The sequence below is a fragment of the Vanessa atalanta genome, chromosome 8 (assembly GCF_905147765.1).
Source record: "Vanessa atalanta chromosome 8, ilVanAtal1.2, whole genome shotgun sequence".
Taxonomy (NCBI): Eukaryota; Metazoa; Arthropoda; class Insecta; order Lepidoptera; family Nymphalidae; genus Vanessa; species Vanessa atalanta.
This window is the reverse complement of record NC_061878.1, coordinates 9,429,623-9,572,670: the sequence shown is the minus strand read 5'-3', so window position 1 is coordinate 9,572,670 and position 143,048 is coordinate 9,429,623. Positions and strand designations below refer to the sequence as shown.

Here is a 143,048-nt window from a genome sequence, read left to right as displayed (position 1 = left end):
ATATTAACTAAATAATTTTGGATTTACTAAAATTTATTGAAGTATGATGCAGTTGGACCAGCAGCACCAGCTCTATTAGTTAGTATTAAGAGTTTTAAATACAATTAATGATTTATTAGCTTTAGCAACCCGTAAATGTCCCACTGCTGGGATAAAGGCCACCTCTCCCTTTGAGGAGAAGGTTTGGAGCATATTCCGCCACGCTGCTCCAATGCAGGTTGGCGGAAAATGATTTATTATTATACAGTTATTTATGCGTCTTCGTCGTTCAAGAAAGCAAAAAGTTTAATAGTTGCAACTCGTGCCGCGACAAAAGTAAAATAATTGTCAAAAAATGAGTACTAAAATAAATTTAAAATACAAACTATGTTCCCAGGTAAAATAAGTGAATTAATCGAATAGTAATATTTTAAATGAGTTTGTTTGTTTCTATCGCGGTCCCGTCTTGACTCTCAACCAATCTTCATCAAATTTTACATACACATTATCGGGAGTACAGAAAAGGATATGGGATCTAATACCTGCCCTTTTCCTCTTCGTCACACTGGAGATATCGCTGCGAGTAACAAAATAGCGCTATTCCAACAATAGATTGAATAGCTCGAACCAACCGTGGAATAAGTCAGTCCCTATCTGCTAATCTTTCAACAGTGTGAATAAACATAGTTAATTCACTAACATATATATAATATGTCCGAAGTTATAATTAATGGGTGTGTCTTTGACATTTCCTAAATTGGGTGTCAAAATTTGATAAATATGGTTTGGACGTTGTCTTTGTTGACCTGATAATGTGGATAATGGGAGGTATGATATAATCATTTTAATAGAGTTAGACGCAGTAAATTATGTCTAAACAAAAATATGTCAAATTAGTATTGCACAAAACGTTATATTCTTACTGTGACAAAACAGGTAAAAAATATTTTTAAGTTAAACGATTTTAAAAGCAAAAAAATAATTAGGAAGATCCGAGGGACCAGGTAGTAGAAGTAGTCGGCACACCACTCTTCTCATCACTCTAGGGCATTAAGATTTCTTTTCTTTTTTATTTATGATATAAGTAGGCTAACCACCTATCTAGATCAAATGGGCCACCTGATGGTAAGTAGTCACAGCACCATTGTTGTCTATGTGCGGTAGTAAGAAATATTAACCATTCCTTACATCGCCAATGTGCCACCAACCTTGGGAACTAAGATGTTATGTCCCTTGTGCCTGTAGTTACACTGGCTCACTTACCCTACCAAACCGGAACACAACAACACTGGGTGCTGCTGTTTGGCGGTAGAATATCTGATAAGTGGGTGGTACTTACCCAGACGGGCTAGCACAAAGCCCTACGACCAAGTAACTGACTCAAAAATAACCTGAGTTAATACATTCCCGTAAATTAGTAAATATGATGTCGTATATTATCTGTATTCTTATATTTCTTTTCAATAAAGTCGTTTAACTTAAAAATGCATTTTACCAATTCTATTTTCAAATTTTAAGTTTTTATTTCGCTATTTAATATTGCCTATTTTATTTAATACATTTAGTGCCACATTCTTAGAAAGTTTCTTTCCTGTACATTTGTTGCAGTCTAACCTACTTAATCTGAAGTGCAAATATTTAAACATAGAAGTAAATTGTTTATCGAAATATGCGTCTCTTATTCCAAATTATGTTTTTGTCCCATGTGCTGTTGAAACACTTGGACCTTTGGGTAGCAGTACAACAATCTTCATTGAAAGAACAACAAATTTATTATATCGTCATTAGATTCCATCAGATCAGGTCAGATTATTACAATTTAAAGATTTTTTTAAGTTTTTATTTATCAAAATTGACTAACGCTGTGTCTAGCTGCTGGCATATCTTTCAACAAATCCATTAAAATTGTAACTGTAATAAAATTTAAAAACATTACTGTACCTATTTACTTTTATTAAAACAAATTTGATATATATATATATTTTTATAATATAACAGAAGAATAAGTATTGAGCAGAAGTACTCAATTCTTGAGTTGAATACACTCACGATATATATTTTTTATCCACACTAATACAGTCATCGGCGCGTTTTAAATTTTTCCCTCAACTCGGATGGAATATCGCTAGCTATCATAATTCATTTTAGCCACCCCAACATCACACAGTACTCAACACGATACGACAACTTGACTGGACTTGATTTTGATCCATCAGTCTTTGGTTTGATTAAATGCATATAATTCAATTTAAATTTTTAGGCTGTCTAAGCTCTATGGACCGCTATGCTTTATGTTCTACTTGTAAAGCCCTTTAATTTGATATCCATTACCCATATTAAGGGGAATTGAATCTAAATGGCAGATTTCATAATCTGCCATTTTACCATCTTAAATTCAATTGTTCATTGTGTGTATACTGTATTTTAGTAATCAAATTTCTTTCATTTGATAAACATATTGTGGGGATTGTAAACAAAAATTTGTTTTGCGCCAGTTTCTCGCTATTTACCGGTTATTTTAGAGTTAATGTAACTCTGAATGAATTTAATTGTATTGTCATTACAACTAATGATTTGTACTAAATATCAGATAAATCTGTCAATAGGAAATAGGTACAATTTCAATTACTAAACTTTACCCAAATAACAAACAGGCAAGCTAAATAAAACCATTGAAAACGAATCCTATCTTGGTAGTATTTTTAATATTTAATAAATATGCCAATTCAAAATTATATAGCAAATTTAAAAAATAAAAGAGCTGCTATCAAAAGTAATTTTTAAAGCCATTAACAGCTTCAGCAAATGTCCGTTACCTATTTTACCTTAAGCACCAACTTGTAGCTGCAATTAAAACAATTTAGATTCAAATATACATAATTTCTATAAAACTATTGAAATGTAAAAATCAGAAACACGTGAAATGTAAGAATCACAAAAAAGTAAATGTAATAATGGCTTGAATTTGCATAAAAACATCCAAAGCAGGCGTACTTTTTTTTTCACCAAATAATACCGAATAAAAGGAACTGTTGATGTACCCGTGTAATGCCACTGTAGTCTTTAATCGGGGCTAATGGGATATTAGGATAACAAACCACACAAACATGACTGTAAACGTAATGTCTTTTATGACCCTCGTTTTAGAGCTTTGCCTGAAACATTTCGCGGTTAGCCGAATCTACCGGAGAAAATGGCGGCTATTTAAAGTCGCTCAGAATCCGAATTGAAGATAAGACCATAATTGCTGACACTCTAATGTATTTCCGATTTTAATAGACGTTGTCGTACTGAGAAATAAATTATTATTGAATCAAAGATATTTCAGAAAATTTAAATTCGATTTTTGTATATTTTTTATAGAATCTGCTGTTGTTAGATTAATTATTCTTGGGCATATTTCTGAGCGCAACGGTGTACTCATATGTTTATGCCTCATATGCAAACAGGTATCAAAAAATAATTGAAATGTCCTGGAACCATCCGTGAAAGTAAACGTTGAACATCAAACGATAATCGACAAAATAATATTTAACCGTAACGTTTTCTATAACGAATCGATGTCATCGATATTGGAACGCTGTTTATTTATTCCAAATGGGTACTTCCGGAAATAAGTCACGAACGAATCCATATTTCTTCCTTGTCAAAGAATAATGAGGTAATAAATGCCATTATATAATGATAACCGGATCAATACTCTTATAAATATATAACAAATACTTCTGATCTGTCGAAGCAACACCTAAATTTTATCCCCAATTTTTTTTTACCAATATTCTCAATTCAAATCCTTCTTATAACTATAAATAAATGGCATATAATTGCAGGATTTGCTTTAGTAAAAACATAGATTTTTGTAGATATAATAGATGTTTTAATTTTGATTGTTTTATATGGAGAGAATAAGCGATTTAGCAATTTATTTCGTCAGTTCTGTAACTAATATTAACTAATCTATGCTCCAGATACGATGGCTGAGATTAGTGTTTACCAAACCCCTCAGAGCCCGGATTAGGTAGCTGAGGGTAACATTAGCTGCACCAACTGATCGGATTCTTAATACTTAAACTGCGACTAAAACCAACCTTAAATCTTATAAAACTATAATCTTAAGAAAAAATAATATATATCTTATTAAAATTTTATCATTGTATTGCCGAATACTATAAAATCATAAATTAATCTGTGTTTATTTTGCTTATTTGTGTAAAGCTATACCGATTAGTAAGCAATCAAAGCAAAGGAATATTTTGTTTCTTAGAATAATTAGAATATTGAAATTCGATTCGTCAAGATAATTTTTTTTACGCCGTTGATCATCTTCATTAATATATCTTGACGTGTTTCCACAAAACGAACGACTCCAGGCAATAATTCCAACGACTGGTGAAAACCGTGGAATCACTGAAATGTTTGATGAAAATCACATGACAACAGAGACGTTGCATGACCTAGTCAATTTTCTCAGATCTTGCAAAAGCATAAAACAGTTCGGTCTATTGGACCCAAAGACTCACTGGACCATTGTATATTTATTTTCGATTATATCGCAGTTTTTCGAAAGGTTGCATATTGATGTTTAATTTATTTGCATATTGTACAGCAGCTTGAGTGCCAAATGAGCTGTTCGACCACCAATAAATAACGTAGCAATAAGTTCTGATGAAGCAAGTACGAATTCTATTTTATTCTGTCAAATATATGTCCTCAATTACTATTTACAACAAAATTACAATTAATATTGAACAACTGAGAATTTTACCACGTTGTAAAATTCTCAGTTGTTCAATATTATAGTAATCATCCGGTGCATAATACTTATCAGACATGTTGTCTTTGTATTTGGTCCACAACTCAAATGTACTCAATCAGTTCCTATGGATTATATGTTGAGATATTGTTATAAATAATGTTCCTATTAGAAAATTAAATCAGATATTCAAGTTTAATATTTAGCATTTCGGTGTGTAATAGCGTTCGGGTAAAGACAAAGTTCAAATCAAAACTCGTCAGTATTATTGATGGCGGTGGACATTTTATGCATAATCATACATATGTAGCGACTTTCGACGTTGCTGGGGAAAACGTCATTTTGTCGAAATTCTGTGCGTTTCTATTACTATTAATGGCATCTCGAAGGTGAATATAACGGACGGATCCGATGAATGTCTACCGCTCAGTTTCAACTTTGACGTAAATATCGACAGCATATTCGTGAAATATGAAATACCGACATTTCAAAATATGAATGTCTTGATTTTCACATACTATTTTCGATATGAATAATAGTTCATTGAACTGACTTTTTTGTTCGTTTCGTTCGTCCGAATCGTGAATTATGGTCTAGAATTCATACAAAAAATCCCCAAAAATACCCTTTACCAATTTTTTCCTATTCTTCGAACCACTTTTCCGATAATACATAATACTGACGATTACGACGATTGAACTGGACAAAAAATTGTGGCCAAGTGCGAGTCAGACTCGCGCACCAAGGGTATCTTACAAGCTTGTTGTATAAGTTATTAGTTCGTCTATCGTGGAAATCGGGATTTTTATCATCAATCAGGTACATACGCACGTTTCCCGGAGTTTTTCCTTTACTTTTGCTACATGATATCGCTTCTTACTTAGGTAAGGTAGGTATCCTGAATCATGAGATTAGTCTCATGATTCAGGATCATGACGGAACATAGGAACAACATGTTAACAGAAATAACCTACAGATTTTGATTCCTTGTGTGTCATAATATGCACATAAATCGGGCGTAAGCAGCTGTATCTGATTGCGTTGACTTAGAAATTTTAATTTCCATAGCGCAAAAAGATTGCGGACTTGAATGTTTTCAATTTATTTTAGTAATTTCAACTAGATACTTCCATACGTCCATGAAAAAAAAGGTCTAGACAAACGGACAGACGAACAACGAAGTGATCTTATAGCTCTTACCATTTTTCATTTTGAGGTACGGAACCCTAAAAACGATCCGAACATATTGGTCCAGCTATCCTCTAAAAATAAGTCTACAACTCTTGAATAACGAACATCTCTTAATACTCTATATACATATTAGTTACTGAAAATATATCTAATTCTTATGAAAAACATTGAGATGATTCCATAGATCAATAATAAAAATACTTTTAAATCATTTAATTTAAAAAAAACTAGTAATTTATGGGATTTGACAGTTAAAATTGTTAACGACGTAATTGTCGATTATGCTTTAATAATTAATAAATCTGTAGAATTCGATGGGTAATTTTCTCGATCTATTGAAATTAAATAAAGTAATTCCATTATTTAAGTCCAGTGATAAAAATGACCCAAACAACTATAGAACAAACTCTATTTAGCCTAGTATTCAGTAAAACGATTTACCTTAATTTGTTAATAAGAATTGCAATATACTACTGTTTACTGATGATAAATCTCTTGTTTTTAAACTTGACAGAAGGTTAAACAACTATGACGTCGTAACTCTATCACAGGTTATTATGCCAATTATATGTTATTTTTCCTGCCAAATGTCAAGTTAAATTCTTCCGCGGCTATTTTGAATAATGAAAGGCCTCAGTTTGTTGAGTCGATCTTTCAAGGTTTTATCCTTGACTCTAAACTTCGATGGGGCACTCATTTGTATGTCTTAGCAGTAAAGCTAAGTAGTGTCATTTATGCAATCAAAATAATTCGGAAACTCACAGACATAAGTACTGCTAGGCTAGTTTATTTTAGCAATTTTTAGCCCTATTTAATTCATTGGTTCGTTTTGTTCATTTCGTTATTATGTGTATGGGCCGCAGATGATGAAATTGTATTAATTCTGCAGAAATGAGATCTCCGAATTATTTATAATATTAGTTCTAGTACATAATTACGGGAAAGTACTGCTTACATTTTTGTCTCTATCCATGCGGTCATGATTAATGTAGTACTTATTTTTAGTTAAATAAATATATTTTTTGATAAAATAATGTGTATATGGAAGAATACACAAAAATATACCACAAAATATAAACATATTATTAATACTTGAAATAAAAACAAACTTGTAACCCTCTGCTTTCCACTTGCATGCGGTACAGAGAAAGTTTTTGGACAATGTTATATGCATAATAAGACACCGGAAAATATAATCAATTTGCCATTTAACAAATTTAAAAATATATTAATTATCAATTTATCAATAAATCCCATTATACATAAAATGGCGTCAAAGTTATCAGCAGTAAGAAATATCTATATCATGGTGTAGATATTATCTGGCTTCGTACAAATGAATACAAATCAGAACTAAAATATATTCTACCTAATTCAATAGCAGAAATTCGTAGAAAAACAGAAATGAAATTAGCAAGCAAACAAAATTCTTATGCTCCGTAACGAATATCTGGTCGCGATAATTGGATTCCGAATGACTACTTGGTAGAAAAATATTATTCCTGGCGACAATATCCGGCTTTTCGGCTAAAGTGAAAGCAAAGTAAACATACGCGAAAATGAGAAAATAACGCTGCGTGTCCTACAAATATATTTAATAATAAGTTAATAACCAGCAAAGTGCGAGTCTATCTCGTATGGAAGTTTTGTATTATTATTATATCCTGCAATCGATTTGGACTCCATGTTATATCTTATCTTCTTTAATATAGCTTAAACATAAATTTATCGTTTAAGCTATATTTAAGAATTATAAATGAAATGTATTTATTAATAAATAAAAATCCTTCAATTTTATTTGTACATCACATGAAGACATTTTATTTATCTCCTACAAGATGTGTCAAAATTAGAATTCGTTTAATTGAATTATATAAATCCATGATGAATAAAATATCGAACCCAATAACGCTGCTTGAGTATATTTTTCCTACAGTTGAAGAAAATATGACATGACGGAGAAACCGACGGTATATTATCAGTATCGATTTTTATTCGAGTGTTATGGGATTTATGGAAACCAAATAAAAATATTCATTAAATTATTTCTGATTATAATTATAATTAACATCGCTAATGTAAATGTATGTAGTTCGTCCATATATACCACTCATTCAAAAGGGTTTCGTGTTTACCTTTTATATATATATTTTTATATTTAAAGAAATCAAAATATTATATAAGAATGCTTCTATTCAATGAAATATTCAGACTACCGACTACTTAACTGAAGATCCGTCCCGGTGGCAAATATTTGCAATACAAATATTTATTTCGAATGTTCTGGGCATTTTGTACAATATTGAAAACAGAGGCAGACTAACCGATCTATTAATCAGCTTAAAGATTTGTTAAGACAGAAGTTAACGAAAAATAAAACTATTTCTAAACAATTATGAATAATCGAAATCAAATCAGTTTATCTGCTTAATAGCTGCTCCGTGCAGTTTCTTCCGCTCTCATAATTCGTAGCGTGACGTTATATAGTCTGTAACGCAATGACAATAGACTTACTAATAAATGGATTGATATCCTAGGAGGCATTCCAACAAAAAATCGACCATTTTTTTGCATTGTCACGATAACACAAGTATTCAGTTGCAAAAACTTGTAAAATATATAAAGTACTGAGTGTTTCTATTCAGGAATCACATAAATACGGTCAGATAAGTGAGGGAGAGACAAAGCTATCGAGGGACAGACATTACAAACGGACCGCGGACAATCGCTTTGTTCCTTTCTATAAAATGAACAACTTAGCTTAGTCTATTATCAATGAGTTTGTGGACATGTATTATAAGGGATGAATGTAAGTCACCGTCTGTTTTATAAGGTCAACGTCTATAATGACATATGGATGTCGTCAACTATGATTATAATAATTTGTTTTTTTTTTTTATATATAGAAAATACATCTTTATCTTTTCTATTGTAGTTAATATATATTAATTGGTGATATATGTAAATATTAATTATGAAACTAGCTTTAACTTTTGGCGCCAAACGAAATTTGTAATCGTTTAAGATGACTCCGTAGTGTCAATGTTCATGTTGTTTCATGAATAGAAGAAGTTCAAAACTTTTCTGCAGAATATATTGTAAGCTGATTTTTATGTAATGTTTTAAATTATTATTTTTCAATTTATTTTTTATATTTTTATTAATAATAAAAGATTATTGACTGCCGGTAATTATATTTTGTAAAGGGCAACAAAAATGTGTGCGGGGAAGGAGGATACGGTATTTTGATTTATTCGGTTTTGAGCGTTGAAGAAAAAACAAAAGAAACGAAAAAAGAGAAAAATGTAAAGTCAGAGAAAAATAAAGAAAGTGATTGTGATATTTACGGAGTTTTATTTTGGACATATTTTGTTAAGTTTACAATATACATAGATATCTTACAACTAAACTTTTTTCGAATATTATTAAATAATGATAAATGTTAATATTCATTGGAAAACTAACAATTATTTATGGCACCAAACGAAATTTGTAATCGTTTAAAATGACTTTGTAGCTTGGCTTCAAAGTGCATGTTGTTTCAGGAATTGGAGACGTACAAAACACTCCTTAAAAATGTATACATAGTTATTTTAAAATTGAACTTTTTTAATATAGTGTTTGTCACTGGTAAAGTGAAGCTTTAGCGGTGACTAGTGATTTGTGCAAACCGTCTGAGTCGGTCACTTTCTTCACCGCTAAACTTCAATATTCAGAGTTGCTGTGTTCCGATATAAGATGAGTGAATCAGAGGGGCAATTCTACTAACTTATAAAGGTAAATACGGTCTGGGTTCTATTCCGATCCAACTTTTGAAGCTACTGGATCTTTGCTTTTGTAAAATAGGTGCTCGGATGAACGACAAATATGACGTTTCGATTCAATTGCGATCATCCGACAATTTGTAGTTAGTAGAATTTTCGCCCTGTCTAATTACAGGCACAGGACAGACAATATTATAGACCACGTGGGTGGACGCTTTGAGGGTTTTTTGGTTTTCTTGTTGCCATGCCAGTGTTTTTGAGTGAACATTTCATAACAGGACAAACTTCCTAAATTTGTTTTTTTCATTGAAAATAATATTACGAAACATTTAGCCGGCATTTTTTTCGCAAATCCATAAGGAATATCATAGATTAATCAAGCTCTCGACCAAAGATATCACGTCAATTGGCTGTCAAATATTTATTTGGCTTTTCACCTCTTATGAGTACGTAGTGTATACTATAACTGTGATTAGTGACGAATACATATTATATTAAGAGAGAGTCACACAGAATAGGACAATGAAAAGAAAAAAACAAAACCTACGAAATTAAAAAAGCCTTTATTGAATAATAATCTAATAAAATGTGAATTACAAAACATTTTAGTCTTATCACATTAACAGCGTAACATAGCAATCAGTAGTTCTCTCCTAGTCATACATAATAACGGTTCTCTCCTGAACTAAAAGTTACAAATTAAAGCTATACTTCTTAATAATAATGTTTGATTTTTGAACCGAACATTTAATAAACTTTTTATTTGTAATTTCATATCATATTTAAAACGGAAGATGAATTGGCTGGTACAAACCAGGCCGGTGGTCAAACGAGTGTTTCATTGAATTGCTTATTAAACCAGTTGGCCGCGACATATACGTTAATTACATATTATATTATTAATAGTTTTCAAGCTAATATATGCTTTGCATTGTCTACAATCGGTGGTACAATACCAGTGACCTTTACGATCGAGACAACTCATAGAGCAGGAACAATAACAAACATTAATTTTATATACATCATCATTTAGTAAATCTAATCCAAAGCCTGTAAATGCCTTATTTTTTTTTTAATTAAAAACTAAAACTAAAAACATTATTGTAGGTATTTTTAAATAATACGTATGGTCAACATCAAAAGGTAATAAAACAACTGTCGTAATATTTAATTCGTACCCTTTGACGGTTACAAATAATAGTAATATTTAAAAGGTCGAAATAATTTAAAATAAAAACTAGAATCTTAACAAAATTATAGCCAAGTTGTCTAAATAAACACTAAAAATATTATATATATACGGTTGTTGAAAATGATTATACCTTAGCGTATTAGGAATTTTGACTTAAAAAAAAAACTATATATTGGAATCTTTGGTTCATGTTACACAAAATAAAATTATAACATGGACGCCTGCTAGGCAAGAAACAGAAGTCGTAAGATACATTTTTTTCTTTCTAAAATCACCGTTTAAAAGAAAACTAAAGCTCCTATTTTGTTGTTCATTACTATTTTATTACATTGAACTGTACGTACGTACTTATAAGTACAGACTATATGACTAACTCTTCTCTCTGACTGACGTCACGTGTCATCACGTCGGATAGTACGCTATTGTTTGCACGTACTTACCTCTTGGTTACTTAGTATAATGTGGAGATGTTCATGGACCTCCTTGAAAATAATCCTGCCTGCGCCCATAACCCAATAAGTAGGAATAAGTCGTATTTTAAATACAAAGGACCAAAAATACTGAAAACAGTAGGAAACAGTAAATGCCATTGTTTACTAGTAAGTGGTACGCTCCAAAAATACATAACTAACTACAAGTATCTTATCGTAACAGTATCAGACTTAACTCGTACTGACTCATGTCCTTGACCTAATCATAAAATATTCCATCGTATCAACAGCGTTTAGTTCCAGGTTATACTTATTCATTTAAAATGTATAAAAATAGCCGTAAATATTATCATATTCAGTACCTTTATGTAGTTAGTTCTTTTTTATTACGTATGTATTCAAATCTACAAAAAACGTACAAAAATATCACAAAGTTGCTCAGTGAAGTCACTTTGACACTTAAATCTAAAATATATCATACTAATAATATAAATGCTACTTTTTCACACTTAAACCGCTGAGCCGATTTAGATGAAATTTGGTATATAGATAGTTTGAGTCCTGGGGAAGGACATAGTCTATTTAATTCGTCGCTCGAAGGGGTAAAATGGGGGTGACGGTTCGCGCGTTTAATGTATTTTTTTTATAAATTTGAAAAATTCGTATACAATACAATATATCAATACAATAATTATTTCAAAACGAACAACTACTAGTACTAACACTTATGATTAATATCATTTTCCTCCCTCAGTTGCTTCAATTCAGTACATTCGACCCCACTTTCCCCCTCAGGAACATCATTAACACCGGTATTTAAAATATCTTGTATCTCACGTAAACTCTTCCCCCGCGTTTCAGGTACAATGAAATATGAAAAAATAGCACCTGATATTGCTACTAAGGCGAATATCAAGAACACTCCCCAAAGACCAGAAATATTCTTGATCGCTTGATAGCTCTTCGCTACTGAAAAACCTAAGAAACCTCCAAAAACGTTCAGTGACGTCATTGCGACGGCTTTGACATTCAAAGGGAAGATTTCTGCTGGAATAATTCCAATAATGGAATTGAATCCAACGGTTGAAATGACATTAGAGAAGATTATGGCGACAAAAGGGATATACCCAAAAGTACGAAGTGACGAATGGTCAATACGAACAACCTCTTGTAGGAAAAAATATGAGCCGGCTATCGCTAAGGACACCCCTGTACCTAAAAACGAATATATGAGGAGTGGTCGCCGCCCGACTCTGTCCGCTAAACATGATGACATAATACCTGAAATGAACAAATAATAACAATACAAGGTTATATACTTTTATAAAATACTTTGACATTTTTTTTTTTAATTTATCATTAGTCAAATTATTTTCTTTACCTGGCTAGAACATAAAAAAATGCTATTTTCTATATTTAAATACATAGTATTGTTGTATACAGTTGGAAGGGTGAGTAATTCAGTGTAACTACAGGGACAAAGGACGTAACATCTTAGTTCCCAAGATTAGGAGCTCATTGCCGCTGTAGGGGATGGTTAGGTTTCTTACAGAGTTTATGGATGGTGGTGGTTACTCTCGATTAACCAGTTTGCCTACCTATTTTATTAAATCAAAATCAAAATATACTTTATTCAAGTAGGCTTATACAAATATTTTTGAAACGTCATTTCACGGAACTGTATTTAACGTAAAGTCACCATCGGTTCGGAATGTAGATTTACCGAAAACGGCGAAAATAACGACTGCATGAATATCAACAAGTATTAGCTCTACGCTTTTTTATTATCTATATAATCTACTGTTGAATTAATATGCCTTATTTGTTAATGTTATTTTTTTAAACGATTTGAATTTATATATCGGCAAAGATAAAAATTATCATCTCGAACTTACCAACGAGAAATTTAACAGCACCAAATATAATAAGAAGCGTGGAGAGTTTCATATCAGAGTCAATTTCCTGCATTATCCTTCCCAAGTATTGCTGGATCGTTACAGCTCCGGTCATTATCTGAGTTATTTTTAACCCTGAATACCAAATTATTTATCGTTTATTTAATATATAGGTACACCATTCTTACAATCATATTTAAATAATATTTTAACATAAATTATTTACGCATTGATTTCTTTATTTGCTTGAAAGTTCAGAAGCCGTCTTAGTCTTGGCAATAAATGCCAAGGCTATGACGGACCGAAATCGAAGATAATCGAGCCGAGATGGCCTAGTAGTGAGAACGCGTTAAACTTAACACTGAATTTTCTTGTGATTAAAATTCATCTCATGATCTCACGATAATGAAAACATCATGAAGAAACCTGACTGTCTCTAATTTCAATGAAATTTCGCATTGGAGCAGCATTGTAGAATAAGCTCCATCTTCTCCTTAAAGGACAAGGATGGCCAGTGGGATATTTGAAGGTCGTTACTTTTACGACGACAAACCTGTGCCCATAAAGACAATGGGTGAAGTTAAACCACTATTAGTCATTGTTTTTTATAAATCGCATGATATATATCATATAAAAAAGGATTAATTATGACATTCTAGGAAAAAATTAAAAAAAAAAAATTATTTCTAGGAAATTTCCTAACGAGTTACAGGAGATAAATGATAATCTGTCGTTGCGAAAAGTGATAAACTAGATGAATGTTCAGTGGTTTACAACAACAAACTGACAGACATACAGAGTTAGGTACTTTCGTATTTATAAGTATAATATTAATATTCAACTGCATATTTGTTAATTGATCCGATCACAAAAGCGCATCCATCTTCACCAGAAGATCCACAACATTGATTTGTACATACGAGAATACAAATCCACTAAAACATTCCTAAGAAGAAAAGTCTGTGAAAGCCTTCTTGGATTTTTTTAAATATTTACCTGCAGCTATAATGATTGAGCGTCTGTACTGCTTGCCCGTGAATAGCTCCACGGTTGAACTCGAGTTTTTCATCTCCTTTGATACATCCTGTCTCATCATTTCCAATTCAGTGTCGACGTTCTGCAATAAATATTTATTAAATTAGTGAACTAGGGACTGCTCTACAAAAGCTCGTATCGTGATAAGTCATACATCATTACGCAGCCATACGCTTAATTTTCTTAGTTATGTAATACAAGAAATTGTCACTTCCAAATGCCTCATCCTACCCTACGAAGTTATTCAATCGCCCAACAATAACTTCCATCAATACAACTACAAACTTTTTGTTATATATAAAGACGGACGAGCAATTTCCTAATGTTATGTGGTCAACACCACCCATAGACAATGGTGCTGAAAGAAATGCTGAAAGAAATGCCCAATGCGCCACCAACCTTAGAAAATAAATTGTTATGTCCCTTGTATCTGTAGATACTTAATAAACTTTAGGAGTGGTAGCACTTTTTACCAGCCATTCTAGATTGGCCATTCACTCATCGCTTATGCAAAACATATGATACTTAGGCCCCCTACACACATGGAAATCGTAAACGTAACTTACGTGACAACGCATCGTTATAAGGAACATTACACACATCACAAGGTGGCATGGTCTAAGGACGAAGGTGACCACTTATTTATCCTATATCCTTTTTTTATTTTTATAACCTTGGCTTATTAAAACAAAAAAAAAGAATATTGAAAATGATAAGTTACGAAAATACTAATTTTGGTATAGTTTTTTCAGTGTGAAAACCAAAATAATAAAACCTCTTACCTCCTTCTCTTTCAACCGCGACAAAGCTCTTCTCGCTTGTTCAACTTTGCCCTCCTTCAGATAGAAATATGGTGACTCAGGAATACACAGACAAGCCACAAAGAAGATCAAAGGGAGCACTGATATAGAATAATTCAGGATGTCGTACGATAAGAATGGCCCTATGGATATCATTAGAAGACTTCCGAAGTTAAACATAAACCTGGTGCCGACGGAAAGTTTACCGCGCAGGTCTTTATCTGATATTTCAGCTAGGTAAATCGAGATAACCTGTAAAAAAATTTGAAATTCATTGTAGACGAAAGTAGTTTAATTATTCGAATAATCATTAACGCATCTTTATTGTACACTAGTGGGTCCCCCGCGAAACTTTACTTTTATTCAAAAAAAATTCTAGCTATTTCAAAACTATGACAAGTTTTGTTTTGATTCCATTTCATTGTATACTGATGAAACCTTTTTTTAAATTTTTAATGTCAAATACTTAGTTCTCTATAACGGACTTTTTTTCTAAAATTATGTATTTATTAAATTACAATCAAGAATCTTCATTGATTTTCAGCACATCAACGGCTGGAGCTCTTCAAAATGAGAGCATAGCCGATATTTTATGTGCAGCTATCGTCTGGCTGGGATAAAAATAATAAATAAAATTCGAACATTTCCTGGGATCCCATGGAATAGAGAGTGTATCTGTAATTGTGCACACACATTTGCACTATAAAATGTCCTGTACAGTTAGCTAGTCTCCCTTAAAAAAGGCCACTGTAGCTAAAATCACTCAGAGAACATGACCTATTTCACCTCATGCTACTTTTGTTGTTAATCCAAATGTCAAATTAAGTTAAGCTAAATTTGACATTTGGTCAAGTATTTGGACAAGTATTGGTTTGCCATAAAGAAATATAATACGTTAAAAATACTCACAGTAGCAACCATCCCCGTTCCAAATCCCCAAAGTAATTTCATTACGCAGAGGAGCCAAGCTTGGGATGCTGTAGCCGCGATTAACTAAAAACAAAATATGTTTGATAAAATCAGAATCAAAATAGTTCAGTCTGCCCGTGACCATGAACACTGCAAAGTGCTCGAAACGTCGGGATGTTAAAATAATTAATATACGCGATTAAATCCGTTAAAAACTAGTTTTATTTCAATCAAAATATTCATTATTGAAGTAGGCTCATTAAAGCATATTTGAATCGTCATGTTACAGTGTTGAATAAAATGTAATGTAAAATCACATAGTATGTCAGTGAAGTACTTTATCTTAATGATTTTTGTCATTAACGTCCAAAATAAAATCAGAAGGAAATGAATACCATTCCGGTACCAAACGGTGCAGCACTAGTGAGAACTGTTGCTCGTCTTCCAAACATATCAGAGACAAATCTTGTAGCCAAGCTGCCCAATACAAAGCCTGGGGAAGACATGGCCAGCATCGTCGCTATTTCATTCTGCAAAAACAATATTTACATATAAATAAAATAACGTTTAGACATTTCAAGGATGTTGCTTTCATCTTGACGAGTATTAAATAATCCTAATATTTTACATTATAGAGCACGTAACTTAGTGCTATGTTTTAAATTAATTCTAGAAAAATCTTCACGATAGAAAGTATTGTTTTTTTATCGTGTCAGTAAAAGGAACTTGTTTTGATAAACACTGTTCCAACAACTCAGTAAAAATTGGAGTCTGGATGATAACGGATGGTACGTATTCGATGTATATTCAAGTACATACTTGTTTATGCACCTAAACGAAAATGAATTCGGCTTTGTCCAAATCCGTTCTGTAAACAGATCCGGGGTGTTCACTTTTCAACATACATTCATTAATTCATAAAGTTAGTTGAATTGTAACATTAGTATCGAGTAATTAAATAAGTAAACATGACATTAAAAAAGTATTACCTAATGTCCATTTTTTATTAGCCTAAAGTTTAATTTCAAAAGTACGAACAAATTAGGCAACATTATAAGTAATGATATATATTAAGATGTACAAACGAAATTGTTATTTTTATACATAATACCCACACCTCATGACTTTAACCTATGGCCGGTCACGGACAGCATTCAACTTTAACATCTAAAATTGGATTTAAGACATTCATCTGCATTTCTGTCAGTTATATTGACACTGTAATGCTCGGCTGTTACAATATAGGTGTAAGCCCTCGGTGACGAGCAAGCGTAATAGGTATTGTAGTAAAAAAAGTAAAATGTTTAATAGATTCAAGAGATTTTAATGAAATAAAGACTAAACGGTACCATGTACTGGACAAAATACGGATACATATAGAATACTTCGTATAATCTCCAATTATATACATTAGTGAATATTTTTTTTTGATATGGTAACGCGCAAATAGATGAGATGAGAATGCTGAGAGCAATGTGAGGTGTGGTGTTACGCGAATGGATAGAGTAAGAAATTAGTACATAAGAGGAAGTTTGAAAGTGGCACCGGTAACCGAGAAGCTATCTGGAAACCGGCTGTCTTGGTATGGGCATGTTATGCGGAGGAATGAGGACCATGTTGTGAGAAAGGTTTTGAGTATGGATGTGGATGGATATAGAGGTAGGGGACGACCCAAGAAACGATGGATGGATTGTGTGAAAGACGATATGGTTAGAAAGAATTTTACTTGTGAGATGACGCCTGACAGACAAGTATGGAAGAAGAAGACATGCTGCGCCGACCCCAAGTAAAATTGGGATAAAGGCAGGAGGATGATGAACGCGCAAATAGACATATTATTTAAAAAAAACTACCAATTTTATATTATCACAGGCAAAAATTTAATTTTTTTTTTTATTATGTTTATGATTTAATAAATTTAAAACGTCTTAGGATTATTCCTTCTCAACTGTGCGACGATACTTTCCCTTGAAGATATATTAAAAAAACGATCAAACGATTAAAAATATTTTGCTTACATCCGTTATGTTAAAACTTGTTTCATTATTGTGAAGTTTTGGTAAAACAGGTGTTGGCCACGCAGATATAACTCCCATTGTGGCGGTTGCTAGAGATACTGAAAATTTAAATATTTATTTTAGACAGTATGGAATGCATGCATATAAACATAAAGGACATAAAAGACGATTGCTTATAATGACAATGTTGCCATATGATCCAAACCTCCATTACGTAAATAAAAAAAAGATAAATATTATTTATACCCAGCAGACATTTCGCAGAATCTTTTAATAGAGTAATTGAATACACAATGTTAACAATGCTATTCATAAAAAAAAATACAACAAAATTTGCTTAACCACGAAATAAATTTCTAAGTAAAGATAATACACCAAGCTTCCGTTTACACAAAAACAATGCATCCTTTTTGAGCTTCCAGAATCCAGAAGCAAGTTACGAGATATAAAACCACACGGACATTATACTTACCATTTAAAAAAAAATGACTTATTAAATTGCTGCTTTTCCAAAATTATAATTTTAAAAAGGCGTATTTTTATTCTATATACTGAAACTATACTATTATCTTGTTAATAGCTGAGTACTCGGTTACTTATTTTGTTTTTGTAATTGATTTTATATTAGGCAGTGAATAAAAAACATCGTGGCGAACGGTGTAGGTGTCGAATGAAATTTTGTCACATGTGTAACCATGTTACATTGTTTTACAGCATTGGAGCTACCGCGATTCGTTTCCAGCGGGATATTCATAACTTTTGCTAAAACTACAAATAATTTTTCGAAGTATTACAGGCGCCAAATGGGTGTAAAAAATTCAGCGCAATCGATTTGAACCGACATTCAATTCCAAGTTATGATCCAGCACACATACTCTTACAAAATGCAAGTGAAAAGTAGTAATTTTTATAATATTAAATTATGATTATCTTTTTTTTTTAATCGATCGATTTCGTCTATCGCGAAATCATTATCGCATGATTAAAAAAAAGTATGTCAATATTTTCTTTATTTAATAAAATCGTGTATCCTCGATTTTGCAAATGTTGTAATGCAAACAGAATCGATTATAATGCGATCTTATCGAGTTAAGCTTAACTTAAGTGCATAAACTACAGATACTCGAAACTACGAAATTCAAATTGCAAACTACTGATATTTTTGACCATAACGATCATATTTTTTTTAAAGACGAGTCACAATAACTTTTTTATAATATTTGATTATTCAAAAAAAAAATACCAGTATTCCATTTAAAAAATGTACTACATAATATATAAATATTTGCTCATAAATGAAAAAAAAACTCACAAGCAAATGCCGCGAAATATTGTACTCTTCTGCCTCTCTCCATGTTCTGGAAAAAAAAGTTTGATATATAGTATGCAGCAATGTACAATATAACACTGTAATATTTGTATTTTCATCTTGTTATTTTTTTATATGTAATCTCAACGGACAAAGACCATACATTCGTGCGTTTGGCATAATTTCTAAGTATACATATATACAAATATTAATTTATTTACATACAAAACTTATTAGACTACAATTAACACGAAAAATAAAACATAGTAGGGATACAAATATAATCTGTATTATATTAAAAATATCCATCTAGTATACAAAGCAAAATTATTTTACTAAAAAAAATAAATTATTAAAAAAAAAGATGAGGATTTAATGCATGCATTGTATCCGTATGAGTTGATATGTTTTAGTGTGAGTATATAATCTTGTTATAGTGCTCTGTTTAATTCTAGTATAAATATCGTTCTGATTGCTCACAACTATTTAATAATAACATCAACATATAGATTGCAAGCTATGCTACTTTAAGTATAATCAGTTAAACATTGTTATACTAATACTTTATATAAAATTAAATTATTCTCCTGAATGCTGTTTATTTTATTTATTACCAGCTTATAACCGCGGCTGTGTCCGTCTTTAATATGTATTGTATTTAGCCCAAGGGGTCAGGATCGATTCGGAGACTTTTTACATCGCAGGGCGGCCCTTAAATCATTTCGATATTGATGCTTCTCTACATAGGTGAAACATATATAAAAGTATTTTATAGCCATTTTCCTATGCGGGTCTGTAAAACTAAAATGTTTTAAATGATATGGAATTAAACAACTTTTATGTACCTAAGTTACATGTATTCATTATTTTAAAAATATATGTATTTAATTTTAAATCTGTTTAAAGTTCCTATTAATAATTAATTACATATTTATTATTATTAATAGAAATAATTACGCATAATTTTATCGATTTACTAATATTATTGGTTTCCTAACAATAATTAAAATTCTTTATAATCTAATTTATATAAATCTACTACTTATTAAAAATAAGCTATATACTAGGTGCTGTTCACGGCTTCGCTGGCGTTTTAGAGGTTTTTCGTCATCCCAGGGATTCATGCTTGCTTCATACTTATCTCTTTCGGATCAGTGGCTCAGCCGTGAAAGAGCAACAGACACAGTCAAACAGACAGAGTTACTTCCACATTTATAATATTAGTATAGATTTATATTATGAACTAATTACAATTGATTGCTTATTGTGACCAATCCTTTGACAGTTGCTATATAAATACCATAAACTTGGTGCTTCTCTAAAGTATGGACTATAACACCGATTCCAATCATAGCAGTAGTCGAAGACAGCTCTGTTAATCTGCCGGGGAGAGAAGGAAAATCGAACTCCCCACGGCAACTTAAAAGAAGTATTCAAGACAAAAACTAGATTCACTTCAAATTCACATATCATCGAGATCAATAAATCTGAAATAAATATTTACGGTATTCATTTTTCATCAAAAAATGCCTCGAAAATTACAGTGGATTAAGTGCAATATTTTTACATTCTCAATAAAGATATATTAATTAAGAACTGTTTGGAGTGCATAATATAGCAGTGGTATTCACTAATAGTATGGAATAAGTAAAAGTAAGGATTGATTATATTTACTCCTTCGATTGAAATTGGCTTAGATTATTTATATAGAACTAAAGAACTAAAACAAACGAGCCATATTCTATTGATTTTTTTTTTGCCTATATTATATACAGTACTTATACCTTACGCTTTCTCTTATAGTTATGTATTATACACTCCATTCCTACCATAACAGGAAAAAAGTCAAATAAACAAAATTTGACAGCAAATTGACGCGATAGCATTGGTTGAGCCCTTGATTTATCAATGACATTCACAATGGCCATATTGCGTAAAAATAGCTTTTTGAACGACGACGAAATAGTTATTAGAATTTTGGAAGTAAAATTAAAGTGGAAATAAGTATTTAAGTGCAATAGTGTTGTATTATAATTAAGATATATTAATCGTAAACTCTTAGTTGTGCACAAAGGCATGGCATAGGCTATACACACCTTGGTCAAGACATGTTTTATAGAGTTTACCAAATTAATTGACTTTTTATGACTATTACTAGTATCGATATAAACTTGCAGTTTTACATAATATCGATATTTTTGGATACATTTCTTACAACTTAACATTACTGATGCGTTTACGTAATTAATCTAAGTGTAATAGAAATATCACTGGAATGCTAGCTCTTAAAACTGCACTTGATAATTTGATACCAAACATCCTTAAAATGAAAATAATAGAAACATAAACAATAAATCCTTTATTATATAAACTACAACTTCTTTACAACACAAAAAACAAATAATTTAAAAAACAAACTATGTTTAATCATAATTAATATTTTACTTTATAAAAAGGGGGTTAGGTTTATTACAAATTATAGTATCCCACCGAAGTCATCCAAGTAATCCATATTCCTCATTGTTTACGAGTAGAAATAATAACATGAATAAAATAAAATCATACTTACGATAGTTCAATAATTTTTTACAAATTTATCAGTCTGAAGCGATAAAAGAACCACAAAAATCCTTAACACAAAACTGTGTATTCCGTATTCGTATTAAATAATAACATTTATATAGATTATATTAAATCGTATAAAATAATAACAACAGTAACACGTCATTCGCGTGCACGTTTTTCACACAACTGAATGGATTCAGACTACAATACTGTAGTAGGTATACACTGATTATTTTTGATGTGGTTGAAACCAAGTGGTTATACTACACGCTTTGGCTTATCGTTAGTAGTGGTGGCGTGCTTTATTGCTAGCATTTATTACACACATTAGCGACTATGCTTTTTAGTAGCATGTGTAAACAAAGCTTTCTAATGTTTCATATTATACAGATTTTATTTTGTATGTAACTCAAAAACTCCAGACACCCTAGTTTCTTATTTGACTTAATGCCTATATGCAATTTGAATGGTAAAATTATATACAAATGAGCAACCTGAATCACCATACTATAAATAAAATAGCATTCGTTAAAATTGTATACTAAACGTCGGTGAAGTTAGTATTGGAATTTTGGAAATAGACGTGTATTCTTCCCGTATTTATATTGTATGGCAAAATAATGATTAAATCTAAATTTTAGATCGCTTGCATTCCTTGTATTTTATATTTTCTCCCGATTAAGTTAAATATAATTTCCTTTCTTAGACGTAAATAAATTATACATGAATGTTGTCAGGAATTTCCATTTATTCCGTAATACAATAAATTTTATCGATAACTGATTTTTAATTTTTGGTTTTTATTCTCATATCAATTATGTATAATATGTGATAAAACTTTATTATTGATCTTAATAAACATTATTTCACACACTTATTAACCATTATTATTTATTTATTGTAAATACTTGCAGGAATGTAAATTCTAATTTTCTAAACAGTAGTTATCACATTACAGTATAACGTGATAATAATATAATGATTACATATACGAGTTAGTTATTCATTTCTTAGAATATTGTAATCGATGACTATTGCAAAACCTAACTGCAAACAAACTTGCAAATACTTTGTATGAATAACACATACGCAGTAAGAAAGTGCAGTCCTGAAATTTCGATATATTTGATGCGCTTTTTTTTAGTTTGATATATTGCAATAAAAATCCTTAGATCGGGTATTGTTTTAAAAGTAATGGGATTCGCAAAAGAAAAAAAAGCTGTTGAGTAGCAACTTCAGAGCCACATACTCTCGAGTGCCCTAGGGCGACGAAACCGTTATCACAACTTTGGAAATAAAATTAAATCGGACACAAGTAGTTTGGTGGAATATTACTGTATTATAAATATAAGATTATTAGACAAGAACATTAGACAAGACATTAGTGCAATATAGCTGTGCTACTAGCAAATCGCGTGGCATACGTAAATATAAGGTTTGTTTCATCAAAGGCAAGATTTCTCGATAGTCAACTTTCTAAAGATAAGCAATTTATTAGACCAAGTAATGACACAATATTTAAATAAGTTCAATTAATTTAAGCCAATAAAGAACAAAATAATTGATACACTTCGTGCAAGCAACAAAGATTAAATCTGTCATACTGATTATGTGTACCAATACAAGCAACAATGTTGTTGCAGTCTATATAATTTTTATTTGAACTGATCCCTTAGGACCTCAAAAACTATTTCCCAAAAGATTATGGTCGAAAAATAACTGTAAATACTTTATTTTCAAAGTACCAGCTGATAGGTCCATGTGCATGCCTATTATGACCGGAACAAAGAATGGTCTTTTAGGGACGTTTGTTTTTTATCAATATAATTATTGTGATAGTTATTATTGATGAAAAATGAATGTGTACGGATGTACGGACTTTCGCCAACAGCTACGAGCTGTGCTTGGAGATTGGCAAAGAATTGAATTGAACATAGATCGCTATCTCAAGCAGCAAAAGAGCGTAGGATCGCTTTAATATCCAATAAAAAAAGAAATAGAAAATCAAGAGAGAAGAGACATTCTAGCAGGGCAATGATATGGAGCAGGCATCGCGGATTAAAGGTATTGCAAAAGTTTTCATGACGGTTTAAAGTTTCAAGTTATAGAAATTACTTCTACTCTAACTTTACAATCATTCCACTAGTCATTCCATATTCAAAATTTATGGAATTGTCAGACGTCAGCATGAGAGTATAATGAACGCATTAATATTTACGAAAGTAACGTATATTTTACTATTTGATTAATTAAGTATTAGTTTTTACAGAGTTTATACCAATTTCATAAGAATATAATTTATTATTACATGTTTTAAAACGTTAAGTATTATTAGTAGTGGTTATGTTGTTTCAGATTGGACGTGTGTGATGTAGTTATAATAAGAATGCCATGCGTTTTAAATATGAAATTAAAGTGACAGACTTAAGTTCCACAGCCTATTGGAATTTATAATCTTTTGATTGATAAACCTAGTAGTTTAAAAAAAATTGATAATTAAAAAAGCGTAATGATAGATATCATGATATATAGATTATATAGATTATATATATATAATATCTACATAAGTACCTATATATATATAATATTAACAATATTTTATAAATAAATACCAGGAACTTTTAGATTCATTTCATTATTAATCTATGTTCTTTTTAAGTACTTTTAATAAGAATAAATACCGGTACGGCATGGTGTTGCTTATTATTATTAGTAAGTATGTTATAAGTCATTAAATGATATTGAAAAACAAAACCGAGATACAATTTAATTCGTCGGAATAGCCTATAACTATATAATAATAATTCAGCTAATAAAAGCCTACTGCTACAAAAATGAACCGAAGCAAATTTTCTGTAATAACTGATAAGACATTATTTTTATTTAATATGAATACTCACGTCATTTTCTTGAATGACTTATGATAGTAGATTGTGTAGAGTATAACCGATAACATTTCATAGAGTAGCGTTCGGTTAATCCATAGACGGATAAAACAGGCGCTACACCATTGTATTCATTCTCATAAGGTCTTTTTTACTAGAGATGAATTATCATTCATGCCGTTGAAACATATTTATTCATTACTTATTTTTTAAATGGCTACTTTTAAGAAGGAGAAGTAAATGATTATCAATCAGTAACCACGATTTGTGATTTTTTCGCTATTTTCAACTTATATTTGAAATAAAATTCGTTAAAGTGACTTATTTGTGAAAAAATATATATATGGTTCCATGGAATTTGTTTCAGATTTAATAAAAATTGTTATTGTAACACATATTATACATCGTATTTATATATAACGAACAATTTAGTAATAAATCTGTTCGACAGCTCTTTTTCTATTGTCTTGTTACTCATTATAAGACTTTTTCAGTTTAAAATCTTCCTAATGTGGATCAAACAATATTGTCTATGTTAAATATTATACTCATAGCTAAGCTAGCTTTCTGATGGTGAAATAATTATTAAAATCGATACAGTAGTTTCAGACTACAGATTACAACTACTACGACTACAGACTACTACAGATATAGATCATAATTTTGACTCTTTGTGCTCTCCCATAAGTCCTGTATTTTTCGTGGAATAAAAAGTAGCTTGTATTATTCTCTAACATTCAAACTATCACTATGCAAACATGTATATCTCTTGCTCTGTGAAAAACAGGAAATAAAACTATCCTACGGGAACCATACATTTTCCAGGATAAAAGTAACCCACGTGCTATTCCAGAATATCAATGTGCCGCATTTCATCCAGTTTCGTTTTAATAAACATCTTTTGTATTCGAAAAATATAATTTTAATAAGATAGAATATAATATAAAAATAAAATATCAACATCTACAATATTAATTAGATACATACTAGGAAAAACATTAAGTCATAACAAAAGTGCTACATTTTCGTAAAACCAATAGTTACACAAATTTGTTTCAGAAATATTTATAATAGTTACACAAATATTTATTGAATACAATAATATTATTTCCTAAATACCTACGCCACAAATACTATTTTTAACATAACTTTGAATGTGTCTTGAGGAGACAGAGATAGAATTAATTTTTACCATAGATACCTAAAACGTAGTGTTTATGTACTCTGTGCATACTTATTGCCTAATAACTATTGTAGTTGACAACTGTCACTGAGACTTGAAAGGACACAGCGGAAAGTGTCGTGTGGCATGCTGAAATTTTGTTTTAAGTAGTGCAGTATAAAATAGGTAACGAGCTACATTGAAGTGATGTCAGAACACGTTTTACCGGCCGAAGAGCCGATACGCTTCGTGGCTCCGATTATTCAAGATAATCCGACAGGATGGGGGCCCTGCGAAATGCCGGAACAGTTTAGGGACATGCCCTACCAGCCATTTAGCAAAGGCGACCGCTTGGGAAAGATTAGTGATTGGACTGTCGTGCAAGACAAAAAGTATCAGAGTAAGAACTGAAAGCTTGTACATATAATATAAAGTAGATAAAAATGTAAAAACTGTTTGAGGTTATGATTAGTTTTCAGACCGTTCAGATTTATTGACAAACTCCAATTGTTTTATGTATAAATATCAATTAATTTCCAATCTATTTTAGATAAGTATGCGTCTCAATTTGGTGCTGGTTCGTCATACGCATACTTCCACGATGAAGACGAAAGTACGTTCCATCTGGTGGACTCGACAAGAGAGCAAAAGCCGCCATACCAACGCGGCCGCGCTCGTGGACAACGCAGCCGTGGTGCGAGAGGCGCTCGTACTCCGGGTGGCATGACTACCCTGAATAAGGTAATATTTTATGTCACAACCATAACAACCAGAGGTGTTTTAAATAAGTTTTGTTTATAATACATTTACTGTAGCACAACCTTTTACTGTAGCAACGAGACCGCAAACTCGGTAAGAGATGGGGCCCAAGAGGAGCTCCTATGAAAATTCGTGATGCTTCTGTTACTGTAAGACCAACCTGGGTCACAATTGAAGATATGGACTTCCCACGGCTGGCTAAGCTATCTCTGCCTGGAATTAAAGAAGGTATTAGTTTTCAATTCTAAAAACTATATAGGAAAGTAAACAAAAAAAGTTATATTATGTTCCAAAAACAAATAAATTAATATCATTGTATCTTACTAATGAGAACTGAGACATTATACTGAATTTATTCATTCAGTCAAAATTAATTGTTACTAAGGAAATTCAAGTAGAATTAAATATTTGATAAAATAATAGTACTATTAAACAAATTTTTGTTCAGGTGAGGATATTGTGTGCAGCGGCACCTTGGAATATTATGACAAGGGCTATGATCGCGTCAATGTGAAGCATGAGAAGCCTCTGCAGCGTATTGACCGTATCTTCCATACTGTAAGTATTCCTAAATATACATTATATTTGTTTTTTTTTTTTTTTATAATTAATTAAAATGGGTTAAAATCGATATATAATAATCAATAGAGTTAAAGAATTATATTTTTGACAGGTCACTACCACGGATGATCCCGTAATACGTCGCCTAAGTAAGACTACTGGCACTGTATATGCTACAGATGCCATTTTGGCCACTATTATGTGCTGCACTCGCTCTAACTATTCATGGGACATAGTGATTGAAAAAATTGGTGAGTGACATGTTGAATGTAATTTAATTTTAACAAAAACTGAAATCTATGATATTATTTCTCTTAACTCTAGCTTTTATTGTGAAAATTTGCAGGTAATTATAATAGTCTCATGACATTAAACATTGCTGCTATGAAAATTTGTGATGCTTAAAAATTAAACATAAATAGTCTTATAAGATTCAAAATTCTTAGTCACAATAACGATATATAAATTTGTAGGTGATAAGCTGTTTCTGGACAAGCGTGACAACACCGAGTTTGACTTACTCACTGTTAATGAAACTTCGGTGGAGCCGCCAGCTGATGATGGAAACTCAATCAACTCTCCGCGCAACCTCGCATTGGAAGCAACCTTCATCAATCATAACTTCAGCCAGCAGGTGATAAAATTTTATTCATAAGAATATTTATAAGATCATGAGGGTTCTACTTCATGATTATTTAATTTAGCAGTTACCTAAGGAACTATAATGCAGATTTATATGATCTCCTTTTTTTGCACTCATAGGTTTTGAAGTCAGGTCCAAATGAGCCCAAGTATAAGTTCCCAGAAGCTAACCCATTTGTTTCTGAGGAGGAAGAAGGAGAGGTGGCATCGGTTGGATACCGTTACCGCAAGTGGAACCTCAATAATGGTGTTGTAAGTATGATTTATATAAGAGTATAAATATTATAAATAACGGTTAACATTAAGACAGTCATTGTCTTGAAGTTTATTTTAAAATAATAAATAAGTGTTACAACCCTGTGCTAATGACGAAAGTGGCATTTCGCGAGACTTCAAAAACGATGGCGCAGTGGTAATTTTTCTTTGCGCTGTGGTAATATTGTAACAATTATAATATTACTATAAAATTTTACTAAATTACGTACACTAGAACCTCGATTATCCGAACGCAGACTTAGTTTAACTGAACGTTGGCGCGTTGCAGCCGTTTATCAATTAAGAATTTACCATTTTGTAAAAAAGTTATATAAAAATAGCTTTTGACTTTTTTTAGGTGTTTTATATTTTAATATATATGTCAAATTTTAATAGCCTGTACTGTTTTTATGTGAAAAGGTGTTGCTTAATGCTTTTGTTTGATCTCGTCGAAGTACCCACATTTCGATTATCCGAACTAGTCTCGTTCCCATTTAGTTTGAAAAATAGAGGTTCTACTGTATATAGAATTTTATAATTAAATTGCTTTATTACCATGGTATAGCACGAATGCAAATGAATAATAATATAATATATTTTTATAACTTAATAGGTACTAGTTGCGCGCTGCGAGCATGACGCTGTAATGCAAGGGCCTCAGAACGAGACACAGTTCCTCAGTATCAAGGCACTCAATGAATGGGACTCGAAGCTCGCCAATGGAGTGGAGTGGCGCCAGAAACTCGACACCCAGCGCGGAGCCGTGCTCGCCAATGAGTTGAGGAACAACTCGTGCAAGCTTGCCAAGTGGACAGTACAGGTATGCCCATTTTTCTATCATACTTTAAATTATTATACATCGAGCTTTCACCTGTCTAAATAATAATTGCGCGGTCGTCCCCGTGGGTCCTATCCTGATGTTATTTAAACTAACATCTCACTACCATTTAATATATGGGTAATGTATAGCAAAAATAATTTTACAAGTCGGACTAAACAATTCTGTGATTAAGGTGCTCAAACAAACAGACAAACTCTTTAGCATAGTACATAGTAATGCTCTTGACTTGCTATACTCTAACTTTCTAAATAGAACTCTGCAAAGAGATGCATTAAATAAAGATTTCCGTAATCTATTTATCAATAAAGCAATGATTATTTTTTTAAATATTATTTAGGATGTGTTTACTTAAATTTACTCTTCTGAATTTTAAATGTCAATAGTACTGCTTGAAAATTGTGCTTGGTCCCATAAGATTAACATTATATTTTATTAGATAAATTAATATATTTTTTTAATAATCATTATAATTCATTATCTGTTTATAATAATACTAAACTAACTTATTTCAGGCTTTGCTGGCTGGCTCCGACCAGATCAAGTTCGGTTACGTGTCTCGTGCGCAAGTACGTGACAACTCCCGTCACGTGATCCTTGGCACGCAACAGTTCAAGCCGCACGAATTCGCAGCGCAGATCAACCTTTCCATGGATAACGCCTGGGGTATCCTTCGTTGTATCATCGACATTTGCATGAAGCAGAAAGATGGTGAGTGCACATTGCATTTTCAAAACATATTTTAATCTCTACAAGAAGTACTATAATTACACATAGGTTTTGGACTCTTATTTCATTATATTCTAGTTTGTTTTGCTATAAATATTACATTTTATTTTTGGAAGATAATATTAAGGCTCTCTGTTAAGCTTGCTATCCTAGATCAATCTAAGAATAAATTTAACCAACTTAAAAAAAGGAGATTTTAAATGGCTTTTGAAACCTGCATCTATGGCTATCGAAAATCTGCTACATGTATAATCTGCATTGGAGCAGCATGGTAATAAAGGCTCCGAACATTTCTCAAAAACAGAGTGGTAGTCCAGCAGTGGGAAATTAATTGTAGTATGTTCCTTTTACTTTTAAAAAGATTGATATAGATTATTAAATAGTTTAACCATACAAACTCCAGTTCTTTAATATTTAAATACTAATCTATATTTTCACAATGATTTCAGGTAAATACTTGATCATGAAAGATCCGAACAAGCCTTTGATTCGTCTGTACGACATTCCGGATAATACATTCGAGTCGGACGGTTCCGAAGAGAGTGGAGATGAACCCGCGGACACGCCTTTTGCGCCGCTGTACTCTTACGGGAACAACAAGAGGATTTAGTACTCTATATTGGTACAACTTCAACTTCTTTAGCCCTTCATCAGTAATCAGTATGTATTACATATTTTTATTCAGAAAATACAATCTTTTGGTCACATAACGTGTTTTATTTAACAAATTCAACATACAAAAATAACAATATAACTGTATAAAATATTTAAAGAACTATTTGTACAAATCACAATTATTTATATTTTGGTATTATTGATTCTTAAAACGAGGTCGGATTATTATAATTTTAAATTAAGATAATAAATCACATTATTTCTTATAAATGCTATAAAAACATTTTGTAATCATATATGGCTAATTAAATAAGTTACGTACTCAAATCATTACAGTATCCGTATTTGGCAAGTTACACTTTAATAATATAAAAAAAGTATAATAATGTGACTGTTTTTTGTAATAATTAATACTACAATTATCAAAATATATTATATAGATAAAGATATACTATAAAACTATAAAAGTTGCTATCTACTTATTTACTATCAAACCGGCCTATAAATTTAAAAAAATTTGCCTACTGACTTATGCCATTCTATAATATTTGTATATCGTGCAAATTTTACTAACGTTTTACAGTAATACAATTTTGTAAAATTTACAATAATAATTTTTTACTAAGTATAGATATGTCAGATGAATGATAGGTTAAACCTAACCTAACCATTTTTTCCTCTTCTGTTAAAGTAAAAAAAGTGCTTTATTAGTAGCGACATGCTCTCACGTACTTTTCGGTAAACATATTTGAGATCTCAGGACAAAATCCTCATACCAAATCTGGTGTATCGTTTGTCAGCTCGCGTTTGCAATAAAACATTATTTTACCAATATATTGATACAATTTAATCGATATTTATAGAGCTTACTATTAATCTATATTGTCTGACATGAACCTGAAGTTCTGACTTAAAAATTCTATATGCTAATCGGTTAAACAGTTATTTCATTATAGAAAACAAACAAACAAAAACTTTATAACATTTTTATAGTAAAAAAACATTATTAAAAAGCATGCATTTATTATGCTTATCAAAGCGGTATATTAGGCACACAGCGGTATTAATATAAATGTAATGAACAAATGCGTTGACTTAATATTCGAGACACGAATAACTATTTTACTGTGTGAAGTCGTCTCGTGTGTTTAATTATGATCACTTTGAAAGTTATTAATCCATTTATAGTGAAACTAGTAGACAAATAATAAACACAAAATACTTGTAGAAACCTACTTAAAATGTGTCAACACTCATTTAATATTAAATATAAAATTTTAACGTAAGCCTAAATCAACAGCTATGAGATATATAAGTACAAAAGTACATATCGGATTAATTTATTCACCAACCTTATTACTATATTATATGAACACAACCTTTTTGTAAAATATACTTATTTTATAGTCAATATTTTCAATAAAGTGACCATTTTAAACTTAAAAGTTCATTTCCGTGGGTCGAGATATCGGTTAGTACCATAGACCATCGATGGATAGAGAACGCATGCACACTGCGATAATTTTCTAAATAGCTTAAAATTTTTGGCATTTCGATCATTAAACTGCAGTGGAGTTTGCCCGCAAAGTTTAAACACTGTTATCGACAATTATAAATGAATAGTTTTACTTTTTATTATAATTTATTGAGTCTTTCGACTTCATCATTTTGTATATTATCTTGAACCTCCTCCAAAGTCTTACCCTTCGTTTCAGGTACAAAGAAATATGTGAAAAACACACCTATATAGGCGATGCTTGCGAACAACCAAAACACAGTATAAATACCGAACGTATCTTTAACACTCTGATATAATTTTGTAACAATAAAATTTAAGATACAAGCCATCATCGTGGCCAGACTTGATGCTAACGTTTTGACATTTATGGGGAATAACTCGGCTTGCAATATATATGGTATATTACCTAAACCGACGGCGTATAAAATATTAAAACTTAATACTCCAATAATAGGTAATAGCCACAAGGACGACATTATGTGAGAGCTCACGTTGAGCGAAGTGAGTAGGAAAAAATAAATGCCGACGAGCGTCAAAGAAACGGCGACTCCTAGTGTTGAGATGAATAAGAGAATTCTCCTACCGTAAAATCTGCACAAAAATGTTGCCGCTATACCTGTAACAAAATAGAATATATATTTATTTCTACTCTGTTAACATATAGCATTAGGGAGATAACATCTTAGTTCTTAAAGTTAGTTGTGTATTAGGAATGTGTATCTAAATATTACTTACATTGCCAATGTCTATGGACGATAGTGACCAAATACCATTAGGTAGCCTATTTGCCAGACGGAGCTTATTATTTATTAAATAATATATACGGATTATAAAATTATTTAAATAACGAATGCCTGTAATTTTTTTTTATATGTATAGGTTAAATGCAAAATGTGAGTGTATTCATACTTAATATGATTAAACATTTTATTGTAGTTTTTATATATTGCTATGTATTATAAAGTCAGTCCAGACGAGTTCAAAGTTCTATAAAAAGAATTATCTTAAACCCCATTAGAGATAAAAAGTAAAATTGTTGCTATCACATCTAAAAAGATTTTCAAACAAGCGTTAAGAATGATTGTAATCTTATCACAGATTAATGGACTTCGAACGGTATTAAATAATAATAATAATATTTAGTAGGTATTAAAACAACAATTTATAACGATTCAATCTAAGAATACCATTTTCATAGATGTACAATATAACATAAAATAAGTAATTTACTAAATGAAAATGGCAACACTTGTAATTTCATGGACTGCCTTTGTAATGATGTCATAGACTATACTATCCAAAACTACATACATGCCATTCCTTTCAGGCGTATATTTAAATTATTTTTATGTATGTTTGTGTATGATAGATAATTAATTTAAAAATATATTACCTGCTCCCAGTTGCACAAATCCATATAATATGCTGACTAAGGGCCCCGAAATGCTAGTGTTGTGCCTGAATATGATTTCGACATACGACTGTATCGCCAAACTACCAGTCATATATTGTAGAACTTTGAGTCCTGTAAATATTTTTTAGGGAAATTATTCGGGAATTCCACAATACCACACATTTACGCACACACAAAACTAAATTAATATATATATGTATATATTAACAATAAGCAACTCCAACAAACATACAAAAACACTACAATACGAGTTTAAAGAATAACATTGATTAATAAAACTATATAAAAATAAGTACTATAACTATATACTTTAAGAAACTATTTAACAACACATTATAACATAACATTTTATTAAAACAACATTTGCAACTAAAATATATACAGTACTAAGTAGAACTAGATTGTTTTTGGGACCGAAGTTAGTAATTTCGTATACATTGTTAAATACCTACAACGAGAATGATATTGTACTTTGCAAAACTTGCAGTACTGGGAAGTGATGCAAGTTTTGCAAAGGCATAAATGACCCTTTGTCAGATGTGGGTTAAAACGTACTAAGGTTCCTGTTATTCTGTTAAGATTTGTAATGTAATAAAAAGGGAACATTTCCATTCAAATTAATATTTCGTAGGTATTTGGATGTTTCATTTTATTTACCTGAAATGACCCAATAACATAAAACCTCATTTGATCGTCGAAATAAACATCTTTGTGTAGCGGGTACCTTAAATTTTACATTAAAAAAAGGGCGATGAAATTGATATTTTTAATATAATTGTCAATTGTAATATAATTAAATAACTGTTACTAAGAAAGATTCATCTTAATTGAGAAAAAAATAACAATAATCAATTATAACGCTAATAGCAATAATTCATAAGGAAATTATTTTATTAACGAGAGTTTTAGTTATCATTTCCAAATATGTCTTCCTTAATAGGCCCGAGTATATAAATAAGAGGAGATGAAAAGAAGTTGGTGATGAAATCTAAAGGTTTTTCAGTTGACAACGGAACACAAGAGCCGCACACATAAACAATTTTCATCGCCTGATGTTTAATTATAACTGCGTGAGATAAGATAGTAACAAAATAGTACATTTGAATTGTCTGTCATAAATATCACGCAATGGATGAATGCCATGCGAACTCAGACAGCTCAATGAATAGAATAGATTGATCTAAACTCGAAGATGTGACTTCAAATGTGACCTATAAGTTTTGCGTGTTACATTTGCACGTATCATTCACCTTGTGTGTTTACCTGCACTTATCGGAATCATTTTTGACATACATATTATGTTATGTCCAGCCAGTTAAGCTTCATATTCTTCTCCAATTCAATGAGAATTTCTTTTCTTTCATGACAGGAAATGGGGCTTTACAGTGGGATATTTGCGTGACGTAACAACGTAGATCGCAGTACATTATATATTTATATAAGCCAAAACCATTTATCTCTGTATTTTTGACTAAAGAAAAACCTTTACGTCTTCTAATTGTACCCTATTCATACAAATTTGCAATCTTGTAATAAATACGACGAAAAAATACAAGGACAAGAAAGAATACTTTTTTCTTATCATACATCATTACATGGAGTGACATATATAAACATTTAATATTTTTCTATTTCAAATTTTATTTTAATAAACTTCTCTAAGCGTTGAGGTTTTTATTATTTAAATTATAAGGTTAATCTCATAGTCATATACGAAATACAACGCTAGTGCGACCCCTAAGACTATATAACCTTCGAGAGTTTATTTCCATCATTTTTATATGTAACCTACTAAAGATTATTTGAATCAAATATTTATTGCAAATAGTCTGAAACAAGCTAAGCAAACGTTGCGGTGATAATGTTTATCAACCTTGTTATAATTATTACGAGGGTTGCCCGTTTATGAGTGAGATAAATTTTATATGTAAATTTGGTATGGTATTTTAATGGGCCTAATTTCGATCGATGAGCAATACTTGTTTGGGAAATGGTAAAAGGCGAATAAGCTAGAGTAACTAGAAACACAAGGGAATATCTGAGTCTCCAAGCTTGGTGCCATTTGTGGAACATTGGTGATGTAAGTTGGGATAAATATTTCTTACAATATCTTACAATATATATTGTATTTGGGTAGTAGTTGGAGCATTGGGTAATTATAATCACTAAACATTGGTCGGGCCCTTCGCCAGATTGGCAAGTAACTTTTAATAAAAACTAATTAGACGGACACAAATTTGTCTATGATTGCAAAATGCACTCCCCAGTCCCTATTTCGTAAGTCGTAGAATCCGATTCGACTCGCTCACGAAGTGCCAGGATATCAGAAGATATAATTGTAAAAAATCTTCACGTGTTATTTGAATTTTCCAAGCCGCATTGCAGCATCGTGTTGGCGTAACGAGCCGAGATGGCCCAGTGGTTAGAACGCGTGCATCATAACCGATGATTTCGGGTTCAAACCCAGGCAGGCACCACTGAATTTTCATGTGCTTAATTTGTGTTTAGAATTAATCTCGTACTCGGCGGTGAAGGAAAACATCGTGAGGAAACCTGCATGTGTCTAATTTCAACGAAATTCTGCCACGTGTGTATTCCGCCAACCCGCATTGGAGCAGCGTGGTGGAATATGCTCCAAACCTTCTCAAAGGGAGAGGAGGCCTTTAGCCCAGCAGTGGGAAAATTTACAAGCTATTGGTAGCGTTACTTTTAACTATACATTTAACCCCTTTAAATTTTGACAGTTATAGTAAGTATCATATACATATAAAGTACACTGATTTTTTAATGTTTTTTTTTTTTGCTTTATTCTTTTGTTTTTATGTAATAAGTTGGCGGATGAGCAAATGGGCCACCTGATGGTAGTGGTCGCCACCGCCCATAGACAATAGCACTCTAAGAAAATTAAATATTAATCATTCCTTACATCGCCAATGCGCCACCAATTTTGGAAATTAAGATGTTATGTCCCTTGTGCCTGTGGTTACGCTGGCTCACTTAACCTTCAAACCGAAACACAACAATACTGGATACTACTGTTTGGCGGTAGAATATCTGATGAATGGGTTGTACCCAGCCAGACGGGCTTGCACAAAGCCCCAAGTATCATCCCGAATATCTGCTTAGGCCAAAGGTTCTATATATCTGGTTGATGTTTGAAAGGTTGAGTAAATGACGTTATGAAGTCCGCCTTTTGAAACATACGATTTTTAACAAATGTATTTTGTCCAAGCTACGGAATACTCCGGACTTGTATATACATATATATCTTACTAACCTGCTATTATATAAATAGTCCGTCTATATTTCATTTTCGTTAGTTCCTTTATCGATGTTTTATTTTCCATATTCTCTTGCACGTGCGCGCGCATCACGTCAATCTGTTCGTTGACCCACTGAAAATAAACACAGATACATATTATATTAGTTTTCTTATCCCTATATATTAGCAGTAGGAAGCTTGGAAGTTGTTACTACACTTTACTTAATAAAAACATATGCAAACATTTAAAAGGATTTCTTTGTATTTTGAAATATTATAATCACTGTAAACAGGTTTGGTTCGTGGAATATATATATCTACATATAATACTAGTTGTCGATCGCGGCTTTGCTTTGCATTTAAGATGTTGGTTGTCGGGTGCTAGGCATAAAAAACTTACAAGCTTGCTTAATAACAAATTTCATCAAATTCGGTTCAATAGTTTCACCGTAAAAAAGCAACAAACCGACAGATAGAGCTGCTTTCGCATTTATAATATTAGTATATAAATATATGAATACTGTATATAATTTGAATAGAATTGAATGTTTGTATTCATTTATTTTGGATCAGTGACTTTATCTGAGAGGAACATTGACCTCAATTAAACTTTACTCTATAATTAATATGCAATATATCTTATTGTAAATTTTCTAGTAACTGTCACACTTTGGAATCGTAACGATTTAATTATGACCGTTTCGAAAGCAACAATAAAAATAAATTGCAAACAAAATCACGTTACATGGAAATTATGTAACTCGGCTGAGTTTCATTCACAGGTTTTTCTCAAATCTGAGGATTTACGAACCGATGATAAATTTTTACATATTACATACCATAAAAAATATTAATATTATATACAGCAAACAACAACAGCTTGTTCCACTTTAGTACTATAATAATAAGGTTTTTTTATTAAGAAAGTAACAGCACGAATAGGTATATATATATAGGTATTCTATTGCTAGGTAATAACGTCTCCACTTTAGGGAAAGCTATGAAACATTGGAATATATGGAAGGGCTGCACTGAATATTACCACTTGGTGGTAATATTCAGTGCAGCCCTTCCGGCTAGGTACTACCTACACATCAGATATTCTACTGCCAAACAGCAATACTTAACATTATTGTATTCCAATTTGAAAGGATAGTTAGTCAATGTAACACCAGGTACAATTATGTACTTTAAAAATAATAATAATATCAATAACCCATTACAAATAAGTATTAACTAATATTCATATTTAGCCCCCCATTTTTTACATCGCTAGCCGGCCATAAATCGACACAATACCTCAGTCCCCAAGGTTGGTGGTGCATTGGAGATGTAAGAAATGGTCAATGTTTCTTACAGCGCCAATGTCTATGGCCCATTTTCCCTGCCTGTCTACATAATAAAAAAACACGCTTCTCTAATGTGTGAATAGTGTTTTTGATATTAACAGCAAATATACGTACCGTTTCATCTTTAGTGCCCTTTAGTACCATAAATTCCTTCTTTGCCTCAGCCAGTCTCCCATTCGCCAAGTAATAGTACGGTGACTCCGGTACCCACAAGCATATGATCGCATAAAAAAATGAAAACGTCAGAACGATCAAGTTTAGAACAGTGTAACTAACGAACGGTCCCACGCTGTATATGACTAGACTGCCCAAGTTATTCATTACTTGGACTAACATTCCTAGGGCGCCACGTATCTCTTTATCAGCTATCTCGGTAAGATATATCATCGTAACCTGGAGAATAAGATAATATTTAAAACTATTAGTTTTGCTTACGGATAGTAGAATTGTATGTCACTAGAGCCTTCGTATATGTGTTTAGTAGATGTTATTCATTGCCATCTATTATCCGTTTGCTACATCCTTGCAAACGGTATGAAAAATTAAATCGAATTTTAATTTTTTTTTTTTTTTCTTAATTTGAATGAATTAAATCTATTTAATATTTTCATTTAATGAAAGAACTACTATTCAAATACAGAACGTACGTCTTTATAATTCAAACACGGGACTGTAAGCACTACCAACTCAAATCCGAACCGACCGAAATTCTACTGCGAATTTATCGACTGAAAAATCCAATAATTTTTATATTGGCCCGATATGAGACTTTAGTCATTTTCAATTCACAATACTAAAATAATGTAATATAGAAATACCGCAACTAGTACCAAATACTAAGGTAATACTTACAACAGCTGTTATTCCATTTGCTATGCCCATTAGGACTCTCGCCAAGCACATCAATATCGGACTCTTTGTATACAAAATGATAAGCTAAAAAATATTAATAATTAATAAAAGTTTTAGAAATAATTACTAATTTCGTTACTATACTGAATACATATATACTGGTATACATCTATCTGTATATAGAGATATGATCCAGTAATTAAGATACGTGAATATTAACCTAAGATTGCGAGTTCAAGGACAGGCGACGACCACCTATGCTCAGCATGAAGAAAACCGTCGGAAGGAAGCCTGTGTATCTATCGGCCAACCCGCTTTGGGTTGTAATAAGCTCTAAACGCTTTTCAAAGGAGAGGAGACCTTAGGCTGTTACTATATTTTTTTTTCAGAATACTGGTGTAATCAATTTATTTCTTCTGACTAAAGACATCGTAAAAAATTCTGTACACTGTCAATAGCAACGCACAAACTTATGAAGTTATATCAAATATTACTTTTATCGATATAAATAAAACTATACAATACAGTGTCATTGTTTAAAGACTATAATTTCAAATCATTAAATTTCAAATTTAGAATACTACAAAGTATCTTATGAAATAAATAAGAAATTACTCTACATTAACCCAACATTGTTATAATTGAAATAAATAAATTTAGGACATACAGCACCCAAAAATCCCGGAAGCGGCGCACTTAGAACGGTAAGGCGTCGACCCGTTCTGTCGCTCAACTCCTTGCCGAGATAACATCCTGGTAACGCACCGAGTGCAGCCAAAGATACTACCCAGGAACTTTGTTCCTAGACAAATTAAAACATACAATACTTCATTTGCCAATTGGCGATTCAACCTGCTGGCTGATTGTCAAATAAAATCACTATTTGTTTGTTTTGTAAACAATAGAGTTTGCAAGTTTATTCAATAATAAGCCAGACACCCTATTCTAAATATTATTATTTATTTATATAATTAAAACACTCAATCACATAACATGTATATAAAAATTTAAAATAAACCAATTTAATGTTTCGGTATTTAAGTGTACTTTTTTATTTGAAATAAGAAAGATTTTAATTGCTTTTGATTTTCGAGTGTCATTTGTTTATTTTTCGTCTATAGATCTATTCTTAAAAGTTAAATTCACGTGAATTAGTATGGGTATGTGACGCTCGTGCTTACAAGATGTCTTTGCCAATTGTGCGTGAGACGACAAATGTGATTATATTTGTTAAGTGTATTTAAAAAAAAAACACCTCCTCCACGTTCTGCAGGCGTGGTACACCTTCGTTAATTAATAGATCTATAAATCTATGTTTTAAATAAAAAAAAAACGTATGTGATGGATCAATGAAAACCGACCTTAATGCATTTCACAAGAAAGCTAATCATTTTATTATTGTTCATTTCGGTAACGTTTATATTTTTATAATAAAAAATGTCGTTTTTTGTAACAATGCTTGAATTTTGCATTGCTGAAGTCACGCAAGCTGTAACTTTTAATACTGGTCATATTTCCAATCAATTTTCTCAAGTATGTAACGTCTATCAGCCTAGCGTTAAAAAGCCTCCGGTATAAGTCTACGGTTTTTCGTAATCTTAAGTGATACCGATATCCTATAAATTAGACTGGAGACTAAAAGAACGTCACAAAAATAGCAACTTCGAAGGATGATAGCTTTATTAGAAGCCCTATACTGAGAAATAGTAATTAATTACTTCTGGTGAGATAAGCTCTAAGCTCAAGGAAGTTCAACAAGTGACAATGAGTTTTCGACTTTATGTAAATTGAATACAGCAGGAATAGGCTGTAGAGTATATTTAAAAACCCGTGTAGATTTTTATCAACATGCAAGGATAAAGCACATAAAAAATGCAAGTCAAGACCGCGCAACCATGACCGTTTGCAAACATGAAAATATAATTTTATAAAAAAATCACCGAAAAATATATTAGAAATTTATACTAAGTTTTTGCTACCAAATCTATTCAGTTATTACGAACAGACTTTTCTCTTTTATATTTCTATCTAGCTGATATTTATTTGACAATTATCAATAAATCGTTTTTTAATATCACAAGTTATCTAAACTTTAACGTCAATATGTTCCTTATTTAAAATATTAAATATTTTCATAAACTTAAAACTTATCGCTAGAAAATATTGTTGATATTTATATTAGAACTATAAAGACGTGTTATGTTGGGTCAGTTCATGGCGTCAGTGTAAGAGGACAGCGTTGATGTATTTGACAAAAGACGATTGATAAGAATTGATATAGAAACTAGCTGTTGCAACCGCCGCACATTTTATGGACATTTATTCGTTTACATATTTATTCGTTATTATAGCCGTTCGTTTGAATATTCCAGGCAGGTATACCCTTTGAGTTGTTGTGATTATTTAACTACATAAGTTGATTCTTCTATTTTCAAATCAGCGTCATAATCTTTAACAGATTGTTGCATATTTGGCTGCTGCAGTTTATACGAATAATACAACAAGCACTCCTTCTTTTAGGCTCACATAGGCAGCTTCAACTTTGTACTTGCAAAATTTGCGCATAACAATCTCAGGTTGAGGTGTCAGATGTGCTGATAACTGGTTCAAGTCCTCATTCTTTCATCGCCATACCCAGTCCTGAGGATAAATGTAAAGACCAAACTACGTTTGCACCTGTGTATGGAATATATTCCCAAAAATCGTTTTTTCTCTTAATATGACGTTGACGATATTATGAAATTTTACGTATCTACTCAGGCAGTGAGATCGACATTCTCTCCGTCTGCGTTACTGTCTCCTTCTCCAAACATAATTTATTATTATTTTTTAGTTTTGTTTGATTCCAAAAATACAAATTAAATTTGTAAATTAATTAAAAAATGACAGTCGGAAGTCACCTCTAGAAACAAGTACTTTCCTCCATGATTGCGAATATTGTGTTATCGTTGCATGACCTTTCTTTATTAATCACCTTTATTAATAAAGGGATATTCATGTTTATGGAGCTGGATAACAACGTGGGATTGTTCAACAGCCATATAAACATGAATACGCTTCATGACGGCGTACTTAATTCGTCGTCAAGTCCAACAAGGTACTGCCCAATATTTTTTTTATTAATATTTATTTTATCGACTTTTATGGCAAATCTTTATTGCAAATTTAGCAATTGTAGTTGCTTCTCCACAAACGAATTTATTTTTAAAATCGAAAACAGGTGGTCCATGAGTTTTTACCAAATTATAACTGAAACGACAATTTATATATTATGCGTTGGTCTTTCTCGTCTCACTGTCGCCGCTAAAAAAAGTCTAGACAGTATTAGTTAAAAGTTTTGTAAAAAAAACAATTACCCATGTAAACAATGTCATTTAAGCAATTAAGCTCGCTCCAAGTTTCGAGATAGCATACTAGAATGCTTCAAAAAGGCACGTTATTATATTATAAGGCATTATATATGTCTTGATGATAGGCATATTTTGGAAATATATCAAGCGAAAGAAAAATCGCTCCCTAAATATTTTACCTAGTTTCGTATCACGATAGAGAACCTAAGTTTTCGTAGACCTATATAGCTAACAAATTTTGTTTCACATACTAACTATAGAAATTCTTGAAAAAAAAAAAATTGAACACTTGTTTAATAATTAAAATTACAGTAAATATAACAACACACTCACATCGGTAATTTCTACGCCTGTTTCACCATATATAAACTTCGGTATAGCTGGAGAAGGCCATGATATTACGGCTCCGGTAAACGTAAATGCGAAGGAAACTGCCGAAAAAAATATCATGTAATCCTAGATTTCAATAAATTTTAGTTTCAATGATAGCCTCATTTCTAACTTAAATATAGTTCCTGCTATTAAAAATATTTTTTAAATAATACTAATAAAACTTACCACAAATACCCGCCAAATATTGAACTTTTCTACTCTTTGGTACACACATTTTAAATATTAAATTTTATCCTAATACATTATACATTATATATTATTGTTTCACTAAGATGCAAATTAAAACAATCAACCATGAGTAATTCATTAAATTAAATCAAAATCCATAGTTTTTATCACCGGTTTAGATACATATAATAATTATCTGTGTTCACGGCTCGCAAGTCATTTATATTTCACTAGTATCAATATCAAACGTCAAAATGGTCATTATTGAAAATTTCTATTTATTTAACGAAATAAAATAAAATCTTATTCAGATTCAATGTGAACACAACCCTGCGTAACAATCGCTGTACAGCGTTTACTGTATAAAACTCAACATTATTGTCAAAGACGATAAAATCCACAGTGTATGTAAATAATAAATATAGAGAGTGAATTCGTAATGAGATAAAAAAAATGTTGTCATATTTAAATTTTTCTAAAATTATGTAGGAGAGTAAAACGTGATCTTCGGTTCAGTATTATTTAATACCATTTTTTTTATTTATTTTCGAAGCAGAACTAATAAGAATAATCTTATTTTTACACTTCTTCTTCTTAAAAATTAAGATATTACCATAATTAAAAAAAGGTAACATTAGTTTTGCCAATAAGTATGCTGTGTATGCTTTTTTTTTTTAATCCACTTACAAATTAATATTTGTATTGAATATTTGCAAATATTTATGACCTGCTTACGAAACGATCTTTTAAAATTTTCATTTCCTAAAGTTTATATTATTGGCATACAACCAAGTGATTTATGATAGTAGTCTTAATATTTTTTTCATTAACTTAAGGAAGTTACGCAAATGGTCCTGATGAGTCTGGTCCAGTCACAAATGATTGATAATATTTGTTGGTCTTGTCAGTGTTTTTAGTTGAAATACCATATATATGACATAGTCATGGGGGCGTTTTGGGGGTTCAAATACCGCCATTTTCTTTTCGCCTCGCCTTTTCTTATCAATATAAACATTGCCAACAATTTGATTGATGATCTTTTTTTCAATAATTATCAACTTTTCTAAATGCCATAGTAGTTTAGAAACAGCACTTGTGACCTGCACAGCGCAGTCTACTTTTATAGCTTTAAATTTTGTAGTGTGGTTTATAGTATGGCAAGCGAAGTAATCAAAAATAGTTACTGCGCAAGGGTCCACTAAGCCACTAACAGTACAGCCCTAGACAACTGTAACGTAGTGATGCAACTAATGATTTACAAGTTACTCTTAACAGTAGAACATACTTTACCTCGTTGATGATGCTGAAAAAATTTTTGAGAAACAGTCACAACGACGATGACGAGTCAGCTTACGATATTAAGCTTTAAAGAGAATTCACTGAGACGAACTCATTATCTTCGTCGTCGATCGTCTTTGAATTTAAATTGTATGTAAAATTATGTAAAATTATGTATTTTTTATAATATCCTTACTTAAAAAAAAACTCGAGTCGAATAAAGAAATGATTTCCTGGCTACGGCCATGATACGAGTACCGACTGTTTTATAAAACGCGCGTTAACCGCTAAAAAGTCACCATTTGTCGTATCTCCACGATTTGAGAACATGTCAATTGCTGTCACAACTAATTTAAGAATACGTGGCGTTGATGTTTCGAAACTCGTTCAGGTCCGCGGTCAATTGAAAAGTAAAGACATATTGGCATCTAAAACGCTGAGCGTTTAGCAGGACGCTTTGCTGAGCGCACGAGCTTTTTGTACTTCCCGTAGGACCATTGCCTAAACTATACAAAGTGCAAATTTGACCTCACATGGAGTACTGCCCTCACCTCTTTTGTCTAGCTTTTTCCATTTGAACAGACGCAGAACGGCTTGACGGTTAACCTCTTTCCGACCTGCTTGATCCTTTGGCTTTGCATAGAGATGTTAGATCACTCTGCATTTTCTACAACGTTTTTCCCGGGGAATATTCCGCGGAATTATTTGGATTAATCCCGGCTGCTGAATTTTACCTTCAGACATAGCGTCCAAATTCGAAGTTTCATTTGTCCACCTAGATGTCTGAAAATCTACAACAGCACGGTTTTTAAGGCATTTTCTGCCTCGCACAACCGCTCTGAGAAAACAGCTTTCGCCGGCGTTTTTTCCGAACCAAGACTACTTGGGAACCTTCAAGAAAAGAGCATACACATTTATTAATGACCGGAAAAACACCTGCAAAACCCCCGATGTTGCAGATGTCCATGGGCTATGATAGTCACTTTCCATCAGGTGAAAGCTTGATGGTACACCTACTTAGGACACGATTGCTGTCATTGCTTATCAAATCTCTTTTTTTTTTTATTCTTTTCATTTTGTTTATTTTAAATTTTTCCTAAATAAACTTTTTTCTTTCTAAAGTTTTTTTTCTAGCGACTGCAATGATCACGATATAATCCACTCCAACTTCTTCCAAATCGATGGTGAAAAATTTTGGCGTATGACATCCTCCCGTCACTCTGTTCGCCTTCGAATTCGTCTTACTTATTTCGATTTGGACAGTCGTGTTAGTGGAAACTTTAGAACCGCTTATGTATTGTGTGATTCAAAAGGGAAGTCAAGGCAAGAAAACTCGACTGCTGCTTCTCGCTGCTTGAATCATATTAAATCACAGAATTAAAGGAACTTCTTTCAACACTGGATCCCCGCCTGCTTTGAGCAACTTTGAAAATTTTATCTACTAAATCCAATAAGCTCACTAACATATACATGTCTTCCACCGACATTTTAACATTTATGTAATCGCAATAAATTGCAATATTCATACATATGCTCCGTCCGTCCATTTGTATGTTGCCCCAGGTATAGCAAAAAATCAAATTTAATAAAAATCAGATAGATACTGGATACAGCTATTTTTAAATAATTTTGAGAGTATATTCCGGTATATAATATCATTTGGCGATAAAGTCTATTTAAAATAAGAATAATCTAATTAAATTAGAATAAACATTCAAATTTTAAATTCAGAATTATTAATAAAAAATGTTCTATTGTGGCGAAATAATGGTCACTGTTGTTTATGTTGCAAAAAAATAATTTTGTAATAAAAAGTATGAAATACTTCTTATTATTGTAGTTATTTATGTTTATGTACACTGTGTACTGGACGAAGAACTCTTCTCCTTTAGCAGGAGGGCTTGATATTTATTACACTACTGCTTCAATGCAGGTATAAAATTACTGTAGATAATGTCTTTTTATGTTTCAGTAAAAAAAAATTCATTGCATTTTTTCCTCAAATTTCATATATAGGTGGTTATCGATTCTACAAATATTTCTTAATAACTAATATTATTATTTTTATGGTTTATATTTACATAATGTTTTATATTATTGAAATTAACTCAAGGACTTAGTATAAGGTAGTAGGAGTAGGGGGCTAAGACAGATATGCACATGTAGCACAGTAGCATGGATTGTGTATACAAAAATATTACCAAAAAAAAATATCCTATAATTAATTTATTTTAATTTATTAATATCAACATTCAAGCAATAAAATAATTTATATTACAGACTTAGCAGTTAATAACATTTTTTTAAAAGTTATCAGGCATTTTGTTCATAATATTTTTCACTTGCGTAGCTACCATTACATTATCTGTACATATATCATTTATATTATAAGGTGGTAAAATTAATACATTTCCAAATGCTATATTGTCTTCAGATTCTGTCACAGGCAATAAGTTCTGTTTCAACCATGATATTACTTTCTGTTTTCTTTCTAAAATGCTGCTTTCAGACAATAACATTGAATTCTCTCTTTTTGGAAGTTGTACATTTAAATCTTGATTTACTTCTGACACATCAATTATTGCATGTCCAGGTATTACAGTAGTTTGAAATGTTCCACTTTGATGTTCTAATACAATAATACTGAAACAGAAATAAATATAATATTGTAAAAAAAAGGCGAATAACCTTCTTGAATCATGATTAAAGTTATTGTCTGATTACCTGTATTTGATAGGATCTATGGAATGAACAAATCCATAAATAGTCGTGTTTTTAATAACATCTACTCTTACATATTTATTTATAAGAGTTATTAAAAATTGAGGATTTTCTTTGAGAGCATTATAGTTTGTAGATAAGTTGGACTCGGCTTCTTGCATTATTTAACTATTGCACTTGTTTATATATATTATACAATTAATATATTTTCGTTATACCGGTTAAAATTATGGTTAAGAATTTGAAAACATAATTTAATAATAGATACGCATTATATTAGCCGAAGTATCAACAATCGTAAACAGAAATTCAAGGTAAGTTTTAAATAAAGAATTATTTCACCATTGAACTACGTTGTATGTTATTTATACGTACAAATAATTCTTAATTATAAACATTTAAAACAATAACACCCACAGATGTCACATATAAACTTTTGACAGCTTAATAAAAAATAAAGCTCTTAGTTTGTCATAAGAATATGAAAAAACTAACGATGTATCGATATATTGGCGTCCATCACTTACTTATTTATAAAAATTGCATTACTCATGCTTTAGTTTTATATTATAAAATAACTTCATAAAATTGTTATTGTTAGTTAGTGTAAATTTATTATTTAAATTTAATTGTTTGTGTAAATTAACTGATATATAAAGGTAGTGTGGCACCGTGTACGAAAGAAATATTTTAATTACTTTAAATATTTAAACTATATATATATCGATGTTAAAAGCAGAACAAACAATATCGATTTCACAATCCATGGTATCGAGTTATCATTTAACCTTATAATTGTTTTTAGGAATATATAAAAAAATAGAGAATACGTAGTGTAATAATAACCAATTCTCTTAGCTAAATAGCAAAACATATCATAATTTACATGTAACATTTTGTTTAAATTTACCATTGCAAACAGTTGAAATTGACAACATTTTTCAGTCAGGCTAACAATTCCTAGAAAAGCCACCGCCCCTAATAGCCACGATGTTAAATAACAAAGATTTAATTTAAATATTTAATCATTTATTTTAAAATATACTTTGTAAAAGTTCTTTAGTGTGAAAGACAATACTTATGGACTATGGTATTACACAAAAGCAATCTAATTGGTGCAGATTCTACTACAGGTAGTCCTATTTCAAAAGGTGTGACGGCTAACGGGAATAGGAGTCGAAATCTGAATTTTGAATAATTATGACACTGATTTATTAGACTATACAATCACTGTTGACATTCCGAACTAAACTTCGAAACTAAATTAATACGATAATAAATGTGGCAATATTGTATAAAACTATATTTTTAAGATGAAATATGCAAATTAAATAGTTAAATTTGTCTTTGCCATCACATATGTTATGGCAAGTTTTCAGTATTAAAGGCATTTCACGCTTAAAGTTATTGTTCCACATAGGTGGTTTTTTGAACATAAGTATTTCCATAATCTTAACAATCATGAGCCAACCTTACATCCATTAACCAATATGCTAAACCATATAATTTCATATTGTAATAATTATGATTGATAGATAGTAAAATAGTTCTTAGATTATTGGTAAAGAATAATAATAATAAACAAGACTGTTTTTACTGCTTTATTGACTTATAACTAGATGTTCATTTCTTAGCCTTAGCTTCTCTTGCAGCTTTCCTGTTTGCAGCACGAGCAAGTTGTTTGGCGGGTTTCAGGTTACCCTTTTTGCAAAACCTCTGGTTCCTCAAGAATTTAGGGTCCATCTAAAGAGAAGAGTGTATATTGGTATAAGTATATATTAGCAAAAACTATTATGACTTAGTGATATCAATGCCAAAACAGACATATCAGATGGCAGAAAAAATGTATATTTGAATTGAAAAATATGTTGCAGAGCCATAAAAGCTTGATTGGCAATGGAGCTTAAATGTAACCTATATATCAGGAAAATAATTTATTGTTTTCAAAAGTAAGCTTGTAAAGATTGCAATGATCACTCTTGATTGAAAACAACAAATATATGTAATATATATTCTGTTATCTTTATTACCTTATAGTCACTGAAAGTGGGATCACATTATTGAAGATTTTCGTATTTGAAAAGCTCATATTAATGTAAAAGTTTTTAATACTTTTACGGTTTAATTTATGATACACAATGCATTCAATTGAAAGCTAATAAAAAAGTTCGATCATTAATAATCATAATCAATTTATAATGAAAATAAATACTTACACCGAGGGTTGATTCGTGCCTGAAATTCGTGGGCTTTTTAATACCATTTCTGTGAGCTTTGCGATCTGTAAGAAATGTATTCCATGTAAATTCACAACTCCATAAAGTATAGCTATAAACCCCTACATATTTGGTCAAATTCAGAATATTTACTTACTTTGGTTATGATTTGTATGGTTCTTTGACTTTGCCATTTTACTTCAAATGTAGTTCTGGAAAAGAAATTTAACGTTTATTAATTTTATATCATAAACCTCTTTCACGAAACACTGCACAATATAGATAATTTACAATGATTGAATTGATATTTAAAGAAATATAAAAATAAAGGTCCTAACCTACAATCCTACACAATATCGAGAACTTAAAAGAGAGTGACAGTAAAACGTCAAAATGTTTATTTACGCTGTGACAGAAAAGGATGGGTATATGTGTCAAACATATTATATTATCTGTTAGTAAAATAAATTTATTAACATATGAATTGATAAAATTAAGTCCTTAAATATATACAAATATGAATTTAAAATAGTGAATGTATACGGTTACATTAATCCAAAATCGTAATGGTAAGGAGAAGTCTCTTTATGTATAAAATGTGACCTTCAAAATATATACAATTTATAAGCTAGAGGGATATCCTTGGTTAAATTAAATGGCATTAGAGAGAGAGATAGAAAATATAAGACATCCCGCTTAAAAAAGGCGGTTTTTTATCTCAGTTCGCCCTTGTTTTACCTTAAAAAACTGACAAACTCTTCTTGGGTAATAAGTTTAATTAATGGAGGTATAAAATATAAATTGCATGCCTTTGAACAAATAAGTTCCATGTTATGAAAAAAATATAAATATATTCTTAAAATAAAATAAATTAAAGAAAAATAATTATTGCAGTTAGACGTAATTATGTAATTATTTAAAATTTAATATTTCTCCATCAATTTATTTTTTTATTTTGCAACAGTTTACATTATTTTTACGAACAAAGTACTTCATACACACTCCAAAGTTACAAGTCACAGATTACTGTCAAAAATGACAAATTAAAAACACAAGGATGACAAAGTGACAGTGATATAATCAGGTGTCGATAATTTCGTGACGTGTGCTTATTTAATTCCTGTACTGCCCTGGATCACAAAATTTAAGTAGTCTTTACTGAATATTATTAAAAGAAATTATTAACTATGGTCGTTTTGGAAGGAGAAAGTGGAGATGCGCAAACTATAACTGCGAACGATGAAACTAAACAGGATGCTAAAATTCCGAATTCCTTATCATTAGAAAGTATCCTTTATAAATAATTTTTAAGTTATTTCTTAGGAATGATATTTTTCTACAAGATGTATAATAATTGAATGTAAATAAATAATTTTATGTTGCTGATTATTCTCATATATATATTGAAATAAGTAATATACTAAAAATGTACACAAACAATTTTTTAATCTTTAAATACTTAATATTTTAGTTATTTTTTAATTATAAATATTACTGAATTAATCAATTGACTACAGCTTAAAAAGAAAAAATATAATTAAATCCCACATTCAATATTAGAGTAAAATATATGTACCATATTGAAATTCTAAAATCATTTAGAGATTAATGAAACCTTAAACAGTTACAAATATAATAGAATTAGAATATCTTAGGTAGTAACTATGATAAAATATATCAGACAATTATTTTATTGTATACTTTATATTTAAACCAATTTGATATGCATATTAAACTTAACAAGGTATAAAAATGTATGTAAGTTCATACAATTAATTTGAGTAGTAATTCAAATGCTACTTACTAAATGTTCAAAATGTACTGAGAAGAACAAAAAGGATTATGGTTGTAATATTTTTCATTATTCAGTCAAATAAATATTCTGTATGAAAATTACTTAACTACCTACTAACTCTGAGCTTTTTATTATTTATAATTATAATTTTATTCTACATAGTATGCCTAATTTTTAATTATGTTTTAATATGAGCTATAAAATTTAATAATCGTTTAATTTATGCTATGTAAGGCGGCACAATGGATGGGTAAAAAATAAATGATTGATTTACAATTTTCAGCCAAGATATAGTAAATTGGTTTATACTTTTTTAAATTAATTGTTAAATTTGTTTGTTTTTTGATAAATACAAACATATGAGCCACATAATGGTAAGGGGTCACCATTGACCATAGATAATGGCGCTGTGAGAAATATTGATTCTTCCTTTCATTGCCAATGCGCCACCCACCTCGAGAAGTATGATGTTATGTCCCTCTATGTGCCTAAAGCTACACTGGCTCAGTCACCCTTCAAACCCGAACACAACAATACTGAGTACTGTTGTTTGGTGGTGAAATAATGTTTGTTTTTTTGGCATTGATGATTTATAATAATGTTAAAAATTATATTCTGTAATGTAATGTATTGAATTTTTTTTTTGCGGTTATATGTTGAATATTAAAGACTTTTGTTTTTCATTTGGTTCTTTTGCAATAGGTAAAACAATGATTTCCATTGACATATTCTGCTTTAATTTCCCTTAACTTTACAGGAAATAACTTAAATTATAATTTATTATGGATCATTGCCGGTATAATGAAAGCTCTTCATTATGGATAATTATGATTTTACCATATTTTTGTAAGTTCTTGCTTTCAATAATACTAATTTCAATAAAACTAAACCAATAATTCTTAACAAGGCAACAGTATTTCGTATAATAAAGGATGCCCAACAACAGCATGGACTTCGTCACGGTGATTACCAACGGTATCGGGGTTACTGTTCACGTCGTATTAGGCGTTTACGTAAAGTGCTCAAAATACCTCAGGTTCGTGTATTTTACCGCTTAAAAAACTAGCCCCATAAGAAACTAGCTTACTTTTGAAAATGTTTATCATTCTAAATTTACAGGGTGACAGACGTCATTATCGCCGCCGTGATGTGACCGCGACACACTTGACCGCTACGAATGCTGAAAATCGTTTACTCTGTGTGCCGTTATTGCAAGCCGAACGAGCCTGGGCGCATGCCATGCAATTGCGCCAAGAAGCCAACACTGAGCCGAGAAAGAAGTTCCATCTTGTCTCGCGATTGAAAAAGGCGTGCGCCCACGCCCATATGCTCTTACAACTTTGCGAGGTGAATTTTAAAATTGTTAATTACATTATAATATTTTTTTATAATACATTTGGTATCAGCATAGTTTTACATAAATGTTTATAAAAATTAATACATTTTTAATTAATCAAATCAGACATGAGTTGATTATTGTACGTTAAAATTTGTAACTATCAGCAAAGCGGGTCGTGCGACGCGCGCACGCAGCTGGAGGCGGGCGCGTACGCGGCGTGGCTGAGCGGCGCGCTGCTGCTGGAGCTGCAGCAGTGGCGCCCCGCCGCCGAGAGCCTGCAGCGCGCGCAACTCGTGCTGGAGAAGCTCTCCGCCGCACTGCCCGAGGACGAGAGGCTCGTGTACAAGCAGAAAGTGAGCTCGTTATACTTACAGATCGACTTAAAACAGAATATTTTCACTATATATCATAAAACCATTAAATTGTGCGCACAATATTTCAGTATGTAAATATTTTAATTCAAACCCGTTATTTATTTAACAAACACGAGCGTTATTTTTAATGTAGTTTAGGTTTAGTTTAGGCTTCGCAGACGTGTGCGTAGGTTTTAAATACAAATAATAGCCTTCTTTGGTGTTCAAGTCAATACATCCAGATTTCACCAATTTAATCATGCTTCATACCCAATATCATCAAATTCTTTGGCATTTATAATATTAGTATAAATAATTCTCACTCTCAAAATTACTTCGGCATTAGCTTTTGGTAATCCTCTTTGTATATGTAATGTTATATGGTGCTTCAGATTGCAAGTGCCACATACCTAGCTTAATAAATGATTATTGTACACACTATTAACTTTTAAATTAGATCTCATAAATACTTTACAATATGTTAACAGGTTGATGAATTGAAGCCAAGTCTCCGTTATTGTGCGTACAACATCGGCGACGAGTCCGCTGCTGGAGACCTCGTCGCTATGCGTGGACAAGGGCTCATTGAAAATTTGGATACACTCATGGCTCAAGCTAAGTATGTTTCTATAATGTTTAAGAAATACAGACAACACAATGTTTAGAAATATAATTTATATCAAAATAATTTCTGCGCAGGGAGTCGCGCTCTGGAATCATGCACGAAGTGGAATGGCGCGGCCGTCGCGTTACTGTTCGTCCGGAGAAAGTGCGACTCTTTCTTATCGCATTACAGGATTTGGAAAAATCCGTCGCGAGTGCACAAAATACTCAAGCGAAGATAGATATCCTCGAGAACATACTCATGGATTGCAAAGACGCTATATCGGCTATCAAGGACGAAATAAAAAACGATCCTAAACTAAAATCGCCATCGGAGTCGAATCAAATGTCGAGCATTAATTACTTGCTCTCGTATTTGATGTACTTACGTCTCGTTCGCACCATTGAACGGAATAATTTGCTCGTTCAACAAGCTGAAGAAGCGCGTAAAAGCAACACTCCGATCGATGGGAAAAAGGTTCGCCCTCAGGACTTGACTAGGCTATATGAAATTATACTGCAAAATTATACCGAATTACAGCAGCTTCCAGGCTTCGAGAACGATACTGGCTATCAAAAGGAAATTGAGACAGAGTTAAAGGCTTATAGAGCTTTCCGCTGCTATTACATCGCCCAGGTTCTGACAGGACTCAGACGTTTCAGGGAGGCACTTGCCATGTTGGAACGCTGTGGGACGTATACCAGCGAGTCGCTGGCTAGCAAACTACAAGACAAGTGGCTGGTGGAGAAATTGAAAGCTTTGCAGAAGGATATCGAAAGCTGCAAATTTGAAGTGCACGCTGACTCCGTGCTAGAAGACGACGATGACGATGAAGAAACAAAATATACGAGCGGGAAGTCGTACAAAGATAAAAAGCCACTCGTTGACCGGCTGGACGACTACCGTGAAGAGACACAAATGCTCACAAAGAATCCTAATATATTTAAAATGCCTCCTCCGATGGAAGCGGTTCCTTGCAAACCCCTGTTCTTCGACTTGGCGTGCAATTTTATCGAGTTTCCTAACCTAGACGACAAAACCGGTGCGGCAAATAGCAAGAAACAAGGTGCTGGCATTACGGGACTTGTTAAGGGATTCCTGGGATGGGGTAAAAGCGACAAATAGTTAAATGTATTCATGCATATATTTAGAATACATTATTATTTACAAAACCTTTGAAATTTTTTTTTAAATATATAAATCTAGTAGGATTTTTTTTATAAAAAACGAGCGGAGGCCCCTCTCTTAACAGTTTTTTGAGTTGGGTGTTTCAATAACTTAAATTGATAAACGTATTTAATTACAAGATAAATACGAAATATATTATAATGGTTTACTTTTCGATATTTTTTTTATAATACTCTTGTATCAGTAATAGTGTTGCATATCGATAGTTAAGGTGAAGCTATAGTATCGAGCCTAAGCAGTAGTATCGTCACGTGTCGATACTATTCATATCAGTGATACTATCGATATTATTGAAAAAAACATAAGTTTTTAAAAGAAATAATATATTCTGGGCAAAAGAAAATGTTTAAATCTGATTTTTAATTTTCCTATCATTGCAGAATCGTCATCATAGCATTAATCGGTAATTTGATTTTTTGATCAGGTCAGACGAATTTTATCTCATTAGCTCGATCATGACATGAATTCAGCAATGCATCTCAACAAATACGGTTTTAGGTTTTTTAATAAAACAACTGCATTCTTTATAACAAAAATATTTAACATTAACTAAAGATGTTTAGTTGAAAGTACAAAATATAACTTTGAAACAATATATTTTACACTGCGTAACATTTACATTATGAATTACCACATTCACTTTTGACTGTGAGTCTATAATAATTTACATTAAAAAGAAAACACTACCCATTTTTTTATAAATATAACCTCTACTTTCTGAAACGTTCATTAAAATAAAAGTAACTGATTCGTCTGTAATCTGAATCGTCGTCCGTAGCTGATGTAGACGACCAATTATTCAGTATTAAGTAGATTAGTTAATCTAACTTTAGAAATTAGACGTAATTTTTAAAAACTTTTAGACATCATTTCAGAAAACAACGGTAAATGTGATATCTACTAAGCTTTATTTTGACAATCACATATTCATAACGTCAAGTCTTAATAACAACAGTTAACACCGCGAGGAATTGAAATATAATAAGTATAAAGGTTGTCGTGACAAATTTAAAAACATTAACTGGACCGTAATATAAACAATATAACATAGTCACACCAGAAATTGTATGAATTGTTAAATTACAATGAGCAAACAATATTTTCGCTATTTGTTTACGTAACAAATAGTATGTACTCGAAATAGTAATTTTAAATTCATCAACGATATAATCCGTTACCTACTACCGGTACCGAAGTAACTTCTACATACTTATTACATTTCATGTGTAGAGATGTAGTTATACGTCTTTAAATGTATCAAAATGGATTTTCACTTCGGAATTTATATATTATAAGCTATTTTAATCTCGCAGTCCAAACTTTGGTTTGTTTTAAGAATTTACTTCGGGCTATTTACATTGAGGAATAGAAAATCTCTATTCATACTTCTCTAGCATACATAATGTACTAAGAAAAACAAGAAGCACCTTAGAGTGTAATCCGGATCTACTCTAACGTCACACGTGACCGGTCTGAATTAAAATTATATATTATATTGAAAATTGAATGCTTACAAATTTATAGAATACAATATACACCTGAATTTGTGAACACGAATTAGTTTAAATGTTATCACAGTCACGTCGAGCGCCTAGCGGGACGAGAGCGGCGGCCAGTGCGCCGCGTCGTGCGCGCAGCGGTCGGCCGCCGCCAGCAGCTGCCCGCACGTGGGGCACACGTCCAGCTGCGCCGCCGCGCCCCTGCCCACCACCAGCTCCTGCTGCTTCGCTATGTCCGGCAGCAGGGCCACCAGGTCCGGGAATACGGACTCCAGCTGGTCTCCTAGGGCGGCTCGGCAGTGCTGGTAGAACTCGTCCGCGGTGATGTTGCTGTCGCGGAAGGCTCGCGAGGCGACTTTGAAGTTTTCGACGGCGGCGGCCCCGCCGAGTGCCACGGCGAACTTCTTCACGAGGGCGCGGTTCCTGAGCTCGAAGTCGGGCGGCGGGATGTAGGAGTGCACGGGCGCGGAGAACGTCTGGCCGGCGGAGTTCGTGAATGTCATTCCGTCGCAGGGGGGTCGCTTTTTAAAACCTGGCGGGATGCTGCCGTTTTGGACGGTTCGCTGTGAAAAGTTGTCGGCCCGCTGTGGTGGGTGTTCGACTCGTTGGGGGCCATTGGTTTCGGCGCGCGAACTGAGCGGCGGGTATTCCTTTAGAGTCATTGCGAAATCCCCATTGCCAGTATTCTTCTGGGTATTCGTTGAGGGCGCTTCGCTCGTGGTTTTAATTTTCTTATCGGGCTCGACGCTGTTGTTGTTATTATTTACACAGGCATTTATGTACTCCTTTTTAATCTTAACGTCGTTTATTCGATTAATGATATTCGAATCTAGAGAGATGTCCTTAGTATTCGAGTTTTGCTTCTTTTTTTCCTTTTTATTCTTAGTGCTTTCGCTCGGGACGTTATTATTAGGAAGTTGATGTTGTACAGATTGCTGTGATTTTTTGGCTTTAGATTTTATGTTGATGGGTAAAGTTGGGAAATCTGCGGCTGGATTAAATGTGGCTTCTCGGGGCGCCGGCGGCGGCTCCGACTTAGGTTTCGATTTCTCTTTGGATTTCGATATGGTTATCCACTGAGGCGGGGCGCTCGGGACTGATGACGACGAGAGCGCGGGGAATGCTTCAGATTTTAAATGTACCTTCTTAGACTCAGTACTCCTCTGACTCTTAATTTGATTGCTTTTTATTACCCCCAACTCTTCGCTGTTAATCATGGTTACCTTAAACAAAAAACAATACGTAAATAAGATAAAAAAGGTCTGTGCATCGCAATAATTGGTAATAGCTCTAATTACCTTCGATGGTTGCACGGTTCCTGCTCCAATACTGGGATGATCGTCTCGCCCGATACCGAGGGACGGGAAGTCGTCATCGGACAACGGCGACTTCTTCTGCGATGGGATGGATATGCGGTTTCCACTAGCCTGTGTCAACCGAAAGTTGCTCGCACTCGGTTGACTATGCAGTTGGATGGAGACGCTTGGCTTCGAAGCTTCAACCAAAAGTTACCAAATTAATAGCTCATTCCTATTAGTAATAACATTAATTAAAAATCAAAATATTCTTTATTCGGCTCATAATAATCGTTCGATGCGTCATGTTACAGTGTAAAATTAAATGTAAAGCTACCACCGGTTCGGAAAGTGGGTTCTACCGAGAAGAACCGACCTAAAATAATTATCGGGCAGCGGTACTCACGGTTGCGCAGCACGGCGGCGGCGGCGGGCGCGGCGCGCGGCGCGGGGGGCGCGGCGGCGGGCGCGCTGCCGTCCAGCGCCGGGAAGTTCCGGTCGTTGCGTGCCAGCCAGTCCGCGCCTGCGGCAGACACTGAGCATGAGCCATTTGCTCCTTTAATTTCTGAAACTCGACTGGGGAGGGATTGCGTCGCTCCGACGAGTGACGTCTACGAGCATGCCCATCGCGTTGCTTAGATACGGACGTGTCGTGGAGGTCGGAGTTCACACTGAGCTCGATTGCGCGGGTGACGTGCGATAGTGCGGGAGGAGGGTTACCTTTGAGCGAGCGCGGTGTCGCATGAGGGAGGGGTTACCTCTGGGGAAGCGCGGGGGGTGCGCGAGGAGCGGAGCGGGGGCGGGGGGCGCTGCCGACAGTCGAGGGAACTGCTCGACGTTCCCCGGGTCGATGGGAGCCGCCGTCTGAACGGGGGCCGGCGGCGGCGGAGCCTCTACCGCGCGTTCTCTGCGCAAAACTTCTGTGTTAATCCTTACTTATTACGTGTAATTAAATCATACATTTATCTTTATATCACCAATCCAAAAAGTTCGGTGTATATTAACCTACTTAAAAACAATTTATTGGTATGATTTATAAAAAATCATTTTACACACCTAGGTGCTCTCTGGACGACAGGATGAGGCGTGATGTTGAATTGCAGCTCCAGCGTGCGCGCCTGCCTGGCAGCGCCGCGCGTCATGCCGCGTCCGTGCACGGTCGCTTTATGGGCTGCAATATAATGATTATAGCATTATAAAATTTGTTTATTGATAGTTTTAATGCTAACGATTATCAGACAAGATAAAACATTTTTTTAATGTAATTTATTTCACCTTCAAAGGTAACAAACCTTTAAGATCGATTTCGCTTCTAAACACTGCAGTGAGATGCTGTCCCGCACACTCGCCATCCTCGCACAAGTAGTGCTCGTTGCGAAAGTGGTGCGCAAGGGCAGAGTGCGAGGCGTAGTACAGATTTCGACCGTCAGCGTCGCATAGATGGCAGTAAAGATGCTCCTTTCGCAAGTGACGGTATAATTCGTCTGCATCCATAAACCTCTCCTCACAGAATTCGCAGAGCGGATGGCCCCTGCACATTATTATTTGATTAACTCACATCATATTAGTAGACAAATTATAAAGAAAAATATAATGTCAATGACATTCGCATAAAAAAAATACTATTCCAACCAGAAGAGGAATAAAGACAAATAAACAATATTTGATATTGAATTGATCTATATAATAATAATAATTAATCTATGATATTCACAATGAATTCGCGAAAAAATGCGTTTTGAATGTCAACGAAGATGTTATCGGTTTTACAATATATTAAATATATAATATAAGGCTATTCTTGTCGCATAAAATACGTAGATCTAGGCTTTGTCTATCTTTATTTCATCTTTGATTGGAACAGACAAACTATATATACATTAAAACATTTTTGTCAGCGCCTCTCATCGTCAAACACGCGCCGGGCACTAGCTTTGCTCTAATTAAATAAGAAGTTACATTATTATACTATAAAATAACCAGTATAAATATATTTTTATACAACAGTTATCTTTATTGAAGCCTATCACAGAAATAAACAAGCAATATCGTTTAATAATTTTACTAGGAAAACATATATTCGACATTTTTGTCATCATTAGGACAAGATCGTTAAAACGACGGTTATATCAACGATTTGGTTTTGAACAATATTTTGTAGACTTATGATTCTTCAGATCATTGACCTTTTTACGGTATGGCGCCTTTTTGGGTTGTCTTGTATCATCATTTGGCTTTGGCTCACAAATACTAATATAAACAAACATTGGAAGCTTGAAGACGTATATTACGTCACTTTTAAACACGTGCGCTTCTGATTTTACTTTATAAGCCCTTAAATATTCGAGTGATTCTTCTTTACATAGAGATATTGATTTCAACAATAATTATAATCTATTGTGTGTCAGGCCATAGAGTTACTCTATTCCTATCTTTGATCATTTGCACTTTTATATCAATTTTGTTTTATGCCTAAATCAGCAAAATACTAATGTTTTCACATTATAATCAAAATTACAAAACTGTTGAAGAAAATAACTGAAATTGTTTAACGTCGTATGCCGAATAATTACTTTACTCCATGCACATTCTCTAGCAGTACTAAAACATCCTCACAGAAAACATCCGCGCGTCGCCGGCGAAATTAACTAATACATATGTAAGAACCAGTGCCGAATTTAGAGGTCTGGAGGCACTAGAGTAACTAATTAATTATTCTTCAAATAAATGATATTCTTAAAATAATTGAACAATTTTTAGTCCAGTGTTTCATATTTTTTTAACTTCAAATCAAAATACTTTTTATTGTACACAAAAAACGCGTACATTAGTCACCTTCAAGAAAGATGCACAAGGGGCGGTTTTATCATTAAAACAGTGATCTCTTCCAGGTAACCTTAAGATAGAGAAAAGAAATAAGAGATAAAAATCTTATACAACTTTTCATTTCTTCTCAAATATTAAATGTGTATACTCATCGGAATTAGCATGTTTCTTGTTTTAGAAATTTATTTTAAGGCCTCTCCCAGCAATAGCCTCGAATCCCCTAAATCCAGCTCTGGTAAGAATACTAGTAATAGCGATAGTATGGTGATAGTTAATACTGCTGTGCATGTAACAGAGTGTTTATGCAAATTATATTTAGAAAAATAATTTGATTATTAGCCAAATAAAATTAATTAAACCCTGTTCATATAATGAGCATTATGAAACAAATATACATAATCAGAAAATAAATTAATTTAATTTCTAATTATGTAACTTTTACTTTATAAGAATGCATTCCAACGCTATATCTTCTTCACAGGCTATGTTATTCACATTTATTTTATTTAACGACACATCTAATAATTCAAATATAAGCCAGTAAATTATAATTTGTTTTACCTATGAGATGTGTCATCGAGGTCTCCTTTCCGTCGATGGTGAGCCAGTTCTTGACGGGTGTAGCATTTCCTTTCACTGGTAAATATCTGAAAATTATATTATTAAGCATTAATGATTTAAATAGAAAAACAACTGTTGATTTTTATACTGATTAATAACAATTTGATAAAAATCAAATTGACATTGACATATATAAAAAGTTATCTATTTCATTTTTTATCAACATCAATTACTAAGTTATATATTTTTATTATAAAAAATAGTAGAAATCTAGAGTAGTAAATGCAATATAAAAAATAGATTTGCATATAGTACAACCTTTTTGTATGTCTTATTAACAATGTTAATTATTTTACCTTTAAGTGTTTAACACAAAGATCGCAGAAGTAGCGCTCATGAACCTTTCTCATATGTTCACTGAGCATACTGAATGTACGGAACTGTGTCTTTTCACAGATTTTGCAATGATTCTCAAGCAGACTCTCGTAGGCATTTTTAATTTCTTCAGTACAGAATCCTATCTTAAACTGCCTCTCAAAAAGTCTATCAGAGAATGGTCTGTTGCGCAACTCTTTATAGGGATGTACAGTGTCAGTGAAAACAACCTGCAATTTGAACAAATATTTAAAAAATATAATTAAATTACAGTAATTAATAAAAATATTAGGTTTAAATAAAAATTGCTAAAACATTTCATATTTCATTAAAATTCCCTATTGATTTTGTTTGATTAGCATTAAGCACTAATTTTCAGGATATATGTTAGCAGGATTATCAATGCTTATTTTAAACATATAACATTAATGATAAAGTAATACATCTGGATTTTAAGTTGTAAAATGTTTATAATTATTGCACAATATGATTTAATTCGTATTTATTATCAAGATATAAATAATGTGAAAAACTTTTTCCACCCTGTTTTTTTAGGAGAATGAATAAGACAGTATTTTATAAATATGAACAGTTATTCGTATTGTTAAGATTGATATGCATACAACAATATTTTAAATAAAGATATGGGAAATATGGACATACCCTTGAGAGATCCTGACGACATATTGGGCATTCATTTTGCAGGCAAAGAACTCTCATCCGGGTTGAACATTCAAAACACACAGGATGGTCACATTCGCCAATTGAGAAATACACGACATTTTTAAAGCACACTACGCAAGTGGTGTTGTCGTTCACTTGAGATTCGGCCATGATATCCAGTGCAGATTTTCTATAAAAAAAAAAATGGCATTCATATAATATAGTGTTTTATATAATACAAGAATCCATGATAAAGGATAAATACCTACCAGAAAATAGATTCTTGGGTCACAGATGTTAAGAACGGACGGGCGAAGACGAATAACTGAATAAGCAATAAATCTAGCTGGAGAACCGAATGACAACTCGTTAATGACAGAATGACATATTGACACTGACATTGCTATCGCAGCTATCACTATATGTAGATATATGTATGATAGAAAAAGTATTTTATGAGGGCCTTCACCTATATAAGAATTCCAATATTTGCCAGAATAGTGTTACTGTAACCAGATCATCTAGCCTATAATTGATTGAAATTAACATATATGCGTTTATTAATGTAAGCTCGTATGTTTACTTGGTGGTAGGGCTTTGTGCAAGCCCGTTTGGGTAGGTACCACACACTCATCAGATATTCTACCGCCAAATAACAGTACGTTGTATTGTTGTATTCCGGTTAGAAGGGTAAGTGAGCCAGTGTAATCACAGGCACAAGGGACATAGCATCTTAGTTCCCAAGGTTGTTAACGCATAGGTGAGGTAAGAAACGGTTGATATTTCTTACAGCGCCTTAGTCTATGGGCTGCGGTGACCACTTACCATAAGGTGGCCCATATGCTCGTCCGCCAGCCAATACCATAAAAAAAACTACGGCCCATTCAACTTTTCAGATAAAATTTGAAATTTATTATATATTAATAATTTATTTATTTGAAAATACCAACTTTATAAAGCGGACATATCTAAATTTCTATTCCAGGGACACTTTCTATATAAATAAAAGTGTAGGTTCTCTAAAAAAATATATAAAAATTCACCTTTGGCGATGAATAAAGCATTTGTCTAAGCTATTATAAGTAATATTATCTGAGTTATTTTTTTTTAAATTTATAAGCTGATTTTAACCAGCATGATTTAGTGCACAGTGGTAATATTACGGTTATAGCATAGCAACTGTTGCTATCAAATATTTAATATATGTTGTAGTCGATATATTAGTATTATGGTGTATTATGCTACTACTACTACTAGTACATAAGTCCATAATAATGATTCTATTTTTATTTAATTAATTTGATCTCATAGCACAAAAAATATTTGATTTCAACAGTTGCTATGCTATAACCGTAATAACCCTGCAGAAGTAAGTGGAAAAAGCTCGAGAAAGTCAATCTTATATACTTCATAATTATTCGTCAATAATATATATATTAATACTCAATATATTGGTTCAGCACGCATTAAAGGATTGATAAAAAAATACTAATATATTTCACAAAATCTTTCTAAATAACTATTTTAATGATTTTAAAAATTGCTCATTTCAATAATTACGCAAATACTTAATAATTTTACTAATCTAACATTATACGTTCAATAAAAAAATTAAGTTAAGACAACCAACATTTCGGTCCGTTTGCCATGTATTTTTGGAGTTTTGTTTTCAGGTTGGTCAGTAGACCATAGAGTACTATGTCTTCATTCAAGTATTGTAGTGGTTCTATTCTTTTTGGTTTACATTTATTGACATAACTTGGACATAACAGTTAACGGTTTTAGTTTTGAATGTGAACTTTGAATTATAAACAGCTAAGAACTTTTTAACGTCGAAAATAAACTTTAGAAAATACTTTTGTTCTATTCCTTTTAGTAAGATGCAGGTATGCATATTTGTATAAGTGACGAATAGAGAAGTGTTGGTAGCTTATTTGGTAATAAGTGGTAGTAAGTGAACCGGAATAATGTATTTCGAGGTAAGTTCTTCACAGTCTAATGTTTTTAACAACTTTCAGTATATTCTATTGTAGCTTAATTTAAATTATATTTATATTATCAGATTGAAAATACTCCGGAGCATTTAAAAAGGGCTAGGAGAAAGGAAACTGTTCAAAGGGCGTCTCCTAAAGAGGAATGCCCTAGACTAATTTTGGCTCCTTTTTCGAGACCTCCTCAAGTGGTATTCGACAATGTACTAATCGGGACGACATGCGAAAAGAATTTGGAAATATTAAATCCTTCTAAAGCTATCCAACAGGTACAACCGTTAACAATAATACAAAAGAAAAAAAATAATACAATTTCTGAGAATTTTTTATTCACCAGCCAATTCAATTTAATATTTGTACAATTAATTATTATTTTTACACTCTATTTACCCCTAGCATATGGGTAAAAAGAATATCTAAAGTTTTGTCTTATACAATATGTGTAATGTTAAATGTAACTTAATGCAAGTATCAGTGAAGTATGAAGTAAATATATGATTAATTCTAAGGAAAGACAATTAACTATATTGTTTAATATCTCTTCTGTAAAGTATGGTTATAATTATTTTATATGGCTTACTAAAATTAAATACATATTTGATATATGGTTTGCATTTTATAGATCACACTTGGTAAGTCTCTACCACCTGGATTAATTATACAATTGCCTGGAGAATATCTAGAACTGGAACCGGAGACATGCTACTGCATAACTATGTTGTGGACACCGACACAGCCCACAGCACTACGGGAAACAATTCGATTTACAAATCAAAATAGAGGCAGATATGATGTCATGATTGTTCTCAAATCAGAAATGGTAAACATTGAGGTTCTATCTATCATTCTAATTTTTCTTTGTATGGAAAAAGTGACTTGCTAAAATAAAAATGATAGTATAATAGAGATGAGACTATTGCTTAATTTATAAGTGTTTTTTTATCCTCAATTTCAAATGTTTTATTGGTATTTCTTTTTCATTAATTAAATTACTTTCAGAATGTAAAAGGTAAAAATAATAATACAAAATTCAAGATATCACCAGGTAAAATTAAAAAGAAGGGAAAGAAGTCTCCAGCTGCAGTATATAAAAAGAAGGTTGAAACTATATATAACACAACAAAAGTGAAGAAAACTGTAAATGTGGTCCAATCGACTCATTATAAAGTATATAATCAAATGGACAAAGAAAATGTATCTTACAATGACTGTTCCATTGATACAAAATTGAAAAAATGCCCTTTTGACTCGCCAACTAATTTAGATTTAAATTTCAATACATCTGAAATATTTTCAAACATGCAGCGTACTAAGAAAGACATGCTTTATGAAACATACGATAAATCATATAATGTGAATGATATTTATACCAATGAAAATAATATTTTAAAACCATCAAACAGACAAATCAATGATTCTTCTGTGACTGATGTTTTTGATAACATTACGTTTACACCCCTTAAAAGTCTACCGACAAAGAATGATAAATTAGTCAAAGGTCCAAAAATAATATTAAGTGTTAATTCTGAAAGTGATTTTGATGACAGCTTAGATATTCAGAACAGTAACAAAGAAAACGAGAGTCATTCTATTCTATGTATAACTTCATCCCAGCCGCCTAACAAGTGGTTAACAGTTAATCATCATGTACAATATGAAAATAATCAATGCAATGCGACTCCTACATTACCAAATAAAAAAATCCCAAATACATCATCACCTAAAGAGTTGAACAGTCCAAACTTTTCAATAAACACAGAATTTTCACGGATAAGTGATTTGTCTTTTTTTCCACAAAGATTTTCAACAGAGAGAAAAATTATACCAAAAATGTATAATGAAACCCACGACATCATTGAAGACTCAAATGCAAAGATAAGTTCTGATACTTATACAAAAGAATCTCCAAATACTCCCATGTACTATAATTCTAACCAAATGTATGGAGATTCAAGACAAGCACCTGTTCCAAGAGAGTCAAATCCAAAAGTATGTCGACAAGCTCTATTTAAGGAGCATTTTTATAGAGATGCCAATGAAAGAAATCATCTAGCTAGACCTGAGAATTATCCATGGAACAATGATTTGAGAATGGAAATAAAATCTCCCCCTCGGTCTCTAACACCACCATTACAATCTATTCCAGAAGAAAGCATACATTTTTCCGATATGCATGCTTTTGACAAAACAAATAAGCAAATGGCAACATTTACTATCAATAGAACTTTTGATAAAGCAAATGATAAGACTTCAGTATCATCTTTAAATCGTCAGTCAGCTTGGTCGAAGAAAGCGGTCAGAACTGAACCGGAACTTTGGAAGATGCCTACCTCAGTGCCGAGGAAGTCTATGAAATCCAAAACAATCTCTCAAACAGTTGTAAAAAGCAGAGAATCTATAACTGGAAAAGGGAATCACTCATTTGATACTAATAAAAGCATTAATCAAAACATTTCTCTAAATCACATGGGTAATGTATACTCCCAGTCATTTACAGTAGACCCATTTCTTTCAACAACTTACTTCTATGATGTGGAAGCCGTAGACAAGTTTGAGAAAGAGTTTAAAAGGTGGCTCAATTGTATTTTGACTCCACCAGCCGATTTAGACAGTAACATAGAACAGAAAATTGATGTAGGAAAAGCTTGGATTGAGAATAGAAATAAAGAAATACCTGCAGCTCCGACTAAAGAGCAAGTGTGCAGTGCTTACCACAACAGCCACCGGCTAGACAGCTTACGGCGAACAGCAAGAGCGTTACTATTAAGTGAAGAAATTTCTCAAGTGTTCATAAAATTAAATCTACAGATAGAAAAGAAATTGATCGCAATAAGAACTGACCGAAATTTACATTTAGATATTGGTTTACAAAAAGTAATAATGGAGTTACTACTCTCTTACAATCCTTTGTGGCTTCGTATCGGCTTGGAGACTATTTACGGCCTAGTTTTGCCTCTTAAATCGAACAGCGATGTTGAAGGCCTTACCACATTTATTATTCATAGAATGTTCAAAAATCCTCATCTCAAAAATAAACATTCTAAATCGTCTGCACCAAACATGCTGTTGCCAGCATACATGGACGCCATAAAGAAGTTCACTCTTAAAAAGTTTTTCATGCTCGTATTTTTCTTAGATCAAGCAAAACAGAAGAAAATAATACCTCATGATCCCTGCTTGTTTTGCAGGAATGCTATATGTAAAGAAAGCAGAGATATTATTTTACGCTTCACAAGAGAACTGATTGCAGGCATTGGTGATATTACAAAGCACCTGAGACCTCTTGGCTATGTTGTATGTGTTAAACAATCTTATTTAGATGAATATAAATATGCCGTACACAATATAGCAGTTGATATAAGAGATGGAGTTCGATTAACAAAAGTTATGGAAATTATCTTGATGAAGAATGGCTTGCTAAATCAACTACGAACTCCGGCAATATCACGCCTTCAGAAGATACATAACGTGCATGTGGCTCTAAACGCTTTAAAAGAAGCGAACTTCGTTATAGTTGGTGATATAACTGCATCTGATATTGCAGACGGGCATCGGGAAAAGACATTGTCTCTCTTATGGCAACTGATCCACGTATTCCGAGCACCGTTATTCGAAAAAGCTGCAAATGTCATACAAATTTGGTGGAGGAAGAAATATGAAATTATTGTTGAGAAACGAAGAGAAGAAGAAAGGATTATAGCTCAACGTGATACAGCAGCCAGTATCATTCAATATTGGTGGAGACGAATCAAATACAATCGTATGGTAGAATATAAGATGTATCAAGTAACAACGGCAACCACTGTAATACAAAAATATTGCCGAATGTGGTTATGTCGAAGTCGTCTAAGGAAACAGAAGTATAGTGCCGTAAAAATTGCCATATGGTATAAGAATAAAAAGATGATTCAGGAAGCGAAAGAGATTTTGCAGGCATTGCGATTAAAAAGGGCGAGATTACAACAAAAATCAGCTACCATAATTCAAGCACATGTCAAACGCTGGTTATCTGTGAAGCGTTATAACATGATCAAAAGCCAAATTGTACTCGCCCAGAGTATTGTTAGACAGTATTTAGCGCGTAAATCGTATGTTAAATTACGAAGATCAGTTATGATCATTCAGCAAAAGTATAGGAACAAGATATTAATGAGAAAAGAAATGCAGAAATTTGCAGAGCAAAAGCAAAGTGCTGTACTTATACAGAGTTACTTTAGAATGATAAAACATCGCAGATATTTCATAGAATTAAAGAAGTCTGTTCGAATTATAGAAAACCGTTACAAAGCAATTATTGCGATGAGAAATGATCGGACAAATTATTTAAAATTGAAAGATGCGGTTATTAAATTGCAATCATTGTATAAATGTAAAAAAGTGTACGCGGAATACGTACAAAAAAGAAATTTAATTATTTATATACAAAGAAAAATCAAAGCTAATCAGATAATGAAAAAAGAAAAATCAAACTATTTAAATTTACGAAATTCGTCCATAATAATTCAAAGGCGTTTTAAAGCTAACTTAAAAATGAAAGAAACTAGAGAAAAATATATATCACTCAGAAATTCCGTCATTGTTATTCAAAATTATTTCCGATCATACTTAGAAATGAAAGCCCAGCGACAGAAATACGTTCTATTAAGAACATCGACTATAAAAATACAAACACAATATCGAAGTTTGCTAGCAATGCGACGTGATAGAACTAATTACTTGAAATTGAAAGGTTCTGTTGTGGCGATGCAGATAAGATACAGAGCCATTATATTAATGAGAAAAATGAGAACCAGATATTTGGAATTGAGAAACGCAACCATAATTTTACAGAGAAGATTTAAAGCTTTATTAGTAATGCGAAAAGATAGAGCTAATTACGCAAAACTAAAAGCGTCATGTATTGTGATTCAAAACGCTTATAGAGCGTATTTACTAGGAAAGCTTCAGCGCCAAATATACATTCAGAAGAAAAAATCTGTATTGAAAATACAAAATTGGTTTAGATGTTTGAAAAAAGCGAAAGAAGTAAAGAAACAATATGAACAGACGAAAAACGCTTGCTTGGCTATACAAAAAGTGTATAGGGCTTATATTATTGGCAGAAAGCAAAGACTGGAATATCTGAAAATTAAAACTGCAACCATATGTATTCAACAACATTTCAGAAGTTACGTCTTAACAAAAACAATAAGGACAGATTTTATTCAAATAAAAACATCAACTATAACTATTCAAAGATTTTACCGATCATATTTGGAAACAAAACGACAACGGCATGCATATTTATCTATAAAACACTCAGCAAATGTAATCCAAACATATTATAGACAATATCGTGAAACGAAGAAAATAAGACAAAAATATTGTCAATTGTTATCGGCTACAATTTACATACAAAACAAATATAGAAGTATTAGAGACATGAGATATCAAAGATCTAGATATTTGAGCATAAAACACTCGGCTATCGTGCTACAAAGAAGATATAGGGCTTTGTTAGCAATGAGGGAAGAGAGACAAGCCTATCTTAAAAAACGTCTCGCAGCAGTTTACTTGCAAAATAGATTTAGAGCTCAAAATATAATGAAAGAGAAAAGAAAACAATTCTTAAAAATATTAGACGCATCTAAAAAAATTCAAGCATTTTATAGGGCTTATAAAATTGGTATTTCACAGAAAAATAAGTATTTACAATTAAGACATGCAGCAATTATTCTACAGCAAAGATTCAAGGCAACTATTTTAATGAGAAAAGAGAGACAATCTTATTTGAAAATTAAATTTGCCGCTTTAACTCTTCAACGAAGGTATAGAGCCAAGCGATTGATGTTAGAAGCAAAGGCTAAATTTGATCGTATTGTAACGGCTTGTATTACAATACAACGGTATCATAGAGCCTGTTTGATTGGGCAAAAACAAAGAAAATATTATCTTGAGTTAAAAACCGCAGTTACAATTATTCAAACACGATTTAGAGAAATTATGTTAGGTAGAAAATTAAGAAATGACTATATCCGTTTACGAAGTACGACTATTTTCATTCAACGTAACATAAGAGCAAGAAACGCGGCACGCACAGTAGCTCGGAAAATGGCTGTTGAAAAAATTCAAATATGGTACATATCTATACGAAGACGTAATGAATGTAGAAATATTTTTTTAAACATCAAACAAAATATAATTACTTTACAATCATTTGCCCGTATGTACATTATACGCAAACGTTTTCTTGCTATGCGAACTGCAGCCATTACTATACAAAGATGTTATCGCTCTTATATATTAGCAAAAACAGAACGAAAAAAATATGAGCAATTCAGAATGTCTATAATAAAACTGCAAGCTTATGTTCGAAGTTTCATTGAAAGGAAACGATTCATACGTTTACGTGCTACAGTTTTAGTAATACAAGCTGTATATAGATTCAAAAAACATAGGCTTTTCCTAAAAGAACAAAGAAAAGTAGCAGCAATATGTATCCAAAAGAACGTTCGAAGATACTTAACTCAGTCGTGGTATAAACAATACCGCAAGCAGGTGATATGTGTTCAAAAACAATGGAGAGGAAAACTTTTAACAAGACTGTTACGCAATGAATTTGTGAAAAAGAGAAATATAATCCTGAGAATACAAGCTCTTATTAGAGGTTACCTGATTCGTAAAGCAGTTGAATGTAAGAAAGAAAATATATTAAAGTTAAGAAAAGAACAACAACGGAATTGGGCCGCTACGAAAATTCAGGTCAGTTTATTTATTTGTTCATTCATAATGATAATATTAATGTAATTAAATAACATATTCATCGATTAAATTATATTTTATTGGCAAAATTTCGAACTCAATTGTTTTAAAAAAGATATCGCAGTTATAAAGGGTCTAGTAAGGATCAATCCTTGGACCTTTTCTATTCTTCATTCACACAAATTACATAGTATAGTAATAAGATAGAATAGTTTGCTAATTATGTAGTCTTGAATAAAGACTTTAATTTCTATATAACCTTATGCGAACGAGAAAATCTTTTAGTTGATACAAATCGTACAAACGTTTCACGTATTTACTAATCTTATTCTAAGAAAAAAAATTGATCCTCTAATTTCAAATTATATTGAAACACATTGAGTTATTTCTACATGACTCGTGCGTAGTTATCGTTTATAATTCTGTCTTTTTTTTGGTCGTTAATAATGCCCTCAGCGTTTACAACCGAGTCCCGTTTTAATTGTACCAAAATAAAAATTGTAATGTTTTTTTTATTTATTCTTAACAAATAGGCACTCTTTCGTGGTCACAAAGCTCGTTTAGCGAGCGGCATGCATGCTTATGAGCTACGTCGGAGGTGGCGCAATGGAGGCTTGCAGTCAACACAGGAGTCGTTAAAAGAGAGAAACGAAGATGCCATGGAAGTACTCCGTAAGATGTCGGACATCGAAACTGTTATACGAGCATTTAGATCTGTGGGTAAGTAGTATAAGCAATGAAATTGATATACAATACCTTAAATCGAAGATTTAATTTTATTATTCCTTTAAAAATATTTGAAACGCACTCACACATTTATAATGATATCATATTGATATATGTATATGAAAAAAATTGATACGGTTTCTTATAGAATAGCAGAACTACATAAAAAAAGACATGAGATCCCGCCACAGAAAACAGCATCATTACATTGCTGCTGCTGTTAATTTTTTATTAGTATTGAGCAACTTAAATTTAAATATATTTCTTTTTCAGAACTTCTCACTGAAGTATATCCAATAACCTACAACGAAAATGCTTCATCAGTTGTGCGACGCGTGTATATCTACATGTCTGTGACAAACAGGTCTATCTCTAGTGTGGAAGTACTTAAGTCTGCTGCATCACTGCTAGTTAATTTGACAAGATACAAAATAACAGGACCTAAAATATATGCGGTAAGTTAATGAGACTTGTTCTGCAATAGACCAAATAAATCCATTTCATGAGTTTATAAAAAAAAAATGACTTAACAGAATTTTTACAATATAGTCTAATTTTTGCGTGTCTAAGACGTTCTAAATACGTAGCGTCGAAGCTAGGCGTTCACAGGCTCATACTTTCAGCTTTAATTGTTGTGCCTGTGCTCTGTGCACATTACGTGTACAGAATATAGTCATACCAATTAAAATAAAATGTTTTTTATTATTGACCTACTAAATCTTTAAAAAAATCTCCAGGGGTTCTCTCGTGTGCCTAGCTGAACGACGCTGAAAATATGTACAGGTTTATAGAAACCTCATTTTGTCAAAACTAATATAAATATTGAAACTCTGTAGTACACACATTATGGATTGTCAAGATATCCTATAGTTAGGTGAAAATAGCTTATATAATGTTTTTATCCACAGAGGGATAGAATACCTCCAGTACTGAAATTCATGTGGCGATTCAGTAACAGCGAAACACAATTGTTTTGCATACTGTCTACTTACCTTTGGTTATTCTCCAAGTATGACGAAGTTAAGAGTGTAAGTAGTGATAACTTTTTATATTATTATTTACTTTACGTATATATAACAAAATAGTTCGTTTATTATTAATGAAATTAATAATACGTAACTATAAACCAAACATTAAATTTTTTTTTTTCAGGATTTAACCAGTTTTCTTCATGAACCTGAAAATCACAAAATACTAGTGACAATTAAAGGAAATGTAATGCGAATGAAGCGGATGGCGAATAATGTGACAAGGAATAAATTCAGTACCCCTCAGCCTTCTAAATATGTTTCACACACAATGAATCAATCTTTGCGTGATATGAATCATAGCGTCTGCAGTTATAGCGGCTATTTGTTACCGGCTCTTGAACCGGATTATGGGATCATCAGAGTTGATAAGCCTCGATATTTTCAGGACCCTCAACAAGCAATCTGTTGCCTATTTGAAACTTATGAGTTATAATTTAATTATTATTATTTTTATATAATTAATTATGTTGCCACTTTTATGTTAGTGTAAAGTATTTTATCATGAATAGTTTGTTGACGTAATGACATTTATTTTTAATATATTTAACTAATGATGTATATTATTTCGAGTGTAATTTAATATAATTCACAATAAAATGTTAAAATAAATATTTATTTTAATTTAATCATTAAATCCATATATTATTAGTATAGTTTCATTTTGATTATTTGTTTTTTATCTAAATACTTTATTGCACAACATATATGTAACTGATAAAAAAAAAACAATCAACATATGGTGCGCAAAGGCGGTCTTATCGCTTTAACCAATCTCTCACAGACAACCTTTGTTTAAAAATATATTGTAAGACAACAGTTAAGTGCAATTATGAGAGATACTTTTTACTAATGATTTTCGTAATTTTGATTTATTTGACATAACTTTCAACATAATTTGTGTGATTTGTAGATTTTATATATTTAGATAAAGGGATCAACCACAAATGTTATTCGTATTCAGCCAATGTACGACATGATTAGTCGCCAAGTGTGTCCCTTGGTGAATGATGATCTGTCGATAATATCTAGCGGTCAAAGACTCTAGTGAACTAAACGAATGTAATATAAAGCTATTTTTAATTACCTGATTAAGATAAACTATTACATTGTAGTAGCTTTAAGTTCTAAGGTCAACAAAAGTCACATAGTTATATATTAAAGATAATGTTTACATAGAAATAGACTTTATATAAGCATATTATAAATAAAGTTAGGGAAGATGTCAAGGACAGTCTTATCGCAAAAAAAATCTTTTCCAGACAACCTTTGAGCATAGGACTCTGCGTAGTAACAGCGGTTCAGAAATGTACACTTATAATATATATTTAAATTTTAAATATGTAGATCTATGGTATAAAAATACATGTACGTACATATATATCCATATTACCTATATAATTTACATTAAGAACCACAATACATACGCAAAAAATATAAGATATATACATACAAATATATTATATAACAAATAAATATATATGGCATATTCAGCGAAGAAATGTGTATTTTTAGATGTCATTTGGAACAAGTGCGGGACTTAGGAAGAGGAGAGTTCCACAAACAGTTGAACAACTCCAACAGCGAAGGATTTAGACTACAAGAAAGAAGTGTGAGGGGCAGTTTTAATAGCCAAATTTCTTATGAGATAAATATGGAAACTCAAGACGCTCTTTAAGTTAAAAAGGCTAATTAGGCTTAAAAAAGAATACAGTATAAAATATATAGTATCCGTGCATTCCTTCGAAGTCGGATTGGGAGCCAATTGAGTTTATTGCGAAATCCGGAGTCGTAATCTTATTTTAAAGACAAATTATAAACCGTATGCAAACTGACCTGAAAACGCTCAAGCTTGTTCAAGAACAAGATAGCAAGAATCAGCATAGTCAAGTATCGGTAGGATTAGTGTTTGAGCAAAAGTTTAAAAGCGTCGAAGTGATCTACAGCTGTGAACAATTTTCTAATGAGCTCACTCAGCTGTGGTTATCAGGAAAGATGAGCAAGAAAATTCCAATATTTTTAATCTCATCACAGTAATTTATCACATTTACTGCTGGTAGAAGTTACCAATAAATGCAGCTTACAATTACCGACTACCAAAAATAATGACTTGACATTAAGTTTTAAGTTAGTTTATCGATAATAGTAGGTCAGTCAGTTGTGAATGGAAGTAAATTTGTACATCGTCTGCGTACAGGTGGTAGAGAGAAAATAAGTTTTGGGTAATAAAACTAATAAAAATTTAAAATGTGTAAAAGGGCTTATATTGTAGATATATACGCCATTTTAACAATAACAATAAATCGATGCAATATCATTGGTCAATAGCTTGATTAATCTAAGATATACACTACGAATTTGCGAAAAAATTGCGTTTTGAACGTCTACGAAACGGTTATCGGATTTTTGGAAGTAAAATTAAAGTAGATGTAAATTGTTAAGGGTAATAGTATTGTATTATAAATAAAGATATATTGATCATAAACCAAAGAGTATGTAAAGTAAGAGTCGGCACTTAGAACACTAGTCCTGAGCTCACGCACACATATATGAACCGTATGAGAAGCACTACCAACCTATTGGAAGTAAAATACGGAAGTACTTACTGCCAACCCAACCACTTTTTTGACAACTGTAGGGAGGTGGTAGTGTCGACAATAAATGTATCGATATCGATAAAATAGTAATGTGCTTTAATTGTCGATAAAATAGATCATGTTTGTATTTTTCATTTTATAGTTTTGGATTTAAATAAATAAAAACACAAACTTTTAACTCAAAATGTACTTTATTTACATATGTTGTTACAAGAACTTTTAAAATCGTCAAGTGAGTTATAGTCTACTTTTACTTGGTATCATAATTAAGATACAAACAAAATGAAGTAAATGAAATATAATTTTTTACATTAAATAATTGAATAGTTCCTCAACTGCCATTTTGGTATTGATATTGGTACTTTCTGCCAGTACAACTGTAAACAAGGAATATTTATTAAGTAATTGGCATAACAACAAATATAAAAAATTCATGATCTCTTTCAAAAAACAAATAACATTTTATAATAATAAATAACATTAAATATGTATGAAATAAATAGTAATAACACAAATATTAAATAATATCATAATTAACAAACCTTGAATGCATTTAATTTTTGTGCAATTATCGAATAATATAAATGAGTAATATTGTTATCAGTACATACTTAGAATTAGAAATTAGAAATATTATGAATTATTCAATATCAATATTCAATCCAGTCAGTCTTGAATTAAATCTAGGTATATAATTTAATTGAAATGAAAGAAATATTAATAATATTTAGAAAATAATTAAAATTTAATGTTTGAAATGACATAAAATGTGAAACTGTAAATTAATATTTTTAATAGTATAAGAAATAAATAAAAATACAAAAACTAAATGTTACTTTTTAAGAAATTGTATTATTAGATATGAATATGAATGTCATTACTTAAGTATAGTTTTTTTTTGCATTTTAGCAAAATGAAATTTTAAAATATGAAGAAAGAGAAATAAAGGGAGTTTATTATTCAATATGCAACCTCTTTAATGTGATACTATAGAATAAGAATTTTGTGGAATACACAGGCGTTTTAAGTTCAAGATATCTAGATGATCTTTAATCTCTACTATGCAATTCACATGAGAACTTATGTGCTTTTTAAAGTAATTGGAGGAACACAAACAGTAATAAAGAATTTAATTACTATAATTTAAATAAACACATACTTCGTTTTTACTTTAATTTACATACCTGAGTCCTTTTTCCTCATTTCATAAAAGGACTTAACATGTAAAGGAAACTCATTCAAAGTATCATCAGATAAAGGTGGTCTAGTAAGCTTCTCAGTTGGCACTGCAGTTTTAAGTAAACGATTTCCTTTGGTATTGAAAAACTCAGGCACAAAATGAGAACCACATATATACGGGTAGCATGCTTCTAAGTTTACTTTTCATAAGTCGGTTCGATTCAAATATACGACCAGATACTTAAGTTTTTCTGTTATAAACTTGTAAAATTGTAAACATTAAAATGTTAGATGTTTTGATAAATTTAATAATGTGAAGACATAAAATAAATATGGTATTTAACTTACTGATCTGGGTCTAAAGGAAAACTTGAAAGGAGCGTGTTAGACTTGGGTAACTTTCGCACACTTCCTATAATTGTAATGTCGTATATTCTCCATTACAATACAATTAGTAATTAAATAACACAGTTATTATCAATGAAAATACAATTTTCAAGATACACCGAACTTCACAAATACGTTGTCAAATTCGAAATGTCGAAAACAAATATGGCTGTTCTCTGTAACAAACTACCAACATTCCGAATGATTTATATCTGTGTGTTGGCTAAGGATTCATAAGTTTCTCGATTCCGTTCTTCAACTAAATTTAAACTTTATTACGTACGTAATAAGGTTAAGATTACGTTGCTTTGCAATGTTTTCGACCATTTCTTAGAAACTGTCGCCGCACTGATCATAAACTCTTAAAGGTGTACAAAGGTTATAACAAAATAAAGTTTAAGCTATCTTCTCTATCTCTACGTACAGATAACTGAGAAGATAGCTTAACCAAATAACCTTGAAAACAAAAAAGTTTTTAATCAATCTATGAATCTAATTTACTCTGTGTCCGCATAAGCTAGTATTCATCAACCGTAACCGATTGTATTGTTATTATTTAATTTTAGGAATTAATGTTGAACTAAATAGTGTGTAAGCAAACTCTTTTTTTTAATATTAAATTATTTTATTTCAAAGTTTGGATTGGTATTGTTTTCACTCGAATATGATGACACTCGACTTATCACTCAGTGGTTTATTACTTAGTAGTTAGTACTCTGTGGCCTGTTCCTATGTCAAAGCTTATGTATTATCTATGCAACTCACAACCACAACTGACAACTGACGTTTGATTAATCAAAATATTGAAAATAATTGAAGAAAAACCGTAAGCCAAGAAAATAAAGAAAAACCGAATTTGTATTTATTATAAATACGAAAGCTAGAGATATAACTTTGTCAATGGATGAATTCGTCAATTACATATTGCTTATATTAGTAATACTACCAGTGATTTTGTTCATAAATTTGTGGGCCGGTATAGGATGGGAACTTTTTGTAAATAATTAAAATTGGAAAGAAAGTTATCTCGTCTGACTCGTTAATAGAAAGTCGTATGGTACTAACCGACCTGCTGATGGAAAAAAAACTTCACCCAGCTACATGTTGTGCAGTTTGACAACAACTAAAGCATTAATTTAAGGGCGCATTTTCATTGGTCGATAAGGCCCGCATTCGGGGTGCGGGAGATTTCTGTAACGCATGCCATAGGGCCCGCAAAGAGTTTATCGTTTTCACTGGTCGTCAGAGCCCGATTACGGGGTGCGGGTGATTTCTATAACGCATGCGATAAAGCCCGCATGCGGGGAGCCATTTTCACTGGTCGTTAGAGCCCGCATTTGAAGTGCGAGAGAATTAGGTACCTACAGTTTGGCAGTGGGTTTTGAGATAAGCAGACGTACTCGCCATGGATCAACAATTATTGCTTTGTGGAGCAATTTTGACTATTTGCGGTGTATTAAAAAAGAAATTAATAACTTCTTTGAAGAAAAAGAAAAAGAGATTTTGGATGCGAAATTTACTTAAAAGTAGAAAGATGCACGGTGCTTCTAATACGTTGTGTGCGAACTTGAATCCGGCATTGGAATGTGATGTAGAAGATCATGATAATTTTTTCAGAATACCTAAAAACTTATTTGACGATTTATTGAGAATGGTAGAAAAAAGAATTGAAAAAAAAGACACATTATTTCGTGAGGCTCTTCCTGCACGATTAAAACTTGAGGTCACCTTACGTTATTTAGCTACTGGAGATTCTTACAAAAGTTTATATTACTTATTTCGTGTGTCCCCTTCTATTATGAGCAGTTTTATACCAGAAGTGTGTGACGCTCTCTATGATGCACTGGCAGATTATATAAAAGTAAGTACATATAAATATAAAAATAGTAAATAATATTAAGATTATAAAGCAAATGTTTATTTAAATTTTGCAATATTCTTACAAATTTGTACGTTTCGAAGTTTTAATTACGTTACGTACGTACGTACGTTAAGAAGTTTTAATTGAGCAGAATACACTTCCGGTCACCTAAAGCGTACCACCCTTTTTTATGGACACCAATTTATTGAACTATATTGAAATGCCGTTTTCGGAGTGTTATGGGCAGAAACAACAAATTAGGTTACAAAATATTGTTTTCAAATGTACGTTCTTAGAAATAGTTTTATTTGAAAGAAAGAAAGAAATTTTCTTCTCTTCTTTCGAAAAATCTTTAGAAAAATCTTTCTTTCTTTCAAATAGTTTTATTTAAATTTTTTTCATTTTTTCATTTGATAACCAAAAATGTATCGTTTTTCTCCGATGTACGGATATTGTGTACAACCACCTCTAAATATTGACTAACAAAATATTTCTTTATTGTTATTAGTTTCAAATTTCAATGTCTAGTGGATTACAAAGTGGTTCGATTTTGGTGTCCGCGAGTGTAGTAATCATTTAATCAATATCAAATAATTAAATGAAATAAAAATGCCTTACCAGGCAAATAGATGTTGCATAATTATAAATAATATATAAAATTGCTTCATATGTTTGTGAAACTGATGTTGTTGAAATCGTCTTCATAGTTAGATAAATTAGACACAGATGCGGAACTTAAATATCCTGGATTTTCTGGATCCCTATGATCCAGAAAACCAGGATATTGGACGTCGAGGTACCATAGGACAACAACGAAGATTTGGTTTGCTGTCTCAATGCTTTTAATTGAATTTCCGATAAAGCCTTTTGAATATCTGTTTTTGCAATAATTGAAAACTCGCGTGGTAATGTACGTAAAGTCGAGGCTATATATCTCCCAAAAATGTCGAATTCATCTTCTTTATTTTGTAGTAACGATGTTGTATTTTTAGTAACATTCTCGGTAATTTTATTTATTTTGTCAATGGCTTCATGTACCTCGTCCTGTCTTTTATTTGATTTGCCCCTTTTCTTCGTTGCTAGTTTTGATGGCAATGTAGATGAAGACGTTTCGGTTAGTTCTTGAACTCGATTTTCAATAATTTCATCTACAGCATTTGAGTTTTCTTCTCTATCATTCTCTTCTAATACCGTATTATTATTTTCGAAGTCAACAGTATCAGTAGCTATTTCCGAATTTTCATCGATCTGTAAATAAAAAATATTCATGATTATATGTTCTTTTTTCAGGTCCCAAACACAGAACAAAAATGGATGGATATAAAAACTGGATTTCAGTTAAAGTGGAATTTTCCTGGATGTATTGGGGCAATTGATGGTAAACATATAAACTTGCGAGCTCCAGCCTGTAGTGGATCTGAGTCCTATAATTATAAAAAAACTTTTAGCATTGTTTTACTAGCTTGTGTCGATGATGATTATTCATTCACTTATATTGATATTGGAGCAAAGGGCAGATATTCTGACGGCGGAGTTTTTAGTAATTGTTCTTTAAAACGAGCAATTGATGACGGTAGTCTGAATATTCCAGCAGAAAGTGTTATTGTTGCGGATGCTGCATTCCCGCTTCAAAATAATATAATGAAACCATACCCGGGAAATAATCTAACGACACGGCAAAAAATTTTTAATTACCGTCTTTCAAGGGCTCGGCGAATTGTAGAAAATGCGTTCGGTATATTGGCAAGCCGATTTCGAATTTTTGAAAAACCAATAGCCAACAACGTCAAGAATACCATAAAAATAACAAGGACATCTTGCGCGCTTCATAATTGGCTAAGAAAAAATGATTCTAATTATCTTGAACCTGGACTTGCGGATTATGAAGATATCTCTACTGGTATAACAATTAATGGCTCCTGGAGACAAGTACCTCTTCGAAACTTCGAGAACATGGGAGAAGATAATACCTTAACTGAAAATGGGACAACAATTCGGGATAGATTCGCTGATTACTTCAGTAGTGAAGGTGCAGTGCCGTGGCAAACAAGATTTATTCACTAACATTCCGGAACAATTTGAGGGTAGACTGCACTAGGGACAGCGCCGCGGCAGAACCCACTATGCCCCGCGGCACTTGTTTCTTTAATAATACACTTCTCATGAAAAAAACGAAACATTTCGATTTTTATTTAACTTATGATAATAAAACATGAAGTACCTATATAAAAAAAAATATTTGAATTGGATCATCAATTCATTAACTTTTTTAATTGAACACCTCATGGTATCACTACTAACCTAAACACACATTTTTTCAGTAATCTTTAAAAAACAAACTCGCGAGGTGTTTTTTTTTATGAGAAGCGTATTAGATTGTCTCGTGTTACTCCAAAAAATGTCTAAATAATAAAATATAAAAAAAATAGTGATATTTTATATAATATTATATTCTTAAAAATATATATTAAATAACCTACTTAATTAGGATTGTCTTTGGTAACATAAATAAAGTTTGTATACTTACATTTGAAAATGTCTTCTCTTTATTTTTAAATGCTCTTAAAAATCCATCGGCAATTGAAAACCATGACACCTTCGGTTTATAAACAGAATCTCGGTCGCTTCCGGATCGAGTGCTCTTTTCAATTTTTTTTAATTCTTGATAGTACGATGACCTTAAATTTTTAATTTTTTTTGGTATATCTTTGTCTGAGATGCCACTAATGTTTAAGTTTTCCGCAATTTGTTTGTACGCACTTTGTCTTGCGTCATGATTTTTATACAAAGCACTCGTTACGTTCCACAAACATTCGTAGTCTCGATAGATCTCTACGAGTTTTAGCATTTGTGAATCCGAAAACCGTTCAGCCATTTTGCTCCCACGCTGCGTAAATAAACAGCGTTAATAATATAAATAATGCGCGTAGTATTGATGACGTCTAATGAATGACTGAACGGAGGCGAGTCACCGCATGCTTTGTATCTACCGAGTTATCGACTGACTAGTTTCATTGGTCGTTATCCCGAATGCGGATATCACCCGCACACGTTTAATCGACCGAGTTATCGACCAGTGGATTTCATTGGTTGTTAGCTCGCATGCGGGTACTCCCCGCAATCGGGCTAACTACCGACTTATCGACCAATGAAAATGCGCCTTAAAGCATTAATTTAACTTTAAAATACAATTGTAAATAATAATAAAATTACAATGTCTTTAAAATGTTTATTATTAAATAACATCTAATAAACTTTACCATAAATAAATCACATTTATAAAACATTTACAAGACAATTTAATAAAACATTTATAAATATTAATTTTATATTTTATACATAGCTTTGGTAAATGTCTTTTGATTAACATTGATCACATAAGTACATTAATTGATTCTTAATCTATGAAATTCAGTTTTATTTAGCTTCTATATTATAATACCAGCTTTTCATCATAGCCCGATATAAAATCACCATAAATATTTATCTTTATTTGTACATAAAAAAATAAGGATCTAAGAACACAAAGTAACATATATGTGCACTAAATAATAATATTTTACCCATAATATCGTCATATATCCATAATAATTGGAATTTCATAATATCATATTGTATATCAATTAAATTACACTATATGGCAATGTCCTCCATTTTCATATGACTGGTTTGTTCAGGCTGTGTACCTATGTCGTGTGATCTAATTTTATGCGTTTGTTAAATTTCACTAGAAAGTAACAATTCCTCCATGCCCATGTGACCTCGATGCCTCCATACTCTGTATCTGGCGATATCTTTACGTGTCACCATCCCTACAACCTAAAGAAAAAAAATTTATAAGAAATTGGTATCATATATCATATTATCTGTTCGTTGCAATTTCCTATGTATTAAATATTTTTATATCCAGCACCCAGACTACTTCTTTGTCATTCCATTACAACTGGGTCATTAAAAGAAAATAAGAGTTACTTTTGCATATATAGCCAATAGCCTATTCCAATGGATGTAGGAAAAAAGATAAACAAACCTTAGATTTACGTGGTTCATGACATTTGCTTATGACTCAGCTATATAGTGCACTACTAAGAGTTTATGATTATTATATCTTTATTTATAATTTCAACACTATTACAATCAACTACTTATTTCCGAGCCGAGGTGGCCCAGTGGTTAGAACGCGTGCGTCTTGTCAGGCAGGCACCACTGAAATTTCATGTGCTTAATTTGTGTTTATAATTAATCTCGTGCTCGGCGGTGAAGGAAAACATCGTGAGGAAACCTGCATGTGTCTAATTTCAACGAAATTCAGCCACATGTGTATTCCGCCAACCCGCATTGGAGCAGCGTGGTGGAATATGCTCCAAACCTTCTCCTCAAAGGGAAAGAAGGCCTTTATCCCAGCCGTGGGACATTTACGGGCTGCTAATGCTAATGTAATGTAACTTATTTCCGATAAAAATTTCGTCGACGTTCAAATCGCCATTTTTTCACTTCACCAACATATTTTACCTTCTAATCTTATCTCTAGAGTAGGTAGATGAGATTTGTCTAACAGTGGGATATTTAAGGTCTGTATACATTTATGAAGAAAATGAGAAAACAATTACTTCATTATGGTCGTTCACAATGGGTAAATGTCGAAGGCCGAGCGCACGGAACAGTCTGAATAGACGAGGTAGCGAAGCTCGGTGCGGGAGCGTGTAGGGCGACGGATTCATAAAAGGCCGCAGATCTATCGTGTATGTCTTCTCCCAATCTGATATTTCGAGCTGTGATCATTAAAATTAATATTATTACCAGTTTTGGACTGTTATATTAAAAATACATTTTATATTCTATAGCTAAAGGCTATCACAAGCATGAAATTTTGAGTGCAAACAAATAAAATTGTGACAACTCAGTAAACATTTGCATTTCATCAAGATAAGCCATTGCGGTTTATAGTTTATTTTTGGGTTAGGATTGAATATATTATATTAATGAAATTCATTACATTCCAAATTAACTTTTTTTTTTCTCAGAAATAATTATAGCAAAATTCAAATCAATTTTTTTCTAGATATTATAATAATGAACACTAACTATGACATACTTAAACAATCAATAAATACATACATATAATGTGGTTTACAGCCATCGAGTACTTCGATTTGTTTTTTATGTATGGCAATTTTACTCAATTTTTACTCACCTCATCTATGGATGGATATCGGGGATACTCTCGTCTAAACATATTCATGTCCACATTGAAGTTGGACCACGTCGTATTTGCGTTCTCGTTGTAAATCTTATTCTGTAGCAGAACTATCAGCTGAGACCTCAGAATAAGTCCACGCAATCGTTTGTACGTTGTAACTTCAGCCTAAAGAATACATGTAAAATTAGGAATATTATACGGCTCAGTATAATTCGTAATATTATAAATATATATTTTCTATTTAAATTTTTGCTCTTCTCGTGACTATATATTTCGAGGTCACTCACGTCGTCGGCCAGCGGCGGGTCGACCACCGGGAAGCCATTGTACGACACGACTCGCAAGATCTCGACGATGTGGCCGACGTTCTCGACCGTGCGGAGAGTGAACACGGGGTGCGACATCACCTCGGACGCGTAGATGTTGTGCGCGAGCGGCGGCGGCTCCCACGGCAGCAGCGGCACGCCCGCCAGCTGGATGTGGATGTCGTAGATACCCTGCGATGGCATTGCTTACAACGTAACTTTATGTATACATGTTATTTTATTTTAAATTGAGTTCTGAATTCTTAAAAATACTAATGTTAAAATTAAAAAAAAATAATATATTAATTTAAGTTTGATTCGCAATATGTGTTATAAGAGTTATTGATTATTTTATTCAAATCGCAATATCATGGAAGGCAGAAGAACTTTCCATGTCATCTAGACCAAAGGCAGGCATTTTTTTTGGCCTCGAAACAATTTACAATGTAAATGGCCTGCACTACAAGTTTACACTACACTTTTCGGATAATAGAGGACAGGCACCTCGTTGAAGAAATCACCGGTCCACTTGGCGACGACGAGGGTGATAATGATGGGCAGCGCGTTGGAGATCTGTCCCGTAGTCTCTATGATGATGACGGTGAGCGAGATGGTCATGCGCACCACGCCGCCCAGCTGCGCCGCCGCGCCCACCAGCGCGTACTTCGCGGGGTTGATGCTCTGCGCATGCAAAAAGATACATTCAAAATATTTTTCTTCATTATTCGAGCAAGCCACAAAGCCATTTGTTATGAATAATAATATGTTAAAAGCCATTTGTTGATAAACTTGATATCTTTATATAAAAAATAACTTACATTCTGAGGCAGCATGAATTGTATGAATATAGCCAGTAGTCGTCCCCAAGCGGCACCGGTGAGCAGATTGGGAATGAAGAGACCGCTGGAGACCGCCAGACCGAAAGTCCACGTCGACAGAAGAAAGTAGCAGATCACGAAGAACATTAACGACAATGGCTTGTAGGAGCCCATCGGGTCGTGCAGGAACGACCGGACCGATGCCTCGGGCGTTTGGAACCAGATCGCTGCAAGCGTATTGTATTCACCGTCCGCACAGAAGAGCTGTGAATTTTTTACTTTTAAACATGGCGAATGACGACTTTTTTTGTTTTGTCCAAAAAAATTCAAAATGTGATACCTCGTTTAATGAATAATAAATAAGTAATACAAATCTAAAGATTCATGTCAGGAAAACGCACATTTTTTATATGAACGCACAAGCTACATAAATATTTGTGTATTAAAATATATATTAGTAGGAACCACACTGGTCAGTGTCGCAAAGATTTAAAAAATAAATACTTGGTAATTTTATTCGCATCGAACAACAAAAATATAATAAAAATTATATTATAACCTAGCAAAACATTATGATAAGCAAGGTGTCGTGAATCATACCTGTAGCGGAACCTTGGTGGGGTCCTCGCCGAGGGGCCGGCAGTCGTCCAACAGGAACATCATGAGAAACCCGCACGTGGCGCTGACGGCCGCCACCAGACACGCCTCCACCACGCGCAGCCACGCCGCGCTCACGTACCTAGCACGCAATATATCCATGTAATAAGTACACTTTATATTATATCTCCTATTTTTTTTTCTTACAACAAAGCTATATTAACGTTTTTTTACCTTATGCGAAAAACAGACAATTTGTAATTGATATGGTTCCATAAAGCCCCTAAACATCCTCCGACTAATCCAAAGAACATGAAAACTGGTAATTCATAGAACTGGAATGGAAACGGTTCCATCTTTCCGAGATTCAGTAAGCCTGCAATAAAAAATGGAGCATACTTCATTTCTGACATAAAAAAAGCTAAGACCGTAGCAAAACAATTTCGTTTTATTTCATATTTTTACCTGGATAACTCAATTCTCCTGGGTGACCGTGATAAGCTGACAGAGCAAAGTTGAGAGTAAAAGTGGACACAACAGTCCCAAAAAATGTGCGCCAAGTTAAAGCTTGATTCCAGAAACTTGTGCCTTCTTCCAAAGAAAATAAAACGCCTCCTAAAAGATTAAATACAATGTTTTAATAGATATTACATGAATTTAAACTCCAGAATGCTGACATGACGTCAGAATAATACTTTAATTATTCGATTATTTAAAAATAAAAAGCAAGTGGAATGGCAGCACATGCCATTCATTAGCCAGTTTTTAATTTACGAGTGAGTGGATCGAATGGTCAAGAAAATACAAACGGCAGAACTAAAGATGAGCAACATTGGTTTGTAATTTTAAAATCGGCGTAAACACATAATTTAAAAAACATTATTAATAAATTGATTTTTTAAGCTTTCCGCAAGATTGGACTAAAGGTCTCGACAGTCGAATAAAAACGACTGACTTACGACTTTTGACGCAATGATTGACGCCGACTCTGATTTTCTAAAAGATATACCAGGTATGTCACTTAGGTCCATTACATCCCTTAAGTAACTACTAAACATTATAATGGCGTCAATATTTTGAGGTTCAATGTCATTACAGTTGATGACACACTAAAGGGAATTACCCAATATCATTTATTATTGCAAGTAATCAAGTTGTAAATTCACGCAATTTACAACTATTTGATTACTTGCAATAATGATATAAATTAAATCGTCCAGAAATACTAACTCTCTTCATTATGATAAGTTCGAGCGTCACTCCCGATAAATATATAATATTTGAACAAAGATACAAAACATATTCCTTTGTATAGTCACCATCTAACTGCCACCTATTTTTTCACAAAGAAACTTTTGGCAAGAAAGTTTTTTTTATACAACATAAAAATCACAACAGCATTCAATATTTATTTAAAATAAAGCTTCAAGAAGAGTTTCAAAATAATAGTACAATGCGTTGGAGAATCACGCAGAAATTCAGAATGAATTCATTCATCAATCAAAAATATTGAGGACTAAAAATATTCTGTTTTTATATACTTTTTCTATCATCAGCTACGTTATTCATTCCACCCTCGCCATTATAATCATAAACATTATTACTAAAAACCAATTTAGCCTATTTTACCAATAGGTGCTCCAAAAGCTGCAGACACCCCTGCAGCCGCTCCACCCGAAACAAAATCACGTTTTTCATGATCCTCTCGGAAGTATTGTAATATCTTGAAGTCTTTGTTGAAGGTTGTGCTTTTGCCTTGGGATATGCCTGCTGCTACTACCGCCCCGCTGTGTATCATCGGACCTTCCTACATACAGGAGATTAGTACTTGAAGTCAATACAGAAGTGTTACATATAGTTATTGGTTGTCATCAATAAAATGAGCTGCTGCTCATAGAACATATTGTGAATCGTGATATCGTGAAAGATTGTGTGTCCAAAACATATGAATTTTAACTTGCTCAAATTGTGTTTGTAATTCTGAATCTGCTAGGAAAGCAATACCTCAGACTGTAGAAATTATGTCTATTGTTTAGTGGAAAGACTTAACTAATAAAAAGGATATTTTGAAAATAAAACTTACTTTACCACCAGCCAATCCACCAACAACAGCAGTGATTACACCAACTGCCTTTACAAATAGAGTCTTGATCCTTACAACCCTCGGGACTTTTACTCCATTCAAATAACACTTAACTTGTGGAATGCCACTGCCAGCAGCGACAGGCTATAACAGAAAAACACAATTAATTATCATATCAATTTTTACATTGATTAAGATTTCATAAAAACATGGTTTAACATATTATTTGAATTTGATAACCGAGGTGATTGCGGTAGCTCATTGTGACTTTGTGCCACCACCACCTTCACTGTTACTATCAATACATAACATAAGCAATACATAGTAATGTATGATTTGAAAGGTGAGTGACCCAGTGTAACTACAGACACAAGGGACATCTTAGTTCTCAAGGTAAGACACATAGGCAACGAATGAGTGACAAAATGTGTTTTCCGGGGCCAGTGTGAACTGGACTTGGTGACCACTTTCATCCAGTGACAATTGTTTTACAAGAAGTATTTTATTTATTTTTTTAATCTAATAATACAGTATGTTGACGACCTCCGGGGTCGAGTAGTGTGTTACACCGGTTTTCAAGGGGAATACCACTCTGAGGTCCCAGGTTCGATTCCCGACCGAGTCGATGTAGAAAAAGTTCATTAATTTTCTATGTTGTCTTGGGTCTGGGTGTTTGTGGTACCTTCGTTACTTCTGATTTTCCATAACACAAGTGCTTTAGCTACTTACATTGGGATCAGAGTAATGTATGTGATGTTGTCCAATATTTATTTATAACTTATGTTTAACTTACCTCAATATAGGCGACCAACATTGATCCAATGAATACTATACAAATATTTGTTAAAACCCACAGCAGGTATGGAATGTACAGTTTGTCCAATAGCACATATTTGTCCACAGCTTAATAAATAGTTTAAGAAAATATGTTATTATAAAATTTATTAAAAAATAACAAAAAAATATACAAATACTGATGACTACATCAATTGAGGCATTTGAGTTTGTTAATCAAAATTTATAAAAGAGTTCATTACATTAATGCTTTTTACAAAAACATCATTGTTTTATCTAGGCATAATATAATTATTATAAATCAAAACCTGCATATATTTATACAAAATAAATTTTGTTGTTAAGGATACATTTCTTGAGTTGCTCATATTTAATTTTGGAGAATTCTTCTATACATATGTCTATAATGAAAGCAATTAGGGCAGTTATTACCCCAATGAGCAACACAATAACCCATCGAGCGATATCCTTCCACACAACAAAAGGATAGCCTCTTTTTCTTTCTTCATCTAAGAGCAAATGATTTTCGCATGTGTCATAATCTAAGCTCTGCAAAATACAAGACATTACACATCAAATTTTGTTATTGTTATAAGGTGTTTATTAAATGTATAAATACAATATTGTCTATATTGAAAAAATATATTCAAATCATAAAGCATGTACTACCTCATATTTAGCTGAAAGAATATTTAATGATCCTGGTTCGATTTTTTGCACTGGTTGTCTCCTTCTTATACCGTGACTACCATGCAAATCATCTTCCATCGATTCCTAGATTACATAAATTGACATAATTATGATTCATAATTAATAATCATTAAAAGCAAGTCATTGATAAGTAAGTTTTGGAACCTTTACACATACTTGGAGTTCTGAAAATTTGTTGAGTTGAGTGAAATTCGATGAAGTAGCTTCTTCATTGCTAACTAATTGAGCTGTATCCGATGTTGCTACTGAAATTGTCTCTTCGATCACTTGTGAAGAGGAAGTACTCATTTTCACAATTTTTTTAAAACTTTTATTTTGTTGCGCATGTCAATAGAAACGTTAGATTATTATTAGAAATTTGAGTGTAATAAAAACAAGGATATGTCTCAAATTACCATATAACTATTAAAAATAATATAATTTTCACTTTTATTTCAATATCACATTGTTTATATTAAAAATAAGAAAATAACATAATGTTTCCTTCAGACTTCAGAATACAATGGCAAATGTCAAAATGACAGGTAATAGATTGAATTATTTACGTCAATATAATCAATGGAGCGATTACGAAAAGCTTAGAGTATATACGTAGATATAAAAATGAAGGAATATAGTAACTATCAGTTATATCATCGTATAACTCTTTTGTAGAAAATTTTACATTTCAATTTCTATATTATCCTCGTTAATGTATTAAAATGGATACATTAAAAAATATTTTTTTTTGTTACTGTAAGTCGTACTATACTTTTAAAATATATTATTTTAACTATGTAAATGTTAATCTCTGTAGATAAATATTAATGTTAACGATTATACTAATCGTTACAAATGTCAAAAAGCCATTTCTATATATTCATATGGTGTATTGTATTACAAACGACTGTATTATGTTGGAATGACTGTAATAAGGCATAATACAGTTTCGATAAAAAAAACATGCTAAAGATATTCCTTTGGGATTATTTAACTTTAAATAGTCACAATAATTTATGTAATTAATATAATTTAACTGCATAATTAATATGATTTAAACCACCATTTCATAAAAATACTGTTATGTTAAATGTAAATTAAAGGAAATTGCTCGCTTAAAGTTTTTTAATTACGTGTTAAGTCGTATGTTTGAATGAATTATATATTTAAAAGGTATTTTTGTTACAAATTATTTACGAAAAAAGTTCGTAATTTTTCGGGAAGAATATAATTCCCCTCGCGTTCCCCAACCCAACATCATCGCATTGGCGTGAATGCGTCGAAATGTTATCGATAAATAAATAAGCTTTTAACATTAAATTTTATGGTTGATTTATTGGTTTATACTTTTCTAAACAAAAAAATAAACTTTTCTTTCTCTCTTTTTCTATAAAAATTACAATAAATAAGTTATGACTCAAATTTATATACTTTTTATAGACTTAAGCAATTTGTATTTATATTTTTAATGTTCCATAGTTAGTGCTGTTAAATTATCTCTTGCATTATACCTAGTATTAATTAAATTCGGTATTTACATATTTTAAGTACTTTCTTCTGAATAAGTTAGTTAAATAATTTTGAAGTTACGGTGTAAAACTTAAAATAAAAATTACTTTTGTCATAACAGTATAAATTTTAATGTTTTTATAAAATCAAACACATTCTTTAATTAAATCTTTGCATTTGCGATAAAAATGATAGCAGAAATCACTTGACAACGTTATCATTTTATCAGTATGTCAACTGTTGAGCTACTAGCGCCACAATCTAGCGCATACACGCGCAATAATCAGCGTACCGTAAACAATGGTATATTTCTATGTGTGTGTAGCTTGCTCGTTCGTTTGGTTGACAATCGCGATGTGATGTATCCTACATCATCGCATGCTGAGTTATATTTTCAACAAATCTTTTTAATTTTTATATTAGTTACAACATTTATTTCTAGATGTTTTCTTTCATTGTGGTCACGTTTCTCTGTTTTGATTTCTAAATATGTGTAATTTGCCGCCGAAGTTCCATTCAGTGTGTCGCCTTTGTTTATCATTCTGTGGCGATAATTGCAGTGATGTTAAACTTCCAATATTCGACCGTGATAAGGATAAATCACGACTTTCCGAGATGATAATGACATATTTGTCAATAATGGTAACTAATTTATGATCATATATTGCTTTATCGATGTAAACCATATCTTTTTCTCGTGTGAAAGTTAAGCTTAAGCGTAAGAGATTGTGGATACTGATAAGCGCCATTAACTTTCTCGCGAGTGTTGGGTATTTTCGCATTGTGATATCATATTACGGCCCACGCGTTGAGTGCTCGAGCGTATGACTAATGTCGTTCGTGGAAATGATAGGCGAGGCGGGTGGAAGCACGCTGTATCAGCCGCGCGCTGATAACAAAGGAGCGCACTAGATCATCCCTACCGTAACCTCCTGCACCTTAATCGCCCGGTCATCTCGACAGATATACCCGATATTTATTTACATGCATTCTCTAAACTTTCCCATAAAACGAAATCTTTAATCAAACAACTCTGCTATTTTAAGAATTAATATTATCTAAATATAGCACTGCAGTTAGTATGAGGGAGAACTCTATTCATCCTTAAATAATCTCAGTTGATTTATTCAGACTAAGAAGTTTATAGTTTTTATTTGTTATCAGATTACCTACAGATGAATCATTATCTATGATTACACCACTATAAGGTCACTGGCCACATCATCTCTTAATGACAGAGTTATTGTGAAGTGAATGTATTTGATGATGTGAATAATATTTTAGGTATCACCGGAAGACATGCTGCCACAGGTGGTTTGTGGGAGTTGTGCACACAAGCTTGATGAGTTTCATACATTTAGAGAATTGTCACATAAATCTGAGCTTCTGTTGGAACAATTTGTACAGTATGCCAATTCACTGACTGGTACAAAAGAGGTAGGTTCATTAAAAAAATATTTATTTTCATAAGTACAATATATAACATATTTTTTATACATAATTTACAATATCTACACTAATATATTACTTTCTATAATAATTTGTTAAAATGAAAAACTTTAATTATAATACAAGATGAACAAAATTATTTATTAAGCCAAATCATCATTAATATTTATGTATCTAATTGGCTGACTTCTCAAATTCTTTCTATAGAAAGCTTTTGCTAAATTCACTAAGAGACCACAGATCATTCCAATCCCAACTACAGTGGCTACACCAAGTATAGTCCAAAGTATGTGTTTTGGTTTTAAATCTTTAATAGAGAATCCTTTCTTTGTTGCAAATGTAGTATCAAATTGTGGACAGAAAGATACTGTTATGTTTGTGACGTACGCTCCACTCAGTCTCATTGGAGCGGCACAGCTGAAATAAATAAATGATAATGTAAACTTTTTACCATATAAAACAAGATAATTTTTACCAAAAAAAAATCATGTAAGTGCTCTTACTAGGGTATTTCACCAGGTTTAAATTTACTGCCTGCATCTTGTTTTGTGACAATATTGGCCAAATCACAGTTACATAGCCAACGGTTGCCAGTCATTCCGAGCACCTCTAATTTATCCCATGGAAGCAAATCCGTTGATAACTCACTTAGATTATTGTCATCTAGGTATACCTGTTGACAGATTAGATTGGTATTTTAAATATAGACAAGACTTGTTATCAGTTAGATTATAGTATTGATAATGTATTATTTATATGTCAATGTTGTTTTTATAACATGATAACAATATATATTTTTTTTTATTAAGACTTATACAATATAATGATAATTAATGTCACTTGCTGAATAAAATGAAAACACGAAATATAACATTACTATAGATTGTGCAATTCTCTGTTATCATAAGTATAATGTGTATAAAATGATTGATCAGCTGACCCAGTTATATTCTTGTCCACTCGGAAAATATAACTGGGCCGAATTAAAATGCAAACTTTTTGTTATTTGTATATAATCTAAATTTAAAAATCAGTTTATTTTTTGCATAAAGAACTCTATTCCTTATAAGAAAGCATTGAATTTTTACAAGTTGATAAGTCTTATATGAGTGATCTAGTAATCAATAGTTGGTTGAATGAGTTTTTGTATAAGTAATAATATAATAAATTATGATTGTTCCTTTTTGCAAATTTTACATTATTAGAACTTATGCATTTTTTTTAATAATATTAGCTGATTTCTTTGGCCCAAAGTAAAGAAACCTATTTTAAAACTTATATATAAAAACAAATATAAATATTATATAACGAAGCTGTAATAAAAGAACTACCTACAATATGTTCAAATAATATTCGAAATTAATTTGTCATTATATATTTTTTTAAGTGCAGCATATTTAAATTCTTTAAATATATATATTTTTAAATAACCTGAATAAAAAAACAATGACGAGGCGTGGCTTAAAAACGTAACGAAGGGTAATTATTTTTTCATATTCTTATGTATGACGTTCGAAATGCGAATTATTTTGTGTGCTGATATTTCGTATAGTGTGAACTACTTTGTGTTCGAATAGATGGCGCTGAATTTTAGATCGTGCTATTAAACTATTATTTATATATCTTAATAATTATGCTAAGTAATTTTATTTTAATATCTTATAATAATTGTAGGGTAACAACAACTTTTTGCCACTTACAAACTTACAGGAAAAACTAGGTATGAGCTAGTTCCATGAAAGTTCAATAGGGTATAAAAGGGTCACATTATATAATTAAATAACTAAGTATTTAGATTTGATTTGTGTAAAGTATTAAGTAACATATACTATGTTAACGTTGCATAATTATATCGAGTTTTTGGTGAAAGGATTTATTTATGTCGGTATTTCCAAGGACAAGTTTACGTTTGAATTACTTCTGTTATAATCCTACGCGTACGTGCGTAATACATCGTCAATGGTGTATCTCGATTAACGAGTACCATTTTTAACGTATTTTATCTATTTACTGCTGAACGCTACCTCTTAATTATTTTTTTTTTTAATTAATAACAAAATCCGTCGAGCCGTTTAATGTGCTAACGAACATTCAAACAGACAAACTTTTGTGTTTATAAAAGATTTCAAAGATGGGAAGATAAACTCTGTAAATAAAACAATCTATTTATAAATGGACAAAGGGCAAAGGTCTCGTCTTAAAATGTACAACACTGTTTTATCTTTCTGCGGATTGAGGTCGGTTTTCATGATGTAAAGGTTTAGGTAAATTAAATTTAGAATTTATAATACTTATAATACGTAGATTTTGTTATATAATTTGAAATCACTAATTATTTAGTGATTGTACCTATACTCTGAATGTATCTCCAGTGTGAATATTATGTAGATTAAACGTGTGTTATTTAGTAACGAGGAAAAAAAATTCTACGTTTCGAACGTTTGTCGAAAACTTTAATGATCATATATAAACATTATTGTGGCCCTTGATCTCACTCGTTGAGTTTTTCGATTTGATTTTCATACATCTACTGAACCGATTTACATACATAAAACGTATTTCAAAAGATGTAGCACGTTTCGAAAGTATTAGTATAGTGGTATATTGGTACTACGTCCTAACGTATTATAGTTAGTCAAGCAGGACGAAAGATTAAACCCCATGTCTAATACTTGTTATTGATATAGCGGGAGACGCTTTTTATTTGTTTTGTCCCGACCGAAACGGCTATAGCTATAACGCGGAAACTTTTGACTAGAATAATCAAGCAAGGTTTATGTAAACACATAAATAACATTTTAGGGGTACTATTATTATTATTATTTTTTTAGAAAAGTTATCAAAATCTACAGAAACAAAGCGCAAAGGGAATGAGACAAACACTTGACGGTTTTAAAAAAAAAAAAAAAAAGTATAGACTATAATGTTTTTCTTTTTAAAACTGTCAATATCTAAAAGAAAGAATAGCGAATGGAGTCACGGGTATACAGATAATCTAAGCGTTGCAAAAAAGCTGCCAATTATTAGTACTATTTATTCTTTAATCTAAATGTAATAACACTAATGATCAAGTCACTAAAAAACTTAATTTATTTTTCATTAGTATCATCAATCAATATGGAGAAACCAGGTGCCTCTGTTGTTTCATATTTGAGACGTAAATAATATTTAATTTGAAGCTAGTTTTATTCGATCATGTGTAACGGTCTCAATACAGTTCGATGTTTCTAGCTGTTTTTTTTTATGTAATTAAAAATCAAATGAATTTCTATGTAAGGTTTGTATAAAGATTCATTTTTATGGCAAAGATTTAGTTACCAGCGTTTAATTCTGTACTACTAAGAACGAAAGGATTGTTGTTTTATGATTTTGAAGTCATTACAGACAGTTTCATGATAAGATCAGCAGAAGCGTGTTAAATATCTGCAAAATTGCGAATTGTAAGAGAATAAGAAATTTTTATTCCATTAAGTTTTTCCGAAAGAAATCTGTTTTTCAAATAGTTATATATTTAAATTTTACCTCTTTTAAGGTCCACTTGTCTTTAACTCCTCTGAAGGCATTATGACTTATGTATTTTAGATTTTTATTATGACATAGGTGTAGCACTCGCAGGCTTTTTAGTGGCGTGAATGTACTCCGTTTCACTTCCTCCAGGTTATCGTTCTCGCCAACCTCCAATTCAACAAGACTTGTCAAACCTTAAAAGTAAAATCACCCGTTAATGTCATACTGGCTAAAACGTATCTTTTAGAAGGTTTAGCACTTATTACTCAACGCTGATCCAATGCGTGTTGGTTAACTCATTATGTTTTTCTTCACCGAGAAGTACGAGATACCTAAACTATATACACACATTAAGCACAGAGAAGTTAAGAGCTTGCCAGGGTTTGAACGCTCATTTTCGGTTAGGATGCGCATTATTTGTCCCTAGAGTACTAATTAGCTATGTCGTCTCGAACTTAAATCTGTTCTCACCATTAAAGACATTAACCAATTCCTCTGCAATGACTTAAATTTTAGTCAAATAATTTCTATAATAGTTTATTTGTTTTGATAAATGTTGGTAACTGTAATCTCTCTGCTCTGTGTTATCAAACGCAAGATAAAAAACCTGTTGACAATAAATGTCACGCCCACAGAATTTTGTTTAGTTTTTTTATTGGCATTAAATTTTTTTTGGCATTAAATTCACACATTGCTGCCGATTTTGCAGTTCATAATTAATAAATCAATTTGACACAACAAAAAAATAATGCTATTCTTATTTACTAGTTTTTTGATGTGTGGGTTTAAAAAACACAGCAGTCTTTTGGTTCTGCCAGTCAAATTAACGATTGTTGGATCGTGTAGAAATTAACCAGTTGTATGTATAATTGTGTACAGAATTTCATGTCCGGTATGCTCTTTTTGACAGAATCTACATTAAGGACCGGCGATAGCTTTGTGCTATCAATGTAAATGTCTATTCGAATAAAAACTAGTTTGATTGTTGAACCTGTCGTTATTTAATTGTAGTGTCTGTCGTAATTTAAATTATATTCTATTAATTGATTGGTGTTTCAAAGTAGGACAAATGCATGCCCGTCTGGTTATTGTAATATAAATTCACCAACTATTCTACTATAGAACAATGCTTTATATTTGCTATGTATATAAAGCTTAAAGAGAAAGTCTAAGCTACTAAGGAACTGAATCCTAGAGTATTTAAATAAGGAAAATGTTACTAAAAATCTTATGCCCTTGAACGAGGGTCTCTATCATCATATGGTATTATGATCGTGAGACTTTTTTTTTTAAATTATAAAAATAGTTAAAGCATCGTGATTGTTATTTTACACGGATAAAAGAGAACTACTATACCGACTCGAGTTCGACATGTGCAATATTGAAATAAAACTAGTTTTTTAACGGATTTAATCGCGTATATTAATTATTTTATCTTAACATCCCGTGACAGACAGAGTCTGCCCGTGACCACGAACACTGCAAAGTGCTCGAAACGTCGGGATGTTAAGATAAAATAATTAATATACGCGATTAAATCCGTTAAAAAACTAGTTTTATTTCAATGTGTAATAATCGCGAAAATCTAAGACAACATTATGTGCAATATTTTCCACATTACATGTAACGATAGTCCGAGTTCATTCCACTAATATTATTAGTGCAGCTATGAAATATTACTTTTTACAGTAACCGGTTGTCATTTGACCCCCGGAACTTTACAAGGACAGTTAGTAACGGCTGATATTATATATACCTTCAATATAATATAATATTTATACATATATTTTCAGGTTTTAATAAGAATCATCTGGTTATCGTGTTCTCTGAGACAAGGGCATATGACCATAATATAGCAAGCGCGCTCTCGTGTTGTGTCGCGCTTTCACTGCTTTTGCGTGATTCTTTTCTAAATTTCCTTATTAAGGAAATTTTAAAAATTTCTGTAGTAACATAGAAATTTCTCAGACTTTGTCATGAATGTCACCTTTGAAATACATGCAGTATATTTTGTGACATTTTTTTTGTGCAAACAACACCACCATTGACAATCACAATTACCACAATATGTTCTAAAAGCGAGCATTTTTGTGCATATATCTTATGTCATATGTGTAAATCTTGGTGGTGAAATCCACAAAGACAATTCCTACATCGACACAAATATAATTCATTCAAATATATATCTCGCAAGAGAGCAATAAAGTATGGACATTTATTTCTTTGCCATTTTGTCAAGTAACAACACATTTATGTTTTACTACTGAGCAAAAGCCTTATTTCCTTTTGAGGAAAAGTCTTTGAGTTTATTCTATAACGCTACTCCAATGCGTCTTGGTGAATATACATTTAGCAGATTTCATTCAACACTTGCATGATGCATCACGATGGACTTCACCACCGAGCGCGAGATTAAATTATAAACGTAAATAACACGCTTGATTAGTTTGAACTCGCAATCATCGGTTAAGATTCACGCGTCCTAACTCGCTTCCGTTTGTCTATGGTCAGTAAAGGTTGTCCCATACTTATATGCTTAATTCTAATTTGAAGATTGTAATATTTTATTTAATATATTGTTGTTGTTCGTCCGTCTAAGGCTAATAAAGTAATGGTGCGTCGAACTTTTTTTTTTTTTGTTTCATATTTATTTATATTTTCCTATATCAGACGCTCCTTACGTTCAATGATTAATACATCTCATAATAGTATAGTATTGTATATTTATAGATTAAATGAGCGTTGCGTATACTTTCATTGTCGTCATTTGTCGTTAATGGATTTCATTTCATTTTAATTTACATGCAAATGACAGAATCCTTATTCTCTTACGTTAAGACATTTAGATCGAATATAAAGTCGTGTGTTAAAAATATGGCGACTATATTATAATTGAAAAGATTTAAAATCGAACTTTAATTTAATTAAATTTCAGTAAGGCTCTTACAAAGTACTTGAAAATGTTATTTTAAATAATTAGGTTATATTAAATGGAAAGCTGTCTGTCTCATTGATTTGCGACTAGCTTTTATGGCGACAGATAAAAAACCCGGCTGACATTAAAAAGTTAGTGTTTATTTTTGTCGAATATGTCATAGTAGTAGCCCAGAGTATAGACTGTATTATTCCTCGGAAAGCGTGTTAATACTATGCAGGAAACTCGGGTCGGATTTGCCCCCCATCGAGAGAGTGAGGGAATAGAAAAGCAACAACAACCGCCGAAGCCGAAATCGGTCAGCAGCACATCGATACAGAAACTTGTTAGAGTTTTCTACCAATTAAAATATATGTATTTGTAGGGTATATAAACATTCGACTGTGCCTCAGGGAATCGATGATTTTAAACATTTTGATATCATCAATAACGTAATTGTCAATATCGACTTTCGCCGAGAAAATAGAAAGCTTTCGTCATTCTCATGAAATTTATAATATATGTAGCTTATGTAATGTGTATCAAACTTCTTGAACGACATATTCTCTAGTCACGTCGTTCTGTTATCGCATACTAGAGAACTATGCTTTTTAGTACTTTCACCGGCATCGATGTTATAAAGCGTAAATAGAATACGTATATTTAACGTTTGCTAATTAAGTTTAATCAGAATAACGAAAACTGGTTACGCGCATATGTATCTGCAACACTCTTTTCAATTCTGATTATATTTTGTGGCGCGCACAAGTTTCTTTTTGATAATCGAAGTTTTCTTAACGAATATTTTAATAAACTTTGTAAATAGCAAACTGTTTCGGTCTCACGATTAATAAAATGGAATTTTGTTTTTAAATTATTATTCATTGTATTATATTAAATAATTCTCGGATGTTAATAGTACTTTGTTCATGTTACCTATAAAGCTGTCGTCATTGAGCTCCACTATTGGGTTGTTGTTAAAAGTCAGGTACTGTAGAGTACTCCCGACGAGGCTCAGGCTCTCTGGCACGGTTACAAATTGATTCCCAGAGAGATCTATCTGTTTCAAATTGACTAGTCCTCTAAAGGCGTCGAGGGGAATGTTGTCTATGTCCGTTTTAGCCAAGTCGAGAACCTGCAAGATATTGTTGTTAGGTACACATTGCTAATGAAATGGTTTAAGCTTGCGTTTCACTATTCATTTTTTAATATTAAAATATAAGAGCATCTTTATTTATTTTTTTGATAATTGCATAAATTGTTACCTCTAATTTCGTAGCGCTCGAGATAGCGAGTAACGTAACATGGTCAAGTATTTCAATAGGGTTGTTGTTCAGATAAAGTCGTGTTAAGTTTGGCGTGTACTGGAATAAATATTTGTCTAAGGAATGTATTTCATTATAACCCAAATTCAATGTTTCAAGAGCAATTTGACTGTAGACTCCTTCGTTATATGGTCCTTGAAAAATTTCGCTTCTCAGTACATCACCTAAAAAAAGCGTAAAAAAGTTTAAATACGTATAATCTCTCGCCAACAGACCAATTACATTATTCCTTGCGCAGCTTAAAATCTGACATGTGCCCTTACACATAACCAACAGTAAAAAAATACTCTGGAATGCATTGTTTTTTTAATTCAGACAACTTTATTGCCATTTTAATTTCGGCGCGTAAAGTTATTAACCGAGCGGTTCGATCTTTATCAATTCCACGACATATGTATGTTTATCTGTACTATAATTTACAATTTTATAATCGTTGTATTCCTTGATTGAATAAAAATATTTTATTTTAAATAATATGAAGTATCAATGTTAATTTAAAATAACGAGTGTTATAGTTAATACATAAAGTCCGGCAATTTAATTAAAGAAAAAAAAAAAGCGATTCGCAGATATGAGTATTTATGTCGATGATATCCTATCAATTAAACATCACAAACACTAATTCAATACAATTCATACTTCATTACATACACTCATATAAAATTATATCTTTAACAGTCGTTAGTGACTAAGGAGTTTTAGTAATTGCAAAGAGGTTATATATAAGTAATTTCTATTCGTAGAATCTTATCAACTTATCAGCAATCTATCACAAAACAAAGTTACCTGATAGACGGTTATTGCTCAGATCCAAGTATACCAAGCGGTGTATGTTTTTGAAAGCGTCGTCCTCAATTTCCCTGATACGATTCGATTTGAAACTAATTGCTATTTTGTTTCCCGGCACACTGTCCAGTTCTGTGATGTTGGTTATGCTGTTGTTGAAAAATGTTATTAACACGTGTCCATCTGAAAAAAAATACGCAATAAATCTTTGCAACGTAATAATTGTAAAATCGTAATACATAATTCACCAAGAGGATTTCAAAGATACGAATAAATCATAACTCTTAAATAATTTCGATTATAGTTATGTTTCAATAGGTGTGGTTATTAGTATCGATTATTATTATTACAGATAATATTGTATAGTCGATATAGACACAGTTTTTTTTTTAGGTATTTCTTACATTATAAAATATTTATACATATATGAGTCTGTATGTATTATAATGGTTTATATATTACAATGTTATGTGGAATAAATAAAATTAGTTATAACTTTAATTTTGAAAATCAATTTGTAAATCAATTGATAAGTAATAGGCGTAGTATAAATTGCAGTATCGTGTTGTAGAATCAATGCGCTCGTCAACCTACATAATAACCTATTATAACAACATATTAACATTTTTACGTAACTGCGTTACCTCTGTCGGCGACTTTATTCATTTCCTCCGGCCAAGAGGGAATTCTATCGATATTGCGCCTCGAACAGTTTAACGTGAGATTGTTGACATCTTGAAAGAAAATATCACAAGGGCCGTTTTTAACGTCGTCCTCAGCTCGACTCGCGGAAAGTAGGGCACACAATAACACAAACACCTAGAACAGAGACACCATAACTTATATAAGCATGGGATTAGCACATAGCCGGCGCCGCTTGGATATGACCCGAAATGCACTTTAGTACTACTCACTCCACGTAGAAAGTACATCTTCCTCGAAACTAGAAAGGACACTGCTCGAACACCTTCCGATAAAGATGCCTTATCTTATCAGCCTCTCGGCAAGCGATATCACCAAGTGTCATGAAATGATCGAGCTCCTCATTGGTTAATGTTTGTCTCTATTATCTCTGTAAATATCGAGCAGCCTTTGTTTTAACATTTCTATTTTATTTATAGGATATCCTGCACATAACGGCGGACAAATTAGAAGAAATAATAAGGCCACTGAACGATAGTGAGTATGATGATGTTAGTAAACACAAATATTCCGAAATCGGTTCCCCTGACTCTACGGAGGAAATGAAAAACTTGGAGAGCCGGCAGGCGGCGGTGACACTGCTTCAAATAAAAAACTACGATCCGACTAAATACGCTATCAAGACTGAGGAAAGTCCTCACATAATGTTCAACAGCGGACCGAGTTTACCGCCTTCCGATAGAGCGAGAGAGGTTATGCATTGTAATGCCGTCATCGATATTATAAGCAAAGCTGTTACGGTCGCGCAGCGAGAAAACGAAGAATCTCAGAATTTCCCGCCTAACTATACGAGCGTCATTGACAGGACGCATGCGCCCAGTGCCAGCGAAGTTACCTATGCGCAGGAGTACTCCGAGGAGCAATATAGCACGTACAATCCTCCGCAAAGCGCTACCAGTCCAGGTAGCAACGATGACCATGACCATAAAGAAATGGACCTCTCACTATACGGTTCAGTCAAGAACGAATCAGTGGAACCGAGCGAACACGCAGAACGTGACGTCACGGGGTCGTACCTTCAAAGATCGTTAACAAGCAATAAAACATCTAGCTTCGCAGATGAGTACAAACAACACATATTTGGACGAACATGCAACAAAACAAAACAGTCACAAGAGAACTCAGTGTATGAGGAATGCAGTCAAAGCAGTAGTGGTTCAGATCCAGACAGATTACAGATGGACATATCTGAGGTGTCGCAGGTGAGCAGAATAATTTAATATCTTTCAAAAGTAGCACAGGCTATAAGTAGAAGCACTTAAAACGCCAAAAAGGGCTTGTATCCGCCTCTATTATTTTGGGTATTTAGATTAAATAATTCTTCCGGCTCATAAATATATTGCCAGTGACGTTAATTTGAAATCTTTTGTGTAAAAACACGCCGTGACATATATGTACGTATACTTATAACTACAATGTTAACGTAATCAACAAACAACATCACAAATATTGTATATCATGTCTGACGAAGTGCTAAGCATATTATCATTAGAATAAATATTTTGCTGTTCAGTTAACTAGTTGAAAATCTTCAACAGTAATTTTATCGGAATGGAAGTTATTCCACTAGAAGCTTCCATTATATAATCAAAGGAGTTAAGATAAACAAACTTTAGATTTACATATTAAAATACGAGCTTAACTCTCTTGTAATTCGTAGTATTTTTCATACAATTCGTTCAAGATTTCTAGCAAAAACATACTCTATAGATTAAGCTATTTCTTGAAAGAATGTCATCAAAATAAGTCCAGCTCTGTAGACATGAAAATTTAACAGCATTACTACATTATAATGAAAGTAAGGATACATTCTGCATCCTGTACAATACTGAAATAGTTAATTCCAAAAATAAAAAAAATATTGGTTAAGTATTTATATACTACGATGTCATAAGATAATTAATTATTAAAGTATCATCGTCGTGTATGAAAAGCTTTAAGAACATTACTATAGTCTTAATATCATTACTATAGTGGAATCATGACAATATTTGTAGTATATAATTTTGCAGTGCATATTATATCAGAACTATTAACAAATTTCACAAATCTCAGGTACAATGATAAATAAAGAGTTCGGTACAAATAAATATTGAAAATGATATTGAGGCTATCTACTCGTCACTATGAATGACATAGGGGCGTAATAATTACTATTCAGTATACTAACAAGTACTTCAATCATACTTCGCGTAAACCCTGTAAGCGAGAAGTTCTCGACTATATAACAATGATGTTAATTTAAAACATATACATAAATACAATAAAAAAATATCTAGACCGAATTTTGTGCACGACTTCCTATTTGAAAGACTAGGTAACTATGCAAGAAACATAAAAAGGCAGAAATGTGTGTGTACAATCTAAGTTCATATATTTTCAGACAGGATGGTAATTTCTCATAGGGATTTAGTCGGTTCACCAACAGTTTCACGATTTGTCTAAAGTGATGTTGACGATTTTTTGTTCGAAAAACTACAATGACTTTGCTAGCCGAACTCAGGAATCGAACGTCGCATCTGGAGATTTGCTTAGTTATAAACTAGCCACTAGATCATTCCCCTTTCCTAATACATATACGGTTGCGGAGTGTGTCCTTTACAATGATAAAGAAAATCGGATGCGTTTTGATCTTTGATTTTCTCCTCCCTTTCTATTTATGAATACATATTGTATCCAATGTAATCTATATCTCTACTAATATTACAAAAAGCAAAAGTCATTCTGAAGGTCTATCTGTCTCTTGCTCTTTCACGACCAAATCACTGAACGTGTAAAGCAAGCTTGGAATTCAAGGATGGAAGAATCTTTTTGCTTTGATAACAACTGACGACCATAAAACGCGAGCGAAGCCGTTTGCGACACCTTGTTATTTTTATGTATCTATCATTTATATATACAAATAAATAAACATTTGTTGGTAAAGGAACAATGAAATCCACAAATATATAAATAAAAAAAAAAACAAAACTAGTTTAAAAGAAATACCTGCGGAGTAAAAATGTTAAAAATATTTTTTTATTTAATAATACTTCAGGAAGTACTTTTTGTTATACTTGTTCAAAGGAAATGCATTTTTTGTGTCATTCGATCGATAAATAGATAGATACTCCGGTTTTGTATGATTTTATTATTGAAGTTTACTGAAGCGTTTTTATCTTTTTATTTAAGCGTAGTTAAGTTTTCAGAGTAAATGGTACTATAAAAACATAAAATAGTAAATGGTACATAAAATAGACATTAAAATCTGAATTAATATTATTTGCAAAGTATATGTTTATGTTACACAAATATGCTTAATTGTATATCAAGAACATATACTCTATTCCAGCCACAACAAATAAATAAACGAAATAAACAACATTCGACATCGATTTTTCCTTTATCTTTATTATAAATGGAGTTAAAAGGGATAGGGAGGTTAGATATAAAAAAATCCATCCTGCTATAAATATTACTAGTCATGCTAATTTGTATTAAGTACTACTGGATATATTACAAATTAAATAACTTATAAATTTATTGACCACTAGTTGTCGCCAGCGGCTTTGTTCTCGTTTTAGGGGTTAGTCGTGCGGTGTTAAGCTCGAAAAATTATGTAGAAGTTTATGTCCTTCCTTGGAGTTCAAGTTTGTTTCTTATCAAATTTTATATTTTTTGATCTTTGATCGTGAAAGAGCAACAGACAGACAGACGTAGTTAGTTTCGAATATTAATATAAATAGTATCTAGCATTAAATATAGTATGATTAGTGCTTTGTTCTTTATAAGAACATTAAATACAATGTAATAGAGGTACGTAATTATTAAAATATTTTTTCCCATTTTCAAGGACGACCCCGAAGAAACCCAGTCGGTGCCATCAGCCCAGTCCTCTCCGAAACCGCCGCACGAAAACGAAGGTGACAAGGATTCTTTATGGCAGGCCCTTCATAGACAAAACGGTGAGTTCCTCAAACACATCGCTAAAATATCTTTGGTAAATTAATATTCACGCACGTAAAAGTTACATAGTAGATATAAAACGTTATAAAACGTAGATTTAACTAAAGCTATAAATGGATTCCAAGATGACTATTATACGAGTTTAGCTATATAGAACACAGCAGACATGCTCATGGACGTTATTAAAATAGTGTTCCTATATTGAAAATCCTTTACATATTGAGTGTCAATATTATTTATACTTCGACAAAGAACATAATTTATAATAGTTTCGTACTGAAGAAATATGTTAATATGGAGTTATATCTTTGGTACAGAAATCAAGATAATAACTGTTACGTATTTACAAAAAAATATTGTTGATTTCGTGAGAAAATGTGATACTTATAACATGGAACAAACATAAAATTTTACTACATTAAGTCAGGAACTTTTTGTGGGGAAATTTATACCGTAAAGCGCTTTGGGCGCTTTGCCTGCCTCTGCCATTTAAAAAAGTAAAAGATTGCTTGTTTGTAAAAGGTTATTTATAAAATTAACCGCAAAAAAACCGCTGAGTTTCTTTCGTCGGTTCTTCTCAGGTCAGGGTATTTTCTGTTCCGAATCGATGGTAGTGTTTAATTTGACATTCAATAAGCAAGTTTAAGGCTTCTATAGTGAATAAATGAATTTAAATTGATAAACTTTATGTCGTATCTTTACGTTTAGATAATTAAGAATCTAAATAATCTACTAGAAGAGTCTCTAAAAGTTTTATTAATACCAGGCACCAACACCGCCACTGACTTTGCTGCGTGTGTTAAAGGTCGTGGCGGAGAAGCGACGCAGCTTCTGAGGCGGTTGATCAACAGCAAACACCTGGGTATGACCGTGTCACCGCTGCGAGGCACGACGTCACCTCTCCCTGCGCCGATGCTGCCTAACGGTGCCGTTTCGCCGGTTAGTATTAAAGATACTCATTCTGCATGTAGTGAGTTTTTTCTCATAGTGTATAGTTTATGGTTTCGACGACAATATGTATCGTTTGATCTGATAAATACTTAAAATAAACTAGCTTCCAGTCTGTTAGGAATATATCACATTAGCACAAACAGTAAATTGTCTATGCCGGGGGAATCTGGAATAATAACCCGTATATAGTATAAATAGTAAGAAAGGCTAAGAGAAATATATTTCAGAGAAATAGGTTATACACCATCACGATACGACCAATGCAAGCAGAGTATTAAAAAAATGTTGCCATACCGGGGAAAAATATTCTTTTTGAGAGTTTCTTTCGCCTGCGCTGCGTAAATGTCTCAAGTTTCACAAAAATCATATATGGCTGAAATTGTAATATAGCCAAGCGAAGTCGGGATCAGCACCTACTATATAAATATAATAAAAACATCTTAGGGCGATAAACATATTTGATTGATTACTATACTATATAGATAGATCCTACTTTTTATGAGTAGTCTACTGAATATAGATATTTCAATTCTTAGATCTTGAGACCTCGATCGGTCCATGTATTTATGAAATCTTTAAAATAAATACAAAAATCGAACTAACCGAGGAAGTTATGATTTGTTTAAGTTATTGTAGTAGGCACTATTATCCTTAAAGTCTTGAGTACTAATAATTGTGCATACGACTCTCGTCAAAAGTGCATTATCCTCTTCATAATGTTAATACGTCAGAATTTACCTTGCTTATTATTCATTGTTGTCGAAACGTGACTTCATTGAACGACCCCATCTACCTGTCGTGTACATTTCCGGAAAACATTATATATTATATTTCCGGAAACATGTTGATGCGTATGTCGATTTATTTCTTTGGTTTTATTATATTCTATGTAAAACTTAAGACGCTCTATGTACTTTAAATTATTATTAGCTATGCTTACCTTTTGATATGGTGGGTTCATTTTTGGATACATTGACATTCATATCTATTAAGACTAAATGGAACACGAAACAATCTGTATATTATGTTTTGATGTAGATATATCGTCTGTCTCTTTCGCAAACGACACGAAGCGACTACATATATTCACATTCCATCAAATTGGAATGAATGAATTGAAATTGAAATATGCTGAATTATATGTATTATGAAATTAGCTAAAGTAATGTTAGCGTCTCTCGATTAAATCCCAACAATGTCCTATCATCGCTCGTCACATTATTGCAGAACGGCGAGTGGTCGAACTCGGGCCGCGGGGCGGCGGGCGGCCCGGGCGGCACGGCGCGCAGGAAGCAGAGCTGTCCGGCGCGCGCGCAGCCCCTGCACGAGGCATCCAACGTCTGGCCCATCACGCACGATAATGTGAGTATTGGATGGAAATATCCCTTCCCAAAGGGTGAAGAAATAACAATTTTGTAGTAAAAAGAACATTTTCATTTTTTTTTTAAATTTCACCTCTGGATGTTCTACAACAGCAGGAGGTCAACGAGAGTGCGACGGGGGGAGGCGCGACGGGCGCGTCGGGAGCGGCGGGCGCGGGGGCAGCGGGGCGGGGCGCGCCGCGCGTCGAGCTGTCGTGCAGCAACTGCGGCACGCACACCACCACCATCTGGAGGCGCGACGCGCGCGGGGAGATGGTGTGCAACGCGTGCGGCCTCTACTACAAGCTGCACGGCGTGCCGCGACCCACCGCCATGCGCCGCGACACCATACACACGCGCCGCCGGCGACCGCGCCACGACGCCAAGCACCCCAGAAACAGTACGTATCGATCGGTCGACTTCGGGGACCCGGTCGCTCGTCGGACTCACTCCTAGCTAACGATCGTCATTGTTCGCAGAGTCGCGTCGCAGCGGTAGTGGCGGAAGCGAGGGCGGAGGCGCGGGCGGTGGCACGGAGGCGGTGGCGGAGGGCGGCGCGCGCGGCGGGGAGGGCGCGGAGGAGGCCGTGCTGGCGGCGCTGCGGCGCCAGCTGCAGCCGCACCTGCTGGCCGCGCTGCACGCGCACTCGCCGCGCTCGCACACGCAGACGCACACGCACCGCTCGCAGGTATGCTCTAAACTTGTGGACTTGCTCTCCTGAGTTAGTTTGGTATTGTTTGGCCCGCACGGCCCTTACTAAGATTTTACCGTTTAATCATTCGCACCATATTATCGCATATTTCAGGTGGGACGAAGTATTTCCGAGTACGACGAAGCGCCACTCAATCTGGTGGCGAGTCACGTGGCCGCGGAGGAAACGCACTGACTGCCCTGTGATACGCTCACTACTACGAGTACTTCGTAACTTTGCCAGTACTGCAGAACTGTCTGCGCCCCCTCCTAGCCTCGTATGCGACCATTATAAGTACTATGGGCACTGCCTGAGCTCAACATGTTCTAATTTTAAACCGCGTTTATAAAAACGGCCAGTTACAAACCATAGACAATTTCGAAATGCGCCAAAGCTATGACTGTCAAAAGATTTGAGATTAATGTTTACTCATTTTAAATAATCGTTAAACAGTCACAAATAATAAAAGATCTTTTAATATAATAAGTATATCCAAGAATTTCGACTAGTTATCTCAAGGTGAAAGCCTCTCTATTGTTAAATTGCAATTGTATTTTCGTAACTTTACGAAAAAAAAAATCGCAAACGTTAATGGAATCTAAATTTGAACTATAAAATATTTTCACTTAAACAAAATAGAAATAGTTAATACTATAGATAAATATTACAATTTATAAATATTTTTCTACATTAATGTATATTTCAAATATATTTGTCTCTATAAGTATTAAAACAGTATAATTAATAGTTATATATCGTAATAGAGTACAATCAATTAAAGCACTCGTTTAAATTTAGGTTCCTCGTGATTACACTAATGGTATTTCCTCACAGATCTGATTTACAAAAAAAAATGTAGTTTAACAAAAGCATTAATTAAAGCAATATTTGCCGCGGTCAGAGGTAATTCATAGTGCCTATAGGATAGGTATAATGGTACCAATGTTTATCAGATGTTCGAATATTTTCCCCTACATTGTGATATCTAAACAATTAATAATGTATGTTGTGGTACGAGAATCTAATATGTGAATATTTTATCGTATTCGTTTTGTCTTAATTCGTTTTCCTAACTCGAACGAGTGAGTTCGCTTTCGCGAATGTACTCCAATGTGACTCTAAATCGATTGCAAACGATCGTCGAGTTCGAAACCTTGCCTTAAATGCTCTCTTGATATTGATGAAATTATATTTACGGTTACCTATTGCAGGAAGCAAGTATTCATTTAGGATTAGGTCAGTATAAGGATATTGTAAATTTTTATTATTTACTTAGTTTTAATGATGATTCGTAAAATATATAGTTATTTATTTCCCATTTCGGTCAGTATTTAAATGTAAGTATTTTATTTTCGATTTAGACGAGTATTTTTTCGTTTATAATTCTAAGGTACGATACGGTCTGTTTCAGAGCAATAATAATTGAGTCTCACCATACAATAGTGTAAGCGAAATTGACGTAGATATTTTCAAAAGCTTAGGTTACATAGGTCGATAAACGAGCAATAATATTATGTAGTAATCTTCCCATGACACATATTTAACTATATATTATATATATACATATTATATACATAGGTAGCATCGCACATTTTTAATCTGCATGATGCCGTTATACTTAATATACTTTTTTGTATTAATTATAGAGTTTAGTTTTAGTTGTTGAGAAATTAAGGAACCAATATTGAATATTCCACTACGTTGAATGTCACGCGTTCTGGGTAAGCATTCAAAATAATACGCATTACCAAATCGTCGTGGCATTATCTTATTTTTTTAACGGAATCACCTCATTGTGGTCAGTGTTTTGTAAATAATTGTGTTGAAAGCGGAAGGCATTTACATTACTTGTAATTAACACGGGGCCGTTTAGTCGTCGCCGATCCTCTATCTTAACTCATTCGATCACCGTCCTTTACTTAACGTCTCTACTTAATTTAGCATTAATTTATTTATTGTATGAATCCCCACGGGCCAGTAAAATAAAAACAGTCTTTGAGACATTGTGATATCTTTAGCTAGAGCTTGCTTACCTTTTATACGTTTTTATGCAAACGGTCGAACTACGTAACTTCTGTTGCAGCTAATGTTTATATATTATCACGAACGCGTGAATATTATTGTATTTGAAAAGCTTTAAAAAATTGAGATTATTTATCCTTTGTAATTGGGATCACTTCGTAGATAATGATGCTGTTGTATTTGTAAACGGCATCGCTTACCCTTTTTCCCAATATAATGCAATTTACCTTGACAATAAAATTATTGACCTTATAGCGGATAATTTACCATATTCAAATAATCTCTAAATTACGCTCTCTATATTCCTGCTCTCTCTCTCTTAACGATATGAAAATGGCTATCGTTTAAAGGCGTTGTGAAACGAGTATTAAAAATGTTCGAAACAAATTTAAATATGTAACATTTGATATTATTTTTGTTTCGTTTAGGGTATATTCATTTCGTTTAAATAATATCAATGGATTCAGTGAATGTATAATCGACTTGTGGTTTGGTCGCGTCGCGTCGTATTCGTACGTTTTGCTTTCCCACTAACATTGCTGCTCGCAGTAGTGATACAGTATTATTTTTGTTCATTATTACTCTGTACATTTTCTTAGTTGTATTACATTTTAAGTTTTATCTAGAATACATAAAACTTTGGTTTGACGATTGGTTGAATCTCTTACAAAATCACCTCATAGCGATATATATATATTATTTATATACACACGATTAGTAATATTTTTCAAGATTGTATTCAATCGTAAATTCGAAGTCTTCGAAATTGAGATGCAGTTGCGTTATGTTAAAACTATTCGGTTATTTATGACTTAGATATAATTTACGGATTACGGTATTAAGATATGTGAACAATGTATATCGACTTACTAACAAACCGGTTGTGTTGTGTGCTTACGTCTAACAAGCATGTGTTTGTGATTTTGTTTCGAATCTCGTCTGTGCCGTACACGGTCAGGGTTCACGTTTATTTTGTTATAATGTAATTTATGCTGAAATATTGGCTTTTATATTTTAAAAAAATAATTCCACATTGTAAAAATATTACGATAATAAGACTGACGGTCAATCTCTAAAAATGTCTTCTGTATTATTTTATACGTAACATTAAAATCTTCTGCTCCACAGTGGAGACTGTATTATCGATGAAAGTATTCAAATCGATATGTGATATGTGTTAAGTGTGTGTGTTTCCGAAAAGCAATAACATTGTGATACGTAGAGATGAGCAATTGTATGCACTAAACTCAAGTTATTCCGCATAATGTAAAGTGAATAATGTCAATTAAAATTATAAACGGCTGGATACCGAGCTCACAATTACTGGATATACAGAATATACTTTACTTTTTTATTCATTATTTTCAATAGTCTAGTATTTGTGAGTTCATATCGAGTTTTCAACGATTCCATGTAAAAGAGTAGGGTTAATAAGATCTTCTGTGACACTTCGCTCTAAAATAAAATTGTTCTATACTATACGGTACACGTCTTCTTTTCGAATTGTATCAGTTTTATTACTGTATTTGTAAAATATCTACTTTTTCCAGTAAACTTAAAGGACCACGAATTTGTTGATTGTCTTTAAATTTGTTGATCGTGTCAAATAACGTACACTCATTTCAACGTAAGTTTCAGCATAAATTATCCGCAAGTGACGTTCTCGAGGCGTCGCTGGAATACTCATTGTGAAACATTAGTTATTGTTGTATAGATGATAAATAATGTGACTTACGCAGGGATGGATACTTAAATTATTAAATTTTAACTGATATATTGGCTATGTAGTGAGTAGAATATTTTTTTACAAATAAAATATAGCAGCTATACTTTTGGTTTTCTTTTTCCTCCTAAACAATCGCATACGTAATATAATCAACCATAGCTCCACAAACTTTTGCAAAGAGCATCTCGCAATGGGAACTCGGCGTGAAGTCGTGGGGAATTTCTCACTATTGACTCGAAACGGGAAGGTGAAATGAAACAAGGCTCGTCGCTCGTATGTCCGTATATTGGCGCGCCTACACGACGGACACGACGGGGCGCTTGAGCGCGCGGCGCCCGCGCGCGCGGCGCTCGCGGCGCCCGCGCTCGCCCGCCGCCTCGCGGAACAGCTGCTCGCCCTGCGCCGCCTCCTGCTCGCGCCGCAGCCACTGCAGCGCGTGCACGTTGAAGCCCACCATGTCCTGCGATCGGATCACGAATTTACACTTCACCGCCCGACCCTTTAAACCGTTTCATAGTGAGTAGTGCGGGGTGCAGACCCGCCTGTGCTTGTACCGCTCCCTCGTGGTTGAGTTTGAATGGCGAGCGAGCTAGGTAGTTAGAGACCCGAGGTACGTAATGATTTAGTTCATGCGGTTAGATGCGAATCGGCGGTGTACAAAAATACATTTCTTGCTGTAGTACCGTGGTTCCCGCCATCCTAAATTTCATTCTTATTCACGAACGATATTTCGCTAAGTGAAGAATTTCTCATAACGTATTTTGTGTATTACAAAAAAGGAAAGATTTTCTTCAATGCGAAGACACTACGCGAATACCGACGCAATACGAACGCAAATGTGCGTTTCTAAGCTCTCTTCGACATTTATTTGAAAGGCACGAAGTAGATATAAACGAATTTGCGAGGTACATTTCTAGCATTGTAACCAGTGAATTGTAAATTTAGTGAATGCATTGTGAAGGATCGTTCATACATAATTGAATTAGTTTTGGCTGCTGAAATTTCATTTTATTTCGACAAACAATGCCATGCTCACCCGTAGTTCGGTGAGGCGCAAAGTGGCCTTGGCCTGTATCTGTATGAGGTGCTTGCGCAGCGCGCGGTGCGCCAGCAGCGGCGCGCGGTGCACGCGCAGCAGGAACAGCGCCAGGCGGCACAGCAGCTCGGCCTGGTCGCCGCGCTCCAGCAGCGCCGGCAGCGCGCGCACCACCGCGCACGCTGCGCTGAACGGCAGCAGCAGCAGCGCCTCTTCCAGCTCGCTGGGATAGGAAAACGTAGAATTTGCTCATATTCAAGATGAAAAACAATTTAAATTTCCATTACAAGCGGTCGACTTCTATTCTTTAAATCCTTGTATACCGACCCAAAAATAAACTAAATCGCACCTGGATCGTATCCTCTTGACAGTCTCCAGCAAGAAGTCTTCGGACGTGGTGCAGCCGTAGGCCGCCATGAGTGCGGGCGGCGGTGCCCCGGGCCCATTCGCGTCATGCTCCGCACATAGCGACAGACATTCCACCAACGAATCCGCCTAAATTGTGTTTAAATATTCCACAATATATAAGGCCATACTATCATATTATGTCATATACAGATACTCCACGTCAGTCTCCAGTATATACTTGTCGACGAAAAACTATATATAAAGCATAAAGAAACGAGGACGGCTTATAAGATTTACTCACAGCTTTTTCAGCACCGATGGTTTTCTTGGTCGGCATAACGAGACCCGGTAGTCCGGGAACCGGCGCCTGCAATGAAAAATAGATGATCAGAGGAGGTCACCGAAACCTATAAAGTGAGAGCTGCAGGGGGCGGGGTCGCCACTCACGTGTCGCTCGCCGGTGGCCAGCCCCTCCTCGTCGTCGTCGCGGTCGCCCAGCACGAGCGGCTCGTCGGTGCGCGCGTACAGACGCAGCGCGCCGTCGGCGCCGCACGACGCGGCGTGCAGCCCGCCCGCGCCCACGCACACGTCCGCGCACGCGCCCGCGTGGCCCTGCCACGCACACCCGCTCTTACTTCTTCACTCTAACACGCTTCGTCATTATTGGAAACTTTTAAATATACCATGTTATTGTCATTGATTCGATGTCGACGGGTAACCGTTTACAACACATCTAAAAAATTTGTAAAGTCGTTATGGTACGTGAATGCATTCAAAGTACGATAACATTAAACGCCAATGTGAGAAAGAGATGAAGCGAATGTCAATCCGATTTCGTATCACATTCGTTTCAGCTCTTTCTCACAATTCGTAGACTGTAAAGTTAAACGAAGCCAGCACGACATCTGAAGTCGGATGTTAACGTCGATATTTAATCTAAACATAACGAATGTTTTACAACCGACTGCACAAAAATTGGATTTCGCCCATGCCTGATTGATAGTTTTGTGATGTGAGTAGTTGAGTGAGAAAGATACTGTGAGTTGGCCACTTGAAGAATTTATAAAGTCGTGCGAGCGTAAAGTCGAATCCCAGTGAATTAAATTGAACAAAATAAATTTGGTTGTAATAAACAAATATACTAACGTTGAGCGTGATGATGTTGTCGTAAGTGTCGGCGTCCCACTGCTTAACCTTGCCGTCCTTGGATCCCGTGAAGAAGTAGTGCGTGGAGGGCACGAACCGCAGCGCCGTGACGGAATCGTTGTGTGCGAATATGGACTTGTGGCAGTCGCCGAAGTCCACGCCCCACACCTTCACGTTGCGGTCGGCGGAGCCCGTTGCCACCAAGCACGAGTCGTAGCTGAAGTCCAAGCACTGCACCGGCAGCTTGTGTCCGTACAGAGACAGATAGAACTGGGAAGCAGAGTTGTTGTTATAAATGTGTAATGTGTATATACGAAAACTGCTTGTTCTAAGGGTTTTCTCCAAGCCGTCGTGGTAATTACTCTCCACCGTTTACATATATTCTACGGTTGTCAACATCTATGGTGGTTATACCATAGATATTGTCTTGTTAAGTGTAACATCAACCCAGTTGTCAGTACAACTACAAATTTGAAATTGAAAAAAATACGAGAATTAAGAAACTAGTTAATAATTATAAAAATTGATTTATAAAATTACACATTTACTTACTTTGAATGTGTCGAGGAAGAATATCTTGACTGTGGAGTCGAGAAGAGCCACCGCTATGAACTTGTTGTTTGGACTGACGCTGACTGCTGTAACAGCTTCCTCCAATTCCAATGTCCGCGTGTGTAGAAGTGACAGTACCTGGATTTATTAATTGATATTTTTAAAAAACTAGGCAATAATTTAATATTGGATACTTTTCAAAACAAGCCCTATTTTTATTTTAAGCAAATTAATCGTAATAGTGTATATATTTATACATATTATTTATTTGTTTTTTTTTTTTAGTAATGTTTCAATGTTTGTATTGCAAGAAAATATTGATAAAATACCTTAGCCTTTGAATCAGTTGTAGTATCTGGAATAAGTTCAAACTGCCACAACTTGACCGTTTTATCTCCACCGCCAGTGTAGCATCCGCGCTAAAATAAAGGGAAAAAAAAAACTATTTTTATCTAAACTAATTTACGTGACTGACTCGTTAGTAGGTAGTTAAGTATTGAACATTGGAGGTGTAAACAGGAATCAGAGTAATTCTTTAAAAAGGCGAATTGCTACGTTTATTAAAAAAAAAATCAGTCGTGCATCAGGCGGCACCGACCATGTCCGGCGTGAGCGCGACGACGCAGCAGTCGCGCTCGTGCGCCGGCACGGTCTCCAGCACGCGCGCGGCGGCCGCGTCCAGCAGCAGCACGGCGCCGTCCGCGCACGCCACGAGCGCGTGGCGGTCGCCGGGCGCGAAGCACGCGCTCGTGGGCCGCGCGCCGCCCGTCGCCACGCTGCGCACGCACGCCTGGCTCGATCTGCACGCACGTTTATATGTCTTGTCTATTCATGTTTTTTTTTTTTATAGAAGCTTCTATAATAATCTTTATCTTTAAAAATTGTGACATTTAGGTTTTAGGACCGACCCCGGCTTCGCACGGGTGCAATGGTGCTAAATATACTACAGAATGTCTTACAACGTTCACAGTTTTTCGTTTCGTTAGACAATAGAAACCGCTATATGTACATGTCCCTGCGTTTTAAATCTGTAATATTTTCGAAAATATTCATTTAAATTACATGCTGTAAAGCGCCATATTGATCTTTATTAAATGCAAGTGAAGGATAAAAAATGGCTGTTGTGGGTTATGCTTAAGAGATAGACATATGTCATCGCGGACTTTGCGAAGACCTTTTTAAGGTGTACAATACTGTAGTATTTTGATCTATCTCATAGGGTTCAACCAGCGTTTGCAATGTAAGCGCAAAAAATGTGTTTATTTACGACATCACTTTGGAAACCTCTCAAATTATCAGTGTTTCTCTACTATATTGTACCTGTATTATACATATAAACTAAACCACTTGAATCAATCTATCTATTTAAAAAAAACGCATTCAAATCCGTTGTGTAATTTTAAAGATCTAAGCATACACAGCGTTAAGCGTATTTGTTTTATATTATGTAATGATGATATTTCATGCATTTGAAAGAAATAGAAAATCATTTATTTATAGTAACAGCTCTACATAGCCACTGTCTATGTGCGAAGGTGACCAAAGCATCAAGTCGGCAACATGTCTCGCATGACTTTATTAAAAATACAACGTTTTCGTTACATTAATCGAATACGACCCGCGGGTTATAACGGTCATGAATTATAACAATGTCTTTTACGTTACATCGAAATTAAAAGGTAAAGGAGAAATTTAACCTGTTCCAAAGTTTAATGGAGTCAACGGAGGCGGACAACAAGGCTAGATTGTCTGAGCTAATTGCGATGCATCTTGGTTCCCTTTGGTGTCCCGGTTGAGTTATTTGCTTCAAACATTTAACTGAAAAATTAAAACACTTTAATAGTCAGAATGCTGTCATATCTGAAAAATTCTATTTTAAGTTTTCTTTTCGTAGTAAAACAATGATGAAAACGTCAAGATTATCATCATTTTAAATACTCAAAACCTTACCTTCATTCCCTTCGGCCATATTTAAGCTGTGCAATTCTACAGTATTCGTTGCTAGTGTCACCCCTACACGCAGCTCGCCCGTGGTTCCCATCAAGAGACAGGAGGACTTAATCTTAGCCGACAGTTTCACAGAACTCAGTCGTCGCACTTCGTCGGATAATGTGAGGATTTCTGACACGTCTATTGTCTCTGGATCTACATCACCACTTTCTTTTTGCTTGCTACAACATGATTCGTGATATAAATGTTGTATTATATACATAAATACAAATGAATTTATGTGGTGCCTAAAAAAATGGATAGAAGTTTTTTTTCTTTCATTTTTCCTTGAATAGAAAAGTTTAAAAAGTATAACGACAAGAGGTGAACTCACCATATTAAATAGTAGAGATCACTGGCAATAGGAAAACAAAGAAAAAGAAGAGCTGACACAACAAAAGTAGCAGAGAAGGACCGAACAAGCATTGCCTCAGATAAACCAAATAGCTGAAGAATGAAGACACTTTAACCCAAGTGGACTATGCGATAAAAAACATAATAACAAGATTATCTTAAATCGTCGGAAGGATATATCAGATGAGCATCAGATGAATTATAAACAAAATTTAGTTATGCTTGCTTGGGTTTATACTTGGAATCATCCATTAGGATCACATGTTCCAATGAAATGTTCTAATCACTTGTAAACTACTTCTTACCTTAATTTCTTTCTTTGTTTTTTAACTCTTTTATTCATTCTGACTTTAGCCTCTTCGTCTGAGCAAAAAGCAAATAGCTCTAACAAGGAATCTGTTCCGTGACATGCTAAAACACTCTGCCCAGGATCTGTTGAAAGACCTACTACTCTGCCTCTGCCTCCACGAATAAGTGTTCCAACTTGATGGCATTGTAAGACCTGATGAACAATAAAGTAATAAATGAATTGTATAGAATTAGAATCTATTTTTTGTTTTGACTTTTAATTGTGCCAAGAGGGCATAGATTATTTCGCCAATGTCACGTGCGATGGAGAAGACAAGATGGAGATTGAAAATTAGAATCTATTTAAAGTAAGTAAAAAGTGAAATCTGCCAAATTTTGTCATAATATTTTCCTTCAATGCCAAGCATGATGACTAATTTTATTACATAAGGTGTCATGCTCGGCAATGGATATTGGTATATAACCATTAAATGCAAGGCAAATGCAGAATTGAGATGTCCATCATGTCGTCAACAAAAATGAAAGTTTAAATGTGCTTTAGTATTTTGTAATAACATAGATTACTATTAGTTAAAATAACTTAATTTATTAAAACTTACAGAAGTATCCTCAGTATTGTCTGTGTCTTCTAATTTAACAATTTCAAGTTGCTGTGTTAATTTATCTTCTTCTTTGATTTTATCAGTCCAATTAAGTTTCCATACTCTCAGCTCTTGATCCATGCTGCCTGTGACCAAGTACCTTTCCTCCTTCAGAAGTGCGACAGACGACACCTAAAGTATTTTTATGGATGGTTAAACATTTCAATCAACAGATCTACATTTAATAAGGAATATCACACTTTACTAAAATCTTTATTAAATTCATATATTAAAGCAATTAGTTTGTCTAGCCTTCTTTAGTTATTTTGCTGGGAGTAAATATGTAACATACCATTCACACATACAATTTGCAGAGAAACCTAAATTATTCCAAATATGAAGAAATTGATAAGCATTTAGAAACCTGGCTTTAAAACAATGTATCCTAGGTGGAGTTAGGGTTCTTCCAGTTTTTATTTTAATTCACAAAATTAATTCTTTGCAGGTTGGTTAGCCTCCATTAATAATAGTCAATTTTACCAAAATTTGTCAGAAGGACATCACCATATAAAATAATTATGAATAATACCTCCATCTGATGTCCTCCCAGAGTTTTAAAACAATGCTTAGTTTCAATGTCCCAAAATTTTATAAATGTGTCCTTCGATGAGCTTATAATGCAATTTCTTCCATTTATAAAAATAGCACTTGTGATGACACCTTTATGTCCACTAAACCGAGCTACACCAGTCTCTGATACAACATCCCAAAGGATTACTTCAGTGTCCTAAAACATATTCATGAAATAAAAATTATAAGATGAATAGAAAACTTCACTCTTTATATAAAGCACACTGTGTATATTATATTTTTATAATTTCAGAAACTACATAGTAAAATCAGTTTTTTTTTACAAGTACATATTAAATAATAATTAAGAAAAATATATTTTATTTCAGTAATAATGCAGATTAACTACAGACAAAAATGTATTATAAAATAATATTATATTTTATGAAAACCAAATTTATTTAAAAGTTTGTATTATGTAAAAGGATTTATTAGCTATTTAAAATTCAATAATGTTTTCTATAAAACAAAACAATCATGAAATAAATTATTATATATCATAAAACTTACTTTAGAACCTGATATAATCCTATGGCCCTGTTCGTCATACTGTAAGCATGTCACTGCAGACTTGTGTCCCGCAAATACACACACAATTTCATTGTTGACCAACTCAAACACATTTATATTGCCATCTACATAACCCACGGCCATGTGGTTACCAGTCGGACTGGCAGCTATTTGGGACACCACTACATTTTCTCCAGGTATTACTTGAGCCTGAAAGTTAAAAGTTGTATACAGGAATTATGTTGCAATATTTTAGTACAAAATTAATACACATACATATTATTTTGTACCACTATATAACAGTATCATGAAAATATAAAAAAACTATTGCATTTTTATGAAATTATGCAACCGAATTGTTTTAAAACCATATTGATTAATTAAAATATTCATAATCATCACAATACCAAAGTAATAAATACTAGTATAGAACTAATAATATAATAGTACTGTTAAAGATAGATTACAAAAACGTTTAATTTAATTGTGGAATGAATGTTACCTTTTCTCCCAATCTCATATCCCAAATTATTACATGTTCACACGCTCCAACCGCAATATATCTTCCACTTACTCCGTTTAAAGTCACATGAGAACTGTTACAATCAGCACTTGCTATTACGTTAAAAGTACCACTAGGAGCATAGCGTAAATATTGTTTGGTGAGACCCATGTTAAAGGATTATTTTGGCACAATTATAATTTTGTTTATAATAATGATATTTTCAGATAACCAACAAATTTATGGCTCGCATATCACAATCACATTGTTTTGTTTTGACTTTTTGAGACTTTGAAGTTTGTATACTGTGCCTATGACAACTGTGTCATCATTTTTTTTATTTAAAAACAAGCGACAGCTTTCCGTCATAAAGTCGTAATCAATTAACTTTTTAAATACTACTTTTATGAACGGTGCAGTTTTATTTAAAAAAAAACACACAATAATAGAATGAAAACTCTGTATGTGACCCAAATCATGTAACTAAATTTGAAACACAACCAAACAAAATATATAATAATCTATTTTATGATGCTGAGATTGCATATAAATTGATTTATAAAGATATATATTTTAATTCCTTTTTTTTTTACTTTTTTATCTGTAGTTATTGGTTTCCACATTTATATGAAGTATGCATACTCTGTGGTCGTCTTCAATCTGTTAATAATTGTCGTAAATCGTACTATGTACTCAACTACTCAAACTCATTAATATCCGTAATCCGTGACTATCGTGGTGTGCGGCTTTCAATATATTACCACTAAACTTAACGTTTTAATTTTAGGAATCACTCACACCGATTGAAGTTTTCTAATATCAAGCCCATATGAGAAATCATTTTCCTATACTATCCTGTAATTACAAAATATAACCTGCTAGTATTTTTATTTCGTTCAGCAGTAATCAAGACAGCCATCAGGTTATTATGTTACTCAACAAAACCAGGTTTATTGTTTTTCTTGTTGAACCGATCTTCCATGCCTAATCGTCAAGTCTTATTTAATAACTATCACAATATATGGGTTGGTCATAATAAAGTTTTTTGTTAAGCAGGCTGGTGGGATTCACGAATCGCTCTCGAAAGTCCAATATGGAGAATAATTCCACGTCAGATATCGTAATTTTGAGTGGCAATTCACACCCCGAGTTGGCGGATCTTATAGCAAAGTAATTTTTTTACAAATTTCTTATAAGGGGTTAAATGGTTTAACCTCTATTGTGCGTCGTTAGAAACTAATTATTTACCAAAAACATTGGTTACAGTCGCTTAGGTGTACGTAAAGGAGGATGTTCAGTCTATCACAAAACAAACAGAGAAACTATGGTGGAAATAGCAGATTCTATCAGAGGAAAAAATCTCTACATTGTACAAACTGGAACAAAGTAAGTCAGCAGAAGCTTACTCCACATCTTTTCTATTAAATTTTTAGATAAACTATAAATTGAATAATTGGCGATTGTAATAACAGTACCAATTTTTAGTTTAAATGGTTATAATTATTTTCATTATCCCATTTAATAATTTACATCCCTTTGCTTAGAGCCGAGTTGGCCGTAGGTAGTAGTAGCAGGTTCTAATCTGTGAAAGCACCACTATATTCTGCCCAATTTGTATTTTTAATTCATCAAATGCTTGGCATAGAACAAATTATGAAGAACTGGTTTTTGTTGGATAAAATTTCACTTCACATGTAACTACCAAGCCATACCGAAGAGCAGTAAAGTGGAATAAGCTGAAAGCTGCTAATACAAAAATTCTTATTTTTATCTTCATTCAAGCACATAAATTAATTGATCTTGCAATTATTATAAATTCCTGCCTCGAAAATAAATAAGTTCTCTATCAGTAGCAGGAAATGACATCATAATGGGAATCACTGGGCCTTCTATTTGTTTATTTATATTTATAAATCAGTGTGTAAATATTTATACAACCTGAATTTTGTTAACGTAAACAAAATATGTAAGTTCATAGAAGTTATCGAAAATGGCATTTTTTATCTGCCGAAATTGTCTATAATTAACTTCTTAAATGTTGTTATTAATATAATGTAAATAAAATTTTCACGTCAGACTAGTAGACCCTGAAATTAGTATGTTCAACTATACAAACTCAGTAGCTATATAGATATGTCAGGAGTCTATAGTAAAATGTGTTATAAATGGATTTTAAAATCATTCACCTTATAGGTCAGCAATAATACATCCAGATAATTTACTGATGAGCTTGAATTTAGGTCCACTCTTTAAAATAAAGTTCTTCAATTAAACTTTTTTTTTAAAGTGTGGTTTTACATAAAATTTTAACTTTAAATTGTATATATTATATGCAATATCATTCTGTTTAATCATTTGAATTTATTTTTTTATTGGTATTATTTTTATTTCAGGGATGTTAATAACAACATTATGGAACTACTAATTATGGCCTATGCATGCAAAACTTCTTCAGCACGCTCCATTGTTGGAGTAATTCCATATTTACCATATAGCAAGCAGTGCAAGATGAGGAAACGTGGATGCATTGTCACAAAACTATTGGCTAAAATGATGTGTAAATCAGGCCTTACACATATTATTACAATGGACTTACATCAAAAAGAGATTCAAGGTTTCTTTGATTGTCCAGTTGACAATTTAAGAGCGTCACCATTCTTGTTGCAGTATATACAAGAAAGTGTAAGTGGTTATATGTAACATGTGTTCAAATTGTTTTATTCAATTTGTACAAGCTTAATCTGTCAGTCAAATAGTCTTTGTTTGGGAATAAAGATCAATGTGTGCCATAAGTTAGACTACAGATTAAATGCCTCATTGGTCTAGTGGCAAGTTCAACAACAAATAGGTTTCTCTGGCCCAACAATAATTAGGTTTATCTGTCTTGAAATTCAGTAGTTAAAAAAATGTACTTACTCATGCCTCAAAAGCATTTAGTGTGTGCGTGTGGCCTCAGTGCCATTTTCGGTGAAATGAGTAAGTAAAAAAAGAACCACATCTTACAATATATTTTATTTTGTGCTACATTTATGGTATTCTTTATTGTTTCGGTATTTGTATTTCATAAAAACGTGGATTAGGCATTCAAAAGAAAAAAAATTTGGAATATTTTGAATTTACAAAAAAATATTTTTTTTTTGTATCAGTAAGCTCATTTTATATTGATAACGAAAAATGTTATTGTCAGATCCCAGACTATCGCAACTCAGTTATAGTTGCCCGTAATCCAGGCTCAGCAAAGAAAGCAACATCATATGCTGAAAGACTGCGGCTTGCCATCGCTGTCATTCACGGTGAACAAAAGGAAGCAGAGAGTGATGAAGTAGATGGAAGATATTCTCCACCCTGCATGTCGAGGTAAATCAAATATTTTATAAAACTTAGCACCCCAAAAATAATAAATTAATCGATAATTTGAAATAAAGGAAAATAAAGAAATTATGTATAAAAAATTAAACTATTCAAGCAGACTTGTATGAACAAGTATTTCTGAATTTTTACTTCATAAGACAAATTAAATGGAAATATAGTGTTCAGTATTCACTCTCAATATTTGGTTCAAATTTCAATCAATATCAAATGGTGATACAATTATATACTTTTGACTATAGTGGAAATATCAGTGTGGACAAGTCTCGCACTATGGATGTATCCGTTGGAGTTCCAGTGCATCCAGCCAAAGAGAAACCACCAATAAATGTCGTTGGAGATGTAGGTGGAAGAATTGCTATTATGGTGGTATGTATGAACATCTTAAGTTTATATAATAATTATAAAAGTGTATGTTATTTAATTACCACTAAATATTTTATATTAACTTTTAGGATGATATGATTGACGACGTCCAATCATTTGTAGCGGCAGCAGAAGTACTAAAAGAATGTGGAGCATACAAAATTTATGTATTAGCGACACATGGCTTGCTGTCTTCGGATGCGCCACGACTTATTGAAGACTCGCCCATCGATGAAGTTGTTGTAACAAATACTGTACCCCATGAGCTACAGAAGATGCAATGCAACAAAATTAAAACCATTGACATATCTGTACTGCTCAGTGAAGCTATCAGACGTATCCATAATAAAGAATCAATGTCATATCTCTTCAAAAATGTCACTCTTGAAGATTAGAAATATGTAAAAAAAATAAAATTTTTTGGTGTACCATGTGAAAAGTTTTTATATAAGTATTATTAAGTATTTGTTTAAGTATTATTATATAGCAGCAAAAGTTTAAGGTTTTTTTCATTTAAGGATCAGTACAGAGGTTAGTTTTAATATGCTTAATTCTAAATATATAATTTAGTTCATTTAGTTTATAGAGATTGATAGTAATTAAAAATAAATCAGGTTTTCAAAAGATCGTAAAGTCATTGGATGTCGATTTGTTGTAGGATAGACTAAATAGTTTATTTTATAAGTATTTCAAGCTTTTGTAACGCATTTTCAGATAGCAGGAATTAAAATTTGATCAAGCTTTTTATTAATTATACTTCCTGTGAGATAAATAGTAGAATAATTATGATTAACTTTTTCATGTTCATCATTATTTGATCTGCAAGTGACATAGAAAATTATTATACTTAACTGTGATTTTGTATTTATAATTATGAGAATCAAAAACTGTTAATATGTTTGATAAAGTCCAAAGCTTATAAAAATATAGGTTAAAATATGATTGTATAGATTAGTCGTAAATAACTTGAATATTATATATTGTACTGTTATTGATATGTATACTTGATTAAATATTTTTGTGGCATGAATAAATATAATTTTCCTACCCTATTATAGAAAATAACTAGTCTATTTAGCAATTTTGAATATCAATAAAATCTCGATTCAATATTATTTTTTATAGTACACCAAAACTTTTAGAAACAATGTATTAAGTCATTTGTTGGTAGAGTAGGTATCACCGACTCAAAAATTTTGCCGTCAAACAGCAATACTCTGGGTTGTTGTATTCCGATTTAAAGGGAAAATCAGCCAGTGAAACTACACCCACTAGGAATATAAGATATTAGTTTCAATAGATGGAACGTATTGACGAGGCATGGCATGGTTAATATTTCTTAGTGGTAATGTCTATTATGTCAGTCTGCCTTCGTATTGTAGTAATATTAATATCAGCATGTGATACAAAAGTTAAGTATAACTTAAGCTGGTCACATTATTTGTTCATTGTCAAATAGTAAGTTCATAGCAGAGTGAAGTGACAGTGACATCTCAAGTCTCAAACTGTCTTTAAATTTGGTGTCAAATTTAAAATATACTGCAAGTTTTTATGAATAAAATGTATTAACTATCAAACCAATTTATAGTCCTATGAAATGTTTTTTTGATAAATTACTCCCATTCATACAAAATTAAAATAATCATCGCTATTTTAAATTATTAATAAACATTTTAATTTTGAGGTTAACACTAATAATAAGATTTAAAGCTTTTCTAACTCCCAAAAATAACCAGGAATTTAAATAATGACTATTTTTAAAAGGCTTGTTCGCCTTCCAAAGATTTATATATGGCAATCGGCCAAAAGATTTAGTAGTAGTCGAAATATTTTAAAGTTAAGTGAAAGAGGAATGTACCAAGATATGTTTCCAAACACTGCAGCGTAAGTTTTTATCAAATGCTTTGACATGATATGACATTAATATAGCTGCGATAATGTCTGTGTTTTAATAAAATTACAGAAATGAAATACTGAATTTATTAAATAAATCTCCACAATGTGTATATGCAGGATTTGATCCTACTGCAAACAGCCTACACGTTGGAAATCTTCTTGTTATAATAAACCTTATCCATTGGCAACGAGGAGGACATGATGTCATAGCTTTAGTAAGAAAGTTAAAAATTCATTATATTATGGATAATTAATGTAAACAATTCTATGTGTTCTTATGATCTTTGAAACATTGTATTAATAATTTATTGTTCCAGTTAGGGGGTGCTACTGGTTGTATTGGTGATCCAAGTGGAAGAAGTACAGATAGAGTAGCTTTGCCACAGGATGTTATTTCGGAGAATATCAGTTGCATCAAAAATAATCTTGAAAATGTCTTTGAAAATCACAAAAAATATATTTGGTCTGAAGATGAAAATATGTTAAAACCTATTAGGTATGTACTTTAAATATCATCTAAATATTATTCAGGATTAATTAAATTATATTAAATGTATATATATATATTTCAGAATAGTAAATAATGAGACATGGTATAGAGAAATAGATTCAATTAGATTTGTTAGTGAAATTGGAAGAAATTTTAGAATGGGTACAATGTTGCTTAAACAAAGTGTTCAAAATAGAATCAACACAGATGTAGGTATGAGTTTTACTGAATTTGCTTACCAAATATTTCAATCCTATGACTGGCTGCATTTATTAAAGGAATATAATTGTAGATTTCAGGTAATTTATTATTAATTTATTATTGTTAGTGATTAACAAAATGTAATCTAAATTTATGTAATGGTAAAATTGTTTGAGATTTATGAAATAATTTACTAAATTGTTTTGATAATCATTTATACTCATGCTTATTATATAATATCTTTGAAAATATAGTTTGTAATTAATAGAACCATTTGATTACAAATTATTATTTATCATTTCAAATAATAATATATCCTGCATAAGAGCCGAGATGGCCCAGTGGTTAGAACGCATGCATCTTAACCGATGATTTCGGGTTCAAACCCAGGCAGGCACCACTGAATTTTCATGTGCTTAATTTGTATTTATAATTCATCTCGTGCTCGGCGGTGAAGGAAAACATCGTGAGGAAACCTGCATGTGTCTAATTTCAACGAAATTCTGCCACATGTGTATTCCGCCAACCCGCATTGGAGCAGCGTGGTGGAATATCCTCGAAACCTTCTCTTCAAAGGGAGAGGAGGCCTTTATCCCAGCAGTGGGACATTTACGGGCTGCTAATGCTAAAATGCATAAAAATATTAAAATATGTAAGGATAATGAGTAATTATAGCATTGTCCTTTTATTAGATAGGTGGAAGTGACCAAATGGGAAACATAAGTGCAGGCCATGAACTTATCAGTAGGGCAGCTAAAGAAAATGTGTATGGTGGGTCATACTAAAATTTTGTTATTATTTATATTCTAAGATTATATTTGATATTAATACATTTGCTATGTTTATAATTCAACTTGAATTCATATTTTTGTATTGTAGGTTTAACCTTACCCTTAGTAACCACAGAAGAAGGGGATAAATTTGGAAAATCAGCAGGAAATGCCCTATGGTTAGATGCTAAAAAGACAAGTCCATATAGTTTATATCAATTCTTTATCAGAACAAAGGATTCAGATGTGGAAAGACTACTAAAATTGTTTACATTCTATAGTTTAGGAGAAATTAAGGATATTATGTTCAAACATAAACAACATCCCGAGCAGAGATACCCACAGCAGTGTCTTGCTGACCAATTAACGACATTAGTTCATGGAGGTATGTTATAGCATAAAGAATATAAATTCTGAGTTAGTTATATTCAGGCTAAAAATTATAAAATTACGTAATTGCAGAAGAAGGTCTGACAAAAGCAAGACAAGCAACTGAAGCCATATACAGTAAAGATGTAAAGTCTCTGATTTCATTAACACCAACTGATATGGAACAAGTCTTCGAAGGAGCTGCAATTACACATTTACTTTTGTCCCCGGGTATAACGGTGTTAGAACTTGGAATGAAAGCAAAGTGTTTTCCTACAGAAAGTAAATATTTTTTTCTACTTTTTATTTTAAGTATGTTTAAGTATAATAACACTGTCTGAATTGCTTGTGAAAGCACAAGCAATTCAGACAGTGTTATTATAAATATTATGTAACTTTACAGGTGATGCTATAAGGATAATACAAGCAGGGGGTTTTTACATAAATCATCAGAAAATGAAAAAAATCGATGAAGTTATCACTGAGTCCGCACACATACTGCCAAATTTTGTGACTTTAATAAGAGTAGGCAAACGAAATTATTATATTGTTAAATGGCAAACATGATTGTTATATTGTTAGATGTCATTTAAGTTGGTTTAAATATTAAATAAGAATGTGTTGTGTTGTAAATAAAAATATAAAATAATTTATAGATTTTATTGTTATTACTTACAACAGAAGCTTGTATACTTGCAGTATATAATTAATAAAATGCATATCACATAAAACGTCGTAAATACTACATAACATATATTAGCCTATATTAATATTCACTGAAACAGCGTGGCCGATACAACTAACGCACTGTCTATTATAAATATCAAAAATATGGCTACTAGTTATACGTTTGTGCACCTGCCCTCGGCCGGACACGCCGACCTTTCGGCGTATTTAGCGAATCTCCTAATATCACAAGGATTTACTGCAAAATATATCCTAAATTGTACAAAAAGTTCGAAATAATATAATTGAATGCGTAAAAAGCTAAATTGACTCATTTTGATATGTTTGTATGGAATAACAAATAAAAAATTAACATACTTGTGAATCGATAAAGCGATATTTTATACTGATTATCCGATTGCGTCACGATATATCTATAATAAAAAGTTACAGTTATACAAAAATAAATAACGCATCTGCAAAGAAATACAACAATACTAATGTACTCCTCGAAAACTCTTAAGCGGTCTATTTTTATTTACTAGCATAGATTAAATAGAGGGCTTCAGTCTTGCTCCTAATCCGCACGATCCAAACGATCACATCGGGAGAGACGTTACGTTTCCTAATACTCTGTTTATTGCCATGCCATATTCAAAGCCGACGTAACTGGAAGGCGGCGTGGACTAGAGGTCGGTGCTCTCGTGCTGCGGGACCGGCGGCGGCGGCGCCGGCACCAGGGGGCGAGGGGGACGCGCCGGCTGCGCGCGAGGGGACTTGGGGCCCTCCGTGATGTTGCCCTCCGACTGCGACAGCTGCCTGCTCGCGCTGCTCAGACTCTTCGGCTCCTCGAGGTCCGCGTCCTTCCCGCCGGAGCTGTGGGTACGCTGCACCGTGCTCCGCGGACCGTCCTCGTCGGCGGCGCCGCCCACCTGGATGACGGTCGGGTGCTGCTTGTCGACCGTGTAGATGTGCGTGCGCTCCAGCACGGTGGGCGCGGCCTCCGGGTTGTCGGAGAGCGAGGCGCGCGTGCCGCGGAAGCTCTGCGGGCGCAGCGTGGCGGGCCGCTCGGGCACGGCGGGCTTGTGGCGCAGCTGCACGTCGGCGTCGGCGTCGGCGGGCGGCAGCAGCGTTCGCGGCGCGGCCACGGGGCGCGGCGGCGGCTGCGACGACGGCTTCGCGATCGGCAGCCGCACCGGCTTCTCCAGCGAGCTCCTCTCGGCCCCCAGCGACGCCGGCCCGCTCGCTGGGTCGCCTATGACCTTCATTCTAGTCACGACGCCCGTTTGGGCGGTCACGTTTTTCACGACTAGCGTGGATTCCTTGTCGCTTTTGTTTTCCATCGATTTTAAATTTTCAAATTTATCCTTTTCGAACTCGAAGCTCTGCCGCCGGGTGTCCGCGAGGTTTTCCCGGCTCCCGCTCCTGGCCGCTTCCTCTTTCATCGCTTTGTTCTGGCGATACGTCGAGCGATTGATCGTCTGCACTCCCGTGATGACTTTGCCGGTGTCTGAAATTACCGGCCGCGGAGGTTTCGCCGGTTTTTCGGCTTCTTTGACGACCGAGTTTAGATCTTTCGTCGTATCGGTGGCTTGTGTTTGCGCTTCTACTTTCTTGTTCTTATCTGGTGTAAAGTTCGGTGGCACCGGTGCGAGTGGTTTGTTTTTCCGTCGCATTATTGGTTTAGGACTACCGTGGGGAGGACTAGAATGATCAGATAAGGAGCTGTTCGACTGAGCTTTCTTCATGTCGTTATCTATTAATATTAAGCTAGTATCATGACTATTGCTTCTCGAATGCCGCCCGGGTCCGTCTACTGTCACTTTCTGCGCAGTTTGGTGATTGTAATCGTACAGAGATTTACTCATACTGTTGTACTCGCCATTTGACTGTTCCTGACTCAATGCTACGGTTTGGTTGTAGCCCTGGACGAAAGTAGGCGTGAAGCCGTACTCGCAATGATCGGGCAGCAGGTCTTCTTTGGTAAACGAGATAAAGAAGTTAACGTCATCCTTGAAGAACCAGTCGGCGTGCTTGATGAGTAATTCGACGACGCAGTTGACTGCGGTCGTTATGTTCATATCGAAAGTGCTCTCGTCGGCGGCCCAGAGCAAGTTAGGCGCTATGACGATGGCCAGGTTTGAAGGCGTCATTTTGTTTGTGCTTTGATTTTGGGTCAAAGCAGACAAAAATTTTATGAGATATCTTAGATTTTGGAAGTTGGCATCGGGCAATAAATGTATGGCTTCCCAGAGAGCGTTGAGTCGCGCCTGTTCTGAGGGCTGGCGTGAAGCTAGGATAAAGTTTTCATATAGCCGATACGTCAATAGGGGCTCGGGTAGTTCTCTAAGGTAGGACTTCAAAACTGAGGCCACGACGTGCATATCTCTGTAATCTCGTGGCAACGGAACGTTGAAGAGGCCTGCGTCTAATGACAGTTTCATTCTTCGTACCTTTGATGTGCCTGGAGAAAAGACAGTACACTTAATTGGCATATTATAATCTATTTTATTAATGTTGAGATATTACGAAGTTATCCGTTAATTAAGAATGTAATATTCTTCCTTTGTCATTTACTAATTTAAGAAAGTAAATTAAGTATCACGCGTACAAACATTTTTCACGAAGACAAACTGTTACCATTTAGTGTTGTATTCTTTATCCGAAAAACCAGAATCTCTCAATCATCGGTTTTTATTTTTAATGTACCGTCAAACAGCAATAGGCTTATTTTGTAACGAACGCGCTATTTTTTTAAAAACAGGAGTATTACATTAAAATGGCACACTATTAAAATAGGTTATATTGATCGATCAAGAAAATCTAAGAGTATAGTTCAAATGTACAAAAGGTAGTTCTAGATAGTTGTAATGTAAAACATAAAGTGTTTTGTTTCCTCTGTGAAGTTATTTATTAAAAGTGAGTAAATGTACTTCGCACTCGTGGAACTTCCTTCTTATTTATCGTTATATACCTTGTTTGTACATATTTCAAGAATTTTTTCGATGGCAAATAATAGCGATATAAAAAAGGTTCGAACGAAATTGTCTACTTACTTAATAAATATGTATCTCTGCGATACGAAAAACAGATACCTACGACATCAGTTTATTTTTGTATTTTGGATATAATATGTACAGTGCCAATCATTTCACAAGATTACTTCTTTGTTATGTTCCGGATTAAGCGAGTGAGCCAGTGTAACTACACTGTAACAAAGGATATAACCCTATGTTTCCAAGTCATTTGCCAGTCTCCCTATTAAACATAACAAATGTCAGCCTATTGATATAATGGTTATCATGATATTCCTTTAATACTGACCGCCGGCGATTCTGAAGAGCCCCTCCTCGTTGAGCGCCAGCTCGTGCAGCGTGCACACGCACAGCTCCACGGGGAAGGCGATGGTGCGCGCCGTCACGCGCAAGTGCTCCTCCAGCGGGTAGCCGAACACGGGCTTCACCGAGCTGTCGTCTGCAATCATAGAAAATAATTACTGATACTTCCTTAGATAAACGAATTGTCAAAATAATGGCATCACAGGATATTCTTTGCAATGCCTAATTATTACCCACCATAAGATTTACGCAAAATATAGGAATACCTATGTTATAATAATACTATACAATCATATTTCGGCGTTTAAAAAATTAATTTACACAAGAAAAATAATAATCATTTATATTATTTAGTTTTGGTTGGTTGAAATTCGAATGCTATAAATCGATTTTATGCCATAATGGCAAGTTATGAAACGATAATAAATCGTCGACGAGGCATATAAGAATTAATACATAAGAGGCCGTGCAATTATCTAGTAAAGATCGATACTACAATTGATTGATAAACAGAAATAATGTAATGATTTTGTTTTCTAACATTGATCATAGTTGGAAATTTTATTGATTAAGAAAAAGGTCATCACGTCACAACTTATAACATTTCGAAAGATATATAAGTTATTTAGAAATGTTGACGCACGTACTATAATTTTTTTTTTATGTATTGGTTGGCGGACGAGCATGTGGGCCACCTGATGGTAAGTGGTCACCACCGCCCATAGACAAAGGCGCTGTAAGAAATATTAACCATTCCTTACATCACCTATGCACCACCAACCTCGGGAACTAAGATGTTATATCCCTTGTGCCTATGATTACACTGTATATACGTAGGGTCATACACTATTTTTTGTTACCCGATTACTCAAAGTTAGTAGCCCTATACTAGATTCCGAGAAAACATTTCAACGTAAACTAAAAAAACATCTTGGCGTTAATTATTTATCGAATTAATCTACTATGGAAATGGAACGAAGCTTTTTCTTTTTTACATATGCATTTGACAACGTCTTGAAATGATGTAAAATACCTCTGTATATAATCTCTGTAATATTCTCCTGTTGAGGAAAAAGTGTTGGAGTTAATTCCAATTCGCTGCTCCAATGCGACTAACTCGCATGTTTAACAAAAATAAAGTTTTGATAATATCATATAAATATCGTAAACGTGAGACAGAGAGAGTTAAGAAAGAGAGGGAAAGGTCGCATGGAGGAGGCATAATGCATGACAACAATATATGCCAATTCATTGTACTGTGGGAAGCGTAAATGAACTTCGTTCCAAAAATATTTTAAAGTTTATTTTATAAAGTTAAATAAATAAATATTGGACAACATCACATACATTACTCTGATCCCAATGTAAGTAGCTAAAGCACTTGTGTTATGGAAATCAGAAGTAACAACGGTACCACAAACACCCAGACCCAAGACAACATAGAAAACTAATGAGCTTTTTCTACATCGACTCGGCCGGGAATCGAACCCGAGACCTCAGAGTGGCGTACCCATGAAAACCGGTGTACACACTACTCGACCACAGAGGTCGTCAAAAGTTAGTCTTCCATTACCAAGATTAAAACCGAGGTGACAAATGGCTATAAAAGGAACAAAATTAATGAAGGTTTCATTAATTGCATCTATTAATATAGCCCTCGTTTTATTAATCGGTGTCATCGTCTGAAATGTGTCTTTATTTCTTACAGCGCCATAATCTATTATTTTGGGGAATAGATACACGATTTAAGAGGCTTTGTACTATAGAAAAAAATAGTATACTTTTTAAAATCATCAGATTTTCAGACTTTGACCCCTTTGAAGCTCATTATTTATTTATTTATTTAGAATAAGAATAATTCATTGAAAAAGGAATCAGCGTATCATCAATATTTCTTAACCAAATATTTTAGGAATCAGTTTTACTTATTAATTTAATAAATACAAATACAAATGGGAAAAGTATATGATTCACTTAAAATTTTAAAATTGATAATAAATTAAAAAATAAAATAATGAGCAGCAATGCTATCCTCAAACAATAATGTACATCATAACTGTGATTAACAATACGTAATATTTCAAAGCTTCAATTGGAATTAAGTGGTGATTTATAAAAAAACACATCATAACATAGGCAAATTAATTATTGATTACATAATTTTTAAATAAAAATTTTGTACTGGCAAGGGTTAACGGTTGTCATTGTGTATCCGAGTCATAAATTATTTTATTATATAAAAAAAACTCACTTATAAACCTCTCCAGCTCGGGCACCGTGTCCGCTAAGGAATGTAGAGCAGATTCATGGTAGGCTCGTTGCAGCTTCACATATTGCAGCAGGGTGTGTGCGAGCTGCGCCTCCTTCGCGACGAGAGCGAACATGTCCGCAGCAAGTGCGTCACGTGCCGCCTCCACTTTGTTGCCAGCATCCTCTAGTTCTTCTTTTGCAGCATTCAACTTGGTAGGATTTTCTTCTTTCTGCCTTTCTAAATGCTATTAAACAACAATTGAAAATTAAGAAAATACATATTTTTCAAAAGTTTTAGGCTGTTTTTTTACTTATTGTAGTATAGTGAATAAGATTTAGATAATATACTGGATTATGAAAGTGTAGTTGGAAAAGAGACTAGACTAACGGTATAGTTTGGGTTAAATGTTGACGTATTTGCCTATGTTTACTATCGTGGTTCTCCGACGGTTGGCCGACGGTTGGCCGCTCATGCGGAGAGTCCATACTGCCCATGGTTGCCGGAATACAATCCCTCTCTTACTCTTCATGATATGAATCTCTAAGACCTCTGCTATAAAACCTCGTCCACACAGATTCACATACAGACAGCACTGTACAGTGCCATGGACCGCACTTCGGCGTATAGCCTCTAAACTAGAACGGTTCCCCGGGTGCAAAAAACCCTCCGGCAGAAGAATATTCTTAGCAAAACCGTGCATTGATTCATTCTCCTAGGTCAAATTTATCTATCCGGCATCAAACGAGAAGATTTTGAATTTACAAAATGATTACGATATAATATACGTTGCATCAATGTCTAAATCTTCCGACGACGTCATTATTTGAAGCCACGTCTACTCATATTTGAAGCCTTTTAAGACGGGCTGCTGGGCACAAAGGCGGCCGTTTACGGCAAATTTGGTGTGAGCACGTTGCTTTTTCCTATGCTTTGTACTTATCCTCCTCGCAAATTGCCAGTGTGATAAAAGCCTTATAGTGACAGAATATGACAATTGCGTGATAATTGAGACACTTGAAAAATATTTGTATGATTTTTCGAAAGCGAATGCAAATGTCAAGAAATATTTAGGTGCAAATATTCAGAATTCGCGCAATTACGTGAAAGCAGAAATCATCTGTTACATCACTTTTCTAGTACAAAACTGCGTCATTGGTCTTGTGGCTTATGTAGCGTATACGATTCGAAAAGAAAGTCTCTATTAATACTTTAATTAATAAAAGGAGTAATAAAATTTAAGCGTCTAGTTAAAACGAAAACTTCTTGCTCTTGCTCTCTTCGACAACTTTCGATAGTGGTACTTAAAGTTATAGGTCGATAAAGAACATATCCATACGACCATTATCCTATTTATTTAATGAATAATATTAGTTAGAGTTTGTTTTGTAACTTAATCTTGAGGCAATTCAACGTAAAACAAGGAAAAAAGGTTGTCCTGCACAACAGAGGATTTTGATTCAGGCCTCTTCTGCGAACTTATTCAAATAACGAACATAAAATTTATCAATAATAGGCAAATTTTTGCTGTACGTATCATTAAATATATAGAAAATTTAATGGTCTTTTTGTGAAACTTTTGTTTTCTCCTTAAATCTGTTCAGTGATGCTGTAATGCGGAGCGATTTACCATTGGAGGCTCCACACATCTTTTGCTCAGAGCTACTGCCGGTTTTCTAGCTCTAAGATGATGATGACGTTTTAATCATCTCACATATTGGTGATACAACTTACATACAACACGTTAATTTGCATTATACAAGGCATAGGCATGTCTACGTAAATTTACAGAACCTTAGATCGAATCAACAGATGATAAAGTATAGACCACATGGTATGTTACATTTTTGAATTCTTAATAATTCTTTTATAAAAATCTGTGCTATAATTTTTACCATAATTATATTTAATCTGTATTTTTATCAAAATTCTAAGTGGTTTTGGTAACTTGTAAATAGTTATACTAATTTAAAAATGGCATTTACTTTTAGATCACAGACCGACATATGAATTAAATTTGTATTCATAGATTAAACACGACTAGTGTGTCTCCCGCTAGACTTCGCGTTTATTCAAATGAATTGGGAGTTTGTCGATAACACAATACACATTAACAGACTGTAAATTTCCCACTGCTGGGCTAAGGCCTCCTTTCTCTATGAAGAGAAGGTTTGGGGATATTCCACCACGCTGTTCCAATGCTGGATTAATGGATACACGTGTGGCAGAATTTCGTTGAAATTAGACACATGCAGGTTTCCTCACGATGCTTTCCTTCACCGCCGAGCACGAGAGGAATTATTAACAAAAAATATTTCTTTAAGTATTTAAACTGAATGACAAGAATGACAAACAATTTATATATTTTTATTTGTATGAGTAATTCTGATTTAAAGGTGAAATGAATGTAATATGGCCCTACTGATTGTACAGTTGTTATCTTATCCTAAAGTACAGTTTTGAGGTTTAATTTCAAACATTGTACTTATCTATACACCTCAGCATCAACAAGATTAATAAAAGATAAGGTTATTTTACCTTTACTCAAAAGAAGAAAAAAAAAAGAGTATTATATTTAATATGGAACTTGTAAAATGTACATGTAACGTTTTTCTGTTAATTTAGTTAACAATAATAGCGTAATTAGTATTGTAAATAATGCAAATACTATTATCTATTAATAAAGCAATACAAATAGGTTAGAAGTTTATTAATAATAATAAGTCATTACTTAATAATTCAATGGAAACAAATATCATAATATAACCATTACTGTGTATTTTTTGTCATTATACTAATTGTATATCTAATTATATATTACTCATACTTATTTGTTATACATAATATGGCTCAATGTATTGTACATTGTAATTTAGCTAATTTTTCTATCAGCTTTTTATATATTTAGTAATGAATTAAAAAGATCTTAGCTTTCTTATCACATACAATTATTTATAAAAGAGGTATAGATAAAACATGAATCTTTGTCCGCAGTTTTCTAGATGTATAATGTAATTAAGAGATTATAAAAAAGTAGCTTTTGTCCTTACTTAGCATTCAAGCTTACTTCTTATCAAACTTGGTTCACCGGTTAAGCCTTGAAACCGTAACAGGCAGACAACTAGACAGACAGAGTTAATTTCACTTTTATATAGTTTAAAGATATTATTTTATGTTTGAAATGACATATAATATAGGTTTAAACATTGAAATAAATTAAATTGATTTCAAACATACATAAGGTGTGGTTTTTCAATGTCAAAATGAATTCATGCAAAATCATGTTTAATAATAATTTAACCATATAACAATATGTATTAGGGTCATGTATATTTACTGTTTATTTTTTAATATTCTTTTTTATTTTCAATTTAAGGCTAAATTACTCAGTATTATTGTATGTTATTCTTTACGATATTTCTATATTGTGCTGTATGCTAAGTGGCATACAGGGCATGCGTGTGAGAGGAAAGGAACAAGTATTACATAGTCTTTGTTAAGTTGTGGTATAAACCGACACTATACCAAATATCACCCAAATTCATTCAGTAGTTTTTGCTGTAACAAGTAACAAAGATCCATTCATTGATTTTCACAAATTTTTTGAGTTATAAAATTAGTAGGATTATGATAAAGGTTTTAATTAAAATTAGATAATAAGATCTCAAATTTATCTCTACAACAATTATTAGAAATATTTAACAGGATTGTTAAAAATATTGCATTTTCATAACAAATCTTAACACAAGTATAAAATAATAAATTCAATAGAATTATATCACAAATTATTTTAAAAGTATATTTTATAAAAATAAAACTAGTATTTTAAAATGATAAGTAATGCGAAATTGTCCCACTAAGTTATTTATATCACAGCCAGTGATATCAATTGATAGTGAGTCAGTTGAAACCATTGTTATGTTTTTGCAATATCAAAGAGATAATGTGTTCTGTGATAGTACTCACATGATATCGGCTGGCCGCTGATTCTTTTTCACTCATGAGTCTGCTGAGTTGTTTTTTCGCTTTCATTATTGCGGGAAGGTCTTGGTCACCAATAGTTGTTAATGGGGCACATACAAGTTGTTCTACTTTGAGCTCATGTTCAGCAATTTCATTAGCAAGAAATTTCTCCGTTTTTCCTAAAAAAAAAATATAATGTTTACAAAATAATTAATATTGACAATTCTGTTTATAGCAAATAATATTTAAATCTCACCACATTCATAGAGTATGTATTTTAAAATACTGTCATCATCATCAAAATTGCTGGCTTCACACATTGAAAGTCCTAGCAGGTACTCAGGAAGTTTTTTGAGTCTCTTCTCACGGGCTGCTGGATCTTGCCCTTGTGTGTTTCCAGCACCAGTAGATAACCGTTTGCTAATAAGCTGGAGAGCATTCCGAAGATGCTCCACTTTTCTATCAGCTGTTTGCAACTCATCAGTCAGTGCTTCACCCTTGCCACCCCTATTTAAATTAAAATTTCGTTTTATGACTATTATTAAACAGATTAACTATTATTAAAAAGATATATTGTGCTTAACTAGATAAGTGTCTTCAATTTCCTTTAAATAAATACCGATTAATTTGCTAATTTTAATAAATAATAAAGAAAAATATATATAATTTGTTTATATTCTTTTTATTATTTATAATACAAAATATCATGTCTAATATATTATTGGTTTAATATAGACGATCCGACAACAAAGCGGTCAAAATCTTATCTGATATTTGATAATACATGTACCTTGAAAAGGTTTGGTCAGCGAGTTGCTTAACCCTGTAGAATTGCTTCTTCATTTTAACTATTTTCTATAAATTTCTTAAACGTTACAAGGTCATTGGACTCAGTCAAGTCAATAACAATAAAAAGATCAAGATCTCTCGCCGAAAAGAACGTAACTAAAGTCAGCACGTCAATGAGATCATCTTCGGTTGCTGTGCGATAGAAATACACCACCAAACACTGTATACAGATATTTTTAATAAGGCACTACATTTCAAAATTTACTTTTATTATTATTTTATGTAAAGTAATTTTACTTTTTAAGCATAATTTTCAGTAATCACTGTGAATCAGAAAAATAAAGTCCACAGATATGTAAATCACAAGTCAGAAACTGAAGTCTGCTGGACTGTAAGCCACAGACTACACACAATTGCAAAGAGTAAACAATTATTTTTTTTATAAGAAAACAACACAGATTAATAAAGTAATTTTTGTATAAAATGAGTGTGACATGTCTGATTTTATGTAATACGACTTACCCTTGCTCTTTAGGTTAAGATAGGTTTTTTTTATTAAAACGCAGATTTAATTATTCTTACTTTTGTATAAATTTTTAACAAATAAATAACAATACGTTCAAACAATTCAAAAGATTTTATTTTTTCAGTCAATAGTCTCATCCATTTGTACTGAATATAAATGGTACATTGTTATTAAATTTTCTCTAAATTTTGAAATACTGAGGGCTATTTTTTTTCCCTTGACATATTTCGATAAATAGGCAATTTTCGACATCATTACTATAATTATATAACTTTTTTATTAATTACATGTAAATTATTAGGATTTAGTATGATTTTTTTTTTTCTTATTATTATTTTATAAAGAAAGGAAAATATTACAACTAATAAGATTACACAAAGTTCATGGCATATTTTTCTAAAATTTGCGATAATAAAAAGAAAAAATAAACCTATAAATATTATTTAACCTGTCCTGTAATATTTTAGCACTCACTTGCTAAGAAAATTAGGAAGTCTGTTTTTCCAAATACATTTTCAAAAATATTGATTTATTTATATGTAGTTGATCTGTTCATACATACAACAATCACAATATTAATAAAAGCCAGTGATGACAACTTGGCAGTTTTCCACCCAAATTAAGGGGAATGAACCAGGAGTTTTTAGGAGGTACATTTAAATAATAAAAGAAAAGTATAAAAAAGTTATAAGTGTATGCAAATAAAGTTAAGAAATTAACAAATTATTTAAACTCATATTTCAATATTCCTCTCAAACAATATACACAAACTAGGTGTTTTAAAATAGATAGATAGAGTTAGAGATATAGATATATATATAAATAGTCCCATTTAAAGTTGGTCAGTAGAGGAACATTCTTTAGGAGTGGTCATCACTGATATAAACAGATTTAAATATACATTTCACTTTTTTTTTAGTTTTATGACAAAAGTGGAACATTTGTATAAAATTATGAATTATTTAGAGTCCCATATAATTCAATTCCATAATTATATTTATGAAGTTGTTGTTATAATATAATAATGATCACATAAACATAATAATTATTATTAGTGTCACAATTATAAACTTAAGTCCTAATTAATTGTTGTTAACCTTATATGTATTTGAAAGTGATTATTTTCAATATTCAAAGTGAGAGCTTAAATTTTTTGTTCTAAATATATTTTACTGTTTTTTATTTTTACCACCTTGAGGAAAACCTTTTGATCCTTTTTGATGTTGTTGTAAATGCATAGGCCCTGGACTTTTACCTCTAGACTGATTCCCAGCATTTTGAGGCCCAGGGCCCTTTGGTCTTTGATTTGTTTCTTTAACAAAGCCTTTATCTTTGTTTTTAAAGAATGGTTGATTTTTTTTAACAATAAATTGAAATGATAATTTTCCATCTTTTATGAAATGCGAAAGCATCGTAAGTGGCATAACACCACATCTTGCTTGGCGGAATATTTCATTCACATCAAATGCATCATTAAAACATTTATCTGTAAATATTACTGTCCGTTTATCATCTTGCTTGCTTGTAATATGTATTCCGTAGACATGCTGCTGGGCAGCTTTCTTGCTTCCGATATGCTGCACAACCCAGTAAGCCATTTTTTGACAAGTATCAACCTTAAAGGTTAATAAAAATAAAAATTTGCCTTGAGGCATCAGATACATGTATCTTTCGTCAACAGAAATTGAGATATTATTAATGTTAATATCATTATCGGTATTCATGTAACAATGGTTTGGATGACGTTCCTTAAAATGATCCAGAATATCTTTTAATTTTCCTGTAATCAATATAATTAATTTTAGAATTGGTTTTTGACAAACAATTTTGTAAAGCCTATAATGCATATATGTAGTTAATATGATGACTAGTTATAAGAGAAGTAGTGTTATTTACCTGTCCAAGAGCATCGTCCAAATACAATCCCAAGGGGACAAGCCATTTCACGGAATATACACTCCTTGAGATGATCTTCCATGTCGGTAGAGACCATGGTATACACACAGCCAGATGATCGATTAGGACAGGGTACAGTAGCCTAAAATTTATTAATTGGTTTTAAATGCAATTTTATAAATAACTTAGGTAAAGCCATTTAAGCTTTAAGGATTACCTCATTAGTCACACCTTTAAGTACAAATATAGCAAAGAATAAATATAAACATAATCAAATAAACCTTAGAAATTAATTCTTCCAGCTGCCAGTTTCTCATTTGAGTCATTGCTTGACGACAGATTGGACAAATTGGTGGCAGCAAGATCCTGGTGCAGGAGTTGCAGATACTGTGACCAGATTGGCATTGAAATATGGGCGCTGACATGACATCCATGCACACTGGGCACTCCGGTAGCTCTACTGCTACAGGTCCCATCCTACAAATTAGATTATTAATTAATATATAAAAGGAAAACTTTATTATATTTCAACTAAATGTGTTAACTTTACAAGAGTAATTTAATTGCATCAATGTTTTTGTTTAAGAGGTAATAAATATCATCATCATAACAATTACATTAAAAAAATTAACAAGTTTAGTTGTTCAGTTACTTTATGAGTACTCACTTTTTATTAACTTTCGACTTCGCCATGATTTTTGATGACACCAACCAGAATGATTCTGTAATTAATGTTAAAATCACAAATACACTTCACAGGCAACGATTAAATGAAATAAAAAATAATGTACTTTGGTTTAAGTACTCAGTTAGATGGATTAGTCCTAATTATGTTTTTATTGTTATCTTATTATTACAACGAAAAAAGATTGCCTTAGTTTCATTAGAACTTAATTGCAACCTTCTCTAATTACTTATACCTACATATATCGACATAAACTATAATACACAGCCACGCTAATATATTATAAAGTTGGCTATTGGTTATGGATAATAAGATATAGTCCGAATATATATATTATGTATGTACCCGTTTATCAATAATGCAAAGTACACTGTGATTCTTATCTGGTACAGTTGTAGTAAGTTATACATTCAGATTATAAAAACAAAAGATTTTTGGTTGCATGTAATCTGAGGTAAGTACCTTTTATAAACAAAGACAAAAGTTCGAATTTCCTGTCTTTCAAATTACAAGCGTAGATCACTAGTGGTTTAGATAATATATAAAAAATTAAAATGTATTAAATCCACAATAATTAATGAATACACTATTCACATTCTATCTATATTCTATATCAATTTTATAATTTCTAGTTTCTATTCTACTGGATAATTAATTTAATACAAAGGACATCACTAGTTGAGAAAAACGGGTAATTCCAGTTAAGTTATTATTGTATTGCCATTTGCCAACATGATTTCCTAAAAATAATTTAAAAATATTGCTATTCAAAAAATAAAAAAGTAGGTAACGACTATCATATAATTTTCTGTAAATAAGAAATACCGAAAAAATATATAAAAATGGTTTTTTGTATTTTTTCAGAGATGTAATCTTTTTTATATAATTTACTTACTTTTTATATCAATAAATTGAAACATAGTTATTATGAAAATATTTTTAACATAATTGCAAAAAAAAAAATACAAAATCAATAAATAATTTACCTAAATATGTTAATTACATGATTTGATTATGCATTATAAAGTAATTTACTAAATCAAATCAGAATATACTTTATTCGAATAGGCTTTATAATCACTTTTGGGTCATTTAACAAGCTATATTTCGTGAAGCTACCACAACCGGTTAGGAATGTAGATTCTACCGAGAAGAACCGGCAAGAAACTCAGTAGTAACACATGTTATTTCAACAAGATTAAACTCTTTATTATTATAATGCTGAGCTTATTGCGTTTTTGAATGAAGATAAGGAAGTGACTAAATAATAATAATTAATCACGTTTATACATATATCGTAAATAATTAATATTCAACTTCAAATCTTTGTTTTATCTTATATACATTATTTAAGCTTACAGCGGTGAGAGTGCCAGTGAATTTTATTTTTTCTCTAAAAACATTTAATCATACAAGTAAAATTAATAAAATTTTCAAGAGAGGGTTTTTATTTTTTAAATTAAATCTAAATTAGTATTAGAAATAAACATACACTGTCAGCAGTAGAATTTAACATAGAAATATTCTTTTTACTTTTTAAATTTATATTTTATGATATCATTGTTTAAATAATCGATTTAAAAAACATTTGTTCGTCCAGTGTTAACCTTTAATGTAATATTAAATTATTTAGTTTTCTTAAATTGGCAGGGTACATACATTTTTTGGGATATGGTGATGTATTATTTAATATGGCTTTGTGCAAGCCCGTCTAGGTAGGTAGGTCATTATTATTAAATTATATTTCAATATGAGGAAGGAAGGATGTGTAAGCCAGTGTAACCACAGGCATTAGGGATATAACATCTCAGTCCCTAAGAGTAAAGACAATGAGATAGTTAAAATTTCTTACATTTATAATGATAGATCTGTGGTGCCCTCTTAACCTTAACCGATAACTTGTTGATAATTTGCCAAATTAATTCAACGTTTGTTGATTTACCATAGCTTACAGTACAATTTAATTACCAAGTTTTTGTAGAAATTAGCCCTGAAAGTCAGTTTACCAAAAACCAAAAAGTATTAATACTAATTTAAAAACAACCGTGCGATAGTCCATCTCAGGCTTGTATTTACTTTTTGGCCTGAACTCGAAGTTCTTCATAAATTTTGAGTCATAAAAAATATAGTCGGTGTCGTTGATTTTTGTTATTAATTATTACTCATTCAATTAATTAATCGTATTGTTGACTGTTATTTTTTATTAATTAAAATCTATTAGGTGTTGGTCTATTTTTTTTAAAAAGTTATTTTCATATCTGTTCGGTGAGACTAAGTCATGTAAGATAAGTAAGGGTGAGATAATAATGTAATGTTATTTTTCTAT

General features: G+C 32.8%; 16 protein-coding genes and 1 pseudogene across 24 annotated transcripts; 7 read left to right on the top strand and 10 right to left on the bottom strand.

Annotated features, from left to right (window-relative positions):
- Nucleotides 1–10,237: 10,237 nt before the first annotated feature.
- On the bottom strand, nt 10,238–24,768 carry LOC125065963 (facilitated trehalose transporter Tret1-like). Of its 2 annotated transcripts, none has more exons than XM_047673826.1 (9): nt 24,742–24,768; nt 19,280–19,325; nt 17,968–18,065; nt 16,345–16,479; nt 15,950–16,033; nt 15,023–15,292; nt 14,202–14,322; nt 13,206–13,340; nt 10,238–12,591 (listed from the first exon to the last, which is right to left on the bottom strand). In XM_047673826.1, exons 2-9 carry the CDS (start codon nt 19,320–19,322, stop codon nt 12,029–12,031), a joined length of 1,449 nt encoding a protein of 482 aa, XP_047529782.1. In that variant the 5' UTR covers nt 19,323–19,325; nt 24,742–24,768; the 3' UTR covers nt 10,238–12,028. The 2 variants fall into 2 exon arrangements, with proteins under 2 accessions (XP_047529782.1, XP_047529781.1); XM_047673825.1 differs by lacking the exon at nt 24,742–24,768 and adding an exon at nt 21,846–22,053.
- Nucleotides 24,769–25,996: 1,228 nt separating this feature from the next.
- LOC125065600 (eukaryotic translation initiation factor 3 subunit D) lies at nt 25,997–30,377 on the top strand. The gene is made up of 10 exons (XM_047673307.1): nt 25,997–26,288; nt 26,439–26,629; nt 26,722–26,875; nt 27,096–27,205; nt 27,321–27,459; nt 27,682–27,842; nt 27,971–28,102; nt 28,719–28,925; nt 29,459–29,654; nt 30,122–30,377. The coding sequence occupies exons 1-10, from the start codon at nt 26,096–26,098 to the stop codon at nt 30,280–30,282; spliced, it is 1,644 nt and encodes a 547-aa protein (XP_047529263.1). The 5' UTR covers nt 25,997–26,095; the 3' UTR covers nt 30,283–30,377.
- Nucleotides 30,378–30,877: 500 nt separating this feature from the next.
- Nucleotides 30,878–42,946, bottom strand: LOC125066019 (facilitated trehalose transporter Tret1-like). Its single transcript, XM_047673899.1, has 8 exons — nt 42,592–42,946; nt 42,367–42,464; nt 39,351–39,485; nt 38,684–38,767; nt 37,946–38,224; nt 36,498–36,615; nt 33,200–33,331; nt 30,878–32,422 (listed from the first exon to the last, which is right to left on the bottom strand). The coding sequence occupies exons 1-8, from the start codon at nt 42,638–42,640 to the stop codon at nt 31,923–31,925; spliced, it is 1,395 nt and encodes a 464-aa protein (XP_047529855.1). The 5' UTR covers nt 42,641–42,946; the 3' UTR covers nt 30,878–31,922.
- Nucleotides 42,947–46,154: 3,208 nt separating this feature from the next.
- Nucleotides 46,155–47,141, bottom strand: LOC125065925 (annotated as a pseudogene).
- A 1,040-nt stretch (nt 47,142–48,181) lies between these two features.
- On the bottom strand, nt 48,182–49,235 carry LOC125065711 (60S ribosomal protein L29). Its single transcript, XM_047673485.1, has 4 exons — nt 49,148–49,235; nt 48,967–49,021; nt 48,810–48,874; nt 48,182–48,336 (listed from the first exon to the last, which is right to left on the bottom strand). The coding sequence occupies exons 2-4, from the start codon at nt 49,001–49,003 to the stop codon at nt 48,217–48,219; spliced, it is 222 nt and encodes a 73-aa protein (XP_047529441.1). The 5' UTR covers nt 49,004–49,021; nt 49,148–49,235; the 3' UTR covers nt 48,182–48,216.
- Nucleotides 49,236–49,876: 641 nt separating this feature from the next.
- LOC125066075 (signal recognition particle subunit SRP68) lies at nt 49,877–54,072 on the top strand. The gene is made up of 6 exons (XM_047673984.1): nt 49,877–50,096; nt 51,519–51,640; nt 51,724–51,951; nt 52,108–52,296; nt 52,785–52,915; nt 52,996–54,072. The coding sequence occupies exons 1-6, from the start codon at nt 49,997–49,999 to the stop codon at nt 54,023–54,025; spliced, it is 1,800 nt and encodes a 599-aa protein (XP_047529940.1). The 5' UTR covers nt 49,877–49,996; the 3' UTR covers nt 54,026–54,072.
- A 554-nt stretch (nt 54,073–54,626) lies between these two features.
- On the bottom strand, nt 54,627–61,718 carry LOC125066074 (E3 ubiquitin-protein ligase ZNF598). The gene is made up of 10 exons (XM_047673982.1): nt 61,577–61,718; nt 61,308–61,497; nt 60,626–60,874; nt 60,270–60,355; nt 58,175–58,413; nt 57,939–58,053; nt 57,641–57,789; nt 57,289–57,405; nt 56,886–57,082; nt 54,627–56,810 (listed from the first exon to the last, which is right to left on the bottom strand). Exons 2-10 carry the CDS (start codon nt 61,476–61,478, stop codon nt 55,680–55,682), a joined length of 2,454 nt encoding a protein of 817 aa, XP_047529938.1. The 5' UTR covers nt 61,479–61,497; nt 61,577–61,718; the 3' UTR covers nt 54,627–55,679.
- Nucleotides 61,719–63,107: 1,389 nt separating this feature from the next.
- Nucleotides 63,108–72,396, top strand: LOC125066073 (protein abnormal spindle). Its single transcript, XM_047673981.1, has 8 exons — nt 63,108–63,286; nt 63,370–63,567; nt 63,921–64,118; nt 64,298–70,039; nt 70,573–70,759; nt 71,039–71,220; nt 71,674–71,793; nt 71,918–72,396. The coding sequence occupies exons 1-8, from the start codon at nt 63,275–63,277 to the stop codon at nt 72,227–72,229; spliced, it is 6,951 nt and encodes a 2,316-aa protein (XP_047529937.1). The 5' UTR covers nt 63,108–63,274; the 3' UTR covers nt 72,230–72,396.
- A 4,308-nt stretch (nt 72,397–76,704) lies between these two features.
- LOC125065909 (protein ALP1-like) lies at nt 76,705–80,316 on the top strand. The gene is made up of 2 exons (XM_047673766.1): nt 76,705–77,817; nt 79,108–80,316. Exons 1-2 carry the CDS (start codon nt 77,362–77,364, stop codon nt 79,879–79,881), a joined length of 1,230 nt encoding a protein of 409 aa, XP_047529722.1. The 5' UTR covers nt 76,705–77,361; the 3' UTR covers nt 79,882–80,316.
- Nucleotides 80,317–81,150: 834 nt separating this feature from the next.
- LOC125065854 (H(+)/Cl(-) exchange transporter 7) lies at nt 81,151–88,816 on the bottom strand. The gene is made up of 15 exons (XM_047673700.1): nt 88,483–88,816; nt 88,285–88,389; nt 87,966–88,164; nt 87,614–87,723; nt 86,821–86,964; nt 86,367–86,544; nt 85,203–85,352; nt 84,972–85,113; nt 84,741–84,879; nt 84,141–84,404; nt 83,827–84,003; nt 83,305–83,514; nt 83,012–83,182; nt 82,428–82,589; nt 81,151–81,636 (listed from the first exon to the last, which is right to left on the bottom strand). Exons 1-15 carry the CDS (start codon nt 88,612–88,614, stop codon nt 81,535–81,537), a joined length of 2,385 nt encoding a protein of 794 aa, XP_047529656.1. The 5' UTR covers nt 88,615–88,816; the 3' UTR covers nt 81,151–81,534.
- A 1,285-nt stretch (nt 88,817–90,101) lies between these two features.
- Nucleotides 90,102–111,286, top strand: LOC125066070. 3 transcript variants are annotated; one of them, XM_047673978.1, is made up of 9 exons: nt 90,102–90,456; nt 91,099–91,251; nt 100,917–101,699; nt 104,330–104,441; nt 105,209–105,381; nt 106,621–106,755; nt 106,872–107,154; nt 107,234–107,442; nt 107,560–111,286. In XM_047673978.1, exons 1-9 carry the CDS (start codon nt 90,304–90,306, stop codon nt 107,638–107,640), a joined length of 2,082 nt encoding a protein of 693 aa, XP_047529934.1. In that variant the 5' UTR covers nt 90,102–90,303; the 3' UTR covers nt 107,641–111,286. The 3 variants fall into 3 exon arrangements, with proteins under 3 accessions (XP_047529934.1, XP_047529933.1, XP_047529935.1); XM_047673977.1 differs by having other exon boundaries at nt 90,104–90,456; nt 106,869–107,154; XM_047673979.1 differs by having other exon boundaries at nt 90,109–90,456; nt 105,248–105,381; nt 106,869–107,154.
- Nucleotides 91,379–100,858, bottom strand: LOC125066072 (chondroadherin-like). The gene is made up of 8 exons (XM_047673980.1): nt 100,710–100,858; nt 100,440–100,614; nt 99,796–99,978; nt 98,950–99,173; nt 98,621–98,819; nt 94,786–94,964; nt 91,767–91,936; nt 91,379–91,680 (listed from the first exon to the last, which is right to left on the bottom strand). Exons 1-8 carry the CDS (start codon nt 100,725–100,727, stop codon nt 91,407–91,409), a joined length of 1,422 nt encoding a protein of 473 aa, XP_047529936.1. The 5' UTR covers nt 100,728–100,858; the 3' UTR covers nt 91,379–91,406.
- A 174-nt stretch (nt 111,287–111,460) lies between the features above and the next one.
- LOC125066059 (WD repeat-containing protein 3) lies at nt 111,461–119,435 on the bottom strand. Its single transcript, XM_047673957.1, has 16 exons — nt 119,151–119,435; nt 118,649–118,858; nt 118,098–118,295; nt 117,527–117,700; nt 116,924–117,120; nt 116,226–116,446; nt 115,973–116,093; nt 114,874–115,075; nt 114,605–114,694; nt 114,276–114,413; nt 113,724–113,993; nt 113,025–113,189; nt 112,879–112,944; nt 112,579–112,724; nt 112,230–112,452; nt 111,461–111,653 (listed from the first exon to the last, which is right to left on the bottom strand). The coding sequence occupies exons 1-16, from the start codon at nt 119,319–119,321 to the stop codon at nt 111,489–111,491; spliced, it is 2,757 nt and encodes a 918-aa protein (XP_047529913.1). The 5' UTR covers nt 119,322–119,435; the 3' UTR covers nt 111,461–111,488.
- Nucleotides 119,436–119,811: 376 nt separating this feature from the next.
- LOC125066061 (phosphoribosyl pyrophosphate synthase-associated protein 2) lies at nt 119,812–123,838 on the top strand. 3 transcript variants are annotated; one of them, XM_047673961.1, is made up of 7 exons: nt 119,812–120,098; nt 120,207–120,320; nt 120,417–120,536; nt 121,544–121,832; nt 122,338–122,507; nt 122,762–122,888; nt 122,975–123,838. In XM_047673961.1, the coding sequence occupies exons 1-7, from the start codon at nt 120,079–120,081 to the stop codon at nt 123,278–123,280; spliced, it is 1,146 nt and encodes a 381-aa protein (XP_047529917.1). In that variant the 5' UTR covers nt 119,812–120,078; the 3' UTR covers nt 123,281–123,838. The 3 variants fall into 3 exon arrangements, with proteins under 3 accessions (XP_047529917.1, XP_047529916.1, XP_047529918.1); XM_047673960.1 differs by having other exon boundaries at nt 120,204–120,320; XM_047673962.1 differs by having other exon boundaries at nt 119,984–120,072.
- Nucleotides 123,839–124,383: 545 nt separating this feature from the next.
- LOC125066060 (tyrosine--tRNA ligase, mitochondrial) lies at nt 124,384–127,268 on the top strand. Its single transcript, XM_047673959.1, has 8 exons — nt 124,384–124,769; nt 124,849–124,996; nt 125,099–125,277; nt 125,354–125,570; nt 126,165–126,243; nt 126,352–126,627; nt 126,705–126,893; nt 127,015–127,268. The coding sequence occupies exons 1-8, from the start codon at nt 124,633–124,635 to the stop codon at nt 127,176–127,178; spliced, it is 1,389 nt and encodes a 462-aa protein (XP_047529915.1). The 5' UTR covers nt 124,384–124,632; the 3' UTR covers nt 127,179–127,268.
- Nucleotides 127,269–127,896: 628 nt separating this feature from the next.
- Nucleotides 127,897–137,999, bottom strand: LOC125066058 (rho GTPase-activating protein 44-like). Its single transcript, XM_047673956.1, has 6 exons — nt 137,617–137,999; nt 137,083–137,333; nt 136,830–137,005; nt 132,867–133,110; nt 130,602–130,751; nt 127,897–129,741 (listed from the first exon to the last, which is right to left on the bottom strand). Exons 1-6 carry the CDS (start codon nt 137,667–137,669, stop codon nt 127,964–127,966), a joined length of 2,652 nt encoding a protein of 883 aa, XP_047529912.1. The 5' UTR covers nt 137,670–137,999; the 3' UTR covers nt 127,897–127,963.
- Nucleotides 138,000–138,237: 238 nt separating this feature from the next.
- Nucleotides 138,238–141,328, bottom strand: LOC125066010 (E3 ubiquitin-protein ligase SIAH1-like). Of its 4 annotated transcripts, none has more exons than XM_047673890.1 (5): nt 141,185–141,328; nt 140,705–140,759; nt 140,319–140,514; nt 140,038–140,179; nt 138,238–139,921 (listed from the first exon to the last, which is right to left on the bottom strand). In XM_047673890.1, the coding sequence occupies exons 2-5, from the start codon at nt 140,728–140,730 to the stop codon at nt 139,311–139,313; spliced, it is 975 nt and encodes a 324-aa protein (XP_047529846.1). In that variant the 5' UTR covers nt 140,731–140,759; nt 141,185–141,328; the 3' UTR covers nt 138,238–139,310. The 4 variants fall into 4 exon arrangements, with proteins under 4 accessions (XP_047529846.1, XP_047529844.1, XP_047529845.1 ...); XM_047673888.1 differs by lacking the exon at nt 141,185–141,328 and adding an exon at nt 141,068–141,174; XM_047673889.1 differs by lacking the exon at nt 141,185–141,328 and adding an exon at nt 140,962–141,107.
- Nucleotides 141,329–143,048: the final 1,720 nt, after the last annotated feature.

Excerpts from the sequence above, each read along its gene's own strand:
- LOC125065963 (XM_047673826.1), bottom strand. The coding sequence starts at position 19,322 with ATGGAGAGAGGCAGAAGAGTACAATATTTCGCGGCATTTGCTT. Across the intron at positions 18,066-19,279 it reads ATATTTCGCGGCATTTGCTT|TATCTCTAGCAACCGCCACA; the intron begins GTGAGTTTTTTT and ends TTAAATTTTCAG. Across the intron at positions 14,323-15,022 it reads CGCGGTTGAAAGAGAAGGAG|AACGTCGACACTGAATTGGA; the intron begins GTAAGAGGTTTT and ends TATTTATTGCAG.
- LOC125065600 (XM_047673307.1), top strand. The coding sequence starts at position 26,096 with ATGTCAGAACACGTTTTACCGGCCGAAGAGCCGATACGCTTCGTGGCT. Across the intron at positions 27,460-27,681 it reads CATAGTGATTGAAAAAATTG|GTGATAAGCTGTTTCTGGAC; the intron begins GTGAGTGACATG and ends ATAAATTTGTAG. Across the intron at positions 28,103-28,718 it reads GGAACCTCAATAATGGTGTT|GTACTAGTTGCGCGCTGCGA; the intron begins GTAAGTATGATT and ends ATAACTTAATAG.
- LOC125066019 (XM_047673899.1), bottom strand. The coding sequence starts at position 42,640 with ATGTGTGTACCAAAGAGTAGAAAAGTTCAATATTTGGCGGGTATTTGT. Across the intron at positions 39,486-42,366 it reads CAGGCGTAGAAATTACCGAT|GAACAAAGTTCCTGGGTAGT; the intron begins GTGAGTGTGTTG and ends TAATTTGTCTAG. Across the intron at positions 36,616-37,945 it reads AGGGCACTAAAGATGAAACG|TGGGTCAACGAACAGATTGA; the intron begins GTACGTATATTT and ends GTTTATTTTCAG.
- LOC125065711 (XM_047673485.1), bottom strand. The coding sequence starts at position 49,003 with ATGGCAAAGTCAAAGAACCATACAAATCATAACCAAA. Across the intron at positions 48,875-48,966 it reads CCATACAAATCATAACCAAA|ATCGCAAAGCTCACAGAAAT; the intron begins GTAAGTAAATAT and ends CATTTCTTACAG. Across the intron at positions 48,337-48,809 it reads GGCACGAATCAACCCTCGGT|ATGGACCCTAAATTCTTGAG; the intron begins GTAAGTATTTAT and ends TCTTCTCTTTAG.
- LOC125066075 (XM_047673984.1), top strand. The coding sequence starts at position 49,997 with ATGGTCGTTTTGGAAGGAGAAAGTGGAGATGCGCAAACTATAACTGCG. Across the intron at positions 50,097-51,518 it reads GAATTCCTTATCATTAGAAA|TATTTCGTATAATAAAGGAT; the intron begins GTATCCTTTATA and ends ACAAGGCAACAG. Across the intron at positions 51,952-52,107 it reads TGCTCTTACAACTTTGCGAG|CAAAGCGGGTCGTGCGACGC; the intron begins GTGAATTTTAAA and ends TGTAACTATCAG.
- LOC125066074 (XM_047673982.1), bottom strand. The coding sequence starts at position 61,478 with ATGGCCGAATCTCAAGTGAACGACAACACCACTTGCGTAGTGTGCTTT. Across the intron at positions 60,875-61,307 it reads GTCGTCAGGATCTCTCAAGG|GTTGTTTTCACTGACACTGT; the intron begins GTATGTCCATAT and ends TTCAAATTGCAG. Across the intron at positions 57,790-57,938 it reads GTCGTCCAGAGAGCACCTAG|AGAACGCGCGGTAGAGGCTC; the intron begins GTGTGTAAAATG and ends AGTTTTGCGCAG.
- LOC125066073 (XM_047673981.1), top strand. Across the intron at positions 64,119-64,297 it reads TTGTTCTCAAATCAGAAATG|AATGTAAAAGGTAAAAATAA; the intron begins GTAAACATTGAG and ends AATTACTTTCAG. Across the intron at positions 70,040-70,572 it reads GGGCCGCTACGAAAATTCAG|GCACTCTTTCGTGGTCACAA; the intron begins GTCAGTTTATTT and ends CTTAACAAATAG.
- LOC125065909 (XM_047673766.1), top strand. The coding sequence starts at position 77,362 with ATGGATCAACAATTATTGCTTTGTGGAGCAATTTTGACTATTTGCGGT. Across the intron at positions 77,818-79,107 it reads CACTGGCAGATTATATAAAA|GTCCCAAACACAGAACAAAA; the intron begins GTAAGTACATAT and ends TTCTTTTTTCAG.
- LOC125065854 (XM_047673700.1), bottom strand. The coding sequence starts at position 88,614 with ATGAGTACTTCCTCTTCACAAGTGATCGAAGAGACAATTTCAGTAGCA. Across the intron at positions 87,724-87,965 it reads ATATGAGCAACTCAAGAAAT|CTGTGGACAAATATGTGCTA; the intron begins GTATCCTTAACA and ends CTATTTATTAAG. Across the intron at positions 86,545-86,820 it reads GTGGATTGGCTGGTGGTAAA|GAAGGTCCGATGATACACAG; the intron begins GTAAGTTTTATT and ends TCCTGTATGTAG.
- LOC125066070 (XM_047673977.1), top strand. The coding sequence starts at position 90,304 with ATGTGTAATTTGCCGCCGAAGTTCCATTCAGTGTGTCGCCTTTGTTTA. Across the intron at positions 91,252-100,916 it reads CACTGACTGGTACAAAAGAG|GATATCCTGCACATAACGGC; the intron begins GTAGGTTCATTA and ends TTTTATTTATAG. Across the intron at positions 107,443-107,559 it reads CGCACACGCACCGCTCGCAG|GTGGGACGAAGTATTTCCGA; the intron begins GTATGCTCTAAA and ends CGCATATTTCAG.
- LOC125066072 (XM_047673980.1), bottom strand. Across the intron at positions 91,937-94,785 it reads ACAAGTGGACCTTAAAAGAG|GTATACCTAGATGACAATAA; the intron begins GTAAAATTTAAA and ends ATCTGTCAACAG. Across the intron at positions 91,681-91,766 it reads AAACCTGGTGAAATACCCTA|CTGTGCCGCTCCAATGAGAC; the intron begins GTAAGAGCACTT and ends TATTTATTTCAG.
- LOC125066059 (XM_047673957.1), bottom strand. The coding sequence starts at position 119,321 with ATGGGTCTCACCAAACAATATTTACGCTATGCTCCTAGTGGTACTTTT. Across the intron at positions 114,695-114,873 it reads TCGCGCTCACGCCGGACATG|CGCGGATGCTACACTGGCGG; the intron begins GTCGGTGCCGCC and ends CCTTTATTTTAG. Across the intron at positions 112,725-112,878 it reads CCATCGGTGCTGAAAAAGCT|GCGGATTCGTTGGTGGAATG; the intron begins GTGAGTAAATCT and ends AACACAATTTAG.
- LOC125066061 (XM_047673960.1), top strand. The coding sequence starts at position 120,079 with ATGTTACTCAACAAAACCAG. Across the intron at positions 120,099-120,203 it reads ATGTTACTCAACAAAACCAG|CAGGCTGGTGGGATTCACGA; the intron begins GTTTATTGTTTT and ends TTTTTTGTTAAG. Across the intron at positions 122,889-122,974 it reads GAAGAATTGCTATTATGGTG|GATGATATGATTGACGACGT; the intron begins GTATGTATGAAC and ends ATTAACTTTTAG.
- LOC125066060 (XM_047673959.1), top strand. The coding sequence starts at position 124,633 with ATGACTATTTTTAAAAGGCTTGTTCGCCTTCCAAAGATTTATATATGG. Across the intron at positions 124,770-124,848 it reads ATGTTTCCAAACACTGCAGC|AAATGAAATACTGAATTTAT; the intron begins GTAAGTTTTTAT and ends ATAAAATTACAG. Across the intron at positions 126,244-126,351 it reads AGCTAAAGAAAATGTGTATG|GTTTAACCTTACCCTTAGTA; the intron begins GTGGGTCATACT and ends TTTGTATTGTAG.
- LOC125066058 (XM_047673956.1), bottom strand. The coding sequence starts at position 137,669 with ATGAAGAAGCAATTCTACAGGGTTAAGCAACTCGCTGACCAAACCTTT. Across the intron at positions 133,111-136,829 it reads CAGCGGCCAGCCGATATCAT|CATTTAGAAAGGCAGAAAGA; the intron begins GTGAGTACTATC and ends GTTGTTTAATAG. Across the intron at positions 130,752-132,866 it reads CGAGCTGGAGAGGTTTATAA|ACGACAGCTCGGTGAAGCCC; the intron begins GTGAGTTTTTTT and ends CTATGATTGCAG.
- LOC125066010 (XM_047673890.1), bottom strand. The coding sequence starts at position 140,730 with ATGGCGAAGTCGAAAGTTAATAAAAA. Across the intron at positions 140,515-140,704 it reads AAGTCGAAAGTTAATAAAAA|GATGGGACCTGTAGCAGTAG; the intron begins GTGAGTACTCAT and ends TCTAATTTGTAG. Across the intron at positions 140,180-140,318 it reads TGGAAGAATTAATTTCTAAG|GCTACTGTACCCTGTCCTAA; the intron begins GTTTATTTGATT and ends AATAAATTTTAG.